The 144,179-nt window shown below is 39.8% G+C and overlaps 1 protein-coding gene and 1 pseudogene across 1 annotated transcript; one reads left to right on the forward strand and one right to left on the reverse strand.

Annotated features, from left to right (window-relative positions):
• Nucleotides 1-3,188: 3,188 nt before the first annotated feature.
• Nucleotides 3,189-67,301, forward strand: LEPR (leptin receptor). Its single transcript, XM_028142370.2, has 18 exons — nucleotides 3,189-3,228; nucleotides 9,819-10,148; nucleotides 12,094-12,217; nucleotides 33,000-33,208; nucleotides 34,732-34,874; nucleotides 36,927-37,071; nucleotides 40,871-41,161; nucleotides 41,304-41,421; nucleotides 42,260-42,459; nucleotides 44,871-45,019; nucleotides 46,028-46,187; nucleotides 46,308-46,390; nucleotides 49,290-49,506; nucleotides 50,002-50,184; nucleotides 51,977-52,072; nucleotides 55,572-55,677; nucleotides 56,853-56,928; nucleotides 66,462-67,301. Exons 1-18 carry the CDS (start codon nucleotides 3,189-3,191, stop codon nucleotides 67,299-67,301), a joined length of 3,510 nt encoding a protein of 1,169 aa, XP_027998171.1.
• Nucleotides 31,275-31,731, reverse strand: LOC103284095 (ubiquitin-conjugating enzyme E2 N-like; annotated as a pseudogene).
• Nucleotides 67,302-144,179: the final 76,878 nt, after the last annotated feature.

Consider the following 144,179-nt stretch of genomic DNA (forward strand, 5'->3'; position numbering starts at 1 on the left):
CTAGTCTACTGTTTAAGCCTTCCAATGTGTTTTTTATTGCAGCCATGTTGTTCTTCATCTCCTCTTGGTTTCTTTTCATGTTAGTGACATTTTCATTCAGCTCCTTATAGTTCTCATTGAGTTGTGTGTATTTGTCATCCAGCTGTTTAAACATCCTTATAACCATTACTCTGAATTCTTTCTCTGTTAAGCTGCTAGCCTCAATTTCATTAAACTCCCTTTCTGGTGATTCCTCTTTTTCTTTCCTTTGGGGATTGCTTTTTTGTCTCCCCATGTTTTCCTGTAATGTTTTAATTGTAGATCCAATTGCTTTGCTACCCAGGTTCTTTTGGTGATGGTGCTACTGGTATAATCTCTCAGTTCTCCTGGGCTTGGTAATCTAGTGTAGCTCCCTACTTGAGCTATTTGGGTTCTCTTGATGTAGGCCTGCGAGCTTGAGAGGCACAACTGTGGTGTCTAAAAGTCAGCAGCTGTGGAGGGGAGTATCCCAATATTTTGCTGGCATGCACCCTTAATTGAAATCACGCGTGCCCAGTGGGGACTCACAGTGGTACCAAGGAACTGTCTGTCGGGGTGATGTGGCTCAGGGGGCCTGCACTCTGGAAAGTCGTGACTGTGGTGCCCAGAGTTTTGTAGTTGTGGGGTGGGCAGACTCAGCTTTCGCTGCTGCACCTATGGTGGATAGACACTTACTCCCAGTGGCAGCTCACAGGAGCACCCGCGGTAAGTTTGCCAGCGAGGCACACTGAAGCACTCTGAAGGGCCCTGGCAGTGTAGTCGCATAATTGAGATGCCTAGCTTCTAAAGATTTCTCTTTAGGGCAGTTCCTATGGCCTCAGGGAGTATTCAGATTCCATGGTGTTGTTCTGGGTGGAATCTGGGTGTGGCTATATTGGTTGCCTGGAGACTGGAGGGAGGGGCTATCTCTCAGGAGAAAATGTTGACCAGGGCTTATATATGACTCAGTGCCAGACTCGCTACCACCTCTCCTGGAGCGTCTGCTGCCTACTCTCCCCAGATTCCACAACTCCACCCCTTCTCCTGCACCTCAGCCACAGGTAAGTGTCTGTATCAGAAAGGTCCTACGAACTAGGTTCAGTGGAGAAAAGTGCAGGCCCCAGCGCGAGGAGGGACCGCGTCTCTGCAAGCTCCTCTCTTGCCGGCACTGCGCGGTCCAGCAGCTCTTCAGGGCTGCCTTTGAGCTCAGATCCCAAATCCAGACTCCAAGGTCTAAAATCCACTACCTCCCGCAGTCCCGTAGACCCTTTTTTTTCCACAGACAGACGCTTTGCCTGTCCTCAAGGACGCAGCTTGGTGCTGTGTAGTTTCTCCCTGACCTTCTGGGCACAGAGGTCCGGCAGATTCTACTGCCTAGATCTTTGATTTTTCCTTTATCGGGGGATCGCTGCCCTTTCTGGCTGCAAACTGTCTCACCAGCTGCGTCTCCTTCACCAATTCGGGATGGATTCCACTTATTTCAGCTGCTCCCTCTATTTGCTCCGGGACAAGGCTCAGGACACGTTCATCTATTCCACTGCCATTTTGTCTCCCTCAAGGATAGTCTCTCTCTCTTTCTCTCCCTCTCTGTCTGATCTTCACCTGCAGCCAGGCTTTTCTTTCTCTCGCTCTCATTTTATTTTAAGTACTCTGAATTTCCAGTTGAGAAATTTAACCATAAGAAAGCTTAAAGCAAATTAATAGGTCATCCTTAGAAAGTGAATTCTAATTAATGGCATTTTGTATATTAGACTTATTTTGGTCACTTTACTATTAGTTTCCCCTTTGCTTGATTTTTCCCCTCATGTTTAAAAATTTCTATCACTTTTTTTTCTGTTATTTTTGTTTTCATAAACCTTCTTATATTCCTTTCTGGTACAATTTCTGGTGCATTTAGATATTTCTGTCTTTGAGGCTATTAAATGTACCACCTTTCACAATCTATGTCCTTTTCATACCTGTGATTGTTTCTTTGTTAATAAGAGCAAAACCTGACTGCAAGATTTCAAGCCATATGAATAGTTTGTGTTTTTCATGGAACATTAAGTAAAAGAATGGCTGGCTTATGTAAGGAAAAGCAATTGATCTACTTTGTCATTTAACTCAGCAGATAATATTCAGTTGAGTTAAAAGTGAGTCAAATTAATTGTTGGACTGAATGATTAGTCACTAGTCAGTTCATTTGAAACACTTAGCCTAGTGATATGTTTATCTATGACACATTCTGATTATGAAACTTGTCCTTGGGTTTATTTTATGAGAAAATTTTGTGTCAAAAACAGGTAGCATTAAAAAAAAAAACTAGGAAGAATTTGCACACATTTCATAGGATTAAAAAATGAGGATTTCAAACTGAACCCTTTTTTAGAAATCCTAAATAAAATAAATGTTGTAATGTCAGTGTATAAATAACTCATATTCTTATGAAAAATGAATTGTCTGAAAAACAAATTTACCAGACTACAAAATAGAAGATCTATTTTCTTCCCAAGAGTTATTAAGTTGCAAACTAAACAAACATGTCTTTCTGTTTACTCACCACATGGTACCAATTCTCAGATATGACTCATGAGGCATGTATCTTATTTAATATTTGATAATGTTATTTGTGGTAAAGATGTAATTTCTGTTTTCAAATAAAATCACCCAGAATTATGGGAAGCTCAGAGAGTGACTGGAGAGATCATCCATCTGATTTGTAGATGAGGAACCTGAGGTATAGAGTGTTGAAGTCCCAAGTCCTATAACTGATTTGTAAAAGAGCCTAGATTGACACCTAAGACTCCTGACACCTAATCCAGGGCTTTTCACCTCTGATTAACTTGCGTGTGGTGAACTGAATCCCAATTTGAGATTTAAAAAAAATTGGGCCCTGGCTGGTTTGGTTTAGTGGCTAGAACATTAGCCCACAGATGGAAGGGTTCCAGATTCAATTCTGATCAAGGGCACATACCTCAGTTGCAGGCTCCATTCCCCACCCTGGTCAGAGCAGTGAGGGGGGCAACCAATTGATTATGTCATGTATGAATATGTGGCATACTTTAAGTATGTAAGGTAGCATGTGCACATGAATAAATCTATAATACAGTTGTCCTTTAATATGAAACACTTCCCTGATATTGATTCAGAGTATTATTGATAATTAAAATATAAAGATTTACTGTTTTTCAGGTGTTCTTCTCTGAAGTAAGATGGCTTGTCAAAAATTTTGTATGGCTTTGTTACAGTGGGGTAAGTTACTTGTCTTTTCCTCCACTTGAAAATCATTTCTATTTTTCAATTACAGTTGAAATACATTATTATATTAGTTTCAGGTGTATACCCCAGTGATTAGACACTACCTAACTTACTAAGTGATTATCCTGATAAATCTTTCACCCATCTGACACCATACATAGTTATTAGAATATTAATGACTATACTAGGGGCTCAGTGCACAAATTCGTGCACCTTGAAAGGAACTGTGGGCTGCGAGGCTGCAGTGGGCACAGGGGTGGGTCTTGGCCCATCCTCTGCACCCCCACCTGGCCACTCCCACCATGGCCCACAGTCCCTTGTCTTCTGGCAGCCTGGCTTCTGCTGCCATAGCTCCCATGTGCTGACGGCGCCGGTCCTAGCCCTGCTTGCACCAGCTGATGGTGTGGAGCTATTGGGGCCAGCACCAGTAGCAGGTGTGTGTGGCAGCTGCTGCCCCGATCACCCCTCAGGAGCAGGGAGAGGTAGAGAAGCCTTGAGGGGTGATCGGGGCTGGCAGCCGCTGCTTGCACCCACTGATGGCACCAAGCAATCTGGGCTGGTTCTGGGTGCCAGCAGTGGGTGCAAGCAGCAGCTCTGGTGCCAGCAGTGGTGCAAGTGGGGCCAGCACCGGCAGCAGGTGTGAGCACTGGGCAGGACCTTGGCACACGAGAGCAAAGAATTTTCACTAACCACCAGAGGTTTTTCCTGATGACAGCGACTGGCTCCATGCCTTGATCTGGCAACCTGCTCACTTGTTCCACAATCCCACCACAGCCAACGCCCACCATGTTCCACACGCACCCCCTGGTGGTCAGCGCACGTCATAGCGACTGGTTGATCAGTTGTTTGGTTGTTTAGTTGTTCTGTTGTTGTTTGGTCTGTTTGCATATTAGGGTCATATATATATATGGATTCCCTAGGCTATACTTTATATCCCCACTAGAGGCCCAGTGCACAAATTCGTGCACCAGTGAGGTCACTTGGCCTGGCCTGTAGGATCCAGCCAAAACTCTCCGACATCCCCTGAGGGGTCCTGGATTGCAAGAGGGCATAGGCCAGGCCGAGGGACCTCACTGGTGCATTATCAAGGCTGGGCAGGGACACGGGAGGTTGGCCAGCCAGGGAGGAACCGTGGGAGGGCTCCAGGGCATGTCTGGCCTGTGTTGCTCAATCCCAATGGGCCGGACCCCAGCAGCAAGCTAACCTACCAGTTGGAGCATCTGCCCCCTGGTGGTCAGTGCACCATAGCAGTCGGGCAACATTAGCATATCATTAGCATAGTATGCTTTGATTGGTTGAATGGACGATTGGACAACCAGACACTTAGCATATTAGGCTTTTATTATCTAGGATGACTATTCTGTAACAACCAATTTGTACTATTTTTTTAAATAAATGTTTTTATTGATTTTAGAGAGAGAGGAAGGGAGAGGGAAAGAGAGATAGAAACATCAATGAGAGAGAAACATTGATTGGCTGCCTCCTGCATGCCCCTACTGGGGATTGAGATTACAGCCTGGGCATGTGCTCTGACCAGGAATCAAACCAAAGACCTCTTGGTGTATGGGACAACACTCAGCCAACTGAGCCACACTGGTTGGGCCCCATTTGTACTTCTTATTAAATGTCCATATGTAAGATTTTTCTCTTGGAGATACTTGCTAACAGAAGTTTCCTATATTTGCTAACAGAATTTTCTGTTTATAGGTAGGAATTCTCATTCTCATGCTCACTTAATGAAAGTATTAGTGTGAAAATGAAAACCTTTTATTCTTTTGCAAATAGCGTGAAAATGAACACTATTCTCAAACTCTTGGAAAGAACCTGATTTATATTCTACCAGAAATATAACACACACACACAAACTTTATATTTATAGTTGCAAAAATAGAATTGGTGTCTATATACTGCTCTGTGTTTGTTTTTTCAAAATACATTTTTATTGATTTTAGAGAGGAAGAGAGAGAGAGAGAAACACCAATGATGAGAGAGAATCATTGATTGGCTGCCTCCTGCATGCTCCCTATTGGGGATCAAGCCTGCCACCCAGGCATATTCCCTGATTAAGAGTTTAACCATGACCTCCTGGTTCATAGGTCAATGCTCAACCACTGAACCACATTGGTGGGGCTGTTCTGTTTTTTTTGTGTGTGTGTTTTTTCCTACTTAACAGCTTTTCAATTTACCATGCCTTTTTTTTTTTTGTATTTACTGATGTAATTATTTGTTTAATGATAGCATGACAATGAACTGTATAAATCTACCTAAATTATTAATTTATTTGACCAATTCCCCATTAATAGAAATTTATTTTCTGTAACAAATAATGCTGCATTGAAATGTATAAACATATATCTTTGTATATTTTGGAGAATGTTTTTGTAGATTAATTCCTAAAGAGGGATGTTTATTTTGAATAGTGTGTACATTTTTTGATTTCAGAGAGGAAGGGAGAGGGAGAGAGAGAGAGAAACATCGATGTGAGAGTGAAAAATTGATTGGCTGCCTCCTGCACACCCCCTACTGGGAATCAAGCCCGCAACCTGGGCATGTGCCCTGACCAGGAATTGAACCAGCAATCCTTTGGTGCATGGGATGATGCCCAACCAACTGAACCACACTGGCCAGGGCAAGAGTTACTTTTAACTCAGCCATTATGTTCTTATAAAGTCTCTAACTTATTGGATGAGGCCCACCCACATTAGGTAGGCCAATCTGCTTTACTCAGTCTACTGATTCAAGTATTAAATTAATCCAGAAATATTCTCACAGACACACCTAGAATAATGTTTGACCAAATGTCTGAGTCCCTTGTAGGCCTCAACAAATTGACTCACAACATTAATTATTATAATCCAAACACTTTATTATGCTTTGCAATTTTTCTCCTTGCTCATCATTTGCTTTTTAACTTTGTTTCCTTTTATAGCACAAAAATTTATATATACATACGAATATTCATATATATATATATATATATATATATATACACACATACACACACACACACACACACACACACACACACACACACACATATATATCCTATATAACAAAAACCTAATATCTAAATCAACCAAACGGTGGAATGACCTATCGCTATGATGCACACTGACCACCAGGGGACAGACGCTCAACGCAGGAGCTGCCCCCAGCCTGCAGGCCCCAGGCCAGTTAAGGTGGGTGTGAGCGGCCCCCCCCCCCCCCCCGATCACCCTGCCAGTTGCCCTGCAGAGGGAGGTGACCAGCAGCAGTGGCGGTGGGGAGGGCGAGGCCAGTGAGTGGGCAGCACCAGGCCAGCCAAGGCAGGTGCCAGCGATGGGCCCCCGTTCACTCCGCTGGTCACCCCACAGATTGGCCCTGATCACCAGCCAGCCTAAGGACCCCACCGAATTTCATGCACCAGGCCTCTAGTGTGTATGTATATATATCAAATGACAGTCAAACTTTAATTCTCTAAATAAAGGAGCGGTTTATGTGGTAATAATCTTTAAAATAAAGGACTATGACACAAAATGATAGGTTTATTCTCAAATGGAATAGAGATGCCATTTGAAATTCTATTTTGCATTATAACTGATAAACAATAACAAATATCATATAATGGGATATTATCAAGGGATGGTATATACCTTAGAAATTTCCATCTTAAATACCACCAGAAGAATGCCTTCAGAAATTAAATGTATACTAGTCTTTCTCCTATCCATTGAAGGAATATCCTCAAGAGAAAGCTTACAGATGTTCTTTTACTATCTTGTGATTTTTATTTTTATTTATTTATTTATTTGTTTATTTTTATGTATTTATTTATTTATTTTAATAAATCTTTATTGTTCAGATTATTACAGGTGTTCCTCTTTCCCCCCCGCCCCCCATAGCTCCCCTCCAACTGATTCCCCACCCCACCCCATACCCTTACCCCCCCGCCACTGTCTTCATCCATAGGTGTAAGATTTTTGTCCGATCTCTTCCTGCACCCCTCAGACCCCCTTCCCTTTGAGAATTGTCTGTCACCTCCCTTTCTATGTCCCTGATTCTATTATATTCACCAGTCCATTCTGTTCTTCAGATTTTTTTATTCACTTGCTTTTTAGATTCACTTGTTGGTAGGTATGTATTTGATGTCTTTTTGTTGTTCATAATTTTTACCTTTACCTTTTTTTTTCTTCTTCCTCTTCTTAAAGAATACCCTTCAGCATTTCATGTATTCCTGGTTTGGTGGTAATGAACTCCTTTAGCTTTTTCTTGTCTGTGAAGCTCTTCATCTGACCTTCAATTCTGAATGATAGCTTTATCTTGTGATTTTTAACTGCCCTGAAGCACAGCAGGCTTCTGTTTGAGATTAGTCACACATTGCCGATGACTTTTGAGCATACTATTTTCACTTGCTTCTCACTGCATTCTAGTTTTATTCTGATGTTAAAAACAAAAAACAAAAAAACTCATCATCTAATTCAGGTTAATTTCTTAGTTTTTAAAATTAAAGTCAAGTTATCATTTATAAAACCCATCTTATCTGGCAATCATTACCTGTGTGCCAACTATTTGTGAGCATCTACTTGGCCATTCCAATCTAAAGGTGCTCTTATTAGCTTCTCTACTTCTTTGTTGTACATACTATTCTTTCTCATTGTAGCCATCTATATATTTACAGAAAATACTCAGGATAACTCCACTGTTACACATTTCAGAACAAACCATGTCACAAAAGACTTTTAAAAAGCAATAACACACTCATTCTTTCTTATATAATTCTCTCATCATCTCTACTTAATTTTGTTAGGTTCCACTCAAATGTTTCACATTAAATTTCCCAAAGGTTTGCAGTGTGATCAGGTTCTGTGAATCAGAAAAGTTCCTGGGATATTGTTACCATGATAACATATGCTTTGAGATGCATGCTCTGGACTCCTCGCAGGTTTAGGTTAATTTGGAGGGAAAGAAATACCATTTTCAAAGGAAGCATGCAAACAAAATAGAATTATCTTTTAATTGAACTGATTCAATAGTTGCTATGTCTATGACATTCATTATTACATTTTAAATTTCAAATACTTCTTTGAGGAATTTAGGCTAACTTCAGTTCAGCCAACTGAATCCTCCATGTGCAGCTAGAAAATATAATGCTTTTAATTAATACCATTACATATTCATGGGTTTTGTAATACCAAAGAAATAAGTTATTCTCTTTTCATTGAGATATTATAATTTTAGAAATGTGTTAGAAATATTGAAGTACAAAGGAACACTATTGCAATGAGGATCCACTTTCAGTGATGTTATGGTAGCTAATTATTAACACAGGGCAAAATAATATTAGTCATGCTAATCATTTTTGCCTTAATTTTTTCATCTGATACATGTTTATGTCAATTTATATTTATAGAAAGGTTTAGAGACTAAGCTGTTAACAGTCAGTATTTATGTATTGTTTGGATATTTTATGTCTTATTTTTATACTTTAAAATAATTGTGAATTGATTTTTAAAAATTTCTATTTTCTTACATTTTACCCTAATTTTTCAAAATATTTATTCCATACAAATCCATGCAGAATTCTCAGAATTCCCATTCTGCATTATTCTGTATATGAAGTAACACAGCTGTTGGATTTAGGTAACTTGTAAAAGAAATAATTATAGAAAGTTGATATTTTATTTTCAAACAATTCATTATTTAAAAACAAGTATCACTTTTGAGGATTACTTTTGGTACAGGATTTTTTATAATTGTGCTTAACTTTGATGTATCTTAAAAGTGATAATTGTCTTTAATCAGCAATGGAAGATTCCTGTAAGAAGTCTTGTCATTGTGCACCGAGTCTTGGAGAGTGCATTAAGGGTATGTTTCATATGATGTCATATATCTGGAGGATTATGGGCAGGATCAGTTCATCTAAGTATCCTGATGTTGAAGACAAACCCTTTATGAAAGGATTCAGTGAAAGTACTGTTAACATTTTGGTGTCATTCTCTTTAAGAAATATTAAAACAGCCCGGCTGGCGAGGTTCAGTGGTTAAGCATCGACCCATGAACTCAGGGCACATGCCTGAGTTGCGGGCTTTGATCCCCAATAGGGGGCGTGCAGGAGGTAGCCAATCAGTGATTCTCTCTCATATTGATGTTTCTGTCTCTTTTTCTCTCTCTCTTCCTTTCTCTGAAATCAATAAAAACATATTTTAAAGAAGAAATATTAAAACAGCACTTCAATATTTATCTATGTAATTGTCCATTCAGATATTTCTTATCTATGCTGGAGTTCATTAGAATATTCTTTAGAAATGAAAATTGAAATATTTAGTTAAACTTTCTTTTTATTAAAATATAAATTATACTAATGAGAAAGCAGAAGCATGAATTTCCAAAAAGGGGTGCTAGAGAGTGAAGTTGTCTCAAAATAAATGCACCTCTCAAGTATAACACATTATACAATAAATGTACAGAGCCATGTATTAGGCACCGATTGAGCACTTGGAAAGTTAAATAATTATTGTTGAGCACTGCATGGTTTAATCTTAGATACTTCCTATTTATGTCTTAGTCAAAATGATTTTTTATGTGTGTTTTTAATGTCCAAACAGAATTTATTTACGTGATATCGGCATTTAACTTGGCATATCCCAGTACTCCTTGGAGATTTAAGCTGTTTTGCATGCCACCAAACACAACTTATGACTTTCTCTTGCCTGCTGGAATCTCAAAGAACACTTCAAATTTGAATGGATATTATGAGCCACTTTTAGAAGCTAAATTTAATTCAAGTGGTGCCTACTATTCTAACTTAACATCCAAAACAACTTTCCACTGTTGCATTTGGAGTGAGGAAAATGAAAACTGCTCTGTACAGGCAGACAACATTGAAGGGAAGGCATTCATTTCACCAGTAAATTCTTCAGTTTTTCAACAAATAGGTAAGTATTTTAATGTTCCAGGATTTAGCTGTTATTCAGCTGTATTGAACAAAATGTTTTTGTTCTCTGAAAACTGCATGGAATTGATGTCTTATGGATGGGGTTCTTAACACATATTATAATTTTATATTAGTAATAGAATTAGGATTCATCATGTGACCAAACTAATAAGCCCTCAATTTTTTTTATGTCCTATAAAATAAGATAAAAATGTAATGAAGGAACTTTTTTTAAACTATAAATACATTTCTTGTGGTCTTCTAAATGTGCTTTAAAATAGAAAAGGCACACCTAATTTATTAAATAGATAAAATATTTAAAATATTCAATTGTTAAATTAGTTACATTTTAAAGCATTTATGAGTAATAATATTTGTTCAAACAAAGAATTGCTCTGTAACCAATAGATCTTTTAAGTCAAGGAGTTTTTGTTGTGTGAGGTTAATGCCTACTGAATGTAGCTAGTGTGGTTAATAATGTTGCATCTGGAGATCTAAACAACAAAATTATTTCCAAGCCTTCTGGAAGAGTTAATAGAGCAGTCACTTGATGTGGCAATATAAAGAGACCTACAGGATGAAAATAAGGGCACACCTATGTATAGCATTCCTATGTAGGATTAATCAGGATTTCTCAGCTTCTACACTATTGACATTTTAGGCCAGATAATTATTGGTTATGTGGGGCTGTTCTGTGCATTGTAGGATGCTTAGCAGTATCCCTGGCTTCTACCCACTAGATGCCTGTACCACTTCCTCCCCAGTTGTGACAATCACAACATAGCTCCAGGTTTTGCCAGATGCCCCATGGAGGACCAAATGGCCCTGGCGGAGCACCACTGATTCAATGGAAAAAACACTCCAGTTTGTGGAAATCAGTTTAGGAATAAGGATAAAGAATACATATGCAATAAAATCAGAGTTTTAAAACAAGTTAGCGGTGCCTCCAATTGAATCTATAGTCTTTTAATTTTGTTATAAATTTTTTATTCCACTGCACTGTCATTAAAATGAAGCACTTTAAAAAAATTGTAAAGAAACTTAGCCATTCTAGTGATTATTAAATGTATTAAGAATGAACCTAAGAAATCAGGGTCCTTAGGATGAGCTTTGACGTGATTAAAAAAAAGTTAATATTTTCTTCACATAAAAGGAATGGCTACAATGCTGTAGATTTAAATTTTATATACTGTATAAATAAAGGCTAATAGCTAGTTACTTCTGAGTGAGTTAAAGTCTTTAAAACTAAAATTATTAATTTAAGTGGTGGTTACTGATTATTCTGCCAAGAGGAATTCAAGAAATCTTTTAGGTTTGGGGAAATATGTTACTGTTGCCCTAAGATAGTTTCAGTTTTGTCTTACTAGTCAGGATTTCCATTTTTTGCTACTCTTGCTTTCTAAATTACAAACCACCTGTAGTTTATCTTACATTACCAGCTGAGTTTTTCAGCGTGCTGTGAAATAAACTTTTATCAGTTATATTTGGAACCTATAATATTATAATAACAAGAATTTAAGACATGCATCATAGTTCAAATGTGAATCACCTAGCTTTTATTGTTAAAATAGACACAGAAATATTGCTCCACATTTTCTTGTACTTTGATATTTAATGTTCTCTTTTCTCTTGGAAAGTGAGCCTGAACTGAGCTATGTGAGGATTTTGTTTTGAGGATTGTCCTATGTAAGTGATTCAGGATAAAAAGGTCTAAGAAGCAATAATTGAATTTAATTATTTTTTACACAAAAAGGAAACCAAAGGCCAAAGGCACTGAACGACTTTGGCAAACACATACCACTAGGTAGAGCCCGTTTTGTTTTGTTTTCTCTTGGAATGGGCAGTGTGAGTTGTATCAGAACACTGGTAAATTTAATTTAGCTCTTCTCTTTCAGTGAATTGTTCAGAATGTTTTTCAGATTTAAAGTAGTTTATTTTTAATTCAGGTACAAACTGGAACATACAGTGCTGGATGAAAGAGAACTTGGAATTATTCATCTGTTATATAGAGCCATTATTTAAGAATTCTTTCAAGAATTATGACCTTAAGGTCCATCTTTTATATGTTCTGTAAGTACCAACTAAATTAATTTGTACAGTTATATGACACATTTTTTAAAAAATGTATAGAAGTGGATTGTGAAACCGCTCCTATCCATACATTTCCTTTGATGTCTACGTAAGTTTCTAGGTAGCAGTTTATATATATACTAGAGGCCCGGTGCATGAAATTTGTGCACTGGGGTGGGTGTCCCTCAGCCCAGCCTGCACCCTCTTCTATCTGGGAGCCCACAGGGGATGTCAACTGCCAGCGGAATCAGGCCTAAACAAGCAGTTGGACATCCCTCTCACAATCTGGGACTGCTGGCTCCTAATCACTTGCCTGCCTGGCTGCCTGATTGCCCCGAACCACTCTGCCTGGCAGCCTGATAGCCTAACTGCTCCCCTGACAACCTGATTGACACCTAACTGCCCTCCCTTGCAGGCCTGGTCCCCCCAACTGCCCTCCCCTACAGGCCTGGTCCCCCCAATTGCCCTCCCCTGCAGGCCTGGTCCCCCCCAACTGCCCTCCCCTGCTGGCCTGGGTCCCCCACAACTGCACTCCCCTGCTGGCCTGGTCCCCCCCAACTTCCCTCCCCTGCAGGCCTGATCACCCACAACTGCCCTCCCCTGCAGGCCATCTTGTGGCAGCCATGTTGTGTCCACATGGGGTAGCCATCTTTCACCACATAGGGGTGGCCATCTTGTGTGTTGGAGTGATGGTCAATTTGCATATTACTCTTTTATTAGATAGGACGAGAGGCCCTGTGCATGAAAATTTGTGCTCTCAGGGGTGGGGGGATCCCTCAGCCTGGCCTATGCCCTCTCACAGTCCAGGAGCCCTCGGGGAATGTCCGACTGTGGCTTAGTCACAGACATCCTAAGTCACAGACATCCTTAGCTCTGCCAAGGAAGCAGGAGAGGCTCCCGCCACCACTGCTGCGCTTGCAGCCGTCAGCCTGGCTTGTGACTGTGCGGAGCTCCTTCTGTGGGGGCACACTAACCACCAGTAGGCAGTTCCTGCATTGAGCGTCTTCCCCCTGGTGGTCAGTGTGCATCATAGCGACTGGTCGTTCCTGATCATTCCGCTGTTAGGGTCAATTTGCATATTATCCTTTTATGACATAGGATTTTTTTATACAACTTTCTTTTCCATTAGTTTTTCTCTTTTCTCCTCCTCTTTATTCATGTGGCAAGACATTGCAGATATGAACGGGCATATATTATGAAAAAAGTATGAGCTCAATTTAGGGGTGTTAGATATGTGAGTGGAGGGTGGGAATTTTTTTTCTATTTATTTTTCACAGGCTAGTGGTTGGGGCAAAAGTGCACAGGGTTTTAGTTTTAGTGGTTGCTGATGTGTACCTGGCCCGCACATGAAGCTGTGGGAGCACAAGAGTAGTGTAGGAGCCTTGGTGAGGATATCTAGGACAGCTGGTGAGAGAAGAGAGGTGGGAAGGCTGCCTAAGGAAGGAGACCAGCTGAGTTGAGTTTTCAGGGCTGAAGAAGAGCTAATAAGAAAAAAAAATGTGAGTAGGTACTATTGAGAAGCAGATCAGCATTACCTGGATGCTTCTTAGAAACTGAAATTCCAGTGCCACCCCAGAACTAGTGAGCCAGAAATTCTGAGAGTGGGGCCTATTGGTCTAGGTTTTAAGAAGCCCTTAAGTGATTCTGATGAAACTGAAGTTTGAAAATCCCTGGTGTAGAGGTTACTAAGACATATTTTGGAATTGGACCACCTGGCTCTATGACTTACTAAATGTACACTCACAGCACTGGCTATGCTTAACAGCATTCCTCACTCTAGAAATTAACTCACTGGACATATTCATACAAATGCTTCACAATTATTTGTCGAATCAATATTGCTAACGTGCTGTCTAAGAAATTTTTGTTAACTTACCCCCTCAGAAATGTATTGATGAGGCAAAATTATTATTTTTTAAAATTTATTTTTATTGATATCAGAGAGGAAGGGAGAGAGAGACAGAGACAGAAACATCAATGATGAGAGAGAATCATTGATTGGCTGCCTCCTACATGCCCCCTACTGGGGATTGAGCCTGCAACCCGAACATGTGCCCTGACTGGGAATCGAACCGTGACCTCCTGGCTCAACCACTGAGTCACGAAGGCTGGGCGAGGCGAAAGTTATTGACGAAGAAATAATATTGTCTAAAGGTGCGGCTAGTGAGAGGTCAATTGTGCCAGATATAACAGAACAGTATAATAAGGTCTGAATAATATCAATTGACTTGACAATGTGGAAGTAATGGAAACTTTGGCCAGAGCTGTTTCAAGGAGTGGAAAGGGAGATAGCCAGAACCAAATGAAACTTGGGGGAAGGATCCTGAAGAGCTGACTTCTGAGGAGTTGGTATTGGTTCCTCAGGTACTTGATGGAGGGACCCTGCAGAGCTGCAACTCATACATCTGAGGAGGGGATGCTAGACCGCCTGTATTGATGGGTCTCTGAGGAGACATGTTATGGCTGGTTCTGAGAATGTGGGGGGGAAAGACCTGGTTATTGAAATCAATTGCAGCTATCCAGGGGAAGAGCCTTTGCTGGGGTCATGAATAGGAAGCAAAACAAGAAGGATCAAGTCCCTTGTTCCTTCATCAGCCTTCTAGTGTCCTAGCTCCCATTATAGGTAGAGGTTAACCAGCATTCAGGAGTTGTGCAGGGTTCAGATGCAGAGTGGGAAAGCAGAGTGTAGAGGGTGGGTTTGAAGATGAGAAACAAAAGCTTCGTCAGCATAGCTCACCCCATTGGCTACATGGCAGCCACACACACCTTTGTACATACACTGGAGCTACGACTTCCCTGTAGCTTCATGCTTTCACTTACTAAGTTGCAACTACATTTTGAACAAAAGGAGACACCAAAACAGGGAGATGCTCTGTGCCAATGGTCATTGTATCCATTTCTGTGCAACATTTACAATTCTGATATCTGGGCAATATTAATTTCTCTTTACATTCAGACACAGTCTCACCTATATGAATATTCTTTAAACCAAATACTAACTTGTAAAGTTACCACCACCAAGAATCCTTATGTAGAATGATAGGGGAAGGAGTTGATTCAGAGCAAATTACTTAATATATAAAAATAAAAAATTAGTTAATATATGTATTTTGTATGTATTATATACAAAATACAGTTAATGTAAACCAAAAAGGAAGAAAATATGCTTAATGGACATCATCTTCATTTTTGTGCTGATTATCAGGCTGTAGTTAATACTTATAACTTACGTTGAACTATTTCTTAAGGTTGTCCCAAGAGTAGCCCAGGTAGGGTGTCCTTGCTGTCACACCTGACATTGAATGTCTCTGTGCTAATAATTTCCACATCTCAGTGCTGGCCCCTAGATGCTACCACTGATGAGTCTAAAAACCCCTGCCATCCCTGCTCCTCTGTGCAGTCCTCATCAGGGCCAGTGTCCTGAATGGGGGTGGCTGATGGGTGAGGACGTGCCCTCACTGCCAGTGTTTCGGCCTTACAGAATGGTGGATTTTCCACCCTGATGCTGGACAGCCCAGGCACCGAAATAAATGTCCACAACAGAAATGTCTGGACTATAAATCCAAGAGGCCCAAGAAGCCTAGCTGAGATTGTGAAGGTTGGAAGGTGGAGGAATACAGGTAGTGTCAGGCTAAGGGTGGACATTTAAAGCATGGAAAGAATGAGCTTATTTCTAGTCTATAGAAAGTGACCCAGCAGGGAGAGAATAGTTGAAGATATGATAGAAAGGGACCTATTGGACGTATATGATAGATAGTGAGTAGTTGAATAGGCAAGTTCCAGAAAAAGAGCACAGATAGAGGAATGAAGAACAATCCCTTTGTCTTCTGAGTACTGAGACAATAAAGGAAGCCAATGGGGATGAAGATATAGCTGAAGTTTGGGGAAGAACATTTCCTGCTTTATTGGGTAAAACAGATTTTAGCACAGAGAAAAGAATTCATTTGCAATGTAGTACATACCTATAGTGACCTAAATACTTTGGATCATGATCAAAAACTCACTTTTTATTTTAAGTACACAAAGTACACAAGTGTAATTGCAAAATTACAATTTACAAGCACTTTGTTCTACATTTCAAAAATGCCACCACCAAGTTATTGACACATTTATGTACAAAACAGATTAATACTTGCTACAAAGCACTCTGTGAAAATGAAAACTCTAATAACAGAAGAAAAAAAGGCAAAAGCATCAACATCATTACATAAGTTTAAAAGATAGTTTTTAAACCTGGGTTGCAGGTTTGATCCGAGGTCCTGGTCGGGGTGTGTGTGTGAGGCAACTATTTGATGTAGTTTCTCTCACATTGATGCCACCACCCACTCTCTCACTCTCTCTCAAAAAAAAAAAAATCAATGGGAAAAATGTCTTTGGGTGACATTTTTCAAACAATACAACAATAAAAACAACAATAAAAAATGATGGTAAATTAACTATATTTTTAAAAGCTTGCTCATATGATGAGTTTAGCAGATTCTTTTTACCTGCTTTTATTCTTAACTTGGGTTTCTAAAAATATCAATACAGGAAAACCTGTCTTAAGTGCATTCAATTTGAGAAGCGGTCTGTCCTTCATTAATTGTTCTATCCTTTGTATGATTTGGTTAATTTGATGAATATGTATATTTTACCAATTGTCACATACTAGTTCTGCCTTTAATTCTATTTTTTGTGCACATCTTTGGGCAATATATCTCTAAGTAATTCAAATAAGACTCTTTAGATCTGGAGGAAGAGATGGCCAGAATAACACATGAGAACTCCATGGAAGAGAAATTCCATAGTGGTGGTTACTATAGAAAAGTTTTAAATCAAAATCACCTTCTGTGGACATTAGGAAATTCATAAGAGAAATCTTTCAAATGCTTCCATGTGTAAATAATTATATTTTTAAAAAGAACTAACGCCTAATATTTATAAGAGTTTGAAAGCACTATAAATGTGTCCCTTAAGGGAAAGAATTGTTTGAGCTCAGATATTAATGTTTGTCAGAGAATCTGAAGGAGAGATACCAAAGAAATGTGCTGTTTCGGAACTGCTTTAGACCTTTTATCTTAGACCTGGGTTGGAAATCATCTTCTTCCTTCATGAGTTGCCTACTGTGTACACACTGAGCTGAGTGTGGGGAACAATGTTAACTCTACTCAGCCCTTGCCCTCCTGGAGCTAATAGTAAAGACAAAGGACATAGTAAAGTTTGAAAATGCTGTCATGTAATAAACACAGGGACACATGGAAACATACTAAAGTATCTGCCAAGATTCTGAGGGGGCAGAGAAGAATGAACCAGAATGAAGGGCATTTGCAAAGGCCTGTAGACATTTGAAGACTTGAAATGTTGCATGTGGTTGGGTCCGGAAGTTGGGGGATGATGACAGATAAATGTGGATGACTAAGCAAGGGTTATCCAGAGAGTTGGACTTTTGTAACTCCCGTTTAAAACGTGGATTTCCTTGGTCACACATTTTCATCAAGTAGCCACTCCATTTCACTACACCTAGTTTACTTGGTCTCTTCACAATTACTCCTGTCAGCTCTCTTGGTGATTTCAACATCCACATGGGTGATCTTCAATTTCTTGAATGCTTTACTTTCACTATTACTTTTTTTTTACCCCATCTAATTAACCCTTTCTCATGGACATACTCCAGACCTTATCATTAATGATAAGCATGCTATTTCTATAATCTCCATTTCAAGGATCCCACACTTTGACCCTTTCTCCTCCTACCTCTTGTGTTAAGCTTACTCCCTCAACCTCAGGAGTAATTCTCCATGTTTAGTGGCTCTGCCTTGTGGGTACCTGAACATGACACAAGGATGGGGAACTCAATCAGAAATATTGCTGATTCAAGAAGACAGAGATAGAAGTTCAGATAGTATAAAGAGGCTTGAATTCATGGAGCAGAGTACTGAAGCAGGGATGTGCACAGAAACTACTGTGGGGGTCCCCTTGACTCTTTGGCTGGATATCAGTCTGCCATGTTGGTAGATAGGAAAGCTTCTTGGGAAAGGACAATTACCAGGAGCTATAAGCTAAACAATCCCCAGAAGTCTCTTGGGACCAAGAATAATTTCATTTTCCACCAAGCAGATTGGAGAGACCTTGTTGGATATCAATGACTTTCAGTAGAAACCCCATAATAACCTACTTTCAAGTAGGGCCAGATTACTCCTAGAGTTAAGGTTTCTTTATACTATCTTTCCCTAGACTAAAAAGAAGCTTAAAGGCTTAGACTAGTGCTGAAGTAACTTAACTGACTGCCAGAACAAAATCGTCCATTCTTTTAGACTAAGACAATACGACCCAACACTCAAAAGCATAATATTCACAATGTCAGGAATCCAGTAAAAAATACTGAAGGAACAGGAAATAGACTTTTCTGTATATGAAGTAACAGAAAAATATAACCCATAACCAGGAGAAAGATAAAAACCAGTCAATAGAAAAAGACCTAGAAATGACAGAGATGATAGAATTAACAGCAAGGATAGCTATTATTAATATTCTCCATATGCTCAGAACATAAAGGAAAACATGAATCTAATCTATATCCTACCTAATAAAAGAGTAATATGCAAATTAACAATCACTCCGCTATACCCACAAGCCACGCCCACCAGCCAATCAGAGCGAGTATGCAAATAAACCCAACCAAGGTGGCTACAGCCACAGAGAGCAGGAGGGAGGCTTGGGTTTTTCAGGCAATGGAGGAAGCCAAGCTTTCCACCTGCCCTTGCTGGTCTAAGCCTCCACTCAAGGCTACAAAGTTTCAATTATAGAAGGTAAACAAATCCAAACAGAAATGGCGGCAGCCACAGAGCTAGAAAGAGTGGGAGGCTAGGGATGCCCCCAGTGACAGAGGAAGCAAAGCTTTCTGCACACCCTGGCCTGCCCAGGCCTCCACTCCAGGCTACAAAGTTTCAATTATAGAAGGTAAATAAACCCCAACAGAAATGGCTGCTGCCATGGAGCAAGCAGAAAGCTTGGCTCCGCTCTAGGCTACAAAGTTTCAATTGTAGAAGGTAAATAAACCCCAGATACCCAGGGCCTCTGGTTGGATGGCCGGGGGGCGTGGCCGGCCTGCAAACCACCACAGGCCCCTTGCTCAGGCTGCTCCACGCCCCAAGGGAACCCCCACCCTGATCTGGGACACCCTTCAGGGAAAACCAGCTGGCCCCCACCCATGCACCAGGCCTCTATCCTATCTAATAAAAGAGTAATATGCAGATTGACCATCACTCCAACACACAAGATCAAGATAGCTGCCCCCATGTGGTCAAAGATCCTGCCCCCATGTGGACACAAGATGGCCACCACAAGATGGCCTGCAGGGGAGGGCAGTTGGGGGCGATCAACCCTGCAAGGGAGGGCAGTTGGAGGCAATAAACCCTGCAGGGGAGGGCAGTTAGGGGTGACCAGGCCAGTAGGGGGGCAGTTGAGGGCAAGTATGTCGGCAGTGGGGGCAGTTGGGGGTGACCAGGCCAGCAGGTGAGCAATTAGGAGCCAGTGGTCCCAGATTGTGAGAGGGATGTCTGACTGCCGGTTTAGGCCTGATCTGCAGGATTGGGCTTAAACTGGTAGTTTGGACATCCTGCAAGGGGTCCCAGATTGGGGAGGGTGCAGGCTGGGCTGAGGGAACCCTCCCCCATGCACAAATTTCATACACTGGTCCTCTAGTCTATATATATAAAAGGCTAATAGGCAAAGTGTCCCCTTGGGAGTTTGACTGGGAGAATGGGAGTTCCATCACTCGCTATGATATGCGCTGACCACTGGGCGTGGTGTGGAATATGGCAGGTGACCAGTGGTGGTGGCGGGGCACTGAGAGAGCGAGGGAAGGAGGAGGTGGGGAGGCGGGGATGGGGAACTGTGCAGTGGTGGCATGTGTGGATGGTGAGGGAAGGAGGGGGTGGGGAGGCAGGGAACCTGATCAGCCCTGATAACCAGCCAGGCCTAGGGACCCTACCCGTGCATAAATTTTGTGCACCAGGCCTCTGGTCCTATATAATAAAACCCTAATATGCAAATCAACCCAACAGCAGAACAACCGGCTGAACAACTGGTCACTATGATGCGCACTGACCACCAGGGGACAGATGCTCAATGCAGGAGCTGCCCCCTCGTGGTTAGTGCACTCCCACAGGGGGAGTGCTGCACAGTTAGAAGCCGGGCTCACAGCTGGTGAGTGTATTGGCGATGTTGGGAGCCTGTCCCACCTCCACGGCAGCACTAAGGAGCAGTGAGCTGAGTGGTAAGGAGCAGAGAGCAGGCGGGCGGTAAGGAGCTAGGGGTCCCGGACTGCGAGAGGGATCCTGGACATCCCCCAAGGGGTCCCAGACTGCAAGAGGGTACAGGCTGGGCTGAGGGACCCCCCCTCCAGTGCATGGATTTTGTGCACTGGGCCTCTAGTGAGGATATAAAACGTGAAATTGATGATAAAAAAGAACCGAATGAAATTTTTAGAGAAGAAAAATACATTATTTTTAAAGTAAATAAAAGTGCTCAACGTTAATTGGGTCATTTTAGAGATAGTGTTATTCGATCAAGAAACATTTAGTGTGTACAGGCCACAGTGCTAGGCTCTGTGAGAAATATACTTTCCATTCTTCCCTTTTCCCCTTCTTTCTTTCTTTTCTCCTCTCCTCTCCTTCTCTCTTCCTTCCTCCCTATAAAGATGGACTCATGGATTACTTTAATTTATGGGCTATAATCACTTTCATTATTTTATTTTTCAAATTGTCTCATTTGTCTAGTTGGAGCTTATTCAAGCTGGTCCTTGTGTCCCTTTGATGTGTCCCATCTTTTACAATTATTTTTGAGGACTTTTTACTTTCTGGCATTACAATGTTTCAGGTTGATTTTATACGTTTCCTGCTATATCACTGGAAACCGCTATTTTTCCAAGGAGCCCTGATTCCTTTTTATTGGAGAATGGTATTTACGAAGCAGTATCTGGGGGCTAGATGTTTGCTGGTGCTTGGGTTGCATTGTTGCTAGGCCCTCTCTACTATAGAGCTAGTTACATGTGTACAAATACAATACAAACATGTTACATGTATATATACAAATCTACATATCTACATCTGTCTGTATATAAATATATTAAAAGTGTGTGTTCATACTAATATTTCCCATTTTACTCTAAAACCACAGGATCTGTTCTAGATTTTTTTCTTTTCGTTCTTTTTCTGTAACTCCTTTCTCCAGCAGTAAAATACCTGACTTCCCTTTCCCACAATCTTATTACCTATTTGCTCAGTCCTAGAATACATAACTAGAATACATATCAAGTTATTTTGAAGTTGCTAACCCATACCACTGTGAAAAACATACTAATTAGAATATAATATTTAGACTTGTTTTGTCTTTACTAAGGCTAAAGTTTACATTGAAAAATACTAGTTACAAAGTTAATTAGGATTCCTTCTCCTCCTTCTCTGTCCCTTGTGGTTATATTATTAACTTGATACACTTTAAGGTCCATTTGTTTTTGTTTCATTCCTCTTGTTTTCCTCTTTTATTTTCTTTCTCTCATCCTCATTGATTTCTCATTGTTTGGTAATATTTTACATCAGAAGATTACTTTGTGTTTTTATAAAATGCTTCTTAAACTTGTTTCCTTGATAAGATTTACCTAGTTCCGTACTTCCCACTTGGACCTGATTCACAAGATCTGGGTTGGAGTTGGTAATTTGCATTTCTGTCAAGTTCCAGGTGATGCTGATGTGACAGGTTATGGACTAGACTTTGAGAACCTCTGATCCGTAACACTTATTAAAAACAGATGCCTCAGCCCCACACCTACTGAATTCTCCATGGAGGATTTTGGAATCGATTTTTTAAGCCTCCATGTGACTCTTATGATAAGACTAGTCTGGGACACTAACCTGTCTTTGAAAATATTTGGGATTGGCAAAGTAGAATTTTGGGGTAACATTTATATAGATTACTAGTCTGAGATTTAAAATAAGTGACTTGATTAAATTACATACAAAGCTGATACTAAATTTTCCAATTCCTGTTAGTTAATTGGTTAGTCTATTATGTTTTGCTCTAAGTTTATGTCACAATCAGAAATTTGGGTGGCACCAGTTTGTAGTAATTTAGGATTATAACTAATCCTATAGTAATTTAGTATAAATCTCGGCTTACAGAAGTTTTAATACAGTCACAGAAAAATTTTCTGGGAACAAATAACTTGACCAAAGGTCAGAGGACAGAATGTGCTTTCTGTAAACTACTGTGGCTACCAAAAATGAAATTTCAATACTAAGTACTTATATATATGTAAATTCTGAGTGGAAAATGGGCCAAATGTAAAATTTGCAAATAAGTAAAATTTAAAATGTATTTGACAGATGTTTTTGTTTGTTTGTTTGTTTTTACTATTTCCCTTTCAAGTAAAGTGAGATTAAATAAATAGAAGCACTGTGTGTGTGTGTGTGTGTGTGTGTGTGTGTGTGTACTGGCAAGGCATAAAATAGTTTGCTGCATAAAAATATTTTAAGAATTTCAGTAATTCTTTCCTCCCTCCCTCACCTCATGCCCCTCTCCCCCCCCCATTAGTTGCCTCCTGTATGCACCCTGACCCAGGAGTGAACTCGAAAACTGGGTATGTGCCCTGACCAGGAATCGAACCTGAAACCTTTTGGTGTACGGGATGATGTTCCAACTAACTGAGCTGTTGGGCCAGGGCCAGTAATTCTTGTTTTGGTTATTTTAAGCCAGTGTATCTCTTTTTTTATTTTAAAATATTGATCATCATTTTAATCTTTATAGTTTAAAAGTATCAAATTTTTAGAGTATCATTTGATGTTCATAAATACTTAAAACTTTTAAAAGTCTTTTTGAAGGTAAAAGTTCTTGTGCTGACTTTGGCAAGTAGCAAAGCTGGTGTAGTCCAGGTTTCACACAAACTTGGAAAAATTTCTGTTCTCTTAAATATGACAAATATCGAATGTTTTTCTCAAGGAAAAAAATAATTTGAAATCTCTCTCTCTATATATATAAGGCTAATATGCTAAGTGTCCATCCAACCGGTCACTATGACGCGCACTGACCCCCAGGGGGCAAACACTCAATGCAGGAGCTGCTGTGACGCACACTGTCCATTTACAGAGAAATGGTACCACAGATCTGACCCCCACAAAGTAATATTTGGCTTCCCCCAAGTGGGAAAAGGCCCCGCCACCACCCCGGAGTGACACCCTACCAAATAGCAGCCTATGCTGCTGAGACCCCATGGCACAAAATGCAGCCCACAACCCAGCCCAGCCCAGAAACGGTGGCTGTGGGCACCAGGTAATGACATCACATAGCAACGCTCTGCTTCCTCTTCCTAGAAACCAGCCTCCTTGCAGTTTCTTCAGCCCAGGAACATGACTTGCTTTATAGCCAGGTGCAAACATTTCACACGTTAACCAAATGTCTGTGAAGTGTTTTCCTGTGCCTCATCTCATTTGATCCTCACAGAAGTCCTGGAGTAGTTAGATAGGAGACTTGGTAGAATCCTATTTTCTTTTCATTAGCCAGAAACAGAGATTTAGAAAGTTTAGAAACTTGACGCAACTGAAAAGAGGTAAGAAATGGTGGACATTGAAAATGACTTCAGGTTTTCTCACTGCACAGAATATAGTCAAACACTGCTGCAGTTAAATATTTTACCCTTTGTTCTCCCTGCATGATCTACAATAATAATGTGCTTCGTGTTGATATTTGCTGCTGTGTTGCTGACAATTACCTGAAAGAGAAGTTGGGGTGCTTCACTGGGCTAGAAAAAGTTTAGCTAAATCAGAAAGCAGGTCTAATTAAGCAAGTTTTTTCTCTATATAAAAAAGACTAAGTTGACTTGCACATGCGCAATACATATAAAGCTCTCGCTGGCGCCAATCACATGCATGTGTTTCCATGTGTCATTGTTGATCATGAATTTGGTTGACCCTTCTATTATAGAGAAAGGGTGAATAGTGATATTAAAATATTTCTTCTAATTAATTTCCTTTCAATGCACACAAATTTGTGCACTGGGCCACTAGTAATTATATAATTCTCTAATGTTCTAATTTTTAGAAATATTAACACAGCTCATATTAAGGATTCTTTAGTTGTGGCCCCTAAAGTCTTTATTATCCTGTACATAAAATGACAATGTCAACAGAAAAATTTATCTTCTAATAATAAGGCATCTTGGGTGTAATGAAATGAGCACTGAAGATGGAAGGGCAAGACTTCATATGATGTCTACCTTCTCCCTGACCCTCAGTTTCTTACTTATAAAGTAGGTGATACTAGTTCCCACATAAGGTGGATTAAAAAATTGTAGTAGATATTGATTATCAAGGTGTTTTATGTAAATTATAAATATATTATATTATGAAATTTACTGATATATTTAATGTTGTTTCTCTGTTTCTGTGTCCTTTACCCATCAAGTACCCACCACTAACGAATACGAAGTGTTTTGGCCTATCGCTGGGATTGAAATTTTTTTTTCTTAAAGGGCCAGATAGCCAATATTTTATTATTTTTTAAAAATATTTTTATTGATTTAAGAGAGGGAGAGAGAGATATACACATCAATGATGAGAGAGAATCATTGATCAACTGCCTCCTTCATGCCCCACACTGGGAATTGAGCCTGCAACCTGGACATGTGCCCTGGCCGGGAATTGAACTGTGACTTCCTGGTTCATAGGTCGATGCTCAACCACTAAGTCATGCCAGCCAGGATTGGTAGCCAGTATTTTAGATTTTGCAGGCCATAGTGTCTCTGTCATAACCTTGTAGCCATAGTTAATACGTAAACAAATGAGCATGCCTCTTTTTATGGATACTAACATTTGAATTTCATATAATTTCCACATATCATGGAACATTATTCCTTTTCTTTCTTTCTTTCTTTCTTTCTTTCTTTCTTTCTTTCTTTCTGTTTTTTTTTTTTTTTTTTTAAGAAAACATTTGAAAATGTAAGAAACCATTCTTAGCTCACAGGCTGTACAAAAAGAGGTATATTTGGCTTGTGGGCTGTAGTTTCCTGACTCCTGCTTAGAACATTTGAAAATTAGTTTTAGATTGATTCTTAGCGTTTCACAATAGGGTTTTCTGTTGGAGTGGCTTGGGAAATTTCTGAATAGAGATGCTTTTAAGAAAAACTAATTCTGAATTACTGTGATATGTATTCTATAGTTATATATAGTCATTATATATAGTTACTGTGATTTTTTGCTATGTATTTTTAGCTTCTTTGTGTATATTGAAATTTTAAAGAAAATGAAGATTGATTAAATAGAACCCAACAGTGAAGTGTTATAGAAACCAAAGAGTTAATCTAATTGGTTATCAGCCCTATTCTACAATTATCCACTGTATTTAGAAAAGGATGGCATTAGCAAGACCATCTAAGACTAAGAGAGTGTAATTCTAAGTTATTTTTTATTTTAAAAAGAAAAATATCACTAGAATTTTTTATCCTTAAAAACATAAAAAATATTAGTGAAAAATATATGTCTTGTTATTGGTTCAGTTCTATTTTTGCCTTAAAATTTGGGAGTTCTTCAGTCAAAGCTTCTGACATAAAACCACAATTTATTCAATTTGTTCCATATTCCTTTGAGAAAAGCTTTTATCTTAATATGTGAAAAACACATAAAAGGCAAGGCATAATATTTTTAAAAGTTACATTTTATTGGCTTTGTTTAAAGATTTATATAAAATGGAAAGTGCTAAGTCAATCCACCTCTGATTAGAAACAGTATTTGATGGGTGTACAACACTTCCAAGTTTTCAAAGATACTTTTATATAATTGTCTTTGATATTTACTACAACCTTGTAAAGATAGCTATTGCAGGCATTTTCTTTGTTTTACTGATTAAGGAAACTGAGGCTCATAAAATGCCCTTACGTGTCTATGGCTCATAAGCAAACATAATAACTTGAGTTTAAGTCTCAGTATGAATTTAGTGTGCTTTTTGCAACAATATTATTCCTTACACAGTGCCCAGTAGACTGCTTTACACATTAAAAGGTCTGTATATCTTGTTTCCTGATTGGTATTTTAGAACTAAATTAATACTAAAGTTTGATAAATTATGAAAATTATTAATACAGAAGTTTGATAAATTATGATAATTCAAAACATTTAATGCTAGTGGGATGTGTATGGAAAGGCTAGGGTACATTTCTTTCATGTTGTGTTTATATCTGAATGCACGTGTATATGCTAGTTAGCACAATTTCTAAAGCAACACTTCCTCCACACTGAATTTGTAATTGGTATATTTATCACTTACAGTTTTTTCCTCCAAAAGGACTGAAACATTTCTGAAGGCAATGATCATGCCCAAATAGTACTATTCTCTCCCTAGCCCCAAGTTGTTTTTTTTTTTTTTTTTTATTAAAGCATAGAGTGGTTTGGATAGAAGGAAGCTGGTATTTATGGACCGAATGGGAGTAGCTCAAGCAAGATAGGAGGATGGGGGGCATTGGTATCCCCCCGCCCCCGCCAACACTCTCACTCTAAATCTTCTCGTTTACAACAAGGCTTAGACTAGGGGACTATGCAGATTAAATAAAAACCACTAATAAATCAAAAATAACAACTCTCTGTGTCTTGGTCTTTATGCCTTGAGTTAGGTAACCTTACCCAAGTAATTATAATTAATTTTATAAAAATATATTTTTATTGATTGAGAGAGGAAGAGAAATAGAAACATCAATGATGAGAGAGAATTATTGATTGTCTGTCTCCTGCATGCCCCACACTGGGGTTCGAGCCCACAACCCAGGCATGTGTTCTGACTTAGAATCGAATCGTGACCTTCTGATTCATAGGTAGACACTCAACCACTGAGCCATGCCAGCTGGGCTGTAATTAAAATTTTAAGGTTAACCCATTCATTTGTAGATTTACAGTGATAGGCAAAGCATTGTATTAGAATTCTAATTCCTCCATGTCCTTGTTCAACACTTGGTATGATTAACTTTTAAAATTTTAGCCATTTTAATATGTGGATAGTGGTATCTTATTGTGTTTTTAATTTGTATTTCCTGAATGATGTTGGGCTTCTTTTCAGGGACTTATTTTCATTCTTATATCTTCTATGGTGAAAGGACTGTTGACATCTTTGCCTATATTTTAATTGGGTTGTTAATTTTAGTATTACTGAGTTTTGAGCATTCTTTATATCTTTTGGGTACAAGTGCTTTATCAGGTAGGTGATTGACAAATGTGTTTTCTCAATCTATGGCTTGTCTTTTTGTTATTTTTCATAGTGTCATTTGAAGAACAGAAATTTTCAATCTTGATAGAAGTCCAGTTTATCAATTTGTTCTTTTTTTAAAAAATAAATCTTTATTGTTGAAAGTATTACATATGTCCTTTATTCTCCCCATTGCCCTCTCCTATCCCCCTTCCCCTAAGCCTTCACCACCTACTGTCTGTGTCTTTGGGTTATACATATACGCATATGAGTTTATCAGTCGATCTCTTCCCTCTCTCCCCACCCCTGCCTTCCCTCTGAGGTTTGACAGGCTGTTCGATGTTTCTATGTCTCTGGGTCTATTTTTGTTAATAAGTTTATGTTGTTCACTAAATTCCACATATGAGTAAGATCATGTGATACTTACCTTTCTCTGACTGGCTTATTTCGCTTAGCATAATGCTCTCTAGGTCTATCCATGCTGTTGCAAATGGTAAGGGTTCCTTCTTTTTTATGACTACATAGTATCCCATTGTATAGATGTACCACAGTTTTTTAATCCCTTCATCTGCTGATGGGCACTTAGGCAGTTTCCAAATTTTAGCTATTGTAAATTGCACTGCTATGAACATAGGGGTACATATATTCTTTCTGATGGGTGTTTCTGAGTTCTTGGGATATATTCCTAGAAGTGGGATCACTGGGTCAAATGGGAGTTCCATTTTTAATTTTTGAGGAAACTCCGAACTGTTTTCCACAGAGGCTGTGCCAGTCCATATTCCCACCAGCATTGCAGAGAGTTCCCTTTTGTCCACATCCTCGCCAGCACTTGTCATTTATTGATGATAGCCATTCTTACAGGTGTGAGGTGGTACCTCATTGTCATTTTGATTTGCATCTTTTGGATGATCAGTGACTTTGAGCACTTTTTCATATGCCTTTTGGCCTTCTGTATGTCCATTTTGGAGAAGTGTCTATTGAGGTCCTTTGCCCATTTTTTAATTGGATTGTTTATCTTAATTTTGTTAAGTTGTATGAGATCCTTGTAGATTTTGGAGGTTAACCCTTATCAGATGTATTGTTGGCAAATATGTTCTCCCATGGAGTGGGCACTCTTGTTTTTTTATTGATGGTTTCCTTTGCTGTGTAGAAGCTTTTTTTTTTGATGTAGTCCCATTTGTTTATTTTCTCCTTAATTTCTATTGTCCTAGGACCGTGGTCAGCAAATGGTGGCTCGCGAGCCACATGCGGCTCTTTGGCCCTTTGAGTGTGGCTCTTCCACAAAATACCACGGCCTGGGCGAGTCTATTTTGAAGAAGTGGCATTAGAAGAAGTTCAAGTTTAAAAAATTTGGCTCTCAAAAGAAATTTCAATCGTTGTACTGTTGATATTTGGCTCTGTTGACTAATGAGTTTGCCGACCACTGTCCTAGGAGATGTATCTGTAAACATATTGCTAGGAGACATGTCTGAAGTTTTGCTGTCAATAGTTTCTTCTAGGATTTTATGGTTTCCTGTTTTATATTTAAGTCTTTTATCCATTTTGAGTTTTTTTTGTGTGTGTATGGTGTAAGTTGGTGGTCTAATTTTATTTTTTTGCATGTATCTGTTCAATTTTCCCAACACCATTTATTGAAGATACTGTCTTGACTCCATTGTATACTCTTGCCTCCTCTATCAAATATTAAATAACCAAAACAATAGATGCAGAAAAAGCATTCGACAAAATCTAACACCCTTTCTTGATAAAGACTCTCAGCAAAGTGGGAATAGAGAGATTATACCTCAATATAATAAAAGCCTTATATGACAAACCTATAGCCAACATCATACCCAATGGACAAAAGCTAAGACCATTTTCCCTAAGAACAGGAACAAGGCAGGGATGCCTACTTTCACCACTCCTGTTTGACATAATACTAGAAGTGCTAGCCATTGCAATCAGACAAGAAGAAGAAATAAAAGGCATCCAAATTAGAAATGAGGAAGTAAAACTGTCACTATTTGCAGATGATATGATACTGTACATAGAAAACCCTAAAGACTCCATCAGAAAACTACTAGATTTAATAAATGAATTTGGCTACATAGCAGGATATAAAATTAATATCCAGAAATCTATGGCATTTTTATACACCAATAATGAACTCTCAGAAAGGGAAACCAAACAAATAACCTCATTTACCATTACAACAAAAAATTTAGATACTTAGGAATAAACTTAACCAAGCAAGTAAAAAACCTGTATTTGGAAAACTACAAGACATTGAAAAAAGAGATAGAGGAAGATATATGCAGATAGTGGAAGAATATACAATGTTCATGGATTGGCAGAATCAACATCATTAAAATGTCCATATTACCCAAAGCAATCTACAGCTTCAATGCAATCTCCATTAAAATACTAACAGCATATTTCACAGAGGTAGAACAAATTCTCCAAAAATTTATATGGAATCAAAAAAGACCCCAAATAGCTGCAGCAATCTTGAGAAAGAAAAACAAAGTTGGAAGAATCACAATACCAGATTTCAAGTTATACTACAAAGCCACTGTACTCAAAACAACCTGGTACTGGCACAAGAACAGGCATATAGACCAATGGAACAGAGCAGAGAACCCAGAAATATCAGTTTGGTCTTTATGGGTCATACTTTCGGTGTTGAAGCTAACAAATTTTTACCTAACTCAAGGTCACACCACCCCCCTGCCCATCTTCTGTTCTAGAAGTTCCATAGCTTTAGGTTTTACATTTGAATTGGTGATCCATTTAAAAAAATATCTTTATTAATTTCAGAGAGGAAGGGAGAGGGAGAGAGAGATAGAGATAAACATCAATGATGAGAGAGAATCATTGATTGGCTGCCTCCTGCACGCCCCCTACTGGGGATTGAGCCCACAACCCTGGCATGTGCCCTTGACTGGAATTGAACCTGGGACCCATCCTTCAGTCCTCAGGCCAATGCTCTATCCACTGAGCAAAAGTGGCTAGGGCTGGTGATCCATTTTGAATTAATTTTTTAATCTGGTGTGAGGTATGAATTGAAGGGTTTCCCACCCCTACCCTCCCTGAATGAATCCCTGGAATATAGAGATCCCATTGTTCCAGCACAATTCATTGAAAAGATTACCCTTTCTCCACAGAGTTGCTTCTTTTTATTTATTGATTGATTGTTTAGAATAACAAACAAAAAAATTTACTAAAACATAAGATTTACAGAAATTTCCAGACAAACCATACAAAATGGTCACAAGCTTTTCTTGAAGGGGGAATTCTACATTTGATAGCAAAGTCACAATGTTATTCGTGAGGGGTGTGGTATTTGTTTAATGTTCCCATTTTGGTTTAAACAATCAAACTTGTCCACCTACAGCATCTAAATAAAGTTAGACTTGGCTAAAGAGCATATTCTAAAGACCTGGTTAGCTGCTTTTAACCAATGCAATTAGATCACCATAAAAAGGGGGAAAGGAGCCCATAAAATTAAAATTAAATTACCTACCCTCTCAAAAAACTCACCCACACCCCTGCAGCTAACCCTGATAACTACCTTCATTCACAGTGCTTTATACTTAAACCATGATGGGGGAAATGAATAAAAGCAGAGAGGGGTCACTGCTTTTAAATGTTTCACAACAATCCAGATGGTACTTCTAGCCTCTGCTCATGCTTTATAACAGTGAATCAGGACAAGACATAGATTTGCTAATGTGCATTTAATCACCAAAGGACTGAAGATGTCTGGGCTTTTATTCTATAATGCTTCTAAGACTGTGTCCATTAAATGCAAACAAAAAAGGAAGAAGTCTTGGCAGAACAGGAGAAGTGATGCACACCTGATGGTCAGATCGGTTTAAATATTAGTCATGGCATATAGCCTAGTCCATGCTCTAGCTATTTCAATGGCTTGGGCTTCGTTAGTCTTCCATTGCTCCGCTACATCATCTGCTAATGGGTCATCTGATTGGGAGCACTTAACAAAGCCTGGATCAGGGCAGAACTGTGTGAATCTGCAGTGCTGGGGACCACTTATCTTTCACAATATCTAAACATATTCTTCCCAACTTGTCTACATTAGGATGATAAATTTTGGTCATGAAACGTACTTTAGGTGCTGCCAACGATTATTCTTCTGGAAGGAATAGTTCAAGTTTAAAAGTTCCTCCCTCAAAGGGGGAATCCTGGGGGCCAGCAATGACCACATGAAAATAACGGGTGTTGCTCTCATCTGGTTCTGCTTTAATGCCGGGAACTGGTTCTGCCAGCAAACACTGGGTTTCCTTGATAATCCTGCAGGGCAGCCTGGCCATCTTGTCAGATCCCAAAATCGGCCTCTGGTCTAGTCTCTGGCTCCGCTTGCCTCACTCACCCAGAGCTGCTTCTTTTAAAAAGACAAAACAAAACAAAACAAAAACACAACACTTTATTGTTGAAAGTATTATGTCTTCCCTTCTTCCCCCATTGACCCCTTCTGGCCCGTCCCTGCCCACCGCCCTAGGCCCTCATCACCCTATTGTCTTGTGTCCATGGGTTATGCACATATGCATACATGTTCTTTGGTTAATCACTTTCCACCAACCCACCCTCCTCCACCTTCCCTCTGAGATTCAGTATTCACAGAGCTGCTTCTTTACCTTTGTAGAAAATTGGTTGTCCATATAGGTGTTGATCTTTATTCTGTTCCAGTAATCTGCTTTTCTCTCTTTACACCAATACTCCATTGACTTGATTATTGTAGCTTATTAGCTATAACTTCCTTTTTTAAAATTCTTTATCGTTGAAAGTATCACATATGTCTTCTTTCCTCCCATTAACCTCTCCCTCATCCCCCTACTGTTTATGTCCATTGGTTATGCTTATATACATGCATACAAGTCCTCTGGTTGATCTCTTATCCCCCCTCCCACCCTTCCCTACCCTCCCTCTGCTGTAACTTCTTGTTTTATTACTTTGGTTGCTTTAGGATTTATAAGATAGCCTGATATTATACCTCCAAGTGATATTACACCATTTTACTGCATAATAACATATCTCCCCCTTCCTAAGCTTGGTGCTAATGTCATACATTTTACTTCTACTTATGGTATAAACCCAACACTACATGGTAATTATTTTGGCTTTAGATCATCCGTAAATATTTACCCTCCATTAAATTTTATTTCTTTGTGTAGAACTAGACTTTCATTTGCTATCATTCATTTTCTTTTTGCCTGAAGGACTTTCTTTAACATGTTTTATAATGCAGGTCTCATGGTGGTGAATTCTTTCAGTTTTGGTATGCCTGCAAAGAAGTCATCATTTCACATTTATTTTGAAAGATATTTACATTGGGTATAGGATTTTAGGATAGCAATTTTTCTTTCCTTTTTGTTCTTCTCTTCTTGCTTATATTATTTCTGACAGCTAACCTGCTTTAACCCTTATCTTTGTTTCCCTGATATAATGTATTGCTTTGCCAATGCCCTTTATGCTGGGTGTCCAGAATAGCTTATTTCAATTTGGATTTTGTGTCCTACATTTTAAATATAGTCAGTACCTTTACATCTATATCAATGTTTGCCTCTTCTTTTTCACATAGGCCTGAAGTGTTAGAAGAATCACCACTGGTCCCCCAGAAAGGCAGTTTCCAGCTAGTTCAGTGCAACTGCAGTGCTCACAAATGTTGTGAATGCCATGTGTCTGTGCCAGCAGCCAAACTCAACTGTACTCTCTCTATGTATTTAAAAATCACATCTGGGGGAGTGGTTTTTCAGTCACCTTTAATGTCCGTTCAACTCATCACTATCGGTAAGTTGTGCATAAGAAAATCACAGATCTAAACATCAGTCACACAAACAGATTAAACACGGATTACAAAATTTGTCACTAGTTTATCTCGCTTTGACCAACTCTGTAATCATGGTAAATGTAGTGCTAGGGAGTATTGTGAGCAGCTTCTGGAATGGTTGTAGCATTCAGCCATTCAGTAGTAACAGTAGTATTGCTATCTTTGCAATTGTAACCTAAATTATTGCTTGAAAACAGTTTTATTTCTTTAAATCTTGGATCTGTCTAATGAGATATAAAGTATTTGGTTATCACATTTTTACATCTCAGATAACTATTTATGATAATAATTAGGAGCTTTATTTTTTGGCCTGGATTTATTCCTTCAATAAATATTTCTTAGAGGCTCATGATTTGGGAGCCAGGGAAAACAGTGGTGAATGAGACAAAATTCTTGCCTCACAGAGTAGGGACAAATAATAGTGGGCAGAGATAAACAAAAAGTAAACAAGGAGTAATTTTCTATACAAATCTGAGCAAAAGAAAAACTCAATTAATAGGTAATGCTCCATATTTTCAGTGCAAAGATCCCACCACATTTTTTGACCAATTTGAATATGTCTCTACAAATGTGACTAATATAAGTAAATGTTAACTTAAAATATTTAACTTTTTAATTCAGTTCTGTGTACATATGTTAAATTATATATTACTAGAAGCCTGGTGCATGAAATTGGAGCACGGGGATGGGGGATCCCTCAGCTTGGCCTGCACGCTCTTCAATCCGGGACCTCTCGGACATCCCTCTTGCAATCTGGGATTGCTGGCTCCTAACTGCTCACCTGCCTGCCTGCCTGATCACCCCTAACCACTCTGCCTGTCTGCCTGATTGCCCCTAACCACCTCTGCCTGCCTGCCTTATTGCCCCTCTGCCTGCTTGCTTGATTGCCCCTAACTGCCTCTGCCTGCCAGCCTGATGCCCCTAACTGCTCTCTCCTGCCAGCCTGATCACTCCTAACTGCTCTCCCCTGCCGGCCTGATCGCCCCTAACTGCCTCTGCCTTGGCTCCCACCACCATGGCTTTGTCCAGAAGGATGTCTGGTCTATCCGGTCTAATTAGCATATACCCTTTTATTAGAATAGATAATTATTATGTAATTATTAATATATAATTATATAATATATAATTTAATAGTGTTACTATTTTTTCAGCTCATATTTCCTTAGGTAGTTATATATAAACTTTTTACTCATATCTTTGCATCATTGTTTTTGACATCACTAGAGTCACTTTTCTAGGTATCTGAAACAATTTTCCTCACACTTTTTCCTGTACTTCTTTCTAAGTTATTGGGGCTATATCACTTTTTGAATCTGCGTATGACATTATATTTTAACATCAAGACTTTCAAGTAATTTGTCCTCCAGGTCACCTTTTAAGTAGTTGAAAGAACAATATATGCTAAAATTTCAATTTGACTTCATTTTATGATTATCACAAGAAATGCTTGACTAAAACATGTTTTTGTGTTTTTTTTCTTAAGTGAAGCCCGATCCACCATTAGGTTTGCATATGGAAATCACAGACAGTGGTGATTTAAAGATTTCTTGGTCCAGTTCAACATTGGTACCATTTCAACTTCAATATCAAGTGAAATATTCAGAGAATTCTACAAGTAGGAGAGAAGTAAGTATATTTTAGTAAAGGAAAAGTTGAGACGCAACTGAAGTAAAGGTGAGACCCATCCAAGTCCCATAGAAAGTGCTCTCCGCATACCAAATGTGCCTGCTCCTGTAGAGCAGAATCTGTTATAATTTAACATTGCACCACTGGCTTTCATTTAAGATCAGCATAGGAACTTACCATATGAACAGCATTTCTGCATCTTCTGTAAAATGCTTTTAGACAAATTATTTGATGTTACTCAGTGTTGCTTATATATGGATCTATGTTATTGAGGAGCATGACAAATTCCTTCCAGAATTTAGTGATAGAGAAAGCTCCTCTTCTAAAAAAGTTTACATATATTAGATTGATCTCTCTCCTCTCTCCTCATCGTTGAATTCATTTATAATTTTTTCACCAACCAGTTTTCTTTGATTTCTGATGTTACATTTAATCCTTTTAAAAATTGCTTAGTATATTTGTTTACATGCAGTGCAGTATATGCATTTGCACTGTAAAGTGCATCAAATCCTTTTTTTCAGTCTTTCAGTAAGTTATGGTGGAGCTCCTGCTAGAAAGCAAGAACGGGCATGCTTGTATCAGGATATACTGGGGTAGTAGACCAAAATGAGAGGAGTTTGGGAGTGCTGGTGAGAGATGGTGGGTTATAGTATTAAATGGAGGTAGGGGAAGATCTCATTGAGAGGCTGACATTTGAGCAAGGGTTTGAAGGAGATGGCAATGTAGATATCTGGGGGAATCCGGTTCCAAATAGAGAAAACAGCCATTCAGAGGTTCTAACTTGGGTGAGAGGCTGGAGGCCAGGGGAGTAAATGAGAGTAAGAGTAACAGTGCAAATCAAAGCTGATAAAATCAAAGGGAATAGTGGTCTGGTTTCATTCTGTTGCATGTGACTGTTCAGTTTCCCCAAACCAATGTAACATTACTAACCAGTTACCTCAATCAATCAACTAATCCTATATAATAAAGAGCTAATATGCTAATTAGACCGAACAGCAGAATGACCATCTGGACAACCTTCTGGACAACTGTCCGGATGACCTTCCAGAGGAAGCCGGGGCTGTGAGGGGTGAGCCCTTTGCATGAATTTAGTGCACCGGGTCTCTAGTATGCAATAAAAACCCAGAGGGTTAGGGGAGGAGAACATGGAGATTGTAAAGAACCGCATGGGCCATACATGGACTTTGGCACTTTGTGAGACTAATTGTTCTGTAATTTAGAGATAAATATCTGTTTTCTTAGATCTGGGCTAACTTTTTTTGAGACTTTATTTTCATAAAGAGCAGGATAGGAATCCTTTTATGATGTGTATGGAAAAGCAGAGTTTAGACTTCTCTGGGCTTCAGTTTTCTGATCTGTAAAATTGAGAAAATATGATTTTAAATACTATAGGTGATCTGATATTGTTTAATGGGTTCCTATTGCTTTTCACCATTTTCATTCTATGGTGCCTTGAAGTCTAAGACACAGGGGAGTCCAATAGTTTTAGAGTATATCATTAGAAAACCGAATTTATTCGCTAAGCAATTCTTTGCTGGTGGTTGTTTTATGCAGAGTTAGGTCTCTTAAATAGTTTCCTTCTACTTTATAAACTGTATTTTGATTCACTGTAGTTTATCATCAGTCTAAGGTTCTTAAAAATTATTCATGCCCTTCTTCCTGTGACGTTTTCCTCTAGGAACAAAACAGTTCTGTTCACCCTGCGCATCCTTTCCACCGTGTGCTTTCCAGTTGTCAGCAGGGACATGACGCTTCCCATTGACACTAGCTATATATCTCAAGATTTGAAAAGTCATATTCATTATCATCCAGTTAAAAATATTTGTTTATTGTCATTGTGATTCTTGGACTCATGGGTTATGTAAAATTTTATTGACTAGTATACCAACCTTTGTTATTTGGTTATTGATTTCTGTTTAATTCCATTGTGGCCAGCTAACTCCTCTGTAAGATATCAATTCTTTGAAATTTGTAGAGACTTGCTTGTGATCAGTTTCGGTAAAGGGCTCACAGTGACTTGATACTTTGGTGTTTTCAAATAATATTTAACAGGCTGATGAGATCGTCTCAGCCACATCTCTGCTAGTAGACGGTGTGCTTCCTGGGTCTTCGTATGAGGTTCAGGTGAGGGGCAAGAGGCAGGATGGCCCAGGCATCTGGAGTGACTGGAGCACCCCTCTTATTTTTACCACACAAGGTAGGTTTTTGTAACAGTACTTTCTATTGAAAAGGGAATATGTTTTTTGAAGTTGCGTTTGGTATATTATAAGACTCTTAAATTTTGTGGCACTAAACCAGAAAGACATTTTCTACTTAAGTTTTGAAAAGCTAATTTGTTAATGAAAACTTGTATAAGAGCTCCCAGGTATTTTGTTGAATTACAAGATAGCAGTATCTTGTTAAATTACATTCTTTTTCAAAATTTACAGTTAATATAAAAGTTTCAAACTCACAAATTCAGAACACTACTTGTATTGATGTTGCCTTAACTTACTTTAAAAAAATTAATCTTAGAGAGAGGAAGGCAGAGAGAGAGAGAGAGAGAGAGAGAGAGAGAGAGAGAGAGAGAGAGAGAGAAATGTTGATGTGAGAGAGAAACATCGATCAGTTGCCCTCCTGCATGGGACTTGACTGGGAATCAAAGCCGAAATCTGGGTATGTGCCCTGACCAGGAATTGAACCTGCCACCTTTTGGTGCATAGGATGATGCTCCAACCAACTGAGCCACACTGGTCAGGGCTCCTTAACTCACATTTTGAAAAATCAGATATATTTATTAAAAAAATGTATTTTTCTATATATATTGTTTTATTGATTTCAGAGAGGAAGGAAGAGGGAGAGAGAGATAGAAACATCAATGATGTAAAAATTGTATTTGACTATTATATATTATGTAATAAAATAGTTTTTTCACTACAGATGCTTAATTTTGAGAGTTTTTATATTTTTAAAGTTATCTTTAACATCAGATAAACTGCAGCTTATTACAACTTTCTTTTACATAGAGGCACATGAGCCTTAGAATAGTTTTATTTATTTAGAATGCTTTATCATTTCCAAATAGTTAAGATTTCATTTATTTATTTTTTGAACAGAGGTTACTTGATGTATTGCTGTTATAGCAAACACAGTGGTTGGCAAACTCATTAGTCAACAGAGCCAGATATCAACAGTAAAACAATTGAAATTTCTTTTGAGAGCCAAATTTTTTAAACTTAAACTTCTTCTAACGCCACTTCTTCAAAATAGACTCCTCCAGGCCGTAGTATTTTGTGGAAGAGCCACACTCAAGGGGCCAAAGAGCCGCATGTGGCTCTCGAGCCGCAGTTTGCTGACCAAGGAGCAAACAGAAGGCTAATTATCAGTACCTTTATAGTTACCACTTTTTATTCATTGATATTATTGATATTAAAGGTATACCTACCAAGCACCACAGTTAATGAAGCTTTGACTATTCCTAATCAAGGAATTATTGATTCTTGTAAAATGAATTGGCTAGCTAAGTTTTTTCATTATAGCTGCTGGGAGGTCTTGGACTTTTAGAAAAAAATCTAGGACTTTTGGTCTAATAATATTGAATTGAGGTTATGCTACATACTGGAAACAAACACTAGAAGTGCTGAATTCTTATAATACCTTTATTAACTGCATTCTTGTTGCTGCCAAAGAAGAGGATAAATAGATATTAGCTGGCTTCTACATTTCACATGTGGCAGCTTTTATAACCAGTTAGAGAAAATATTTTCCCCATAAAAAATTTAGGTAATCTACTCCAAGAATTTAAAAAATCTATTTTCCATTATTAAAAAAGCATATTTTCAAATAACTTTATCTAAAATGTTTTGCTATATATTCTTTTGAGTAATTCACTAATATTTATCAATAATATTTCCTCTTTTAATAAAATTCATTAATGTAAACTCTGAAAGGGTATTGCTACTTGGCCATGAGAAGAAAATAATTTTTGTTTTCTTATTTTAAAAATTAAATATTGCATAGTATCTCATATGAGAATAAAATACATATTTATATTATTATTTTTTTAAAAAATATATTTTTATTGATTTCAGAGAGGAAGGGAGAGGGAGAGAGAGATAGAAACATCAATGATCAGAGAGAATCATTGATTGGCTGCCTCCTACATGACATCCACTGGGGATCAAACCCACAACCTGGGCATGTGCCCTTGGCCAGAATCAAACCTGGGACCTGCAGGCTGACGCTCTATCCACTGAGCCAAACCTGCTAGGATCATATTCACATTATTTCAAAAGTAAATATTCAACATTTCCCTCATCAATTTCAATACATTTTTTTAATGTAAATTTTACAGATTGTTAGGTTTTTAATAAATTATCTTTCTTATTTTAAGCTAGCATTTTAGAACTTAATAATGCCAAAATACTTTGACTTTAATCTGACTTCCCAGTTAAGCCATAATTATATGCATTCGATTTTGAAGTGAAATGTTTTGTGTTTTTATTACCTTTAAAACAAAAAGCTTCAACTTAATTTTTTAAAGTTCATTTGTAATCTTTTGAAAAATGGATTATTCAGAGTCTTTTGAAGCAGCTCAGTAACGAGATGTGGAGCACATGGAAGGTAGGTTAATGGTCTCTCAGGTCCCTGCTAGGTACTTGTGTGCAGTAAGTAATGTACTATGAGGTTTGAATGCCACTCCACACTAGTTTATAAACCTAATGCACTGGCTTCTGTTCAGTACTTTCATGCTAGTATGTTTTTTCCTGTTTATGTCTAACTGCCAATGTCTGGTGTAGATTGTAAATATACTAGTAAAGATATTGGAGTTTAGCATTCTATTGCAGAAAACTTAAAAACCAATGAAGTGTTTTCGATTTTGTTTTTTGGGATAAACCAGAAAGTGTTATGTAAGAAAACAGATATTCATATTTTATCAGCAGAAAATGGGTTACCTTAAATATACTGATTTTTAATGCACTCTGACAGAAATAATTTCTTCCTTTGTTAACAGTTGTTCACTTTTATTCTATTTCTAATTAAAAATATAGACAAACTATGTTTCCAACCACAGGGGACTGAAAAAGTAGTATGGAATAGTGTATAGGCATTAAAAATAATATTTTAGAAAAATTTGGGTTCCCTTTGTTTTCAAATACAGGAGACTGGCATAAAATAACTCAAAATGATGCTACAGAGCAGTAATATACAAACCTGCTTTGTATATTGGTGCATTAATTTTACATTTCCTAACTAGTTTTCTTATTTAAAGCTTATTTCTATACCTTTCCTGCTAATTTGAAATTTTCATATATCTAAATGAGACAATAGTCCACCCTTTTTTTTGGGGGGGGAGGGGTGTTATCTTACAGAAATTTAAGAACTCACCCTAAGCTTCACTGATTCTTAAAGCAAAGTCTCATGGAAGACAAGTCATTGTGGAATTAGACTACATTTCACTTTCGTTAAATTTCTACCTGTCGCTTAGCAAGTGACCATTACTCATGAAATCATATCTTATATAATAAAAGGCTAATATGCAAATTGTCCCCTCGGGAGTTCAAATGGGAGACTGGGAGTTTGATCGCTTGCTATGATGTGCGCTGACCACCAGGGGGCAGTGCGGAACATGGCAGATGACCAGCGGTGGTGGTGGCAGTGGGGTACTGAGGGAGTGAGGGAAGGAAGAGGCAGGGAGGTGGGGAACCTGATCATCCCTGATCACTGGCCAGGCCTAGGGATCCTACCTGTGCACGAATTTTGTGCACCAGGCCTCTAGTATTATAATAAAACTGAAGATATTTATTGAAGGTCAAGTATTTGAGAATGGGAGTGCTTGGGATCCTAAATAGCTGTACACAAATAGGCAGTTACAGTTATGCAGTCTCTTAGCACACTTGTTTTGTTTTTGGCAGTGTCATCCCTGAATGCTTTTATGAATCTTTTTTACGTAGTAAATTATTTACACAATCTTTTCTTTCTTCATCTGATTTTCTACCTTTCTTCCCTCATTACAGATGTCATATACTTTCCACCTAAAATTCTGACAAGTGTTGGGTCTAATGTTTCTTTTCACTGCATCTACAAAAATGAAAACAAGATTGTTTCTTCAAAAAATATTGTTTGGTGGATGAATTTAGCTGAGAAAATTCCTGAAACCCAGTATAACATTGTGGGGGACCATGTTAGCAAAGTTACTCTTCCCAGTTTGAGTGCAACCAGACCGCGAGGCAAGTTCACCTACGATGCCGTGTACTGCTGCAACGAGTATGAGTGCCACCATCGCTATGCTGAATTGTATGTGGTTGGTAAGCACACTGAGGTTTTCTTCCTTTTGTTCCACAAGATAAATTTATCTTATGGACCCTGTATTAGAGTCTCATTTATTTTCATTAAGCATTTTTTTTGGTATTTTTGCTATATATTAATATTTTTATGTGTTTTAAATAGATGTCAATATCAATATATTATGCGAAACTGATGGGTACTTAACTAAAATGACTTGCAGATGGTCAACTAATGCAATCCAATCACTCGCGGGGAGTACTTTGCAATTGAGGTATCATAGGTATGTGTTCTTTTTGCTGTTTTTATTTTTGTGTGGATATGTTGAGATAAAAATTTCCTGCAGAAATATCGCCATCACGGTATTCTTGTAGATTTTCTTCTTGAAAGAGGATAGTAGAATATACTTCATCAGAAAACAGTAACTGTTACTTTTAGCCATTTTAATGCCATATTAAAAGCAAATAGTGGCTGAAGGGCTATTTCAAAGAAGAGGAGAAATGCTTTGTATGTTTTGAGGCAGGGTGTTGATAGGGGCTCAGTTATAAAAAATTATTTTCTTCTCTGAGAAGATGAATGATATTCTTGACTATATGATTCACATGCAAATCAAGAACTGTTATCTTCAAAATTATACTGCTTTGAACTAGAAAATAGTCGGACGCTGTAATTACTATCGACTGTTTTCAGTTTGTTGTAGAATTTAATTTGTATTGAAAGTGTAAGGAAATTATTTTCCTTCCCATCTCAGGGATGCCCACTGCTGCTTTTGGCCTATAGTTTTAAAATGGTATTACATAGGTATAATATCCGCTTAGCTTTCAAAGTGTTAATATCTTCTCTCTCTAACTGGGTCATTATCTCCTTGTTAGAGCAATGCCATTTAATTTATTTGCATTCCCACTTAGTGTCTAATGAAATATTTAATAAGGGTTACTGTCTGTTTTTATGGAAAGTCAAGATTGTGATGTAGCTGGGAATTCTAAAATACCTATTTTAATAAGGACAACTATTTTCAGATGAAGCAAAAACGGTACCTTTTAAACAGCAAAGCAGAATTCTCAAATCTTACTGCTTTCATCAATGTTGTATATTAATGGACTATTTTCATATCTTTCAAGGAGAAGCCTTTATTGTTCTGATGTTCCATCTATTCATTCCACCTCTGAACCCAAAGATTGCCATTTGCAGAGAGATGGTTTTTATGAATGCATATTTCAGCCAATCTTTCTATTGTCCGGCTACACAATGTGGATAAGGATCAATCATTCTCTGGGATCATTGGATTCTCCTCCAACATGTGTTGTTCCTGATTCCATCGGTAAGTTAAATTGTTGTGTGTCTTCATTTTTACTAGCAGATTTGGTTTTAGGTTGATTCAGGGCAGTTGTTGTATTTTACTATTTTCTGATCATATTAGATTTAAATATTTTTTCTGCTTACAGTGAAATTGAGAAGACAATCAGCATTTGAAAGTTTTACTATATTTATTTTATTTTAAAATTTTTGTAGCACAATTTCTTTAGCAATAGGAATATTTTCAGCATACTATTTGATGAGTGAAATTTAATAATCCTATATAATAAAAGGCTAATGTGCAAATCGACTGAACAACGGAACAATCGGTTGCTATGCTGCACACTGACCACCAGGGAGCAGACACTCAATGCAGGAGTTGCCCCCTGGTGGTCAGTGTGCTCCCATGGGGGATCGCCACTCAGCCAAAAGCTGGGCTCATTGCTGGTGAGTGCAGTGGCGGTGGCAGGAGCCTCTCATGCCTCAGCGGCAACACTAAGGATGTCTGACTGATGGCTTAGGCCATCAGACATCCCCCGAGGGCTCCCAGACTGCGAGAGGGCACAGGTCAGGCAGAGGGACCCCCAATTGCATAATAGTATCTATACTAATAAAAGAGTAAGATGCAAATTGACCGCACCTTCGCGATGCCCACCAGCCAATCAGGAGTGATTATGCAAATTAACCCAATAAAGATGGTGGGTTAATTTGCATATGCAGGAGCCAAGTGGCCAGGGTCGGGACGCTTGTGTCGTTGCCATGGCGACAACGCAGGTGTTCTGCACCGCCCCAGCCACACTGGGCCTCTGGGCAGCATGGGAAGGCGGGAAGGCGGCTCCAGGCCAGAGCGAAAAGGCGGCTCTGGCCAGAGCGCAGGCGGTGCCGGCAGCCAGGGGAAGGAAGGCCCATTCTTGCATGAATCTTCATGCATCAGGCCTCTAGTTATAAATAATGCACTACTTTGTATTTTTCTCCCAATGTACTTATGGAAACATTTGGAGTTTTTAAATCTCAAAGTTTAATTTAGGTATTCTGATGGGTGTTGTAATCTGAATAGTAATAACTCAAGGCTTTAATTTATGAAGCTGTGTATGGAGCAGCATTCACAATAGCTAAAGTCAAGTGAAGAAGAGAAAATAGATAAGGAATGATGACATTCATGATAAAATTTTAAATACTCTTTTCAAAAGACATTTTGATTTCAAAGGATTAAGAGGGTGCTGGGAATATTTGATATATCCCTCTAGTATTATTACTGTGGAATCTTTGAGAAATGATCCATTTATGATTGTGCAACAGAGATAAACGAATACATTCCAGAGCTCTGTACTATTTGGTTGGGAAAAATGCCAAAAATCACCATTTGATTCATTCATTATACTTTCAAATAATTAGTACGCATCAGAGTTAAAACCTGCATTTTGTTAAATAGAAGGTAAATTCATAATGTTTAGATTTCTTTTTCCACATAAAGTCACATTGTTGTGCTTGGGCATTGGGGCTTTTGGTTTCCCAATATGTTGAGTTGGCACATTGTCTTTTTCTATTTAAAAAAATGTTCTTGCCATTCTAGTCACCTTTGCCTCCATTTCTGTCCCCTGGGAGGTCAATGGGGGACGGGGGGAAAGGAGACATATGTACTACTATTTGTAATACCTTAAACAATAAAATAAAATTAAAAAAGAAAAACATCTAAAGGAGATTAAAAATGGCAGCAGAGTAAGTGGATGCTGCATGGTCATGCTCCCAGGAACAAACTGGAATTACAACTAAAATACAGAAAAACTTCCCGAATAATCAACAGAAAACTTGCAGGAAAGAACCCTGACACCCGAGAACTGAAAGTGGAGACCGTATAGAAACTGATTTATTTTGTATATTGTAAAAAAAAATGATTAATTAAAAAAATACAGCTAAAAAAAAAAGCCTGTTTTTCATAGATTTTAGAGAGCCAAGTCTAAAGATTTTAGAGAGCCAACTCTGCAAGACTACCTCTGACCTTGACCCAGAAATGCTTACTAATAGATAGTAGGAGAAGAGTTTGAAATTCACACATGTGGAAATGGATGCAGTGTGTATTTTTTTGCCTTTAATTAAAGCTCTACATGGAACAGAGTTTGCTCTTGATGTTTATCCTGTGTTCAGTATGGTATCTTCTGCATGCAGAGCCAAGGGCTCAATTTCTAATCAGGTCTTACTATAAACAGAGTGACATGGACAATGTATTGATTTTTAAAGAATCAACCTATTTGCAAAATAATCCCTTTTGTATTTATTACATAAAGTTGTAGGGGAGCAAATGAGATAAAGGATGTGACATTTTTGAAAAAGAGATACTGCTTTATAAATATAAGGTATGGAGATTATAACATCATAAGAATGGTTTTTTAAACATCATTACTGTTACATATACTGTTGTTTTTTTTTAATTTCTAGTGAAACCATTGCCTCCATCCAGTGTGAAAGCAGAAATTACTGCAAAAGTTGGATTGTTGAACATATCTTGGAAAAAGCCAATGTTTCCAGAGAATGATCTTCAGTTCCAGATTCGTTATGGCTTAAATGGAAAAGAAATACAGTGGAAGGTAACTTTTATCTAGAAATTTCTTTAGCTTGCTTCACTAAATCTTATTTCCGACTATTTTAATAATTTTATTTCATAAAACTTATTTTGTTGTCATAAAATTTATTTAGTATATCCTCTGTATTCTGTAGCTATTTTTGTTACAGTGATCTAAGTTTAACCCTTTAAAGAAATAAAATTTCCCACAATCTATCATTTCCAAAAGTGAGCTTTTATCATTGGTCCCATAAAATGTTTCTTTAAAAAAGCTTGCATGGTTAAATAAGTTTAGGAAACCCTGCATTACTGTATATTTCTAGTTTAAAGTCATAGTTTATTACATATTAAAGGTTAGGAAAGGTCCTGCATTAAAGAAACGTTTATTTGTGAATTTACATCACCCTATGCTTCTCAAACTTATTTTACCAATAAACCCCTTTTCCTCCAACATCTAATAATATTCTTTAGTACACGTATTCAATGAAATACATTTTGGAAGAAGCTGCTTTTATCAAATAACCAGAATCATACCCAGAGTTGCAAGTGTGCATATGATGACTTGTGGTGTCAGTTTTCTGATGGCAGCCTGCAAAGACTTCCAAACATCATTAGGTCATGATGATTGTAACTGAAATGAGTGTGATCCTTTACCTGCTTATTGAGGAGATTGAATATCAGAGATCCTCTACAGCAGGCCCATTAACTACTCGGTTAAAATTCTTAATAGTTTTTATGGTTAGACGCTTAGTGGACAGAGATGTGTAATAATAGGCTTAAGAGAACGATTGGGAATCGAGGCTGCAAGTGACCCAGTCCCAATCTGGTTACAACAAGGGGACTAAGAGAGTCCTTAACCTGAAGGAACTCATGATCCAAGCCTGATATGAGTATTTCCAAAGCCAGAAGACATGAAGTCAGTTCACTCTTCAATTTGGAATAGTGGTAAGGTTTAAAATAAAATGTACTTCAGGGCCCTATAGCCACCTATGTGTTAGTCATGATCAATCTAATGCGTTGACTTATGTTACAGATGTATGAGGTATATGATGCAAAATCAAAATCTGTCAGTCTCCCGGTGCCAGATCTGTGTGCAGTCTACGCTGCTCAGGTGCGCTGTAAGAGGCTGGATGGACTGGGATATTGGAGTAATTGGAGTATTCCAGCCTACACAGTGGTCACGGATATAAAAGGTCTGTATAGATTTTGTAAACGTGTCTTAAAAATGCATAAATGTGTGTTTCAAATTCTACGATTGAAAAGTATTACTTCTGAGAACACACGTACAACTTGGGCTCCTTGTTGTTTTGCAGTTCCTGTCAGAGGACCTGAATTTTGGAGAATAATTCATGAAGACAGTACAAAAAAGGAAAGAAATGTCACTTTACTTTGGAAAGTATTTCTGCTTTTTTATGTTATTCTTCATTGTTCATAATTTCTGCAATCCCATATTTCATTTCCATTTTGAGAGATGATCACAGATAGCTAAGATCCCTAGTGGAGGGTATGTTAGGAGACTTTAGTTCTATTCTCAGCTTAAGGTATTATAGTTATGTCAGTACTATTTTGGCAAAGTCACCTGAATTCTTTAGCCTCATCCGCATAAAATTAGGATTGCACCAGATGTCATCTAATGTCCCTTCAAGTCCAAGAATTCTATTTATATTTAATCCTAAACAAAGTAGATTCCTTCTTCATATGCCTCAAGGACATCTAAAACAAGAGATATTCTTTTTGCATGATGACATATAAACAGTGGATATTTCCATAAACAGTGGATATTCAGCCTAACAATTTTCAAAACATTCTCTCTACCATATGAATTTGTATCTGAAGTGAATGAATTATTTTTTTGTCACAATTTTGGGGAAACACAAACATTCAGTCCACAGCAAACATTATCTGTCATTAGGGAATTACAAATTCCAAGTGTGTAGAAATACCACTACATACTTCTTAGAATGGTTAAAATAAAACAACAACAACAATGGACAATAAATTGCTGGCAAGGGTGCAAGGCAACAGGAAGTTTTATTCTTTGCTGGTGGGACTGCAAAGTGGAAGATAGTTTGGTAGTTTCTTACAAAGTTAAACATAGTGTTACCATATGATCTGGCATTATACTATTAGCTATTTACCCAGCTGATTTGAAAACTTGTCTTCACCTAAAAATTTGCACATACACGTTCATAGTAGCTTTATTCATCCTCAAACTGGAAGCAACCAAGATATTCTTCCATAGATGAATAGATAAACTATGGTACTTCCATCCAGTGGAATGTTATTCAGTGATAAAAAGAAATTGCTATAAAGCCACCAAAAGACGTGGATGAATCTTAAATGCATGTAGCTAAGTGGTAGAAGCCCATCTGAAAGGGCTACATAATGATTCCACATACATGACATTCTGGAAAAGGCCTAACTGTAGAGAAGATAGAAAGATTGGTGGTTTCTAGGGGTTTGGCTGATGAAGAAAAGTTTGAATAGGTAAAGCACAAGGGATTGTTTATGGTGGTTAAACTATTCTGTAGATTGCCATGGTGGGTACATAGTATGATGAGTACATATGCATTAGTCAAAACCCATAGAGAGCACACCTTAATGTATGCAAATTAAAAATAAATCACTTAGGGGGTTGGAGGATCCCGGGATGGAATCCAGACTGAGACAAAAGAATCTAACTGTATTACAAGTGTATGCAAAACCTCACTGAAGGAGGTGGGAGAAGAAAGTGCAGGCCTAAAAAACTTCGTAAATACATGGATTCTTAAAACTAAGGCAAAAGAAGTGGCACTATGCACTGCGTTCTATTTGATAATGTTAATTATTATGGGTTAACAATTCTTGTACTACTATACATGTAAACTGGAATTGAGTAATCAAGGAAATGGGTGTGGATGATGGGACCCAGGTTATAGAGAATCTAGGGACAGAAGATTGGAATGATCCATTTGGTGAGGGGTTAGAGTTGGAGACATCAGTATGAGCTTCTGTTTAGCTTAATATGGCTACAGATGGATTCATTTAGAAGTATTTATAGATATGAATATTAGTATACACACATATATTATCATGATTTGCAAGCTGCGAGGGCCTTGAGGTAACAGCACTCCAGTGACAAGGAGCATACTCAGATTTGTTTCTAATACCATTCTCCAAAGAAAGGAACTAAAGTTCCTTGAAAAATGGCTGGTTTGGGACTGGGGCAGGAAATCCACAAGATGAGTCTAGAGCAGCTTCATAGTACCAAAAAGTAAGGAAGTTTACCATCATTTCTAATGGATGTTTACAAAAGTAAATATTTGTATATGAAAACTGACATGGATTTTAAAAAATGAAATGTGAAATTTGCATAACTTTTCAGACATTTCATTCTTGCAGTGGTTGCTGCAAAAATCTCACTCCTCATTTACCCAGATTATTTCAGGCCCTATAGGGATAGATGTATATGTGCTTGTGTTTATTTTTGTCTGATATCTGACGTATAGGAACTGAGTATAGGAACCTCAGTAACAATAAAATAAAATAAAATAAAATAAAATAAAATAAAATAAAATAAAATAAAATAAAATAAAATATAAAAAAAAGAAGAAAGAAAGGAATTGAGCAGGACTGGTCTAGTCTGTTGTAGAGTCAAGCTTTCTGTGGGTTTACAAAGGATTGGCAGCACTTATTCTTACCTGAAACAGGTGAAGGTGGTGGAGGAGTGGTGTATTCTGTAGAGTGGAGGACTAGAATTGGACTAAATCTATATTTTACACTGGAATTGCCAGTGACCTGGTATGGTTTCTTTTCAGCCTTGGACTGAAATTCTGGGGTGTCATGCACACTGTTCTGACAACCTCTGTTACTTGAAGTGGAAACATATCAAGGGAAGGGAAAATGAGTGACAATTTTACTGCGATTAATATATGATGATTAACATTTTTCAGCTTTCTCTGCCAGTCTTTATTTTCTTTAAAATGAGAGTGAAACTTTTTGGTAGAAAAACTTTGTATTCATACTTCATTATCTTCCAATGATTTATTTTATGAATCTTAAGAGAAAAAAAAAAAAAAACCCAGGAGGGGGAAAATAACTTTGCTATGCTCCATACCACCTGACACCTTCACCTAACCTGTGGTCAGAGGCAGACTCTCCCGTCCCCCACCTCCCCATACCTCAGCCTGGACATAGACAGTGCTGCCTCTGGTCTGACCCCTGCCTCCCTATAGAAATGTATAAGAGTTCCATGAGCACAGTTGGTATAAGAGCACTGTAGCCCTTAAACTAATCCAGTTTTATGTTTATTCCAGCCCCTGATGAAAAATGATGCATTGTGCCACGTGAGAAGATATGTAGTAAAGCATCACACTGCCGGCAATGGAACATGGTCAGAAGATGTGGGCAATGACACCAAATTCACTTTCCAATGGACAGAGCAAACACATACTGTGACAGTTCTGGCCGTCAATTCGATTGGTGCCTCTTTTGCAAATTTTAATTTAACGCTTTCATGGCCCATGAGCAAAGGTAATTGAAAAAGTACAGGGTAGTAAACCTGTGCCCTTTTAAATATTTAATCTTTGTAAACGCCTATTCTTCCAAGAAGCCTGTGATTCCCTGAATCTGGAAGTCTCTGTTTTACCTTGATCTCTTCTTTGTCTGAAAAATAGCAAACTAGATGGTACTCTGATGGTCCTGGGGTTTTCATGTGGTAGAACATGGTTGAAGTGATATTATAATGTGAGAATATTCTAATAAATCTAATGCTTTTGGACCAATGGTGTCATAGGTAAATCTGTCTCTCTTTATATGCACAATTACATGTGTTATATGGATTATACATGTGTTATATGGATTATAAATATATGTAATAGTATAACATTTTATATGGATGCAAGTAATTGCTCAGACTTGAAAATGTCTGCCTTCCATTTCTTCTCTCCCTTTCCTGGAGCTTATATGTTCTTCAAGGGTATTAGGAGATTTTCATTTTAAAAATAAATATTTTTCTTTTCTCCTCAGTAAATATCGTGCAGTCACTCAATGCTTATCCTTTAAATAGTAGTTGTGTGATTCTTTCCTGGATGCTATCACTTAGTGATTACAATCTGATATATTTTATTCTTGAGTGGAAAATTCTTAATGAAAACAATGAAATTAAATGGCGTAGAATCCCTTCGTCTGTTAAGAGGTATTATATCCATGGTAAGTTTACTATACTTTAATAAGTTTCTCTTATGGATTAGTATGATACTACAGATTATTAATTCAATTAATAAAGCCAGTTAATTAAATAAAACTTCAAAAATATAAATGACACTACCATCTGAATACTTGTAATTTTATCACCTTACCATAAACATTTAACTCTATTTCATTTGATCCTTTTTCATTTAAATATTTTACACAGTTGTCATCATACCTTGTCATCTACCACTTTCCTTCTGATTTATTCCTTTGATATATCACAAACATGTTTCTATTTTCTCCCCTATCCCTTTGCCTATTATTTTTAATGACCATATTGCATTTTATGCCAAAATCTACTTAAACTGTTTATTTATTTGAGAACTATTTTGATTGCTTTCAGCTTTATCTTTAAACCAATTTGTAATGGCTTTTGATATCTGCTGACAAGTTGTTCTCTTGAATTGTGTACCAACTTACAACTCCACTCACAATGAGTGGAAGTGCCATGCTGAAGGTCTGAGGATCTAGGACCTGGGGACATAACCAGCACAAACTCCCAAAAGTAGACCAGTTGCCCCAGGAGATGATTACAAAGTTTAAGTGCACAATACAGCATCTCCAGCTCTGAGTTAGGTTTAAGTATAGAGAAGCTAAGGAGTGCCATGATCTTATCCTATATAATAAAAGCCTAATATGCTAAGTGTCGGGTCATCCATTTAACCAATCAAAGCGTAATATGCTAATGATATGCTAAGGCCACTCAACTGCTCGCTATGACGTGTGCACTAACCACCAGGGGAAAGACACTCTGACCAGTAGGTTAGCTTGCTGGGGTCCGGCCAATTGGGACTGAGCGAGATGGGCCGGACACGCCCTGGAGACCTCCCGTGGTCCCCAGGCTGGCCAACCTCCTGTGTCCCTCCCTGGCCCCGATCGTGCACCAGTGGGGTCCCTCAGCCTGGCCTGCACCCTCTTGCAATCCAGGATGAGGGACCTACCCCTCTCCCCCGAGTGCACAAATTTGTGCACTGGTCTTCTAGTTATGTAATATCATCCAAAGACTCATACGTTTATTTCAGAGGTCTAGAATTTAGCCTTAGGCTAAATAGAAACAAGTTCTTGATAGAGAACTAAATTAATTTCATTACCACTGTTATCCAGGTGGTTACTCTCAGTGCTATTCATTATATCATGTAGACTTCAGGTTTCAAACAGATTTATCTCTTGTGAAATCATTTTTGTATGTTAATAGCACTTGATAGATTCATTTTGAGCTTTGCTATGGAGATGGCCATCCTTCAGAAATCTAGACTCTTGGATATTGCAAGGAAATTCCTGGTTCCCACCCCCATCTTTTTTAATATAGGATTTCACAAGACTTGAGTCTTCTAGCTGCCTTGGATAGGAAAACTAAGTAGCTAAATTCCTATGTAAAGGGAATATTGCTCACCTTGGAGATACAGGAGAAGAGGTAGAGCATACTGTCCCGCACAGGGAAATAAAACACTTTTATACCCCAAACTTGAACGAAGTGGCTATCACTGGAACATGTCTTTAAAAAATTGCTATCTCCTGTCTCTGGGTAAGATTTTTAAAAAATGTTATTTATAAAATTATTGTCATTACTAAGGGAATTTGGAGTACCTACGTTGTTTTGAAACTCCTTTAATTTTCAGTTTCAACCAATAATAACAACTAATTTTTATGTTTGTAAATATAGGAGGGTCACTTAAAAGCTTTGTATATAGAGTTCACTCATTTATATGAATTCAGTAAGAATGACCCTTTAATATGTTTTTCTCCTCAGATCATTTTATCCCAATTGAGAAGTATCAATTCAGTCTTTACCCAATATTTATGGAAGGAGTGGGGAAACCAAAGATAATTAATAGTTTTACCCAAGGTAAAACTTTTACTTTCAGTTTCTTTTTATACAGATGAATGGTTTCCTAGCAATAATGTTGTCATCTGGTTATTTTCCTGATAAAATAGTGCAAGGGTCCAGCGTCTTATGTGTCTCAGGGTGCATGCAATCAGGGTGTGTGGTTACAAGGTGGTAGTAAGAAAGAGAATAATCAGGCATGGTATTGAATTCTTGTATTGGTAAGTAAAAATTTTAGTCTCAAATTGAGCAAAAAGTTGATGCAAACAAAATAAAGGGAAATACACAGTTATACAATAAAATATATCTTCATAAAGTTAGAAATATATTATTTTTCTGAACATTTCTATATAATGTATATAAATGCACCTTCCCCAAAGAATATGTTTGGGAGCATATATATGTGAGTCCATAAATTTTAATCAGTCTTCTAAAGGAAATATTTTTTCCTCTGAAAATAGGAGAGGTTGTCATAGACTAGGCATCTCATATTTCTGACTCATCTTACCATATTTGACATATTTACATTTTACTATTACTTTTTAAATTGTCTTCAAATCCAAGCACACCAATAATGAAGTTTCCAGAGAGAAACATTTAGCTTGGTTTTAGAATGAAAATAATTGAAAAAAATTCATTAATGAATTATTGAACAAATGAGCATTCTTCTAAGCACTGGGGATTGAACAGTGAACATCATTCTCTAACCTCCAGGACTCCAATGGGAGTGAGAGACAATAAACAAATCATCCTATCTAATAAAAGTGTAATATGCAAATTAACCATCACTCCCCTACACTCACCAGCCACGCCCACCAGCCAATCAGAGCAAGTATGCAGATTAACCCCAACCAAGATGGCTTCGGCCACAGAGAAATGGAGGGAGGCTTGGGTTTCCCTGGCAATGGAGGAAGCCAAGCTTTCCACACACCCTGGCGGGCCCAGGCCTCCACTCAAGGGTACAAAGTTTCAATTATAGAAAGTAAATAAATTCCAACAGAAATGGTGGCAGCCACTGAGCTGGAAGTGCAGGAGGCTTGGGTTGCCCCAGGCGATGGAGGAAGCCAAGCTTCTGCAGTCCTGGCCAGCTCAGGCCTTCACTCCAGGCTATAAAGTTTCAATTATAGAAGATACATAAATTCCAACAGAAATGGCTGCTGCCACGGAGTGAGCAGGAGGCTTGGCTCCACTCCAGGATACAAAGTTTCAATTGTAGAAGATAAATAAATCCCAGATACCAGGGCCTCCACTTGGGTTGCCGGGGAGCATGGCTGGCCTGCAAACCACCACAGGCCCCTCGCCCAGGCCGCCCCATGCCCCAAGGGAACCCCCACCCTGATCCAGGACACCCTTCAGGGAAAACCAGCTGGCCCCCAACCATGCACCAGGCCTCTATCCTACCTAATAATAGACAAATATGCAAATTGACCATACCTCCAACACACCACAAGCCACGCCCACCATCCAATCAGAGCGAGTATGCAAATTAACCCAACCAAGATGGCTACAGCCACAGAGAGCTAGGTTTCCTAGGTAAAAGAGGAAGCCAAGCTTTCCGCCTGCCCTTGCCAGGCCTAAGCCTCCACTCAAGCTACAAAGTTTCAATTATAGAAGGTAAACAAATTCAAACAGAAATGGCGGCAGAATGGAGCTTGAGAGAGCAGGCCAGGGTTGTCCCTGGCAACAGGGGAAGCAAAGCTTTCCGCACACCCTGGCTGGGCTCACTCGCTTAAGGCTACAGAGTTTCAATTATAACCCCAACAGAAATGGCTGCCAGCTGCAGAGGGAGCCCCAGGCTTGGCTCCGCTCCAGGCTACAAAGTTTCAATTGTAGAAGGAGAATAAATTCCAGATACCAGGGCCTCTGCTTGGGTTGACAGGGGGTGTGGCCAGCCTGCAAACCACCACAGGCCCCTCGCTCAAGCCGCCCCATGCCCCAAGGGAACCCCACCCTGATCAGGGACACCCTTTCAGGGCAAACCAGCTGGCCCCCACCCCTGTACCAGGCCTCTATCCTATCTAATAAAAGAGTAATATGCAGATTGATCATCACTGCAACACAAAATATAGCTGCCCCCATGTGGTCAAAGATCCTGCCCCCATGTGGACACAAGATGGCCAGCAGGAGAGGGCAGTTGGGAGGCACCCAGCCTGCAAGGGAGGGCAGTTGAGAAGGACCAGGCCTGCAAGGGAGGGCAGTTGAGAGGGACCAGGCTTGCAAGGAAGGGCAGTTGGAGGTGATCAACCCTGCAGGAGAGGGCAGTTAGGGGTGACCAGGCCGGCAGAGGAGGGAAGTTGGGGGCAAACAGGCTGCAATGGAGTGGGTAGGGGGTGATCAGGCTGGCAGGCAGAAGTGGTTAGGGGCAATCAGGAAGGCAGGCAGGTGAGTAGTTGGGAGCCAACAGTCCTGGATTGTGAGAGGGATGTCAAAGATCCTGCCCCCATGTGGACACAAGATGGCCACCACAAGATGGCCAGCATGGAAGGGCAGTTGGGAGGCACCAGGCCTGCAAGGGAGGGCAGTTGGGGACAATCATCCCTGCAGGGGAGGGCAGTTAGGGGTGACCAGGCCAGCAGAGGAGGGAAGTTGAGGCAAACAGGCTGGCTGGGGAGCAGTTAGACATCAATCAGGCTGGCATGGGAGTAATTAGGGGGTGATCAGGCTGGCAGGCAGAAGCGGTTAGGGGCAATCAGGAAGGAAGGCAGGTGAGTAGTTGGAAGCCAGCAGTCCTGGATTGTGAGAGGGATGTCCGACTGCCCTTTTAGGCCCAAGCCCAGTGGGATCGGGCCTAAACGGGCAGTCGGACATCCCTCGAGGGGTCCCAGATTGAAGAGGGTGCAGGCTGGGCTGAGGGACACCCCTCCCCCCACCGTGCACGAATTTCGTGCACCAGGCCTCTAGTGTATAATATAATGTCATATAAAAGTACCATGAAGTGAGATGAAGGGATAGACTTAAAATATGGTGGTGTAGTTAGAATGGCCAACATTTGTCTTTTTTGTTGTGTAAATGATATTTGAGTAGAGCTTTGCAAACACAAAGGGGAAGAGCATTTCAGCAAGGGCTAGTAAGTACAGAGGAGTGCTTTGTACTGATGAGTGAGCATGCTTGGTGATTCAAGAAACAGCAAGGAGGTCAATGTGTCTGGACTGAACAAGCTAGAAATTGGCAGGTGTTGTAGGTTGACTTCTTTAGAAGCAGATGCTCAGACAGAGTCATCATAACAACTTTAATTGGCCCTTTGACTCACATAACCTAAAAGGGAGCAGAGGGAGAGAATTCACAAATAATTTTTAAAACAAGATTTCACTAAATTACAATAAGCATAATTTTGAACACAATAATAATTATTTTATTAATGGGATCATAACTATCATTTTATCTTCCTCTTTTTTATTTTTATATTTTAGAGGTCATACAGATCTAGGATGAAATTAGGAAAAAGTCTATTATAATTTTGATACAGAAAGGTATTTTTTCCTTAAGCTTCTGAATTGCGTGAATTGCATTTCTTTTCCAGATGATATTGAAAAACACCAGACTGATGCAGGTCTATATGTAATTGTGCCAATAATTATTTCTTCATTAACCTTGTTGCTTGGAGCATTGCTAATATTACATCAAAGGTATGAACCTTTAGTAGCATATTTAAACCTTGATTTAAAATACAAATCATAAGTAGTATATCCTAAATATTCTTAAGATGGCATAAAATGAAAAGGCCTATTTTCAGATAGCTAAATTCTGTTTTGCTAGCACAACATAAACCTCATGGAAAAAATGATTTCTTTTCTGAAATGCATGCAGGAAATAACAAGCCTATTATAGGAAAGCCTAGGCTGTATGTTCTTAGAGGTGGCAAAATGGCTTTCAGAGTTGTGCAATTTGGGTTGAGGACTTTGAGTGCTGAAAATTTACCTGGAGCAGTTCACTTATAACCAATAAGCACTCTGCTTTTTAAAAATCAGCACTGCTGGCTCTAGTCAGTCTGGTTTGGCAAATGGCCTTGAATTTCTTGTGGGTTTGTGCCGAGAGGTCTGGACCAATGAGTTTTACAGAATCAATCTGTGTAGAAACTTTTGTCTTCTAGCACAAAAGAGGGAGAGTCCATTTTAGAATCAGAATTTATCTTTTGGTCAAGTGACCTGATGGTGCCATATCGAGTAGAGTTGTTTCTGAAACTCACTTGATGACCATTTTTAATATTTCATTTTCTCTGAGAAAACCTATGCAAAGTGCCTGGCACACAGTTTTCAATAAGTGTTTTGCTATTTTTATTATTATAACTAGAGGCCCGGTGCACAAATTCGTGCACTGTTGGGGTCCCTTGGCCTGGTTGGCGATTGAGGCATATAGGGAGGCCGGCCGGCTGGGGGGAGGGGCCGTGGGAGGCTGGCTGGCCGGCCGAGGGGGAAGGTTGTCTGGCCGGGGGGTGGGGAGGTGTCTACGGGAGGTTGGTTGGCTGTGGGAGTGCACTGACCACCAGGGGACAGCTCCTGCATTGAGTGTCTTCCCCCTGCTGGTCAGTGCATGTCATAGTGACTGGTGGACCAGTGGTTCTGGTCGTTCCAGTCATTTGGGCGTAAAGGTCGCTTGGGCTTTTATATATATAAATGATTATTAACTTTGGTCTAGGCAGCTCATTGGTGGAAATCTTCGTGTGATAGCATGTGAAAATGAATCTGCCCCTCCTGAGGCATACCTCTGGGGGATTAATTTCTAGTTTATACATTCATTAACTGTTAACAGTTTTGATATGAATGTTTTTCTGTGATTCTAATGCCTTATTTTTCCTTGGTAGAATGAAGAAGCTGTTTTGGGATGATGTTCCAAACCCCAAGAATTGTTCCTGGGCACAAGGACTTAATTTTCAAAAGGTCCCTTTTTCAATTTTCTTAACCCAAAATATAAGATTGTATTTTAGATGTCATATGCCTTCTAGAGCTTTAAACATTTTTAAGGTTTAAAAGTTCTTTTTTACTCAATTCATTTTAATAGCAGTCTTTTAATCTACTGTATATCCAAGGGTGGCAGGATATAAAGATTTAGTACTGGGGGATATAAAATTCAATAGGTATTTTATCATATGAAAGTTAATAATATGCATATATTTTATGTGTCACAGCACTATGTAATAAAATATATATTAGAATATTAAGAATCAAATCTGATGGAGAATGGGTTTTGGTATAATTTGATTGTCCTTAGGCAAAGGGCTGGAATCAGTATTTTTAATACCTATAATTATCTCCATAATTATTTAAATCAAATAAAAAACTATATAAATAATCCCATGCTTAAACACTGCAATTTTAAAAATTTAGTTATCAAAATTAAACTTACACTTATGTAAGATGGATTTTTAAACCTCTGCAAATATTTAATTTCATAATTTTATAAGCTATTCTTTAAGAAAAACTAGCCCTCAAGATGCTTAGTTTATTACTAGGGCTTAACAGGTATACAGATAACACAATTAGGAATAACTCAGATTTTGAAATATTGCAAGAATATTTGGAGTGGAAAAGAATATAATTTCAAATATCTTACTAATGATAAAAATCTTCTAAAATTTAGTAACTTTTCAATCTCATTGCTTTAATCTCCTAAATAACTAAAATTTATTTTTTAGAGAAAAATAATACAGTGGAAATCATGTTATATTAGCTAAGAGTACTAGGTAAATGTGCTAACTGCTCTTTGCTTTTATATTCACTTCATTTAATTCTCTCAATGGCCTAATTGCATCATATTTTCTGATGAAAAAACTGAAGCTGAGAGTGATTCAGTTTGTCTTGATCTACCCAGACGTACATGTAAAAGCCTCGGTGCAAACAGAGGTTCATGTGACTCAAACTGATTATCTTACCATCAACTCCATATTAACAATTAATTGTTTAATATACTTAGTGCCACTAAATTGTATACTTAAATATAGTCGAAAGGGTAAATTTTATGTTATGCATATTTTAATGCAATAAAATATATGCAACAGATCTGAATAGACATTTCTCCAAGTGGCCAATAAGCAAATGGAAAAATGTTCAATATCATTGGGCATTAGGTAAAATAAATCCAAAACACAAGATACCACTTTACATTAGCTAGGGTGGCTAGAATATAATACACAGATATTAGCATTGGTGAGAATGTAGAGAAATTGAAACTTTTATACACTGCCTCTGGGAATGTAAAATGGTGCAACCCTTTTGGAAAATGATCTGACAGTTCAATAGTTAAGCATTGAATTACCATATGACCCAACAATTCCACTCCTACATATATATCCAATAAAAATCAAATCATATATTCACACAAAAACTTGTACATGAATGTTCATAGCAGCATTATTTATAATTTATAATAGCCAAAATGTGGAAACAACTCAAATGCCCCTCAGATGATGAATGGACAGGCAATTGTGGTATATTCAATTCTAAGACAAAAGAAAAATATGTTAGTGATGGGTCTAGGGAAGTTCTTTTCTTCAATTTTATTTTTTAATTTACAGTTTACATTCAGTATCATTCTATATTACTCTCAGGTGTTCAGCATAGTGGTCAAACAATCATATACTTCACAAAATGATCACCCCTATATTTCCAGTACCCAATTGGAACCATACATAGTTATTATAACACTAGAGGCCCGATGCACGAAATTGGTGCAAGAGCAGGCCTTCCTTCCCCCAGCTGCTGGCACCAGATTCCCTCTGACACCCGGGACCCAGGCTTTCCTCCCAGCCCTAGATTCGTCTGGAAGGTCATGTGGAAGGACATCCAGAAGGACATCTGGTCTAATTAGCATATTATACTTTTATTATTATAGATTATAGACTATATTCCCTATTCTGTACTTTATAGGAAGGGTCCTTTTTCATTTAACTTGGTCATCATTTGAAAATACTTTCAATTCTGTCTCCACTCAACTCTAAGAAATTATCTTATTTCTTTGACAATTTTCTCTTGTTTCTTTGATTTTCTTTCTAGAGTCTGTATTCATTGGATTTTAGATTCTCTCTCATTATATTTCATTCTATATTTCATTATATTTTCTTTGTTCTTTGTTTTTGTCTTACATTTGAGACCTTTGCCGTATCCTATTTTTCCAGTGTTTCAATTTAACTTTATTTACTTTTGTTAAAAATAAATCTTTATTGTTCAGATTATTACAATTGTTCCTCTTTTTTCCCCCCATAGCTCCCCTCCACCTGGTTCCCACCCAACCCTCTGCTCTTACCCCCCCCTCCCCCGCACTGTCCTCATCCATAGGTGTACGATTTTTGTCCAGTCTCTTCCCGCACCCCCACACCCCTTTCCCCCCAAGAATTGTCAGTCCACTCCCTTTCTATGCCCCTGATTCTATTATATTCACCAGTTTATTCTGTTCATCAGATTTTTTATTCACTTGATTTTTAGATTCACTTGTTGATTTACTAATATATTTGTAAGTTTCCAAATATTATTTTTAAGAGTATTCTGTCCTGTTTTTATGCATGCAATGTTTTGTTAAATCTTATTAGAAATATTAATTAGAAGATTGTTGTTTATTTAAAAAATTCTTTTTTCTTCTACTCCCTGAATTCTCCGTTTTTATTAAGATCATGTTTTTCCTTTGTTTTTCTTGGCCTTACTTTTTTTTTTTTTTATCTCACTTTCCCCAAATATCTGATCATAATCTTTTGTTTTCCTTTCTTGTTTAAGACTGAAACAGTAGACAGGCTGACTGGGAGCTCAAGGCATATAGACAGGGATTGTTGCCCTATGTGGGTAGACTGATGAGGAAAGATATACACGCCCATAATCTATATAATTTTATTAACTAATCTCACCCCAATAAATTCAACAAATAATTTTTAAAGTAAAGTAAAAGTCAGAATATTAGACAAAAGGTTGAATTAGTCTTCTAATGCAAATTTCACAGTGTTTAAAAGACTTTAACCATTTTTATCCCTTTGTTTAGCATTTTTGCCCAATCTATTGTTTTCTTTCTCTAATTCCAAATCATCTATATTTTTAAAATCTAACTCAGCTCATTGGTTGTCTACATTTATGTCCATTTTCATAAGATTGTGCTCCACTTAACAACCTTTAGGAGTGTTAAAGCTAAAACAAAGTGGATTTTTCCTTGTGATTTGAAGACTATTTTAGGTTCCTTAGCCTACTCTAGACCTCCAAAGAAGAATCCCAGTCGCCCATGGAAGAGCACCACCCTCACAGATGTGAGGCAGAGCATCCTGACATTGCTAGCAGACCTTGCACAAGTATGGAAGTGCTAGTGTAGTTTTGAGTTAGACGTTCTATTTAGAAGTGCACGTTACTGGGCTTAGAAGCATGTATTCCAGTTCCCTAAAATATGACTTCAGTTTTGTTTATTTTCTTGTTCTTCTTCATATTTATACACATACCCTTGGTTTATAAGTATCCAGAAGAAAGTAAGAACTGATGAGCTCAAATCTATCACAGCAAGTAGAAAAGCAAAACAAAGAATATATTCTCCTGACAGTTTGTTATTGGGATATCTTGTCATCTTCCATTGTGCTATAACGATTGTTGGACTGGAAAAAAACTGACTTAGGGTCCTTGCTGCTCTAAGTAGCTGTGTAACTTTAAGCCTTAATTGTTTTGTCTAAAAAAGGGGAGATACATGGAACAGATGTTTTCTTTCTCTCTTTTGCTTTGGGGAAGGGGAATAGTTATATATAGTTTTACCTGTCGTTGAATAGTTGTACATAGCTGCTGTATATTAGGTTGAAGGGCTGTATATATAGTTGAATAGTTGTATATAGTTGTATATCTCTTATACAGTAAAGGCTAATATGCAAAGTGTCCCCTCTGGAGTTCTACTGGAGACTGGGAGTCGATCGCTCGCTATGATGTGCGCTAACCACCAGGGGGCGGTGCTGAATGAAGGAAGGCCTCTGCTGGCACCAGGCAGCTGGGGAAGGAAGGCCCTGGCTATATATATATACTAGAGGCCCAGTGCACGAAATTCGTGCACAGGGGGGGGGGGGCGTGTCCCTCAGCCCAGCCTGCACCCTCTCCAATCTGGGACCCCTGGAGGGATGTCCGACTGCCTGTTTAGGCCCAATCTCAGATCGGGCCTAAACGGGCAGTTGGACATCCCTCTCACAATCCAGGACTGCTGGCTTCCAACTGCTCTCCTGCCTTCCTTCCTGATTGCCCCTAACCGCTTCTGCCTGCCAGCCTGATCACCCCCTAATCACTCCCATGCCAGCCTGATTGATGTCTAACTGCTCCCCTGCCAGCCTGTTTGCCTCAACTTCCCTCCTCTGCTGGCCTGGTCACCCCTAACTGCCCTCTCTTGCAGGGTTGATCACCTCCAACTGCCCTCCCTTGCAGGCCTGGTGCCTCCCAACTGCCCTCCCATGCTGGCCATCTTGTGGTGGCCATCTTGTGTCCACATGGGGGCAGGATCTTTGACCATATGGGGGCAGCTATATTGTGTGTTGCAGTGATGGTCAATCTGCATATTACTTTTTATTAGATAGGATAGAGGCCTGGTGCATGGGTGGGGGCTGACTGGTTTGCCCTGAAGGGTGGGGGTTCCCTTGGGGCATGGGGCGGCCTGAGCAAGGGGCCTGTGGTGGTTTGCAGGCCGGCCATGCCCCCTGGCGACCCAAGAGGAGGCCCTGATATCTGGAATTTATTTACCTTCTACAATTGAAACTTGGTAGCCTGGAGCAAATCCAAGCCTGCTGCTCGCTCCGTGGACAGCAGCGATTTCTGTTGGAGTTAATTCACCTTCTATAATTGAAAGTTTGTAGCCTTGAGTGGAGGCTTAGGCTGGCAACAGGAGGCGCAGAAAGCTTGGCTTCTTTTGTTACCGTGGAAACCCAAGCCTCCCTCCCGCTCTCAGTGGCTGTAGCCATCTTGGTTGGGTTTATTTGCTCCTGATTGGCTGGTGGGCATGGCTTAGGCATAGCAAAGGTGTGGTCAATTTGCACATTACTCTATTATTAGGTAGGATTATGGTTGAATAGTTGTACATAGCTGCTGTATATTTAGTTGAATAGATGTATATAGCTGCACATCTATATATGGGTGAATAACTGTATATAGTTGAACTAGGGGCCCAGAGCACAAATTTGTGCACCTTGAAAGGAACTGTGGGCCATGAGGCTGCAGTGGGCATAGGGACAGGTCTTGGCTCATTCTTTGCACCCCTACCCGGACCCTCCCACTGTGGCCCCCAGTCCCCTGTCTGCCCGCAGCAGGCCCCACTCGCACCCGCTGATGGGGCCGGCGCCGTCAGTGGGTGTGAGTGGCGGCTGCTGCCCCAATTGCTCCTCAAGAGCAGGGGGAGGTGGAGAAGCCCTCAGGGGCAATCACAGCCGGCAGACGCTGCTCACACCCACTGATGGCGCCGAGTGATCGTGATCGGTGTCAGGCACTGGCAGCAGATGAGAGCAGTGGCTCTGATGCCTGTTGTGGGTGCAAGCAGGGACCAGCGCTGGCAGTGGGTGAGAGCAGCGGCTCCGGCGCTGGCAGCAGGTGAGAGCACTGGGCTGGACCATGGCGTGTGCGGGAGCAAAGAATTTTTAGTAACCACTAGAGGCTCACCCCAATGACAGCGACCGGCACCCTGCCTTGGTCTGGCATCCCTGCTCACCTGCTCCACCATCCCACAGTGGCCAACGCCCACCATGTTCTGCACATGCCCTCTGGTGGTCAGTGCACATCATAGCAACCGGTTGTTTGGTTGTTCCAGTTCCGCCATTTGGTCTATTTGCATATTAGCCTTTTATTATATAGGATAGTAGTATATAGCTATATATATATATATGTTTGAATAGCTGTATATAGTTGTATATTTAGTTGGATAGTTGTATTTTGCTACTGCATATTCATTTAAATAGTTGTATAGAGCCAGCTCTATATATACTTGAGTAATTGTATATAGCAGGATTTGTAGTTGAACAGTTGTATATAGTGCTATATATTTAGTTGAATAGTTGTACATACTTGTACATATAGTTGAACAGTTGTATATAGCTATATATGTAGTTGAATAGTTGTACAGATGATCTCTTAGATCTTTTCTCTAGATTAAAAAATTATGATAATGATTCTCTGATTCTATTTTTCACTCTTTTAGTCCTTCTTCCTCCTAACATTTAAATTTTTGTTTTCACTGCTCTATTTTTTTCTTGTTCCAAACTATCTAATATTACTTTTCTTTCTCATACCCTTTTTATTTTTTTCTGTTCTTTGTTTTTCTCTCCTTTTACTTATTTTGTTATTCCTCTATAGTTTTTCCTTTGCTGAGGTAATTAAGACTGTCCACGTGTGTAATATTAAGGCATGCATTAAGAAAGTGGGAGAAGACACCTTAGTTCAAAATTTTACCCTTTTCTAAAAAGATGCAGTACTGTTATATAACACAGGAATGTACAGCCCAGAACCCATGCCTCACAGAAAATGTTTTGAAATCTTTTATATTTTGTTTTCTGAGTAATTTTTTTTTTATTTTTCTTTCTTATTTTGTTTTATTTTATCTAAACAGAGTACGGACAGTCTTTGAAGTCTAATCATGATCACTACAGATGAACCCAATGTACCAACTTTCCAACATTCTATAGAGTATTAGAAGATTTTTACATTTTGAAGAAGGGGAGAAAAATCTAAAAATAAAATTTGGTTGAACTATTAAGAACTAAACTATGATGGATCTGTTGATTTAGAACTAAAAACAGATGGGTAAATTTGGGATGGAGATGAAGGTCTGAGTCCAATTCAGTTTGGATGTATGATTACTTTTCAGGTCATCTGAAGTTTAAAAAGCAGTGTTCATGATATCTGGCTTTTGTTTGATCATTTGGTCATGAAACATTGAAAAACTCTAACTGTTGTTCTTATTACATATCTATTAGGTATCATCAAATATAAACAATGTTGTCATTAGATGAAAACAGCAGATTCTGACAGTTTTGCAGATATACTGACTCTAATTACAGATGAAGTAAAAGTATTTAGTTTATACTTTTATGTTAAAAATTTTCCACCTCATATTCCTTTGTATACACTTCCATGTGGTCAACCTGGGAGTTTTCATTTGCTATACTCTGGAAAATGGTCAAGTGCTAACTTCCATTTCATTTCAAAAAAGCCAGAAGTTACAGTTTGTGCTGGTCACAGGCCTCTGAAAGTTACAGTTCCTATCAGCATGACCTGGCATAGCAAGATCAGATTGACCAGAAAATACATTAGTTTCCAATTCAGCCTCCTTGTAAAATTTTTGCTTGAATTTAATATATTTACACGGAACCTCCTAAAGCTTCTGGCAGGCAAGGGAGTGCACAGTGGTACAACAAGGAAGACTCTGGAGCTCTTACAAATATTTCATGGCGAGGACAGGCCGTTTCTCCCTGAAAAAGAACACCTGCTGTTTCTATGAACTTAGCATACTAACTGTGCTCTGTTGCTCACATTCAAAATAAACCAAAGTCTTTGTTTGATGAACCAAAAAAAATTTGTTTTTTAAATTTAGGCTATACATGGATCACTTAAATTTAGATTTCATTCATAGTTTTATTTGAATGTAAAAAAACCAAAAACTAAAAAATGAGAATGGTATCTTTTTTCCCTTTCATTGACTTTAAATAGATATCATTGGAATGTAAAATCTGAGTGAAATTAAGAAAAGACATTCTTTATTTCCCACAGCTGAACATATATTTAATATGTTCCCAGACTCTTCTAAAAATTTAGATGCATACAGTAATTTAGGTGCTTTTGAATAAGCATACTTTTAATAAAGGTTTGTGACCCCTTTATACCCTTCAATAATATATGAGTGTATGATTTCTAATTACTTGCTAGTGAAGTCTTCCATCTAAAATGAATGCAATCGTAGACCTGGGGTCAGTTTTTAGTTACCAATTATGAAGTCCTAGAAGGCATTAAATATGCCAAACATGTCATTTGAAAAACATATGCGAGTTTGCATTCCATGGGCCACGTTGTGTATTTTTTTGTTTTCACACTGATAGTATGTAATTCCTTTATTTGGTGATCTTAATTTCTAGGTTATTAAAAATTTTAAGAAATTCAAAACATATACAGTAGTAGCCTTAAGAAAAAACAAAATGAACAAGCAAATATTTGAAGGAAATAATAAATCTAAGTATAGATTTCTGTCAGAAAGAAACTAGGCACAGAAACCGTTCCTCTTACTATATTATGTTTATAGAATAATGGGAAGGTTATGTTAACATGGTATTTGTCATTATGCAGTATTTTAATATCTTTATAAGCCTATTCCATTATTATTATATTTACTGTTTGGTATATTTATTCTTTTATGGTTATAATTACCAATATATTGCATTTCAGTTCAAAACTTTGCTAAATGAATTATGTTTTTATATGGAATAGATTTGCCATTTTGAATTCAGGCAACAAATCTGAATTCATTTTATTAGTTTAAAATTTTTAATATTCAAAAGTTCACTTATATGTATGATATGCAAATTTTACACATTTTCTATAGCACTTCATTTAGTTGTGTTAATTTTTCAATGTGATGTGTCCACAGTATTCTTTATTTTGCATTTTTTTTCAGTATGTTCACATTGTATGAGTTGTATTTTTTGCACACATATTCTTGATGTGTTATGCTTGAGAGGATTTTTCTTTTGCTGTAACCACCATTCTTATAAAATATATGATATGCATTTGCTTTGTGTCTTTGTCTTCATTTCACATGTCCCATACCATGTATTTTATATGAATTTATTAATAAGAAATAGTAATTTAAAAGTCTGTGATCTTTTTTTCACCTTCTTAGTTCTTATTTTCTGATATTTTAAACAGATTCTCAGTAGGATATAAGGCAGATAAGTTCTTAGCAATAACAAATATTTTACCTTCACATCATATCTTACGTCATGTTTTTTGCTCATTTGATTTTATTTCTATTTACTTTTTTTAGTTGAATTTTACATTTTCAGTTTGTGGAAATCTAATTTGTTATTAAATGTAAGGAACTCTTCAGATTGTAGCACTTTCTAATTAAAAAAATCAGTCTTCATTGAGAGCTAAGCACTTTCAGATGCTATTTAATTTATTCCTCACCACAATGCCACGAAGTAAGTATTGAACATATTTTTACAGATGAAGAAAACGAAATGTAAGGCAGAAAGATGAATGTACTTGCCCATGGCCACAGAAATAGGACTCAAACCTAAATCAGTCTCATCCTATTTTTTAAGCTGCTTTCCCTTTCTGAATTTTGATATATCTGTGTCAGTCCCAAACTAGTGAAATTTTGGTTGACTTATGTCCTTTAGCATTAATCTTTCACACTTCCATTTCTGCAAGGATGTCATAATGAAGCGGAAAAAAAATTAATAATACAATTAAACATTAAAATGTGTCTTTTCTTTTAGCCAGAAACGTTTGAGCATCTTTTTATCAAGCATACAGAATCAGTGACATTTGGTCCTCTTCTTTTGGAGCCTGAAACCATTTCAGAAGATATCAGTGTTGATACACCGTGGAAAAATAAAGATGAGAAGGTGCAAACTGCTTTGGTTCCTCTACTTTTGACAACTGCAGATCTTGAAAAGGGTTCCATTTGTGTTAATGACCAATGCAATAGTGCTAGCTTCTCTGAGGCGGGCAGCACCAAAATAACCTGTGAGGATGAAGGCAGGAGACAATCCTCTGTTAAATATGCCACCCTGCTCTGCAACTCTAAGTCAAGTGCAACTGATGATGAGCAAGGGCTTATCAATAGCTCAGTCAGCAAATGCTTCTCTAGCAAAAATTCTCCAACAAAGGATTCTTTATCTACTAGCCCTTGGGAGATAGAAACACAGGCATTTTTTATGTTATCAGATCAGCACCCCAATATAATTTCACCACACCTTACATTCTCCGAAGAATTGGATAAACTTTTGAACCTTGAAGGAAATTTCTCTGAAGGAAATTTCTCTGAAGAACATAATGATGAAAAGTCTGTCTACTATTTAGGGGTCACCTCAATGAAAAAAGAGAGTAGTGTGTTTCTGACAGATGAGTCAGGGGTGTTGTGTCCATTCCCAGCCCACTGTTTATTCACTGACATCAGAATCCTCCAGGACAGCTGCTCACACCTTGTAGAAAACAATTTCAACTTAGGAACTTCTGGTCAGAAGACTTTTGTGTCTTACATGCCTCAATTTCAGACTTGTTCCATTCAGACTCAGAAGATCATGGAAAACAAGATGTGTGACCTAACTGTCTAATTTCAATCAAGAAACATCTCAGATTATGTTACAATAAAGCATATAAACTGTGATATATTTCCCTATCGTTGCCAAGGGAGAGAAGAGAAAATTGTCAGTTAAATTTGAAAGTGATTGTTTCAGAATTAATGGTATCTGTCCTTCAGTCATATAGACAAATAATGTGAGAAAGCCTTCATGAGCCTAGCCATGTAGACAAGTCTCTTCTAATGATTCTCTTAACAAGCTACAATGGGAATGTCTCTGATGGCTTGTTTCTAGCTAAAAATAAGCCCAACAAATATCTTTTGTGAAAGTAGACCTGTGTAGAAAGATATAATCTGAATTATACCTACATCTGAAAGAAGACTTCAAACTAACACTTGTGAGATATAACTCTTGTTTCAAGGATGTGTTAGTTTTACCTTGAGTTTGTCTTTGTTTTACACTAATTTACATATGTGCACATGCACGCGCACACAAACACACACCTATTAGGTATCGTTTGTGCATTTTTAAAGTATGTGATGTATTTGTATTTTGTGCTACTAGACTGTGCGAGTTAAAGATTTTTTAATTTAACTTGCCTTGAGCACTTACTCTGTGTTAGGCACTCCACTAAATGTTGTATATAAATAGAAGATTTAGCCCTGGTCTAGGGGATATACTTGTGAAGACTGACAAGCAAGCCAATATTTATGTATCAAATCTAAGATATGTACCATAGAATGAAACCACTTATTATAATGGCAATCCCCACAGCCAGTATTTGGAGGACAACACAAGCACTTTTGAAAACATGCCTGTCTTAACTCTTCTCTATAAATATGTTGAAATGTTCACTTTCTTTTTTTATAATGAGTATTTCTTCCTTATTTTATTTTGTTATAAATATATTTGTGTGTGTATCAAATATCTTTGTTTTGTTTTCCTCTCTTGTCCCCTTATCATGTAACATAAAATATATTACTGACTTTATATCACAGTATTTAAGTTGTTAATTTTACATCACAGTATTCAAGTTATGGGATAGCCAAGAGAGGAGTAAACATCACTTTGTGTTAGCTGGATTGCCAAATGTTACTGTATGTCACTCTAGAATCGTTGTCTTTCCCCCATTCTCACTTTCATGTACACTATTTTTCTCACTTACTAAATATTCTCTCTATGTAAGCCAATCACTGTGCTGATACTTTCCATACTTTAACTCAATTAATTATTAAAATAATTGTATGAGACATGAACTACTACTACACTCCTTTAAAAGATTAGGAGATTAAGTAATTTGCCCAAGGTGGCAGGGTTAGTGGAAGATGCAACCAGAATTCAGATTTAAACCCAGATCTTTTTACTGCTAGTGATCATGGTTTTTAACCTATACTTTGTATTGCCTCCCATTAAACACCCCCTCCATAAAAATTGATGTGTCATCAAATAAAATCTATTAGGTAGAAATATAATGGCAGGTGAAAATTAAGTGAGAATTGCATAGATCTTGTCTTTGCCTCTAAACACTTTAAAGTTTATTTATTTCAGCTTTTGGTATGGAAAGAAAATTGAAAGACAGCATATTGGGCAACAAACTAAGTTAAGAAAACTGCACAGATCGATGTTCAATGGCAATAAGTAAGAATTTAAAGATGATCAGCATCATGAAAAGAAATAACTTTAGTCCTCAAAAATATGACGATGGGTTGTTAAACATCATGAATTTCATACTTAGACTGAGAGAGGATTTGCTGATTGAACTGTTACCCCAAATAAAGTCCTACATGCCATCTCTATTCCAGGTGTAGCCATATGAAGTGAGCTGATTGATTTTCTCTCTCTCATTGATATCTCGGATATCTGACCCAGTGATCCCACTTCAGGGAATATATCCTAAAAATCCCATAGGAGTGCACCCATCAGAAAGAATGTGTCCACTCCTATGTTCATAGCAGCGTTATTTACAACTAGAGGCCCAGTGCACAAAATTTTGCGAGACCTAGACCCGCCACACTGGCAGGACCCCAGACACGCTGTGCACAAGTAGCTAGCCGCCGCAAGCCACTTCACACTGCGAGAGCCGTGAGCCCCGCCCCGCCATGCCATGCTGCGCAAGCCATGAGCCCTGCCATGCCACGTGAGCTGCGAGCCCCACCCCACCGCCATGAGCGGCTCGTGGGCCAGGGGGAGGGCCTGAGAGGTGCTCCATGCACCTCCTGGTGACCAGTCGTTTGTTCATTACAACATTACGGCGTTACAGCCACTGGCCTTTTATAATATAGACTAGAGGCCTGGTGCAAGAAAATTCATGCACAGGGGATGGGGAGTCCCTCAGCCCGGCCTGCTGCCCCTCACAGTCCGGGAGCCCTCACGGGATGTCCTACTGATGGCTTAGGCCCGCTCCCCATGGGGAGCGGGCCTAAGCTGCAGTCTGGCCTCCCACTGTGGGAGGCGACCGGCTGATCAGGTATATAGATACTTTCTGGAGGCAGCACGAGCTCCTTTCTTATTTCTTTCCTCTGTGGTTGGAGAACAGGGAACTAAAAGGTGGAGACAGAACTGTGTCTAGGCCTGGGGCTTTTGTAGGCAGCAGAAAGAGGGAGAGGGCTGGGGAAAGTCTGGACACATGTCCTTCGATTGTCCTCTCTTCCTCCGGGCCCCTCCCTCCATTTTTTTCCTTCTTGTGGTGGACGCTCAGGCCTTGGACCAACCGGAGCCCAGTGACGGTGGTGTTCAGCCCCCTCACTTCTCAGCTGAATGTACAGCCGCCTTGCATTCCAAGGGGGGCTGTTTTCAAGTGACTAAAGTGCTGGGAATCCACAGCTCCTGGCCTCTCCCCTCTTGGTTTCCTCCTTGGGTCGGTTGCAAAGTTCACTGAGACACCGAAGCAGCTCTGTGCTGGGGCCCGGGGTGCGGGGGGGGGGGGGGGGCGGGGGGGAGGGGGATGCACGCAGGCAGTGCCACATCCCAGGTCAGGGACACAGGCAGGCAGTGTCACGTCCCTGGCCAGGGATGCAGGCAGGCAGCTTCACCTCAGCGCTGTGTGGGACGTTAGCGCTGGGCAGGCCTGGGTGTGCCTCCGCTGGGGGAGGAAGTCCCAGCCCCGTCCCTGCCCCCCAGCTCCTGTGCGTGCGCAACCCGTTGACTGGTCATAACTCGGACACCATAACAGGGAAATTAGCATATTACCTCTTTATTATATAGGATAGCTAAGATTTGGAAACAGCCCAAGTGCCCATCAGTAGATGAGTTGATAAAAAAGCTATGGTAGCCTTAACTGGTTTGGCTCAGTGGATAGAGCGTCAGCCTGCAGACTCAAGGGTCCCAGGTTCGATTCCCGTCAAGGGCATGTACCTTGGGTGCAGGCACATCCCCTTGGGGGGTGTGCAGGAGGCAGCTGATCGATGTTTCTCTCTCATCAATGTTTCTCTATATCCCTCTCCCTTCCTCTCTGTAAAAAATCAATAAAATATATTTTTTTAAAAAGCTATGGTACATTTACACAATGGGCTACTATCTATATATAAAATAGAGAAATATGCTAATTATCCAGGACGCTTTAACGGGTGGACTGGACAGGAGGAGGTTTTACCTGCAGCGTAGGGGGCGGGGTGGCAGGGGCCTTCGCATGCCTGTGCTGGGGGAGTGCCTGATCAGCAGTGGCCATGGCTGCTTCAAGGGCCAGAGAGTGAGGCGGGGCTGGACCGACAGTGGCCGCAGCTGCTGCTGGCCCGGGGAGCGAGGCAGGGCCAGACCAGCGACTTGAGGGTGGGAGGCGCCTCCCGATTTCGAATCGCATGCTGGGCTCCTAGTGTGGCTATTAAAAAAGAAGAAGAGCCAAACCCGGCTCAGTGGATAGAGCGTCGGCCTGTGGACTGAAGTGTCCCAGGTTCAATTCTGGTCAAGGGCATGTACCTTGGTTGAGGGCACATCCCCAGTAGTGGGTGTGCAGGAGGCAGCTGATCAATGTTTCTCTCTCATCGATGTTTCTGGCTCTCTGTCCCTCTTCTTTCCTCTCTGTAAAAAAATCAATAAAATATATTTTTTAAAAAAAGAAGAAGAAGAATCTCTTACCCTTTGCGACAGCATGGATGGACCTGAATATTATAATGCTAAGCAAAATAAGCCAGTCAGATAAAGACAAGTACCATATGATTTCACTTATATGTGGATTCTAGTGAACATAACAAACTGATGAACAAAATAGGTCCAAAAGTATGGATGCGTGGAACAGACTGATAGATCTCAGAGGAAAGGGGGGCGGGAGGGGCGGGAAGAGATTAACCAAAGAATTCATATGCATATAGACAAAGCCCATGGACACAGACAATAGTGTGGTGAAGGCCTGGGATGGGGCTGGGGCTGGGTGGAGGGGGGAATGGGAGACATCTGTAATACTGTCAACAATAATACATACATGCATACATACATACACATATAGATTTGAGAATTAAAATACATTCAATAGTTAAAAGATCTCAGAGCCTAATTGCTAGATAATTTTTTCACACTTCATGATCATTTGCTACTTAGAAATCAATAAAGCTGTTTCATGTCACAAGTATTGTTGAGATGTCTCAGGATCTCATGTACTCAACTGATGACCCTCTTAGAAGAAAAAGATGGAGGGCCCATATCAGCTCACTAAACAGATAGTGTGGTATGAAAGCCTTGGTTCCGTATAAACATGATTTGAGAAAACATTTTTTTTCACTGATTTTTAAATGGCGTACAGATTCAAAAGCAGAAATTATTACACAAATAGAAGTTTTGGTAAAACTGACCATTTTAAAAAATATTGCTCATAGAATACAGACATTTAATTGAGGTTAGAGTATAGAAAATTACCTTTTGTCCCAGTCTGCAATATAACTAGAGACTAAACACTGAGCATGTCCATTGAGACACAACATTGGCCTGTGGTGTGGGACCCAGAACGACATGGAAGAGAAATTGATAGATGTTTCGATCAGCCCACGGTTTCATCAGCTATGTGGACACAATAGTGCTACAGGCCTGGATTAAAAAGGAATTTAGTGACAGCACATCAACCTGAGATCGTTGACACCGTCCTGTTGCAGCTTCAGTCCCAAAAACAAACACAAAAATTTCAAAAATATTGCAATGCCAAGGGGCTTTCTTTCATGGAGAGGGCTGAAGTGGTACAGTTTGGCCTATACCTAATATATTAAATTTAGATATTTATTACCAATGTGCTTAGGCTCTAATTTTCACTTTTGAAGTTCATTTCACAATATATTACTGTATATTATTGGGTCTTGATGAAAATTATGTGCCAATAAATAGTTAATTTTCATAAAAATTTAGGTAAAGTTTAGAATCTTTTATACTTCAGGATGGTCAGATATTCTTCATTTCTTCCCAGTGATTTTATAAAAAAAAATGTTTAAGAGTTGAAATATAAGTGCAGATTTTAAACTTAGGGTAAATCAGAAATTTTGAACATTTTACTTAAAGGTTTTAAATTGCAACACAAACTACTATTCAGTTTCTATAAATGTGAAATTTACTTTAAAAAAACCCTCTGAAAATAATTTGAACTATGACTTCCAGTTTAAACAGGTTGTTTGAAGATAAATCATTTTTCAAAGTTAATGAGATTATAGATTTCCTAAGTTAAAGCCCCCAAGAACAAAGATGAAAAAACAAATCAAGGGATATTGAGTAAGAGTAGGGACCTCCTGTTGGAACCCTATGTTCCATTTAGAGGTGAGCTACATCTTGCTAAGAGGAATAGGAACAGATATTATTTTTAAACCTAACTTCAAGTAATGAAAGGACATGGATGAAATTCCCAAACCAGTGTGTGATCCTGGACCTGGAATAAAGTTTTATGACCCTAAGCATGACATTCTTCTACCTCTTCTCATGCCTTTCCAATAAAACCAGTTACCTCTTTCCAAATATCAAATATATGGTCATATTCCCTTAGAAATATCCATTTTAACTACTCAAAAGCTGAGGAAACAAATTTCCTCCACAAATTGATACCAGATTGCAAAGCTACGTTGGTTGGCACAGCACAGATTAGGCTGTAAGACTTGTGTCTAAGGGACTCACATGGAATTGGACAGTGTGCCACATAGGTCAAGACATACTGCAACCATATGTCACCTACACATGGATGAACACAAGACTTCTCTCCAAATTATTCTCTGTATTTTAAAAGAAATTTGTTATACTTTTCATCTTTCAAGTGTCATCTTGATATTTACAAAGTCTTCTAAAGTATCTATTATTGAGAAAACAGATTCTCAAATTTTAAAACACTCATCTCAATAATTGATAGAAGAAATAAACAGAAAATCAGTAAGCATATAGAAGACTTGAATAATACTATCAAGCAACTTGTCCGAATTAACTTTTTAAAAAATCTTTATTGTTCAGATTATTACAGTTGTTCCTCTTTTTCCCCCCATAGCTCCCCTCCACCCGGATCCCACCTCACCCCATGCCCTTACCCCCCCCCACACACACACACACACTGTCCTCATCCATAGGTGTATGATTTTTGTCCAGTCTCTTCCCACACCCCCAACAAACCTTTCCCCTCAGAGAATTGTCAGTCCACTCCCTTTCTATGCCCCTGATTCTATTATATTCACCAGTTTATTCTGTTCATCAGATTTTTTTATTCACTTGATTTTTAGATTCACTTGTTGATATGTATTTGTTGTTTATAATTTTTATCATTTACCTTTTTCTTCTTCTTCCTCTTCTTAAAGAATACATTTCAGCATTTCATATAATACTGATTTGGCAGTGATGAACTCCTTTAGCTTTTTCTTATCTGTGAAGCTCTTTATCTGACCTTCAATTCTGAATGACAGCTTTTCTGGGTAGAGTAATCTTGGTTGTAGGTTCTTGCTATTCATCACTTTGAATATTTCTTGCCACTCCCATCTGGCCTGCATAGTTTCTGTTGAGAAATCAGCTGACAATCGTATGGGTGCTCCCTTGTAGGTAACTAACTGTTTTTCTCTTATTTCTGATTTTAATATTCTCTCTTTGTCTTTTGCTCTTGGCATTTTAATTATGATGTGTCTTGGTGTGGTCCTCTTTGGATTCCTTTTGTTTGAGGTTCTGTGTGCTTCCTGGACTTGTAAGTCTATTTCTTTCACCAGGTGGGGAAGTTTTCGGTCATTATTTCTTCAAATAGGTTTTCAGTATCTTGCTCTCTCTCTCCTTCTGGCACCCCCATAATTCAAATGTTGGTACGCTTGAAGTTGTCCCAGAGGCTCCTTACACTATCTTCATATTTTTGGATTCTTTTTGCTTTTTTGGTTGGGTGTTTTTTGATTCTTTGTATTTCAAATCTTTGACTTGATTCTTGTGATCCTCTAGTCTGCTATAACTAAAGAAAACTACAGAACAATATCCCTCCTGAATGTAAATTCCAAAATTCTTAATACAATTTTAGTAAATTGTTCTAATAATATATAAAAGAACTACATGTGAGGTTTATTTCACACATACAAGGTTGCTTTAATGTTCTTAAAATGTTATACATATACCTCACATGTGACCCAACCATTTCACCTAGAGACATGAAAGCACATGTCCGTGCAAAGATTTGGACTCAAATATTCTTTGTCTGTATTATGTAAAACAACATAGTTTTACTGAATGAAAAAAAGCCAGGAAAAGAAAAATAGTATATACCATCTAATTTTATTTATTTAAAATTCTGGAAAACGCAATGTAATCTACAGCAAGAGAGAGTAGGTCAGTATTTGCCTGGAGTCAGAGGGTTGGAGAGGGGTGAGAGGAAGTATTGCCAAGGGGCACACTTAGGCATAAGTTCTTGCCAACAGAAGTGAACAGAAAAGATGCATACAATTCTAAGATGGAAATGTAGAACCTAGCCATACCTCCTCCTTCCTCTCTATCCCTTCTGGTTCCTTGGAACCCATGACAACCCATTTCCTAAAAGATAGCTGAAACACACTGTATTCCTGAATGGCCTAATGAAGGAGGCCAATGTTTTACTTTGAACATTTCCTCTGGCCATTATGGGAGAGGAAATAAATTCTGGTCTCCTTTAAGACATTGAATTATTGTTGAGTCATTTGGTTAGAGCAGCTTAGCCTTTACCATATGAATTATTTATTGAATTTTAAATTTCAATGACATTGTTTTTTAATTGGAGGAAGTCTCTTTCAAATCTTCTAGTTATTTTTATCACATCTTGATCCAATGCTTATGTTTTTTTTAAAACTTCAACATATATTTTAAATGTAGCTTATATTATGTAGTTGATAATGCCAATATTTGCAGTCCTAAGTCATCTAAATTGGTTATTTCTGCTAACTCTTGGTGACTTGTTTATCTTTTTAAATTGTGGAATTATATTCTGCTGAACTTCATTTTTGGAAACTCTAAGAGACTGAATTAAGGATGCTTTCCTTCAAAGTGAATTTGCATTTTTTTTTTCTGCTTGCCACTAGGGGTTCTAACAATCTTTTAGAAATTTAATTTCTCAGTTTATAGTTTCACCACACTGTAAATACAAATTTGAATTCCAGTCCTATGTTCTCATGGGGAGACTTATTAAGGCTGCATTTTCTCTACTCAGAGGTGTAGGAGAGACAGACAAATTTCCATATTGGCTCCCTTGGATAGAAACAGGATCTTAGTTTTGTGTGAAGCTCTGAGGTTAAGCTCCCACTGTTCCCAAATGCAAAGCCTAGTTCCCCAGGATTACATGAGGATTAACCATTTGGCCCTGGGATAGACTTGTCAGATAAAATACAGGTCATGTGAGAGAAATATCGATTGGCTGCCTCTCATAATGCACTCCGACTAGGGATGGTACCACAACCTGGGCATGTGTCCTGACCAGGAATTGAACCGGAGACCCCTCGGTGCTCAGCTCAACCAACTGATCCAAACTGGCCAGAGCAACAATGGGTACTTTTTTAGTAGGAGTATGACCCATGCAATATAAATATTTTTTCACCTAAAATTTAAATTTAACTGGGTGTTCCATATTTTTATTTGCTATAGTATCTGAATTTTTATTTTCTTGAAACTATCTGCTCAAGTTTTTTTATCTTAAGGATTACATTAACTTTTTGTCCAGCATTAGGTGTTTTTTGGTGTGATATCTAGTTTACCCTCATGTCTAAAGCAGGATCCCTGTCTTCTGCTTTATGTATATAGATACCTCCTATATACATAATACTTTATTCAGACTTAGACTTCAATCTATTACCTTTGGTTGCCGCATATTTCTGAGTGAAATAATATCTTTTGCTTTCAAAGAATGTTTATGTCAGCTGAAGGAAATAAGTTTTTATTTTAAGGAAATAACCTTAGCTAAGTAGATCTTCTGGGATGTTTCCCAACATTCTGTGGGTCATGGGGCTGCAGAAAAGTCACTTTATCAACCTTACTATTTCAGACCTAATGTAAGTCTCCCAAACTCAAGAAAATTTTATATGCTAAAATTAATTACTACTTTAGTTGGTTCCAACTGAGTGTAAAATCATTAATCTTTGCAGAATTGATGTTATGTATTTCACAAAACAAATGGGTATGCTTTAGATTTATTTTAAAAAATTACATTCCTAGTCATCTTAGGTCTGAGAGTCTGGGCTCCAAGCCTGTCCCTCTTTATTGCCTAGTGAAGATCTGTGAGCACCCACCTATCTGGCCAGCTACTTCCACTCTAGAGAGGAATTGGAATTGGGACTCTGTCTGAGACTGAGACAGCTCCAGGGGACATTAATTTCATTATCCCTGCTCCCCACAGGCTGCTTCTCACAGAATCTCTATTGCTGAATAAATCTAAATTCAAGTTATTCCCTGCATTCCGCAGTCTAGCTAACAGAGAAAGACAGTTTGGTTGGTTTCAATAATTTCCAGCACTCCCATGATGCATTTGTGGTTGGCGGTATGTCACCTTAGTCATATGCCCACCATTGATACAATCATTGGCTATCACTGTGAAAAGAATCCCTTATTACCTCTTCCCCAGGGTGGCAGTGGGAGGGGACTTCAGGGAGAAGGTCCCCCTATACCACCTGCATAAAGCATTACCATAAAGCTTACACTTCATAATGCTGTCAAAATATCAGAGGAAAGGTAGATTCATATCTAACAAGTGAGGTCTTTTAAATAGGAAAATGCTGAAAGGAAATAAAATCTTGGTGAAGTGGATGAAAGGGACACAGGAGGTGGCTATTTTTTTCTGAGCTGGGAGGTGTTGGACCTGCAGTAAAGGGCACTTGAAGTGAGAAATGTTCATTATTTTCTCCAGGGCAACTGGCTCATTAGAGTACTTGTTGCAAATTGACTTGAATTCCCTACATTTCTCTTTCCATATGTGCCCAGCATTGTTTGGTACCAGGTTTTCTGTCCTGTATGCCCAGGTCATTAGTGGGCAGAGAAACTGCTCCCAGCTGAGATTCGTAGCTCAGCAGATGTGGAGGCCAAGAGTGCTGGAGAATAAGGGAATGAATAGAGATGTTTTGGCTCTAGGGAGTATGGCACAGTAGAAGAGAGAAAAAAAGGTTTAGAGAGAAAAATCTGGCCTGGAAGGAGGGCAGAGATTCATACCGAGTAATACCTAGAGATGTAAATTTTTTTTAAAAAATATATTTTATTGATTTTTTACAGAGAGGAAGGGAGAGAGATAGAGAGCTAGAAACATCGATGAGAGAGAATCATCGACCAGCTGCCTCCTGCACACCCCCTACCAGGGATGTGCCCGCAGCCAATGTACATGCCCTTGACCGGAATCGAACCTGGGACCTTTCAGTCCGCAGACCGACGCTCTATCCATTGAGCCAAACCGGTTTTGGCATAGAGATGTAAATTATGCAGGCCAGCCTTAGCATCCTTAACTTCACCACGAATGTACATTCCCAAAGCCAGTAAATAAATATAGAATCCTAAGACATTACATTTGAGTAAATTAGTTTTCTAAAATAAGAATTCCTTACAGACATATAATGTTAGCCTAAATTAATGAAAAACATGAATCCTGAGATCCAGAAATCACAAACCCAAATTATGAATAAAACTAAATCCGTACCCAGACATAGGATTAAACTTCCAAATTATGAAGAGAAAGAAAAGATATTAAGAGAATCAGAAAAAAGACAATCTACAGAGAGAGAACAATTAAACTGGCTCTGAATTTACACGGATTCTCAGAGATCAGAATTATCACTGTGTTGCACAGGTTAGCATTTATGTAGATCAGCGACAGATGGGCTGTTGGCCTGAGACTCAGATTTATCTTGTGTTTCATTTCCCAGCCCCTGATTATATAGTGGGAATATATTTTCTTTGTAACTGTCAAATCACCACATTCGTTCTCTGACCCAAGGAGTGAGAGCTATTAGGGTGGGAAAGGTCAGGTGGAAACCCTTGGAGCTGCAGCACTCTAGGGACCATTGCAGAGCTGCCTGTCACCATTAGAGACCCGAGAGCTGCAGGTGTGTGCTCCTGCCAGACCTCGAGCTGGGGATTCTCAGGAATCTTCTAGAAACTCCTGGTCTCCCAGAAAGTGACAGCTCCCACCCAAACCAAGTAGGTGACTGCATGAAATATAGATAGCTTAACCTTCCCCCACCCCCCCCCCCAAATTCAATGAACAAGATACAGGTTGTCATGCTTTAATCTTCATTCTTTTCTTCTTAACTTTCCTAGCTTTCTTCTTTCCTCTCTTGCTAGTTTAAGGCTACTTTTAAACATTCTGATTAACTTCCTGTGGTATTTGTGCCCGCGTTTCACTGATTCTTAAACGCCATCACTGGGCCTCTATCCCAGTAATATACCATTTTTCCTATTGAAGTCAGAAACCCAGTTCCATGATAACACACTGCGAGTCATTTCCAGCTTCGGAGGACAGTCACCACAGAGCTCTTCAAGGAAGCACATGCCCCTTCATGACGACATTTCTTAATTGGTGAGAGGAGTATCCTCTGGTCCCCCAAGAAAGGTATGATGAAAGATGGCCGAGCAGGTGGCACATAGTAGATCCATTTCAGCTTACCCATTGCTCTAAGACTTTGGATCCCTTCTAGATGTCAGGAAAGTAACTGCCAAACTGCCGGCCCCAAAAGGTGAGGGGACAGAGTCCCACCAGAGAACACAATGAGAGAGAGAGCCAGCCAGTTTCGAGCCGCTGAGAGTGGTCAGTTTCGATTGAGGGACACAGGCGGCTGGAGACCTTTCAGCTGCAGACAGGAGAGAGCCAAGGGGCTAACTATCTCAACGCCACTCTCCTCACATCCTCCAGATCTCCCAGAGCTTCAACTAGTCAAACCCAGCCAGACAAAGAGGGCCTGGAGCCCTGGTGATCAAGTCCACACAGGTTCGCTTTCTGAGGCACAGAGAGTGTGGAAAAAGGACAGAGTGGACAAGGGAAGGCAGAGAGATTTTCTGGGGTCTCTTTTCAGCAGAAAAGAAGTAGAGATTCATAAGTAAGTTTAGTATTTTGTAGAAATAAAAAAGTTACGTTTCTTCCAACATGACACAACAGTAATATATTCATGTTCAAGTGGGTTGTGCTAGTATTTTCTTGCTCATCCTAAAAAGAGAAGGAAGATAAAGAAACCCACAAAGAAGGAGGACCCACCAAAATCCTTGTCAAGAGGTCAAATAAATTAACTTGGATAAGACCCTAATTGAATCTTTTTAAAAAATGTATTTTTATTGATTTCAGAGAGGAAGGGAAAGGGAGAGAAAGAGAAACATCAGTGATGAGAGAATCATTGATCCGCTGCTTCCTGCACACCTCCTACTGAGGATGGAGCCAGCAACCCAGGCACGTGCCCTGACTGGGAATCGAGCCATGACCTCCTGGTTCATAGGTCAATGCTCAACCAAACACACCAGCTGGGTAAGAGCCTATTAGAATCTTATCAGGACATGGCAACCTGGTTCTCACTTGTCAAACTGAACTGCTGGTCTCCCACATTTTTGCACAGGTCATTGCCTCACTTCAGGCAGGCCTCTGTGCTCAAATCGATTTCCTCACTTCAGAGAGACCATCCCAAACCAAAGTATCTAAAGTTGTGCCTTTAAAAGTCTTACTTTTTGAAATAAATCATTCTCTAACTAAAGTTATATTAATATTACTTTTTCTTACATTTTTATTGTCTGTATATTTCACTGAAATATAAGCTTATAAGCTTCAAAGGGCATGTCATTGTGCATTCCCCCCCCCAATTTTGTATCTTCAATGCCTAGAACAGTTTCTGAAACAAAGAAAATCCATTTCTCCCTCAAATAAATACATATTGAATTGGCAGAAGGCTAACCATAGTCTCAGCATTACTAGCCTCCTCACCACATCTCAAAACGGGTGCCTTGCAAAGTCAATCTTTTTCTAGGTGTTATTTTCTGCCCATAATGGTCTCTGTTCAATAGCTCAGAGAGGCACACTCAATCAAAATTTTGAGAGTATAGCAACTTCCAAAAATTGGACCAATTCTTTGAAAGACATACACTACTAAAGCTTAGTAAAAAAAGACTAAGACCTGACAGTTCTATATCTATTAGAGAAACTGTATTTGTGGTTAAAAATCTTCCCACAAAGAAAATTCTAGTCCCAGATATGTTTCCATTAGTGAATTCTACAAAGCTTTAGTTTAAAGGAAGAAATAATACCAATTCTGCACAATCTTTTCCAGAATAAAGGATGATAAAATTCTTCCTAACCCATTTTATGAGGCTAAAACTGCCCCTGTAACCATGGAACCAGCTCTAAATGGTCCTATCCTGATTAACTTGATACGGAGTTGTTTTTGGTGACAACAGACCAAAAACACAAGTCTTGTAGCTGACGCATGTGCTTTGACCTCCAGCTGAACCCAGAAACAAAGTCTGATCCACCAACCCCCTTTGATCTAACGGAATCAAAGGATCAGGATATAACTGGAACACAAACACACAACCCTTTCAGAAGCCAAAGGTTCATTGTCCAGGAAGTCCCTGTGTTGATACCTCTTTACCATAAATGGCCACGTTTCAAGGTCCTCCAATTAAAACTTGTCCAGCCAACACTTCTGCATACCTGTTCCCCCAGCCCCTTAAAGTCCTTTAATCTAGTCCAGTCCAGTGAGCAAGATGGATTTGGGGTACCATTAGGTCCCACACCTTCTCGGTTGGTGGATTCTTGACCAATAAAACTTTCCTCACTTCAAACTTGGACGTTTTGAATTTTTGTCTTTCAAAGCATCAGGCACCGAACTTTAGCTCAGCAACACCCAATGCGCAAAACAGACAAAGACATTACAAGAAAGAAAACATTAACCACTCATATGTCTTACTTACATTTGTACATCCAGGATCTATGCTAGTATCTGGTATCTAGTAAATTTGGTAAATTTGTATGATGTCATTGAACAAAATCAATTTAAATGAAATAATGACAAAGAAGTGTTGACATTGCTTTCACTGCACAGTAGAGTTAAAAATCCTATCTAATAAAAGTCTAATATGCAAATTGACCATCACTCCAACACAAAAGATGGCTGCCCCCATGTGGTCAAAGATGGCCACCCCCATGTGGACACAAGATGGCCACCACAAGACGGCCAGCAGGGGAGGGCAGATGTTGGCAATCAGGCCTACAGGGGAGGACAGTTAGCGGCAATTGGCCCAGCAGAGGAGCAGTTAGGTGTCGATCAGGCTGGCAGGGGAGTGGTTAGGGGGTGTCCAGGCTGGCAGGCCGAGAAGCAGTTAGGGGCAATCAGGCAGGAAGGCAGGCAAGCGGTTGGGAGCTAGCAGTCCTGGATTGTGAAAGGGATGTCCGACTGCCCATTTAGGCCCAAGCCCAGTGGGATCAGGCCTAAATGGACAGTCAGACATCCCTTGAGGGGTCCCAGATTGGAGAGGGTGCAGGCTGGGCTGAGGGACACCCCTCCACCCCCGTGCATGAATTTCATGCACTGGGCCTCTAGTAAATTAATAAAGGCCCAGGCTGGTGTGGCTCAGTTGGTTGGGAGTCATCCCATGCACTGAACGGTTGCTGGTTCGATTCCCAGTCAGGGTACATGCCCAGGTTGCTGACTTGATCCCAGTAGGGGGAATGCAGGTGGCAGCTAATCAATGTTTCACTCTCACATCAATGTGTTTTTTTCCCCCTCTCTTCCTCTCTTTTCCTCTCTCTCTCTCTCAAATTCAATTTAAAAATTAATTAATTAACAAGGAAAATTCTGGTTTCAAAATCTTTCTCTACCTATTTTAACCTCTTTGAAATGATACTAGACGGTCTCTTTATTCACTTCGCCTTCAGGTTGTTTTGAATGGGGCAAGATAATTGTCACCCATTGAAGACTTCCCAGGTGACCTGTGTTGTACCAGTGCTTAATTCTATGTTCTCATTTTAATCCTCGTAGTGATTAGTATACCCAATGAGAAAATGGGGGCTTAGTCACTTTTATAACAACTCGGAGCTAGTGAATGAGTTAGAAAGTAAGTCCAGGCCTAAATGCATATCAATGTCAAAACCAGCTTTTGTCCAATAGTATGCTTTCCATTAGGAGAGATCTCCTAACACAGCGTGAAAACTGGAATGGTAGTGGGTGAGGACAGAGGTGTGCTAGACTGCAAATATCCCAAGGGTTAGAAAACAACCATGGCCTGGCCAATTGGGTAGGACTCATTAGGTTATCCAAGAAGTGAAAAAAAAAAAGTATCAGTTAATCAAAAAAAGTACCATGGTTTCAAACTCTTTCGCAGATCCTCTTTGAGTTGTCCTTTCCTGCCACCTGCTGTTCATTCAAGGGAAGGCAGACATTAGCTTCACCACCTGCAGAAGCTTGTTTTGAGATCCCTGGGCTAGTTTCTGCTTGTTCTTTTTTCTTCCTTCCTTTTTTTTTTTTTTTTTTTAGGTGTCTCTGAAAAGTTCTGAGTGAAGGGCCTCCTCCCAACCCCCAAGTCTGAAGTTCCAGCCTTCACACAGGATGCAGGCAGAGGACCGTCCCCTGGTCCTGGAGCCTTTGGTGTAAAAATGATGGTTCTCACAGAAGGTCCCAGCAGTGCTGACTGGTGCATAGCGGGTATTTTCCAAATACCGTATTTTCCGGTGTATAAGATGACTTTTTAACCCAGGAAAATCTTCTCAAAAGTCGGGGGTCATCTTATACGCCGGGTGTCATCTTATAGGGTGGGTATATCCCAAACTCTATATTTTAACTGGAAAAGTTGGGGGTCGTTTTTTATGCCTAGTCGTCTTATACGCCGGAAAATACGGTAAGAGTTTTTTGTTCTTCTCCCTTCACATGAGGTTCCCCCAGGAGATGCGTGGCCCCTGCAGTCCTCCAGGTGGAGTCCACTAGAGCCTGACATGGTTCCAAGGATTTGGGGCCTTCTCGCTGGCATTTAGGACCTCCCCGGTTAAAAAATCAGCGCGTGGACTTAAGGGAGAGCCCCTTCATGTGGGGTTTGTGTGCCACTAGAGGGTCTGCAGGCAGCTGGCCTGGTTATGCCATGGCTCCCGCTGAGTGGGTTGTTGAGGTCAGCAGGGGACTCAGGTTCCAAATGTGCAGTGGACTGGAAACCATCCACTAGCACTTTAGAAGACTGCCCATTATTTTTCCACCTGAAATCTGGGAAAAACATCAAGAAATAACATGTGACTACATTATATATACACTCACATATACAAAGAATGTACAATTTCTGAAAGAAGACCAAATATCAATAGTATTTATCTGATGAGCTTGTTGTTTTATCTTACTGCATTTTACAGGGTTTTTGTTTTTGTTTTTTTTCTACAGTGAACATTTATTAGTGGTGAAATATATTTTAACTTAAAAAAAGTTTCTTCATCAGAGACCTGTGTACCTGAGACTTTTTTTGATGCAGTCTCCCAGGCAGGAGATGGGAAATCAGGAAGGGCAGCTAAGTTCATTATTGCAGCTCACTCACAGCAGCGGTTTGAAGGCAGTGGTCTCCTCTAATGCCCTCGCTACCCTGGCTGGATGGCATGCTGCTCGGGCTGGAGTCCAGAGGCCTGGCACTGGCCTCGAGTCCCCACCTGTTTTCATTCCTGCTTTACCCACGATCTCCTGCCACTATCTCTGTCCCCAGGCCTCCCCACTCATAGTAATTGACCCATCCTCACTCCATCTCTCTTTCCATTGCCATGTGAAATGACCACGAACAAAGGGCTAGAAACCGACATTATTCTTTCAGTATTAAGTCAAAGGAGAGAGGGAAGGGACCACAAGGCTTATTTGTCACTGGAGAGGTTTGTGAATGTCAAAGTGTAAGGCTTATTAACCCATACAGTTAACTCAAGCCAAGAGGAGATAAACTCTAGGCTCCCCCATTAGCAAATGAAACAACACATGAGTGAAGTCAAACTCACCTTCTCCCTAAGCCCAATAGACTCTTTCTTCTCTTCCTGCCCTTTCTGGAAACTGGGCCATCGCTTTTCCAGAAACCTAAGTGTAAGATCCAGGAGTTACTTTTCACACTCCCCTCCACCCCCCGTCCAGTCCTGATGCTTCTGTCTCCAGAATGTTTCTACCTTCTCTCCTTCGCACTGTGGCTTCCCTGCTTTATCCCATTGCCTCTGCTCACCCCACAGCACCAGTCTTTCCCAGTTTCCTGCTTCCACTCTGCTCTTTCTCAGCTCATCTGACTTAGATGCTGCTTTCATCCATCTGAGGGCCAGTTTTGACTGTCCTGCAAAAAAAATTCATAAGTTACCCAGTATTTTATATATATACTAGAGGCCCAGTGCATGAAATTCGTGCATGGGTAGGGTCCCTAGCAGCTACCAGCTGCCAGCCGGGGCCTCCCTTCATTCCGCACTGCCCCCTGGTGGTCAGCGCACATCATAGTGAGCGATAGAACTCCTGGTCTGTCTAACTCCCAAGGGGACACTTTGCATAATATACATATACATACATATATATATATGTACATATATATATATATATATATATATATATATGTATGTATATATATATACATATATGTATATGTATGTATATATATATACATATATATATACATACATATGTATATATATATACATATATATATATATGTATATATATATGTATATATATATATATATATATATATATATATATATATATATATATATTAGAGATGAAGGGAGAGGGAGAGAGAGATGAAAACATCAATGATGAGAGAGAATCATAGATCAGCTGCCTCCTGCATGACCCCTACTGGGGACTGAGCCTGCACCTGGCCACATGCCCTGACTGGGAATAGAACTCTGACCTACTGGTTCATAGATTGACCCTCAACCACTGAGCCACTCTGGCTGGGCCGTAAGTTTCCCAGTATTGGTCACATAAATCTGAATTCCAAAGTTGGGCATATAAGTCCCTCCAATCCTATCCCAGGTGTGTGGTATACTACTCTTCTCCTTGTAACCTAGTCAGCAGCCAAATTTGATTCTTATGTTCCATAATGGACACTGAGGCTGTAGAGACACAGTGCAGAGTGAGACACAGTGCTTGCCCTCGAGCAGCTCCAGGCCTTGTTGGAGAGAGTCAACAGCATCATGAGTGCTCCAGGGCAAAGTCCAGAGCTCTCTAGGAGCCTGGGCCAGAGAGTATGAGGCTAAGGGCAGACAAGGAATGGGTGGGGATAGGGGCTGGGGGATTGGTGAACATTATAAACAGAGGCAAGAGCCATGCAGATGCCCAGAGTAGCAAGAATACATGGCAGGTGCTACTACAAGTAGCTCGGAACAGCTGGAACTTAGGTTGTATGAGAGAAAGAAGTTGAAGCTGATGCCGGGGGCATCAGAACAACAACATTAACGCTAGTATCTGCTCAACACTTTTCATGGGCTTCCCTTTTCACTCTTCACAAAACACTATGATATTGGTAGAGTTCTCTCTGCTACAATAAAACCCCAGCTAACTCACACAGGATTGGAAAACGGTGATTGATTTCTGTGGAAGGAATCTATGTTGGTTCAAATAATTTTTTTTAAAAATCTAGGCCAGGGGAATTGGAAGAGCAGAAGTAAAATGAGAATTTTCAATAGGAAATGAGAAAGCCCTGAATACTACTCTTGTAAATATTTCTCTCTTTTCCATGTCCAGCGCAGCTAGAGAGTGGACGGTTCCTGAGTAGGGGCGGCTGGGATTGAGAAAATGAAAGAAAGAGACAGACACAGAGATAGAAGGAAAAAACTGGGGCCGGGTAGGACCACTGTCCTCTGACAGGGACAGGGACAGAGACAGTGACCCAGAGCTAATACATTGTGTTTATTTTATACAGCAAAAAACAGGAAGTTTTACTAAAAGTCAAGACAAAGGAGATTATGTGCATTCTTGGGTGGGCCCAAGTCCTATTCATTCCTGGTGCTTGGCTGGATTTAAATAACAAAACCCACCCCCTGGCACCTGGGCTGAAGGTCAAGCTGACAACACTCCTGCCTTTTGGCAAAGTGTGTTTCCAGGACATGGCTTTGCTGATGCCACTGGATTCAGCTGACAATAATTAAAGAAATGCCCATGTGCCTTCCCAGCACTCTCTACATACTATGTTTTAGATGGGGGCTTTTACTTTTCTATTTTAAAAATATTAAAAATGAGAGCCTGTCCTGGGCTCCCATCTGGGCAGCCCACCCTTGGCTGGGCTCCTGGTTCAGGGCAGGCACCTGCCTACATTCCCTACAGGCCCTTGACTCACAGCTCTGCTTATATCCACACTTTCTCAGCTCCTACCTGATAGCATCTCCACTCTGTCATTTTATGATTTTAGAATATCCCCAGAAGCAGCCCTTAACTATGCTGAATGTCCTGCCTGGATCATCTTGAGTTTTTCCTCGAGATTCCCACTGTTGTTCTTACTAGTGCTCTAGTCTCAAAGTTTCACAGCTTTGGAGAGATCGGCTCGATTTTATTTTCTCCTCGGTCCTTTTATTTTCAGTGTGTGCTTTTGTAGAGCATGAGATTTTTCATGATTGTGTATGTAGTGCACTAGGAGACATGTACTATTACATTCTCATTTTATAGAAGAGGACAGAGGCTTAGAGGCACGGCACTTGCGTTTGCATGGCTGGCAAATGGTAGAGCTGGATTTCATAGCTCAAGCCCATCTCTTTGTGGACACAGATTATACAGGATCTAACGTGCCACGTGGGCTGGTTTTTAAAAATCCATGATCTCTCAGCAACAAACACACCCTTTTATACATAATCTGTGATGCTGGGCCCAGGACTTTGCAGATGGCATTTTCCAGACTTTTTTTTGCCAGCCGCTGTCCCATTAGGGTTTGCCGTTGGGAGGCACTAGAAAGAGGCCAGGCAGTGAGAGGCAGAAAGCTGACTTCTCCCTGTTGTTCTGTTCCTGCCCGTGTTTCCATGCCTCTTGGTGACCAGCAGCACTGGGTGGGCAGCTCGTTTGGCAATCAGTGAACCAGCCATGCCATGGTCCTTCACCAGAGGCCTTCACGTCCCTGTTAACCAGCACATGCCTCTGCTGGGTTCTTCTCCTTTCCTGGCACCCCAAGCACCAGCCTTCCAAGGCTTCCTCCCAGGAGTCTGAATCCCAGGCCCTGAGCACTTCTCCTCCAAGCCCTTCAGTTCTGGAAGCAACATCTTTCTCTTCAGGGTCCTCATTCCTAGGAGGTGTGTGTGGCCTGCAGGTCTCCTTCTCTGGATGGCTGCCAGGTTCCCTTTTGCTCCCTCAGACTTCCAACCTTTGCCTAGACAAGTCCCGGTATTCAATATCCTCTCTAAAATAATGAACATGTCCTCTCCCTGAGCAGACCATGACATGCTCATGAATATTTCTCTGAAGGGAAAGGTCAGTCTTTGAAGGCATTTCAGTAGAAAACAGACTCCTTATGGCAGATCTTATTTTATTTCATCATTTGGCAGCATTTGACTCTTTGACAACTACAGTGTTATGCTCTCATAGACCCTCCTCACTCCCCATCTCTCTGGCCACTCTTTCTTAGCTTCTTATGAAGATGCTTCTCTCTCTGATTTTTTTTTCAAAATATTTTTTAATTTATTTTATTTTTAAAATATATTTTTATTGATTTCAGAGAGAAAGGGAGAGGGAGAGAGAGAAACATCAATGATGAGAGAGAATCATTGATTGGCTGCCTCCTGCACACCCCACACTAGGGATCGAGCCCGCAACCCTGGCATGTGCCCTGACCTGGAATTGAACAGTGACTTCCTGGTTCATAAGTCAACTCTCAACTACTGAGCCACGCCAGCCAGGCTAATGTTTTTTTTATTTTTTTCAATTGCAATTTACATTCAATATTACCTTGTATTAGCTTCAGGTGTACATCGTAGTGGTTGGACAATCATATACTTTATAAGGTGTCGCCCTGATATTTCTAGTACCTACCTGGCACCATACATAGTTATTACAATATTATCGACTATATTCCCTGTGCTGTACTTATATCCCCATGGCTATTTTGTAACTATTTCTTACTCCCTTCACTTTTTTCACCCAGTCCCCCAAACCTCTTCCCCTCTGGCAACCATCAGTGTGTTCTCTGTATCTATGAAGGGCTCTTCTTTCTTTAGCCTGATGTTTCTTGACATCCTGATGGTAGTCCTTTTATTTTTTCTATCACGCCTTTCCCTGGCATAGCTGGCCCAACCCCATAGCTTCAGCTACTATCTGTCTTCTGAAGAAGCATCAATTCATGTCTTCAGCCCAGACATTTCTCCACAGTTTGAAGATTCATTTATCAAACTAGTGCTGTGCCCTCTGGACATGCCTTTTTGAATGTTCCTTTTCTGGTTAGAATCAGACAGCTTGTATTGTGATGGAGGGAGACCTGGTTTCAATCCAGAGTGTGGCCAAATCTACCCCCCCACCACATCGTCTTTATACCCAAGCATCCCAAACTGAGCTGATCATCGGTTTCGCTCACCTCCTGTGTTCCTGGTGAGAGTAGCTATCTCTGGATTTCATCCAGTTGTCCCAGTCAGAAATCTGGGGTGGGAGGCATTGTGACTCCTGCTGGTTTTTCTTGTTCCACATACAAACAACTCATATAGATTTAAATATCTTCACTCAGTTTACTTATTTCTATCATCTCTACTACCACTAGTCTGTCCTACCGTAACATCCGACAACCTCTTTATAGGTATCTCAGTTTTATGCTATTTTAAATTCGATTTCTACATGGCATTCCAATAAAAATCTAATCGGTGTCTTCTAATTAAAATCCGTAAGTTCCATTCTACTTTTAGAATAAAGTACAAACTACCTAACACGGCTTATCACACCCTTTATGATCTTGTAGTGGGATGCCTCCAGGTGAGGGCTCTTTGTTTTTGTATAAAAGTTGCCACTTAACGTCTTCCTGTTCTAATATGTCTGGGGGTATAGAAGGGAGAGATAAAGACTAATTGGAACTTGAGGCAAACATAATTAGTCCGGATGGTCTACGGGAGGAGCCAGAGTTTATGGAAGTTCTCGCATTCTACATAATTGTGAGAATCCTACAGGAAGAACTCTATGTTTATAATAAAGCTCCATGGTTAGAATGTCCCCTTCCCTTAACTTCCTTTTCCTTTCTATAAATACCCCTTTATCTTGCACGCAGGCCAGTGTGTACACGTGGCTTGCCATGTCTGTATGCCCTGGGTTGCAACCCTTTCTTTTCCCTGAATAGGGAAAGAGAGACACCCAGTCAATATTATTTTTCCGTTGATAGAAGGCGTCCCTAGGAGCAGATATTGCTTTGGGCAGAGTCATTTGGGTGGTTGGGTCATCTCTCTATGCAACTGCTAGGCAAGCCTGTACCCACTTGCCTTGATGGAAGGCATAATAGGAGCATCATCGACGCTGGGCAATGCTGCCCCACAGAAAGCACATTCCTGCTCTTCAAGAAGGAGATCAGTTGGGGTCACTGAGTTTCCCCAAAGCAAAGAGAACAAGCCTTGACCTCTTCCCTGTTGAGTTTCCAAGTTCTTAGAAACTCTTCCATGAATTGATCAAGTCTCTACTGATATCCTCTGGCAGCAAAGATCATCATGGATTAAAGGTGAGTTTGCATGCTACAGGTCCTATACTGACATGGAGACGTAACTGGCTCCCATCCAGGTGTCACACTTACCAGCGGAGGCCTGGAACTTGCAGGAGGCTGGAATGACTCATCTTGTGGATGTCAAGCCAGCTTCTATCCTCAGCCAAGTCAGTGCTTGTGTGCAATTGGACCATGAGCATTTGAGCCACTGCAGAATTAGACAATATTGTTGAGACCAACCACATGGAATTCCTTCCTAGAAAACCACCCATAGAACTGGCTACATAATTCATGAGACATGATGCAAAATGAAAATGTGGATCCCTGTGTTCAGAAATTATTAAGAATTTCAAGACAGCAACAACAGAGCATTAAACCAGTGTGAGTCCTCTGAGCATGGATCTCTGTGTGACTGCCCTGGCCCTTACCAGCCATCTACTGGGTGGAGTGTTCATATTGGACACCTTATAATATGCAGTGGGGAGCAAGTATTCTTATAGCAATTGACACCTGCTTCAAGAATGGATATAACTTCATTGCCTGGAGTGTCTCTCTCAGCACTACCATCTGAGGGCTTGTGGAAATCATGACCTATTGATATGATATTTGATCTAATATCTGATACAATATTGCTTCAGACTAAGGGGCCAAATTACTGAAAAGGAAGCGCAACCATGGGCACAGGACCACATGATTTATTAATTGTACTATTTACTACAGCAGTAAGAAGCAGGTGTCCTAACAATGCTGTAATGGGCTTGTGAAGGCTTAACTAAAACATTATCCCTGGGATAGCACCAACTGACACAATCACCCTGAGACAGTGCCATTCATGAGTGGTGCACTGCTAACCTGGATGTGCTAAAAAATCAATGGCTAATATGGTGCTGTGCCCTCAAAAGCTTTACCAGATGGAATCCAGGTAGCAAAGATAGATTTGACCTCATCACTTCCTTCCACCTGCTTTCTGTCATCACAATCTCAAGTTCTGCTGTGTTGGAGGACCTGCTTCCCAAAGGGATGGGGCTGCCTTTTCCAGGCCAAGCTTCTTCACAGGTTTCTGAACTGGAAGCTGTGACTGCCACCTGACCTCTTTGGATTCCTCATGCACAAAACCCATCTAGCAAACAATCTGTCGGTTGACATATTGATCCCATATTGTTTAGTGTGAGGTCTTAGTAATGGGGAGGGTGTGTGTGTGAATGAACATGTTTGGAACCTGAGAATTCATTGCATTTATTCCAGCCTCTTGATCAGGTATTTACTATTTTTTTTCCTTGATGGGCCAGATAGTCAATGCTTTCAGCCTTACAGGCAATATGATCTCTGTCATAACTATTTAACTCAGCTGTTGTAGCAGCCATAGGCAATATGTAAATAAATGAGCATGGCTGTGTTCTAAAAAAAAATGTTATTTACAAAATCAGGCAGCTGGCCCACAGGCTACCGTTGATGGCTTCTGCTCTATATTTAACCTCAAGCAACCAAGAATTACAGAGCATAGAGGAAGATGTCAAATGATACAATGAAGATGCAATCAGCCAAATCCAGAATGTGGGAAATTCCACAAAACAAATGGCTTGTTTTCTTCAACAGATAAATAGTACAAAAACAAAGAAAGGGGAAGAACTGCTATGTATTAAAAGAGACCTAAAAAGCATATTAATAAAATTCAATATGTGGATTTCAGATTATCAAGGAAAATCAAATATGGGTTGGAAATTATAAGATGTTAGGAATTGAAAAAATTTTATTGAGTATGATAATGGTATTGTGGCTATCCTAATAATAAAAACCCTGGGTTGTAACAACCAGTAATGACCAGAGGCTGTCCAACCGGAAGTCAGTGCTGGCCCTGCCTCCAAGTAAGCGGTAAGGGGCAATCAGGCAGGCAGGCAGAGGGGTTAGGGGTGATCAGGTAGGCAGACCAACAGTTAGGGGTGATCAGGTAGGCAGCCCAGTGATTAGGGGAGAGCAGGTAGTCAGGCAAGTGGTTAGGGGAGATCAGGTAGGCAGAGGGCCCCTTGCCAGGCTGGCCCCGCCCCCAGCAAAGAAAGAGGGAGGCCCAGGCCAGCCAAGCCATTGCACCCAGCCTGTCACCTGCAGAGGGAGGCCACTGGTGGCAGGGGAGGGGGGGCAGCACTGCACAGATGGCAAGCAGTGGCAGCGGCGGGGGTGGGGCCAGCTGCCTGCAGCCCAGGGAAGGAAAGCCCCGATAGGCCCTAATCTCAGGCCAGGCCTAGAGACCCTACCCAAGGGGTCCCAGATTGTGAGAGGGTGCAGGCCAGGCTGAGGAAACTCTCCCCCCCCCCCCGCGAGTGCACGAATTTTCGTGCACCAGGCCTCTAGTATTAAAGTAAAAGGCAACATGTGTCAGACATGTGAGGACTTGTATGCATGCATATAAGCATAACCAATGGACACAGACACTAGGGGGTGAGGCCACAAGCATGGGGGGGGGGCATTGGGGGATAAGGACACATATGTAATACCTTAATCAATAAAGAAAAAAATGTTAGGTATTTATAGTATAATAATGCAACATCTGGGATTTGCTTTAATACAACCCAGCAAAAGAAAAAAATACTGTGTGTGTGTGTATGTGTGTGTGTATGTGTTGTTGGAAGGTAGGTATTAATGAAATGATAATAATGGCAAAATGTTGACATTTGTTGAAACTGTTAGATACCTGAGATTTCACTACCATGTTCCTTCTACTTTTGTGAATGTTTGAAAAATCCCATAATAAACAGTTAAAAAATTATTTGAATGAAAATGTTGAAGATGTTGCCAGGCCAAACTTCCTCCCACTTTGCTCATTTATCATTTAGGTCCTCACAAATGAAAAAAAATTGACTACTGTTTTCCATAACTACACAATTTACTCAATTTCCCCTGCTGTAGTTTGGTTTCTAATCTAAACCTTTGAATACATAATTTATTCTATTAAGTAGCATTTTTCACTAGGAATGCTTTCATCTTTGTACTGGGCTAAAATATGCTTGCTGAATATGTATAGGGGTACATAAGAGATGACACCCTCTCCCTTCCTTGATTCTCTCAGTGAAGAATTTAGAGCAGTGGTTCCCAACCTTCCTAATGTCGCGACCCTTTAATACAGTTCCTCATGTTGTGGTGACCCCCAACCATAAAATTATTTTTGTTGCTACTTCATAACTGTAATTTTGCTACTGTTAATGAATCATAATGTAAATATCTGTCTTAGGCTCTACAGCAGCGGTTCTCAACCTGTATGTCACTACCCACAGGTTGAGAACTGCTAGCAGGGTCGCCTAAGACAGTGGTCGGCAAACTCATTAGTCAACAGAGCCAAATATCAACAGTACAAGGATTGAAATTTCTTTTGAGAGCCAAAATTTTTAAACTTAAACTTCTTCTAATGTCATTTCTTCAAAATAGACTCGCCCAGGCCGTGGTATTTTGTGGAAGAGCCACATCCAGGGGCCAAAGAGCCGCATGTGCTCACGAGCCGCAGTTTGCCGACCATTGGCCTAAGGCCATCAGAAAACACAGATATTTACGTTATGATCATTAACAGTAGCAAAATTACAGTTTGAAGTAGCAACGAAAATAATTTTATGGTTGGGGTCACCACAACATGAGGAACTGTATTAAAGGGTCGCGGCATTACGGGGGCATAGGTTACCAAGGAGACAAAACTGAACCTCACGTCACCCTGCTTGGCCCCGGAGGATGGCTGGTTAGCCAGAGATGGGTAAGATTCCTCAAGGAAGGAACAACCTAAGACACAGTCACAGAGGGGCACAGTCACAGAGGGGCCATCAGGAGAGAATTTGGGGATCAACAGAGGTGGGGCACAGACCCTCACCCCCCAACATTGCAGGGGCCTGAATCCTAGCCCCTTCTGAGGGAGATCTCCTGCCCCCATGGCTGCTTCGTGTTTCCCATGCCCAGCTCAGATCAGGACCCAGGTGACCGACAGAGACTTGGCCGACAGCAGCTGCCCTCTCACTCCAACAAGAATTGTTTGAGTAGTCTTGTACCCATGTTGTGGGGAAGTGGGTTTATGATATCTAAATCCAGCCTACCACCAGGAGTGCTCAGGACCTACTCAAGAAGGCAAATAATCCCTTCCACCAATATTTACAGGGTAAAACAAGAATATTGTTAGAGTAATAAATTTGACAGTAAAATAGTAGTCAAGTTTTCAGGCAAATTTAAATTGGCCAGTTGAAACAAGTGAATATTCTAGAAAAAATAATTGTACTGGACAAAAAGGTGTTCCTAAAGTGTCAACTAAAATTTTTATTGGTACTTCATCTCACGATAAAATTGTGTACCATATAATGAACCTAAAACAGTAATATTATAGTACAAAAAATTAAAATTTAAAAGCCATCAAGACTACATTATAAAATTTTCAAAAGCCTCCTAACATTTAAATCAAAAAAGGAGGGGATAGTAGAGGAATATCATGTAAGGAAAAATATCCTGTAAGTAAATTACATCTAGAAAATTAATACTTTAGAAAATTAATTGTAAGGCTAAAAGCAAGACATCCATGAAAAACACACAAGGTGACAAAACAAGCCAGAGGAAAATCATTTGGGCAAAAATTGAAAAAGGATCCCCAGTCAAATTTATAGAAAATATTCCTTTATTAACTTTTGGTCGAGAATATGTTTGTATATTTTCAGAAAACAACTCTGAGACCATGTGGATTCTAGCAAGAGAGGAATCGACAGGACTACTCCAGCCATGAAGACAGAAGAGAAGCAGTCCAGAGACAGAAGACGCTGATGTGGCCTTCCCATACTAGCAGTTAGCAGCTGTGCATCACTGCAGATTGCCCAGGACCAAACCAGACAGAGTCGGACCTGCATTACCACCAGTTGTCCACCATCCAGAACTGAAATGTCAGTGCTGACATGTACACATAAGGAACTGTTGGACATTGAAATTGGGTCTCAAAAGAACTGTTGGCCCAGAAAGAAACTCACTACAGACCGATTCATTTGCCTGTCACCATAACCATTATTGCTTGTCTCATTTTCGGTTCTTATAAGTGTATTTCTAATAGCACATGATCTCACTCATCTAGGGGAAATAATGAACAACATAGACTGATGAACAAGAACAGACCCAGAAACAAGGAGGCATGGATCAGAATGTCGGGCCTCGGGGGGAGGGTAGGGAAGTGTGGGGGTAAAGGGGGAGATCAACCAAAGGACTTGTGTGCAGACATATGAGCCCAACCAGCGGTTAAGGACAACAGAGGGGTGGGGGCATGTGGGGGGAGGGGGGTGGGATGGAAATGGGGGGACGAGGACAAATATGTGATACCTTAATCAATAAAGAAATTAAAAAATAAAAAAATAAAAAATAAATAAAATAAAGGGTCGCGGCATTAGAAAGGTTAAGAACCACTGATTTAGAGGAACCAATATTTATTCATTATCTTCTTTTCATTTAAACATTGGGCAGATATACCCTATGTGCCATATACTGCACACATCAATTATTTTACAACTGGCCACTTCCAACAATAACCTTAAGGGCCAGTTCCTAAAGGCATTGGGTTCCCAGAAAGTATCTGTCACTGTCTTCCATGCACTCCAGAGGTCTGTCTCTTGTTATAATATGTCATTTTCAGATTAGAGAGTCTTCGTCCTTAGCTCCTTGCCCTGTCATTCTAGTAAACTTGGTTGACTCCTAAGCTTTCAGTATAATGATGAAGATAACAAATGACTTGCCTTTGACCCCAGACCCATTGCTTTTTAAATTACTTATCTTGTGGAAGTTTAGCCTTTGAAACTTCAACGTTAATCTTTGTTCAAAGTCAGAAAAGACAATGCATATAGGAAGGGGGGTTTGGCCTGAGAAGTGTAGCCCCCGAATGTCTTTTTTGAGGGACTGCCTGCATCCCCACCTTGAGCCTGCAACCTCATCCCACTCACAACCTCAGATCCACTCTCCTTGACCTTAGGAAGGCAGCTTCTTACCTCTTCAGTCCCTCTACCTACCTCCTCATTCTAGCTGAATTTAATCCAGGAAGGATGAACATTTCTGAAATGTATTTGCTTAGAAGGGGGATACTTTTGCCCAATTTAAAAAAAACACTAAATATTCTAGGATAGCCCTAAAGCCAAAAACTCTAGGACCAGCTTGCCCAGAGCTGATGAAAATGTCTGAGGCCTGAAGAACAAAAAATATTGGCTTCAAAATATACAAGAAGCCTTGGCTGGGTAGTTATGTTGGTTACAGCATTGTCCCAATATGCCAAGGTTGTGGGTTTGATCTGGTCAGGGCACATACAAGAATCAGTTAATGAATGCATAAATAAGTGGAATAACAAATCTCACTCTCTCTGTCCCCCCCCCCCCCGCCCCTTTCCTCTCTCTCTAGAATCAATTAAAAGAACATCTATAAATACACAAGGAAAACTGAAAAATTGAAGTAAATAAATGTTTAGTTAAATGTCTGCCAAAGAAAACAGTTTATCTACCACTGAACTGAAATGTATTATACATTCATTAATTGAGATATGGGATGTGGGTGCATTTTGATGTGCTTGATATTTGAAAGGTGGGATTTTCAAAAGAGAGTTTAGAACCCTTAAAGACTAGAAAATAGCCCCACAGGACACAGCTGCTTTGGGGTCCAATTTCTTCTCTGGCCTCAAGCACATTGACCCTCACACCAGGGTCAAAGTGGGAATTTTACTCTGTCCTGGGGTTTTGCCATCATCCACTCCCAGTGTAACCTGGCAACATGTCTTCCCTTTTCTGGGCTTCTATATCCTTCTCAAGGAAGTAGACTTAGTTCAGAGGGAAGCTGAGTTCCTGGGAATAGGAAGAAGAATCGTTCTAAGGTCAGAGCTCAATCCAGATGTCCAGCCAGTGGAGGCAGCCTGGAGCTGAGGACTCCTCCCTCTCCCCAAAGCAGTCAGGAAGCAAATCTCTTTCTCACATGTCCTAACGTTAGTGGCAATACCTCACTTCTCACCACTCACACAGAGAAGTCCTTTCAGCTCTGGGTTTCCAATGCAAAAAATTCTTGGTTAGAATTGGTCAGGTCTCTAACGGGAGCTTGGAAACCAGGACCTGAATTCTGGTTCCATTTGTCATCCCAGTGAGGGGCTACCTGGTGGTGATGTGGAGAAGGAAAAGAACACAGCAGCATCTGGAAACAGTAACCAACAGCCAGTCTATGTGAGGTTCTGTGTTGCGTAAGTCACCCGGCCTTTCCCAAGGCACCAAACCTCTTCTCTCTCAGCTCTTTGTTTATATTATTTTTTAATTTTGATTTTCTTTTTTAGCCCTTTGCTTTTATTTTATTATTTTTTATTTATTTTAATTCTCACCTGAGGATATGCTTATTGATTTTAGAGAAAGGAGAAGGCAGAGAGAGAGAGAGAGAGAGAGAAGTATCAATGTGAGAGAACATTGATTAGTTGCCTTCGGTAAGTGTCCCCACTGGGGATCTAGCCTGTATCCTAGAGGAATCAAACCCAAAACTTTTCGGTATATGGGACGGGACAATGCTCCAACCAATTGAGCCACACAAGCCAGGACTAGACCTTTGTTTTTAAATAAAAGTGTTTAGCACATCAATTCAGGCTCTGTTAGTATAAACTTGTGTGGAATTCACAGTGGGGGTATCTCTATTTCTTGGAGGCAGTGGAGAGAGGATGGACCCTGGAGTCTAGCAGAGTGTGCTGGGATCCCTGCTCTGCCACTTATTTGCAGCAGGATCACTTAAGTCACTTAATTTTTTTGAGTTGAAATTTCATTTTTTAAAAAATTGATAATTGTGTCCTAATTGGTTTGGCTCAGTGGATAGAGCATCGGCCTGCAGACTGAAGGGTCCTGGGTTTGATTCCAGTTAAGGGCACATTCCCAGGTTGTGGGCTTGATCCCTAGAAGGGAGTGTGCAAAAGGCAGCCAATTAATGATTCTCTCTCATCATTGATGTTTCTATCTCTCTCTCTCTCCTTCTCCCTTTCTCTCTGAAATCAATAAAAATATATTTTAAAAAAAGATGTGCAATTAAAAAAATAATGGTAATTGTAAAATTATATAGACCGTAACTGAGGGATTAAATGATACATGTAGGCAAATTGCTAGTCAATAGTAGATTCTTAGCAAATATTAAATCCTCCCCATCCTTCTAATCACCAATATGGTCTTCACTAACTATTCCCCTTGGGCTGCAAAAGTGCTCTTTATTGAAAAAGTCAAACTGATTTAGTACCAAGACCTACCTGATAGCAAAGGTAGAAATTTACTTACACATGCTCACTCCCATGGGGGTGAGAACCGAACAGGATTAAGGCTGTTGGTATTGCAGTCGCTGATGGAAATAGACTGAGAATGATGCAGTTAATTTACCAAACAGAAGGAATGCTTTTAAAAAATACATAATTTTATTGATTTCAGAGAGGAAGAGAGAGATAGAAACATCAATGATGAGAGAGAACCATTGATTGGCTGTCTCCTGCACACCCCCTACTAGGGATTGAGCCTGCAATCCAGGCATGTGCCCTTGACTGGAATCAAACCCGGGACCCTTGGATCTGCAGGCTGATGCTCTATCCACTGAGCCAAACCAGCTAGGGCTGGAAGGAGTGCCTTTTTATGAAAGAACTATATGGACAGGAATGCCACAAAACTGTCATTTTCCTCACCTTCTGGCTTTTGTCTTATCTTTTCATCTGGATGTGGGATTAATTGCTGTGTCCCCAGTTATGTGTGTGTCCACTCAGGCCTCACGCATAAGATTTCCTTGCTCTTGCATATCCTCCAGCAAGTGCCTGCATTATCACTCAGCAACCTTCCTATTTATAACACAATATTTCTGAAGGTATCTTGACTGTATATATACAGGGTGCCCTCTGTATGTGTATTTTAATATCGCTGCCTTTATAATTATTTAAAGGGCGTGAAGACATTTTGGGGGACACCCTATATATCAAAAGTTTAAAATTGTCCTTAACACGACAATCCAATTTTAGGAAGTTATTGAAAGAACATCATAGACATACTAGAGGCCCAGTGCATGAAAGTTCATGCACTGGAGGGAGGGACCCTCAGCCTGGCCTGCCCCCTCTCACAGTCTGGGAACCCTCAGAGGCGGGAGGTGACCCAGTGATCAGGGGAAGACGACGCCCCCATCACACCTCTGCTGCTGCCACTGCTGGCAGAGCCTCAGCCGGCCCTGGTTACCTGAGCCTCAGGCAGCCCTGAGTGGCTAGCTGCCATCTGAGGCTTGCCTGCACCTCAGGCTGGCCCTGGGTGGCTGGAGGGCTGAGGGGAATGGGCACTGCCATCTTGTGGTTGTGGGCACTGCCATCTTTGAGGGTGTGGCAGTCAATTAGCATATTCCCTCCTTATTGGCTGTGGGTGCTGCCATCTTTGTGAGGGTGTGATGGTCAATTAGCATGTTCCTTCTTTATTAGATAGGATTGTTACATTATCATGCTAAATGAACAAGCATGCTATTTATAATTTGAAATGGAATGTTATGTGGTTATTAAAAATGTGTTGTAGGAGAATAATGACATGGAGAAATGTTCATAATGAATGTGTAATCAGAAAAACAAGTAGGTTGTAAGGCATTTTGATCTTTATGAACTCAGTGCTTTAAAATCTGGGTTTTACAGAGTTGGAAAGGAAACAAAAATTATGTAATGATAATCTCTGGATGATTAAATTAAAGGAAACTTTTAATTTTATTTCTTTGTACTTGTCTGTGTTTTATAAGTTTTGTGATGAGCTATTATTGTTATTACTATCATCAAGTGAATGATGCTTTCTTTCCCTTCAGGGTCTTTAGAATGCTGTTCCCACTTCTTGGAATATCACATTGTCTGTTGAACATCTTCTTTGTCTATTGAAAATAATTTTCTGGTCATTGTTTAAAACTCAGCTAAAATATCACTGATTCCCAGAATTCTTAGCTCTGCCCAGGCCTCCCTGCATTGAAAACACCTTACATTTAAAGCACACAAACACATACTCATTGAACACTTACCAAAGGCTAATAAGTACTAGTCTAAGCTTTTTGTATGTATTAACTCATTTAATTTTCACCACAGTCAAATGAAGTAGAGAATAATATCATCTCCATTATCTTTAGATAATGAAACTGAAGCTCGGAGATCAAGCAACCTGCCAGGACCATCCAGCAAGTAGAAACTTGAGTGAGAATATCATGAACCCAGGCAGTGTGACCCTGGAACCCATGCTTGAACTTCTCAGCTAACCTGCCCTGTGCTTGCATGGGTCTCTTACACAGCCTATTGCTATTGCTGGTTTGCTTTTGCGCACTTCACTCTGTCCTGCACTTGACGCTTCTTGAGGACAACAGGGACTAAATCCCTAGCACCAAACATCTTCAGAGATATGTATAGAATCTTCAATGAAACTTACCAGTGCTATTAAGTACTGAACAAATGTAAGAAGGAGAAGGAAAGAAATAAAGAGGAAGAGTAACCGGAAGAACAGGAATGCCTGTAGAGAGAGAAAAAGTGTCAAGGCTTGGGCCATACAACTGACAGCCACTCTCTGTTTGGCAGAAATTTCTGTTTGGCAGAGATCCTAATTCAGTAATTTTCAAACTTCTTTTAAAAAAAGATGTTTTATCGATTTCAGAGAGAGGAAGGGAGAAGGAGAGAAAGAAACATCAATGACGAGAATCATTGATTGGCTGCCTCCTGCATGCTCCCTACTGGGGATAGAGCCTACAACCTGGGCATGTGCCCTGACCAGGAATCAAACCATGACTTCCTGGTTCATAGGTTAAAACTCAATCACTGAGCCACCCTGGCTGGGCAGTCATTTTCAAACTTTTTAAGAAAGCAGCAGACTTTTTCATTTAGTGAAATTTGGTGCCGAAGGCTAACATATGAAACATATGAGGCTGGGATGGAAGCTGAGCTTGCTGTACTAGTCCAGGGAATTCCTGGCCTCCCCAGCCCCACTGCAGCCCTGCTAGACCTCTCATGCTAGGATCTGAGAATTTGAAAGCCACTGACTTAATTCACTACTGTGGTGATGGTCACAAGTGTGCTTTTGTGAGTAGAATCTTTATTTCCTATAGGATCAGTGTTAAATTTGTAATCTGAGATCCCATTCAAAACCATACTAACTCCAAAATCAGTCATTAAAATAGAGGTAAAGAAAATGAAATAGTTACATAATATGGAATTTATCAATAAAGGTTCCCTTTGGAAGATTTATTTGTACATGGGTTTTATTGGCTGACGCGCTTTTTCCTTTTTTAACTTTAGACTTCAGATGCCTTCTTTGATAAATATTCCTACAGGAACTAGAGGCAGTCTCACTGTTCCATGGATTTTCAAACTGCTCTCAAAATCAGTATTATTTATTCTGAAAAATTTTAAGTTCATTTGATACTCACAAAAGGCCTTAGAAAACCTGTGAATGGAATAAGAGTTGGTGGAGGGAGATTTTTTTCCAAGGCAATTTAATCTTTTTCATCGATTCCTTGCTCAAAACACAGCATGTATCTGACTTCTATCAGCTGGTCAGCCATGCTAATCTACTTATTGCTACATCAAAATCCATGAGAGAGTTGCTCAAGGTAATTAGCAATCATACATAAAGTGCTAATTTAGAATGGGGTTTTATTTATGATATGGAAGATTATAATAGCAAGTTTCTTTTCAGGTCAAATTAATATACTGGCTTTAGTCTCTACTAGTATATTGGTCTATGACTACCCTTGAGAGAATATTATATTATTTTCAGTTTGTTAAAAAGAAAACCCAAGTCCCCAAATGGAGTCACTTGTACTAAAAGTCCATGACACCAAACCTGGACTTATTACCTCATCTAATTGCAGCTTTAAGCCTCTCCAGGAATGTAATATTAATGGGTCAGTCTGGAATTTTTTGGTCAGCACCAATGAGGTAGTCTGCCCCTCTCCATTCTCTCAAAGGATGCCGAGGCAATCTGCTGATGACTCCTGACTTCCCTAGAGGGAAGGTAACCTTGCTACCAACAAGTCTTTCTTTTCTTTTGTTAATAACTAGTTTCTGCCTACAACAGCTTTCTATACTGTACAGCTTCTCAGAGCACCACTCTGTTCACTAGATGGGAGGCTACTTGATTCAGCAATCCTATATAATAAAAGGCTAATATGCAAATAGACTGAACGGTGGAACAACTGAACAACTGGTCACTATGAGGTGCGCTGACCACCAGGGGGTGTGTGCAGAACATGGAGGGCATTGGCCATGGTGGGATGGTGGAGTAGGTGATGGGGGGGCATGCCAGACCAAAGTCAGCGTGCTGGTCACTGTCATCAGGGCAAGCTTCTGGTGGTTATTGCAAATTCTTTGCTCCCCGGGCCTCTGTCCCACCGGGCGCTCGCACCCTCTGCCAGTGCCCGGTGCCGGTTCCAATCACTTGGCGCCATCAGCAGGTGTGAGTGGTGGCTGCTGGCCCTGCTCGCCCCTGAGGGCTTCTCCACCTCCCCCTGCTCCTGAGGGGCGATTGGGGCAGCAGCCACCACTCGCATCCACTGATGGTGCCGGCCTCGCTTGCAATTGCTGCTGGCGCCGGCCCCAATTGCTCCATGGCACCAGCTGCAGGTGCAAACAGGGCTGGTGCAGACAGCTGTGGGAGCAGCAGCAGCTGGAGCGGGGCTGCTGGCAGACAGGGGACCGGGGGAGGGGCTGCGGCAGGAGAGGCTGGGGGTGGGCGCAGAAGATGGGCTGAGACCCGCCCCTGTGCCTACTGCAGCCTCAAAGCCCACAGTTCCTTTCAAGGTGCACTGGGCTCCTAGTTACTCAATAAAGCTAATTAAATGTTCAAATTTATTCAATTGAAATTTTTGTTCTTTAATGAGCCATAACAGACATGGTTGATCTTGAGAATATGATTTATCCAGGATGTGGGAGGAGATACTTATGTAGCATAGGTTATGTTGCCAGTGTCTTCTATACCAGTTTATACATCCAGGACAGGATGTGTGAAGTATAACATAACTTCTATGATGGGGGAATAGCTTGTGGTGAGGTCATGTCACTAACTACAAAGGACTCTCCAAGTACCTCATAATCATGAATCCTTTAAAGAAGCATTGCATTTGCAATAAACCAACATTGATGTATCATTTATACTTCAGTTGTTCGATGAGCCAGGAACATAGCTGCCATTTACTACAAACTTTCTAAGTGCCACCATCTTATCATTAATTTAACATGCATCATGCCATTTCATCCTCAAGACAATTCTAGGTGGTAGGTAGCATTTATGTCCATTTATAAAAATAGCTCAGAGTCTTTGACTTGCCTGAGGTGACATGGCAGGTAAGATGCATGGTCCGAATTCAAACCAGTCCATCTGACTCCAAAGCCCATGCTCTTGACTGCTCTGCTAAATGGATCTTTGCAATGTTTTCCAATTAGACCTGTATCTTTATTCAGTGTACATAATTTTCCACAGTCTAGCACGTGGCTGGCATTTCAAAAATGTTTGTGTAATGGATCAATGAATGAATGAGTAAAAATTGATGATCTGATTCAAGCTGTGAAGAACCAAAATAACATACCAATTACTTCCTAAATACATCTAGGCTCTATTTACTTTTTCCCATCTGCACTAGCAGCAGTAGCCCAAGCCATTATCCATTTTGCCTGAACTCCTTAAAAATCTTGGCTGCCTCCAATCTAATCTCACTGCAACAACCAGAGCGAGCTCTCTGAAATGCAAAACCTTTTCCCCTTCACCCTCATAAAACAATCTTCAGGGCTTTCTCCATCCCTTCTAGGACTGAGTACCATGTCCTTAACATGGATACAAAGCCCTTTCAGCCTCATTTCTTACCATGTCCCCAAGGCACTCAGGAGTCCAACCACTCAGGTCTGCCTTCGGGTCTCAGGGTGCTGCTTCCCACCGCAGGAATTTGTCCATGCAGTTCCTCTATTGGAAATGCACTGTTGACATCTATCAATCTTCCATTTCTAGTAATTTCCCTTTATTAAAATCTGAGGCAATAGTCCTTTCTCAGAAAACACCCCCCAGAACCATCAGTCTAGATCAAGTTCTTCTAAAAATCCCCACTTTTGTCCCCTGAACTTCTCATTAGCACTGATCACTATACATTCATTTGATGTATTTTCAGCCTCCCTCATTCAACTGCAAACTCAATGGAGCAGGGGCTATGACCAGTTTTTACTCACTTGTGTGAAGACCACCAGTGTCTGTCCCATAATAAGCCCTCAATAGATACTTGACATTCAGAGATTTGGTTGAATGAACATCCTATATAATAAAAGGGTAATATGTAAATTGACCCTAATGGTGGAATGACAGGTGGCTATGACACACACTGACCACCAGGGGGCAGATGCTCAATGCAGGACCTGCCCTCTGGTGGTCAGTGCGCTCCCACAGGGGGAGCGCAGCTCAGCCAGAAGCTGGCTCATGGCTGGCCAGCACAGCGATGGTGGCAGGAGCCTCTCCCACCTCTGTGGCAGCACTAAGAATGTCTGACTAACAGCTTAGGGAGCAGGACTAAGCCATTAGTCGGACATCCCCCGAGGGTTCCCAGGCTGCCAGAGGGATGTCTGACTGCCACCTTAGGCCCAATCCCCCAGGGAGTAGGCCTAAGCCGGCAGGTTGACATCCCCCAAGAGATCCTGGGCTGAGGGACCCCTTCAAGTGCACAAATTTTTGTGCACCGGGCCTCTAGTATGAATATAATTGTGATGTGGTGAGCTTGGGTTTTCTCATGTTCCCATTCCACATTCTTATGATCATGATCTAACAATTTTGAAGCAGGTCTTTGCACAGGGCACATTGATATTCAGAATGGATTGTAAAACAATCAGCACATCTGTTGTCAGGGTTTAATTCTAGGGAAGCTCCTATAGTTAGGATTAGAAAAAGCAAAGCACGTGTGTGTTGGGCAGGTAATAAAGGGAAGCAACAGTCCCATAATGACTGGGCTACTGGCCACCTGCAGGCCGCCTTCTTTCTTTCATTACCACCTTCCATTTCCCCTCACATGGGAGAAGAGGCAAGTGCAGAATGCTGACTGCCTGCTGACCTGGTGCTGCAGAGAGCCACTGATTAAAACTGGAGATGAAGCTCTTGTTCGCAGTTTTATCTTCTTGAACCTAATACCAGCTGTGTTGCATGCTGAGCTACCACACACCTGCTGGGAAGCCTTTTGCAACCTGATGCTATAAAAATGACGACATTTATTCCTTCAAGTGAGAGAGATGATCAGCTCATTAGAAGACCAGAGGAAGGAAAAAAATTTCCATTAGGTGTGTGTGTCTCATCCTCTGACCTGTTAAAGGGTTAAGAACCAAAGTGTGTGTGTGTGTGTGTGTGTGTGTGTGTGTGTGTGTGTGTGTGTGTGTGTTGAGCAGTGTTGATCCAGGCTTTTCTATTTCTAAAGCATCTGTCACTGTGGGCAAATTCAATATCCTGAAATTGAAATGGTGGGTGTCGTGCTGGCTCTTGAAGGCACTGCTGGGCTGGAGCCCTGGAGTCCTTCATCTGCTTTGTCTCTGCTCCTCTGGCTCCATTTGTAAAACTAGAATCCAGAGAGGCAGAGTATATGCTCCCTCCTGTAACACATTATTAAAAATCATGATTTTCACCAAAACAGGACAGAGAGAAGCCAAAGAGAAGAACAAAGGTTTTCTCACCTGGGCATAGCTTGTTTATTGTCTAAGACCTTTTAGCACTCACCCTAAAGAAAAGAAAAGAAAGAAAGGGCTCAGTGTGCAATAACTGTTCTAAGGGAGAAAATACGTGTGAAAATGGACATTTCTATTCAAACTCTACACATCACATCTGCCCTACATTGCTAGCACTCTCAAAGAGTAAGAGGTTTAAAAATGTGTTTGGGTTTTGTTTTTTTTTAAAGCTCTTATGATTTGAATTTAGAAGTTGTTAGAATGTTAGGTGCTGCCTAGGTTGAGAACTTTGGGGTCAGATTTTGAAATTTATAATTTAAATATTTTCACCCTGATTTATAGGCTACCAGACAAACAAAGTTGTAGAAGCTAGCAGCTCCCTATCAAAGTGAAGAACATTTACTATTCTAGGTGGTGGGGACAAGTTTTTAAGGGTGGCAAATTTGGAATATAGCATAGTGAAAAGCGTGGTTTCTTCTGAGCAGGATGCAAAGGTGATTTCTTTCCCAGTTTTTGTCTAGGTGGATTCGACAAATGAAGCCACAGACAAAAGGTGGTAGATGAAAAGGTGGAAATTTATTGGAAACAAGTACAGACTCCCATGTAGGGAGGGAGTCCCAAAGGGGGTAGCCCACTAAGCTCCTTTTCCTAAGGTTTATAAAGGCTGCAGTTTGGTATCTTTTGATGCTCACTTCTTATTGGTCACTATAGCAGCTTCAAAGCTCAAACTCCACATGCTCCCTCCCTCCTGGCTTTCTCCCCCTTCAGTGGTAGAATTCTCTATCTCCTATGAAAATCTGTTTTCCTCTTTCTCCATTTTGTCAGCATTTCTCTGTTCCCCTGTGGTGCTGTTCTTTATCTTCTGTGAAGGAGTGGCTTCCTTTCCCCCTTATCCTGTGGCACCTTTTGTTCTCTGTGAATGTATGCCTTCTGGCAGCTCCATAGCTCTAACCTTTGTAGTCCTCCTACCATGGACCCTCTTTATTTCTAAAACTCCCTAAACCTGCCTATTTTACCCCTAAAAACTCTTTTCAATAGAATTTACTAGACCTGCTAAACCATGTCTGTCGTGTTCCCTGTTGAATTCCCATTATAACACACTAGAGGCCTGATGCACGAAATTTATGCAAGAGTAGGCCTTCCTTCCCCGAGGTGCTGGCACCAGCTTCCCTCTGGCACCTGGGACCCAGGCTTCCCTCTGGCACCGGAACCCGGGCTTCCCTCACAGCTCTGGTTTTGTCTGGAAGGTCACCCGGAAGGACATCTGGTCTAATTAGCATATTATGCCTTTATTAGAGGCCCGGTGCACGAAATTTGTGCACGGGGGGCGGGGGGGGGGGTGCTGTGTGTCCCTCAGCCCAGCCTGCACCCTCTCCAATCTGAAATTCCGCAAGGAATGTCCGACTGCCTGTTTAGGCCCGATCCCGGATCGGGCCTAAACAGGCAGTTGGACATCCCTCTCACAATCCAGGACTGCTGGCTCCCAACCATTTGCCTGCCAGCCTGCCTGATTGCCCCTAACCACTTCTGCCTGCCAGCATGATCACCCCCTAACTACTCCCCTGCCAGCTTGATCGTCGTCTAACTGCTCCCCTGCAGGCCTGGTCACCCCTAACTGCCCTCCCCTGCAGGCCTGGTCACCCCTAATTGCCCTCCCCTGCCAGCCCAGTAGCCCCTAACTGCCCTCCCCTGCAGGCCTGGTCCCCCCCAACTGCCCTCCCCTACAGGCCTGGTCCCTCCCAACTGCCCTCCCCTGAAAGCCTGGTTGCCCCCAACTGCCATCCTCTGCAGGCCTGGTCACCCCCAACTGCCCTCCTCTGCAGGCCTTGTTCCCCCCAACTGCCCTCTCCTGCAGGCCTGTTGCCCCCAACTGCCCTCCCCTGAAGGCCTGGTTGCCCCCAACTGCCCTCTCCTGCAGGACTGGTCACCCCTAACTGCCCTCCCCTGCTGACCTGGTCACCCCTAACTGCTCTCCCCTGCAGGCCTGGTCCCCTTCAACTGCCCTTCCCTACTGGCCTGGTCCCCCCCAACTGCCCTCTCTTGCAGGCCCGATCACCCCTAACTGCCCTCCCCTGCTGGCCCAGTATCCCCTGACTGCTCTCACCTGCAGGCCTGGTCACCCCTAACTGCTCTCTGCTGCAGGCCTATTCCCCTGCAACTGCTCTCCCCTGCTGGCCTGGTTCCCCCCAATTGCCCTCCCCTGAAGGCCTGGTTGCCCCCAACTGCCCTCCCCTGCAGGACTGGTCACCCTAACTGCTCTTTCCTGCAGGCCTGGTCCCCTCCAACTGCCCTCCCCTGCTGGCCTGATCACCCCCAACTGCTTTCCCTTGCAGGACTGGTCTCTCCCAACTGCCCTCCTCTGCCAGCCTGGTCACCCCTAACTGCCCTCCCCTGATGGCCTGATTGCCCACAACTGTTCTCAACTGCAGGACTCCTTGTGGTAGCCATCTTGTGTCCATATGGGAGCAGCCATCTTTGACCACATGGGAGTGGCCATCTTGAGTGTTGGAGTGATGGTCAATTTGCATATCACTCTTTTATTAGATAGGAATATTATAAATTGCACCTAGGTCATAGCAATTCCTCAAGAAAATGTTTTCATGGGATGAGTAGCTAAATAATTTTTTTCAATATAATTATCCTCATCAACACTAACCTCTTGAGTACTCAGATTTTGTAGGGAACTCAGGAGTTTCCTGTTTCTCCAGCTCTGCTTAGCTGTAAATACCCATGACCATCAGCCTGTGACACTTTGCCCCATCCCTGAGCTGTGTTAAAAGACTTTGCCATATGTTACCTTCTCACCAGTGGGTGGATTCTCAAGTAAATCTTGTTGCTGTGAGCCCAGTATCTGCTGTGCCTGGATGAAACCTCACTTCTATGCTTAGACCTCCCAGCCTCATTTCTGTGCCTTGGAATACATCCCTCTTTCTTCTGTTTGACAGGCATTTTGCTTCAACAATGGTCAGCTAATGGACAGTCTGACAACAAGTTTCACATCTGCCTGGTGCCTTCTACTGTGCAATGACGGGGAGAGTCTACATGACCCCAAATATGCCATTTTGGCATGTGGATTATTTTGAAATGAAGACAATCAAGACCCCACAGACTCAGGAAAATCTTTTCACCTTACCCTTAACTGCCTAAAATAATTTATATAAAGGGCCAGTAACAGCAGAGAGATAATACCAAAGATAACATCTTGTCAAAAAGACTTCTCTGCATGGCCTGGCAGACATTTGTTTACCAAACACTTGATGTTTTCATCTTCCTGTATATTGTCTTCCTCCCCTTTGTAGTCCCAGACCCTCACCCGCTTCTTCTTAGCTCAGGATGGCATACAGGGTTCAGCAAAAGTAGGTTTACAGTTGTTCCTATGGAATATAATATATAATAAGTAAACAATAATACACGAATAAACTCTGTGTTTCACATACTCATAACTGTAAACCTACTTTTGATCCACCTTGTTTAAATTGCCTGACTGTCTCTTTGGGTCTCGACTTTGGGGCTCCTGTATGTCTAAAATTTGTTTTTCTCCTGTTAATATGTCTATGTCAATGTGATTATTAGATTAGCCAAGGGAACTAGAAGGGAATAAGGGAAAAGTCATAATGATATGCACAGACTAGACCTGCTAGTCTGCATCCTGTAGCCCAGAGAAATGTATAATAATAACCAATACTTGCTGAGCATTTATATGCTTGGCTTAATTCTAAATATGTTGCCTATTCTGGTACATTTCATTCTCATAATAATCCTATGAAAAAAGTACTCTTATTATACTGTTTTTAAAGATAAGGAGATTGAGTACAGAGCTGCAAAGACAATTTTCCTCAGGTTAAATAGCAGCATGATTCAATTCAGGTTATCTAATTCCAGAGCTCATATCCCTAAATAGTATGCCATAACGAGTATCCCTTTAGGCATGGAGAATAACTGTTAGCAGTGAGTGTCTGTTCTGATTGGTTGGGAGTCCATTCTGCATAAATATTTTGAATATCAGCTCTTCCCTTTGGGCATTGTGAGGGGGTCCTTGGCTATCTCAAGCTGCTGTGTAGTCAAGTTCCATGATGCCACTCTACTGGTTCTAGATTCTATTCATTCTCAACCAGTCCCACAACTGGAAGTACATGGCCACAGGAGATAAGAACAAGAAAACAAGGTCTTTAATCTCAATCTTGTTAAGACAGGTCTTAGGTAGAATATAATAGAAAGAGCCTGATTGGATGTAGCTTGCACAAGACACCAGCTAAGAGGTATAGCAAAGCCACGTACACTGAGTGGCCAGATTATTATGATCTCTGAACGCATAATAATCTGGCCACTCAGTGTATATCCTATATAATAAAAGGCTAATATGCAAATTGTCCCCTCGACCAGGAGTTCAACCAGCAGGCAGGCCAGCCAACTGCCCATGTCCCCTCCCCATGGCCAGGCTGGCCGGACCCCAGCCATGCACAAATTCATGCACCGGGCCTCTAATTATATATATATACTGAGTGGCCAGATTATTATGTGTTCAGAGATCATAATAATCTGGCCACTCAGTGTAGAAGCTCAGAGAAGGAGAAATCATGGTGACTTCTCCCAAAGGAGATGGGACTTGAGGTGAACCTTGAAGGAAAAACCAGACCAATAATATGATGTAGAAATACTGGAAACCCTTGTGTCTAACAACCAAGTCCATCTAAAATGGCAATGACTGCCTTGGCTGGTGTGGCTCAGTTGGTTGCGCATCTTCCTATCCATCAGAAGGTCACTGGTTCAATTTCCAGTCAAAGTACATGCCTGGGTTTCAGATCAATCCCCAGTAGGGGGCATGCAGGAGGCAGCCGATGGATGTTTCTCTTTCACATTGATGTTTCTCTCTCTCTCTCTCTCCCCATTTCCTATCCTCTTTCTCTAAAAATCAATAAAACATTTAAAATAAAATAACTAAAATGGAAATGACTGTGAATCAGCAGAAGGTGTCAATATTCAAACTCTAAAAGCCTGCTACGAAGATGCTGATTAAAAGTGGGAGTGAGCCCTGGCTGGTTTGGCTCAGTGGATAGAGCGCCAGCCTTTGGACTGGGTTCGATTCTGTTCAAGGGCACTTACCACGGGTTGCTGGCTTGATCCTGGGCCTTGGTTGGGGCATGTGCAAGAGGCAAACAGTTGATGTTTCTCTCTCTCTTTCTCTGTCTCCTCCTTCTTTCCCCTGCCTCCCTTTCACTCTCTTGAAAAAATCAATGGAAAAAAGATCCTTGGGTGAGGATTAGTAAAACAAATAAATAAAAGTGGGAGAGAAATTTTGCCTCTGCGTATCCCTTTCCAGAACACTAAAAATGCTTTCTCTTGTATTTAAAACTCAAGAACAGTGGAGATTTTTGTTAAGTTCTAGTAGCATTTTAAACTCATACACATAGGGAAATAACCAATGAGTCCTTGCAATGCCCAAGATATAGAAATAGAATTCCTACATCGGACATCTAGGGATGAAACTGAATATTCATTTGGGGAGTGGGTGTGCAAATCAAAACAAAAATGAAATATCTCATACCTGTTAAAATGGCTATAACTAAAAGAAAAAAGATAGGTGTTGGCCAGGATGTGGAGAAATTAGAATCTTTGTACACTGCTGGTGGGAATGTAAAATGGTGAACCTGCTATCTAAAACAGTATGGTGAGTCTTAAAAAAATTGAAAACAGAACTACAATGTGATCTAACAATTCCTCTCATGGGTATATATCAAAAAGAATTGAAATAAGAATTTACTTCCCTTAAATTCATGAGTCATCATCCACAGATGCTAATTATAGTCCTTTATATGCAATTTTTATGCAAGCAAGTTCACTTCATTTTCTTAACTCTCAAGAAGCTTACAATTTAGTTTAGGAAACATGATCTTTGCCCCTCAAATTAATTATCACTTGGCAATTGGCAATATTGTTATGTGTGTGCCCAGAGGCTGGATGGATGGTCCATAATTCCTAAAGCTTCTTCCCTATCAAGTCCATCCATGAAGAGTTTCAGATACCTGTGCTCTATAATTTTTAGTGGAGGCAACCAACTTTGGAGCTTGATGGACTCTGGAATCAGATTATTAAACACCTTATCTCAGCAATGTGACTTACTAGCTGTGTACTTTTGTCAAATAAGTTCTTTGTGCCTCAGATTCCTCATATGTAAAACAGAAATAAAAGTTAATACCTGCCTCCTGGGATCAAGAGTTAAAAATTGTTAGTGTTTAGAAGAGTGCTGGCACATAGGAGGCCCTATATATGTGTTAGCTTTTGTTAGGTCTGCCTTTGCTTCCTTCAATATTTCTTTAGGGAGGAAACATTGTCCTTTTCCTGGATAGAACTTTGTCTCTGTCAGGTCCCGTAGACAAGTCTGTCTCTTTAACCTCCAAATCAATCTGGGTCATAATTTTAAAATGTCTAGTCCAAGACACTGATTTTCCCTTATATATTAATTAAAAGTTGGGACTTCCCCTAGTTGGTAAGCTACCAGCTTCCAGGGAAGTTGCTCTCTCTTCATTTCCTCCCCAATAAACTAGCTGCTATTTCTGTCCTTGGCCAGATGGCTTCAAGATCTTGGTGCTTCAAATGGACTCACTTTTCTGGGTGCTTTTTTGGCCTCTGAGAGCTGCTCCCTTAAGTCAGGCAATGCTTTGCTTTGACTCCCCACCCAATTCCACATTGCAACCTCCAACCCCTAGTTTCCCAGCTATCACTCCAGTGGATTCTCCCTGTTGGTGTTCTTCACCCTCCTATATATTCTTGTAGACAGAACGTAAAGGCTCCAGGTTGGCCTTCTTTCCTGCCTGGCTTATATGAGGACCATGAGGAAGGACACCCATCCCTTGCTCTGATAATCTGGGAGTGCTGGTCCGTTGCAATGCAGCAACTTTTAACTTTTACCTGCAGGCCACTTTCTCCTTCTCTCCTGAGGGTCAAGGCAATATTCTTTAGTGTTTTCTAGCTTCAGAGAGCAGTTTAAAGCTCTCAGAGAAGCCAGTGGATTCTCCCACCCCTCCCCCACAGTACACTAAAGATGACTGGATGACTGATATAAACCTTCCTCTCATTTTGGGTGGAATAGGTTGGAGTGAAAGCAAAGCCATGCTCTCTCCAAAGAAATTTCTTTACAAATCCTTCCAAGTTTATATTTGCTTTCTCAACCCTCGTATAGGTTGTACCTGCAATTTAATATCTGCTATGTATCATGTTAGTCAAACTGAGATTAAAAATACCTCATTTTAACATCCTGGTTTGTTTGTGTTAGTTTTCTTTATTTTTATTTTTTAAATTCACAACTGGGAACACAAAAGCCCACAGAATTTTATTTTTTCTTTCTTCTGCTATGTCGAGGAGCTGGTGATTCAGCTGAAGAAAAGTGTCTGGCCGTCTCTCTATTTTGAAGGATACTGGGGAAGAATTATTTATAGAGAAGCAATTAGAAGTAAAAGAATCACTGGGTCAAATCTCAGTTAGAAGATGGCAGAAGTCCCAAGTTAAACTGGCAGCTCAATTTAAGCCTATTTTCTTTGTTGCTTATTTCATTAAACCACTGGGAAAGAATGCCAATACTCAGCCGTGGGGACTTGGTTAAAAGCCTTTTAGATTGATGGTTGCAGGATCGTGAAATAAATAACATTCTGAGTTTAATAGTGGCTTTGCTGAAAATAAGCAATTCATAATACATTTAATTGCAATAATAATTAGGAATATGGATTTATATTAATACCAGTTAGAGATTTGATGTGGGCCTCTTTGATGGCTCAGTAAATGGAAAACAACCAATAATCCTTTCAGGATTCTCAAAAATTATATTGGTCTTCCTTTCTTTGTCCTTTTGAACCCATATCAACCACTTCATAATACAAAGATCTCATTAGAATGAAATGAGCTTAAGTACGAACAGTAAATACTTGTTATTGATGAGGGGGGTGGTAAGTAGGAACTTTTGCATAACCCAGGTGGAAGTGCAATTGTATTAGGCAAAATGATTTCTGGTGCTTGACATGACTGATGCCATCTTAAGAAACAAGTTGCTCTCAGTGACTGCTAATTCACCCCCAGAGAGGCAGGCCCATATCACCTGAAAGGAATGTTCTTTCATAGATAAATAGGCCCATTAAGTTGTTTGCTGCTTGGGATATACAGCTCTTAACAAGCATGTGCCACTTGACTACAAACCACTTGTGTTTCTGGAGGCTGTATATAGCAAGCCCTCATCCTCTTTCTGGTGAGGAGATCCACTGTCATGCTGCTGCCCGAGACTGTGGGTAAATTCCCTCAATAAACTCTGGAGTTCTCAGCCTCTTTCTTAGGATTCTTAGGCTTCTTAGGCCCATCCTCCTTTGGTTGGTTCCAGGACATCTCCAGTAATTTTCCCAACAAATTGTTACAGCCTTTTTGAAGAATAATTTGACAAAATGCATCAATAGCCTTACAAATGATATATTCTTTACTTTTTCCTTTATTGATTAAGGTATTACATATGTGTCCTTACCCGCCCCCCCCCCCGCATACTTCCCCCCTCCCCACTCATGCCCTCACCCCCTGGTGTCTGTGTCCATTGGTTAGGCTTATATGCATGCATACAAGTCCTTTGGTTGATCTCTCCCCCTTACCCCCACCCTCCCCTACCTTCCCTCTGAGGTTTGAGCACCTGATGGATGCTTCTCTGTCTCTGGATCTGTTTTTGTTCATCAGTTTATGTTGTTCATTATATTCCACAAATGAGTGAGATCGTGTGATATTTATATTTCTCTGACTGCCTTATTTCGCTTAGCATAATGCTCTCCAGTTCCATCCATGCTGTTGCACATGGTAGGAACTCCTTCCTTTTTACAACAGCATAGTATTCCATGGTGTAGATGTACCACAGTTTTCTAATCCACTCATCTGCTGATGAGCACTTGGGCTGTTTCCAAATCTTAGCTATTGTAAATTGTGCTGCTATGAACATAGGGGTGCATATATCCTTTTTGATTGGTGTTTCTAGTTTCTTGGGATATATTCCTAGAAGTGGGATCACTGGGTCAAATGGGAGTTCCATTTTTAGTTTTTTGAGGAAACTCTATACTGTTCTCCATAGTGGCTGCACCAGTCTGCATTCCCACCAACAGTGCAAGAGGGTTCCTTTTTTCTCCACATCCTCGCCAGCACTTGTCATTTGTTGATTTGTTGATGATAGCCATTCTGACAGGTGTGAGATGGTACCGCATTGTCATTTTGATTTGTATTTCTCAGATGATTAGTGACTTTGAGCATGTTTTCATGTCTCTTGGCCTTCTGTATGTCCTCTTTTGAAGAGTAACTATTTAGGTCTGTTGCCCATTGTTTTATTGGATTGTTTATCTTCCTTTTGTTAAGTTGTATGAGTTCCCTGTAAATGTTGGAGATTAAACCCTTATCGGAGATAACATTGGGAAATATGTTCTCCCATGCAGTGGGCTTTCTTGTCTCTCAGCCTTGTATGTCTTCTTTTGAAAAGTGTCTATTTAGAGCCTTTGCCCATTTTTTATTGGATTGTTTATCTTCTTTTTGTTAAGTCATATGAGTTCCCTATAAATTTTGGAGAGTAAATCTTTATGGGAGATAACATTGGCAAATATGTTCTCCCATGCAGTGGACTTTCTTGTTGTTTTGTTGATGGTTTCTTTTGCTGTGCAGAAGCTTTTTATTTTGATATAGTCCTGTTTGTTTATTTGCTTTTTAGTTTCCATTGCCCTAGGAGCTGTATCCGTAAAGATACTGCTATGACAAATGTCTGCTGTTTTGCTGCCTATGACTTCTTCTAGGATTTTTATGGTTTCCCGTCTTACATTTAAAGTCCTTTATCCATTTTGAATTTATTTTTGTGTACGGTGTAAGTTGGTGGTCTAGTTTCTTTTTTTGCATGTATCTGTCCAATTTTCCCAACACCATTTATTGAAGAGACTGTCTTGACTCCATTGTATGCTCTTGCCTCCTTTGTCAAATATTAATTGAGCATAATGTTTTGGGTTGAACTCTGGGTTCTCTTTTTTGTTCCATTGGTCTATATGTCTGTTCTTGTGCCAGTACCAGGCAGTTTTGAGAACAGAGGCTTTGTAGTATAGCTTGATATCTGGTATTATGATCTCTCCAACTTTGTTCTTCTTTCTCAAGATTGCTGCAGCTATTCGGGGTCTTTTTTATTCCAGATGAATTTTTGGAGAGTTTGTTCTAGGTCTTTGAATATGCCGTTGGTATTTTATTTATTTTTTATTATTTTTTAAATATATTTTATTGATTTTTCACAGAGAGGAAGGGAGAGGGATAGAGAGCTAGAAACATCGATGAGAGAGAGAGACATCGACCAGCTGCCTCTTGCACACCCCCCACCAGGGGATGTGCCCGCAACCAATGTACATGCCCTTGACCGGAATCGAACCTGGGACCTTCCAGTCCGCAGACCGATGCTCTATCCACTGAACCAAACCGGTTTCGGCTGCCATTGGTATTTTAATGGGGATTACATTGAAGTTATAGATTGCTTTGGTTAGTAAGGACATTTTAATGATGTTGATTCTACCAATCCATGAACACGGTATATTCTGCCATTTGTTTATGTCTTCCTCTATCTTTTTTTTCAGTGTCCTGTAATTTACTCAGTATAGATCTTTTACCTCCTTGGTTAAATTTATTCCTAGGTATCATAATATTTTTTGTTGCAATGGTAAATGGGATTGTTTTTGTAGGTTCTCTTTCTGTGAGTTCATTATTGGTGTATAAAAAAGCCATAGATTTCTGGGTGTTAATTTCGTATCCTGCTACATTGCCAAATTCATTTATTAAGCCTAGTAGTATTTTTTTATGGAGTCTTTAGGGTTTTCTATGTACAAAATCATGTCATCTGCAAATAATGACAGTTTTATGAGAAGTATATATTTTAAAAGAAGAGTAAATTTCCTAGATTCTAAATAGTTGTTTACCCTCAATAATTAATTTACTAATGTCAATTGATTGAAAATTTTATTATTTAAAAAAAATTGAATTGGGAAAGTTGGTCTTTCATTTTTGCATGTTTCCCCCAAAACAACTTTAATAGCCCAAATTTCTAGTTTTCAAGAAACACATACTTTCTCACATTTTTAATGTCCTGTAATTAATGTGAATGCTACAATAGATATAAAAATAAGCTAGCCACCCACTGAATAGAATGAGTGCTGAAGTTGTTGCTGCCTATCCTTGTATAAAGGAAGCATTTCCAACACCCTGGCCCAAGAACACATGTCATTTATTGGTTTAAGGTGAAATAAAGAAGAAAAAGGTCAATACAGTGAGTTTTCATACTAATTTTTAAAATTTGATAAGACGTTCTGAGACAATGTCTTTCCTAATTTTTGTTTCATTGGTATTAATGAAAATGCTCTTTAAAAAACAACAAGCAAACAACAAGATGATGATAGTAAATCATAGTAATTTTTTTAATGCTCTGATTTGATATGAAAAGTTGTCATTCTTATGCGGGCCTTAATTATGACACACTCTGACATGCCTATTTAATACCATTGTATCCCAAAGTCTAGGAATCACAAGGAAACTGCAGATGGAAAGACAAGGATATAAGAGCAAGGTCCTTTTGATGTCTTTCACACACTTATAACACAGTCCAAATCTCTTACCTTGCCCAGAGTTCCCACATGGCCTTCCCCTTACCCACTCTGCAATATCATCTCTCCCACTCGTCCATTTGCTCACTGAGCTCCAGAGACACTAACTTCCTTTCTCTTTTCCCAAAAGCCAAAGTCCTTGCTGTGTGGTCTCTGAACTTGCTGTTCTTTGCTTGTAATGCCTACTTCATAGCTTTTCAATGGCTGACTGCTTCTCACCTTCAGTTCTCAGCTCCTTTGACCATCTTATCTAAAATACTGCTCTCCCATTCTTTAGGGCCTTTTTAACAAATCATCTGGTTTATTTCTTTCCTTGCACTAAGTGTTATTTTCATTATTTGGTTATTTTTTTTAACTACTTATTGTCTATCTTCTCTGTCTAGAATGTAGTCTCCAGAATGTTTGTCTTTTTTTGTTCTCTGCTTTATCTCTGTTTCCCAGAAAGGTGTCTGATAAGAAGTAGTTATTGTGTATTATTAACTGAAGGAAGTAAGAAAGGAAGGGAGGGAGGAAGGAAGAAGAAAAGAAGGAAGGAAACAGATCACAGCTAGATTAAAAAGGGGAGAAAGAAAGAAAGATTAATTCGCTTTGGCCATAAAATGAGCTTAGGAACATTTTATGTCTTTATTCATTATTTGTCTGCAACCTCCTCCAGAATGACAACTTTGAAAGGGCAAGGACCAATGTCTAAAACAGGGCCTGGCTCAAAGCACTAAATAAATATTTGTTGAATTAATGGGTAAATTGTGAGCTCTTTTTTGGCATGCTTATGAAATATGATTAAGAGATAGAATACTTGGAAGTGATGTTTTTCTAGCATTTGAATGTAAAAATACATGAAAAAGGAAGTTATACACAATGTTAAATCAGGCCCAGTAAATACTCCCAGGACAATGTTTAAAATAATCACAAATAATTTTATGAGAATTGCTCTGATTACCTACTTTACCCCAAACTGAACTAATAAGGAAAGAAGCTGTTTTTATTAGCACCGACGAGGGCCCAGGTATGGTGCTCGGCATTTTCACCTGTGTTATCTTACTGGGTCATCATAACAACTAAAGCATGTCTATTTCATAGATATACAGGGTGTCTTAGCTGGACAGGTACTCCTACAAATTAAAATTAGGAACAATCCTATCTGTCTAGGCAGGATCTAAGGCACAGAGGCTCCTGGCAAGTGGAATTAGCTGATATACACTCCCTACTGCGTCTACTTATACCCACAGGTCCACACAGATGCTGAGAGTCTCTGGACAAAGGGCTCAACCTTGTCAGGCACTACATTTCAAGAATAAATGGATATGATTGACAGATTCATGGGACCCTGACAGATGCCAGCTTTCAAGAACAAAACGGAGCCCCTGAGAGTGAAATTGCAATAATGTCAGAAGTCTGACATGATAAGCTAAACATAGAAATATGGCCTGTTCTTCACAGGAGCATGCTGGATTCTTCGGGCATCAATATGCTATTAGTAATGGAATTTGCTCTCATTGCACTACTCTGCAGGGCTGTAAACAGGCTGTGCATCAATAAGGGTTTCAGTTCCAGATGAAAGAAACTACTTTAAGCAGAAAGTGATTTAACACAGATGCGTACAAAAATGTTGGAAGGACCAGAGGACCCAGAATTAAGCTGAGTTTCCAAGATTGACGTCCTGAGCAATAATGCAGAACTGGCCGGGCAAGGCTATCAGTGTCACACCATGGTCAGGGATGGAGGGATCAGGAATCTGGGAGCAGAACAGTGCACCTCATCCACAAGCTGAGGAGCCAGAAGATGCCTCCACCACTGATGGCTCCAGCTCTATTCAACCTCAGCCATGATATGTGCCAGAAAATGACTGCCCCATGTCCTGACTCTCCATACCATAAAGCCAGGGACCCCTGTTATCATTGCTGTCAAAAATCCTAATGCTTCCATGGCCATGCTTACCAGCAAAAAATGGCAAAAGCAGCAAAAGTGTAGCCTTCACTTCACCCTTGTCTTCTAAATCTCATGTTGATGTGTCTGCTTGGAGAAGCTTGGTGACATACAGAACCTGAGCTGAAGAAAGGGTATAAGAAATGCTGTTTTTCACGTACTAGCTTCCAGAGAGCAAAAATAGTCAGCAGCATCTGTTACAGGCACCATGTGTGAATTGAAAGTTACATCTCTGGATGCTGAAAGTCCTCAGAGTACAGGAAATTTTGCTGTGGGACGACTACAATGAAGAATTCTTTAGGACTCAACCATGTTGTCGGAAACTCAACTCAACACACAAAAGGCATTTTCTTCCCCATTTTGTAAGAATGATGACAGAGATCCCTGGTACAGAGGGGTTGGGGTGGTATTTTAGGTCCACTACTATCCAGGCATGTAGGTCTCTAGCTCCACTAGCATCTATGCAGCAGAAATTGAATGAGAATGAAGGATCCCACTTGAAATAGCAGCTACATGGAACCTGTCAGGCCTGAAGGTAGGGGGTCTAAATCAAAGCCAATTCAAGACTCCCTTAGAGTCATGCAGACAACTGGGTCCAGGACATGTCATCCTAATGCCAAGAAGGAGGGGGTCAGAATCTCAGGAGTCACATTTTAACATGCTTTCATTTGGATTCACATGGATCTTTTGGTTATATCAATTAAGATAATGAAGCTTAGAGCAAGTAATCAATTTGCTTAGTTATCTTACATTCAAGCATGATGATGGCATTTAGAAGGAAGAGGTGGCTTTCACCTGGGGGTCTTCTTAAGACCATGGAAATTCTTCTCCCACAAGTCCCCATCAGACTGCTCGCATGTCTCATTCACCAGAACAAATTCCCTTGCTTGAACAATGGAATGAGATGATGGCAACTGGCTTACATGAATTAGGAGTCCCCCTCTGGAGTTGACTCTCAAGTGGAGTTAACATGGCTGTGTGGAGTAGTGGTGGTTACTAGAATAAAATCAGAGTTGTTCTAGAAAGGAGGAAAATGGGAGTATGGAGGTCAGATAATCAAGGAAGAGTGCCCACTGCAATTTCTACAGAGCTAATAGTTAGCTCTTTTCCTGGAAGGTAAATTATGAGAACCATTACTCTTGTTTCGACTAGGATCTATGCTGAGGAATGAGAGAAAACCTCACTCCCCCAAATGCTAAGGGAAAAGAGGAGAAGTTAGAAAATAATAAAAGAAAAGATGGACTATTCCAAAAGAGAGAACACAGAATGGAACTCATTGTACAACAAAAGCTCTTGCACAGAAGGTGTGAACCCTGATCAAAGTGGTTATGAGAAGGCTGAAGAGGAAGCAGGACACAGAGAATTCGAGATTGAGAGAGACGGGGGCTGAATTGGAGGAGTGCCTAACGAGAGAGAAGAAAGAAAGTGACAATGGAGAAAAGAAAGGACAGGAGAAAAGAAATGAGAAGGCCTGATGGCCTGTAATCAGTCAGGGGAGGTGCTGTTGCCAGGAGACCTCTTCAAGTGCTGCAGAGAATTACAGTTCCTGGAAGCTGGGTTCTCAAGAGAAGGAGAGGTTCTCAATTAACTGACATCCTTTGGGCTGCTGGTCATTAAAAATGCAATTTCATGCCTTAGCTGGTTTGGCTCAGTGGGCAGAGCATCTGCCTGGGGACCTGGAAGAGTCCCAAGTTCAATTCCAGTCAAGGGCACATGTCCGGTTGCAGGCTGGGTCCTCAGTTGGGGACATGCAGGAGGTAGCAGATCAGTGATTCTCTCATCATTGATGTTTCTATTTCTCTCTCCCTCTTCTTTCCTCTCTGAAATCAATAAAAATATATATTTTTTAAAAAATGCAATTTCATGATGAAGGAATTCAGCAGAGCTGGGATTCTGAGGCTATTACTTCTGCTTATTGTCTACTAAGAGTGTTACCGGTGGGGTGTCCTCTGGGTCCCCACCTGTTGCTGGTGGAAGTGGGCTTCTTAGGGCGCCACAGGAATAAGAATTTCCTGAGGCCCCCATGGGAGGATGAGATATTGTGGGAAGTTTTATTGGTGAGCTAATGTTAAGGCAGTTCCCTTTCAGAGTCCCATCTCGCTCTATCCTACTATAGAAAAAGCCCCATTTTTTTTCTTTAGCAGAGCTAGGATTAAAGACACTGTCCAGAGTCTTTGCTCCATATTAAGGCACAGTCCAGTCCATCATCAGGCTAGCTTAGCTTGTGTTCCCAGCTGTAGTCAATCGTGTGTGGAGTCTGCGTGACCATGGGTCATGCGGCTTCTAGAGCCACGTGGCTATAGATGCTCACAGTGAGTGGGGGGTCATGGAGCAAGTGAAAACACGAACACAAGTGTCAAGAGAGAGAAGTCTTTGTCTCTGGGGATTTTTAACTGGGAGCTTATCCAATGAATCCTTCAGGGTTTCATGTGGGCAGTGGCTCCACCTCCTCTAACCAGTTGTCTTTTCCCCAGGTTAGACTGACAGACAAGCACCTTCCTTATGTCACTCTGATTTCACTGTACATGCTCCCATCTTCCCCTTTGTTTGATCCCTTTCCCCAGTGATTTGCAGGGAATGGACCGGTGGTTCCCTGGGGAGTGTAGAGTTGCAGCTTCCTGATGAAGCTGCCCAGATGACCATGCTCATAATGGCTGGCCTTCCCTTTGCTTTCTTGTTATTATTAATATTAATAACTAACTAGTTACAATGGTAACCAGAGGAGTTTCCCATTCTTCTGTTTTCTCCAGACTGAGTTTCAAGCTGTAGTATTTGAGCATGGTTTGCACAAGGGGGTAGGGGTTCGAAACCACAATTAATAGCATTTTAGCTCCTCCCAAACTTTTCCCACAATTATCTATGATTCTAAACCATAAACCAACACTGTGTCCCTCTGGAACCCTTCCGGGAATGTCACTGTACACACGCTTTCCAGTAACCCTCCTCTTCTCAGAACTTCATCTGCTGTGATTCCTGTAATGTTGTATGTAAAGCTCAAATTTATACTGTGCAACAGCATTATGTTCTGATACACAATTATCTATAAATGCATATTTCAGCTCTACAGATATTTTTTATCTAGATATCATTGTTTACCTGGTAGATATTTGGTGTTTGCCTTTAAATGGAGCTGACTTCTCTAAGAATTATGTTGCAAAAGATGGAAAAGGCTAGTCTTAGACAACAGCCCTCTTTCTGATGCCTGCTTAACCTACCATTTGTTGGCTCTTTGATTCATATATATATTAATTGGTTTTGCCTGATTAAGGCTTGACATCTTGGTTCCATTCTCAACTTTCCACTCAAATTTCCCTCTATTTCAAGCTCTCATGGATTTCCATAAAAGGAATGTCCTGGCTGGGCTGGCCTTATCCCCAGAAGAAGAATCAGGTAGCTGGTATAAATGGCCAGGTGGGAACATCTCCTTGCTCTTTGAGCCAAGCACTGACGGTGCCCAGCTGATGTGTTATACTGATTGTATTTAAAATGAATTTAAATTAGGATTAACAACATGTTCCTTCCATGAGCTTTAGCAGAAAGCAGGGGAGAGATTGACTTTTATTTGGAAAATCAAGATTTATTATTAAGAGAAGAAAGTATAGATATTGGGCATCAAGAATAATAGTTAACTAAACTACCATAATCATTTACATAGAAGTTTCAGGAATTTAATGGGTTATCAGCTCAGAATATTTCAAACCTATAGTTAGATTTTTGAATCTTGAAGTAAAATTTTAGATGATGGAGTCTGAGAAAACTAGGATCTTTACCACGTCTTAAAAACTTCACCTTTCCTCTTGGTTATTTTAATTACTTATCTAAGAAATGCATTATATTTGACTGACTTAAATTTAAAAAATCATGTTACATTCTTAGACCAATACTAACTTATTACAAGATACGCAAATATACAAGTTTCCATGCTTGCTTAGTTGGAGTAATTCCATAAAATGTAAGACACCATCCAAAGTGCTGAAGCAAGAATTTTAACATACATTAAATTTTAACACACACTGGGTACGTGGTTCATTGCAACATATGATTAGGTATCACTCAATAACAGAATTTGACAGGATACACTATTGCAAAAAATTACTTTACTAATGGTGGGATATTATAGTGCAGACATTCCTATTTCTGATTAGAGAACAAATACCATGTGTTCACTTGCCCCACCAAGACATTCCAATTTTGCACACTAGGCACACACCTTACCACATGCATGGCAGCACTCAATCTGTAAAGTGCTACGCTCCTTGGTAACATCCCCAGATGAAAAATGGAAGAGATTGCCAATCACACTCAGTCTGGACTGTCCTCTTTGCAAAGCAGGAAACAAAGCTAATGGCCATATCATCCTTTCCCCCTCATCCTCAGGGCAGAGTAGGCCCTAGGGGATGATGAGGTCCAGGAGGTCAGCCACTCCTGGTTCCTGTCCCTCAAGGGATGCAGAGGCAGAAGTGACTCCACTGAACCTCGAAGATCCTGGAGATAAAAACAATTCACTGACACCTACTTAGTTAATAAAGTGGAATTTATTTTGTTTCTTAGAATCCACAGGTGGAAATCAAGTACCTCCAAGGCCGTCATCAATGACTTTTTTTGTTATTTGTGGTCTCAGTTCTACAGCTGTCTGAATTTTAACAGCATTCTTTTCTGGTACAGAGATCTTCCTGCTTCCGTTGAAGCTTTTGGAGGCAATGAGAGAGAAAGTGGAAGTCCCACTGGTGATGCAGACAAGGTCGGGATGTGTATAATTTAACGAGGGAGGTTAAAAAGTTTAGGAGTTGTCAAAGTGAGCAAATCAAAAGTTTTGATTGTCTCAGCTTGGAGAGGTTGAAGGAAGAGGTCTTGTACATTTTGCACCATAACAATTCTTTCCTCCTCTGGCCTGTGGGAGTATAGCATCAATGCTCAGCACAAGTAGGTGCTTCATAAATAGATGTTTCATGTTGAATGAATGAAAAGTAAGAACATGATGAATGTAGGATAATTTTATTTTCCACTGATAATGGCTGGGTAAAAATGATGGAGTGAGGATGAATCACATAATTTCCCTCTATAGTACGTAATTGAATGGGGAAAAAAAGTAGTAAAACAAACAAAACTAGCCAAAAAATGTTGTAAGAAATCTAATAGAGGAAAGGGGCCGTGCTTTATGAAATAAAATTTTAAAAAATCTATGTAGCCATAAAAAGAAAGAAGAGCCGAGACTTGCTTTTTTGGTCAGCACCACAAAATCAGTTCTAGAAAACAACTCAATCAAATTCTGGTCTTTTATTTTCCCTCTTTTGTCTTAAATGGAATAGAAGTAGCTTTGAGGAGAGGGACAAAATCAGCCAAGTTAACAACCAGTGTAGACTGAGTCTGATGAAATATAGGTGCTCCATGTTAAATGGTGATACCAATAATGGCCCGAAGATATCCCCACTGAATAGAATATTCCCCCTTCAGGTCAAGTAAATAATAACAAGAGATAGTTAAGAAAATGTCAAAAACAAAACAAAACAAAACAACAAGCAAAAAAACAGAACTAAGGCCCTCTTCGAAAACTTCACTAAACCCAATCCCATCCTTCATTCTCAAACTACAGCCCAGATCAGAGAATTTTAGAGAATTCATTAACATATCAGAAGAAAGAAAATATATATTCAGAGTAGTTAACATTAACATTGGATGGATATACATGGAAAAATTGTATGACAACTATACAAAAATCTAATAATTAAAAAGTTTGAAAGAAGGAAGTATAATATGAGACAGAAAAATGGAGAACTGAGACTGAAAAAAAAAATACAACTAAAGGGTCAGAAAGCAATGGCTTGTGATCTTTTCTTGCTATAAAATGATACAAAGTTGTTAAAATGAGTGCTGAAAAAATTAACAGAATAAGATGACACAGGATATTGCAGAGAAGAGAAAAAAGTGTGCTACCAAAATAACACCATTATGTAATGAATAAATCTATCAATCAGAAACACCAAGAACAGAATATACATGACTCACATTCAAATTACTTACGTGGAGAAAGGATCGAAATGATCACATTGAATGAAGAGAAAAAAAGATAAAGAATATAAAGCAATTTTAGGTAAAGGAAACAGGTAACAAAGCATAACTATACCTGTTTTTTTTAAGTAGATTCCAACAAAGAAGCTGAGAAGATCTCTAAGGGTTGATACAAAACACAAACAAACAAACAAAAAAACACACATTTCTGAAAGAACTAAATCTAAAGATTGATACATGAAAATAATTAATTGAGAATGAATGACACTGACAGTTTTTAAAAAAGATCCCTCAAAAATTAAGGAAAAAAAAAGAAAGCAATAGATTGAAGTTAGAAACCCCTAGGGGTATCTTTGGCAGCATTTCTATGCTTCTGTAGAATATTGGATTACTCCTCATTTATTATTTGCAGCTTTGGGCATTTGGTTGAAATGCTGACAGACAAAAGCAAAAGTTCTGCTCTTTCATCTATTCCTGTAGATATGTATGTATGAGAGATGTTGCCTAGTCCATTCAGCTCAATGGGTAGCAGAATGTGACCTGGATATTGTATCACACACTTAAAAAATTGCATATATTGTTTATAATGAGCCTATATCATGTATTACAAAATTAATTCATTATTTAAAAAAACTTCTAAGAATAGATAAATAACTTTCCTGAAATTGTTTATAGATCTATGTATAAAATAGTAGCCATTTATACTAATAAAAGGACAATATGCTAATTAGACTGGACGTTTTCCAGATATCCTTCTGGACAAAGCCATGGTGGCAGGGGCTGAGGCAGAGGCAGTTAGGGGCAATCAGGCCAGCAGAGGAAAGTGGTTAGGAGCAATCAGGCAGTCAGGCATAGGTGGTTAGGCGCAATCAGGCAGGCAGGCAGAGATGGTTAGGGCAATCAGGTAGGCAGGCAGAGAGGTTAGGGGCAATCAGGCAGGCAGACAGAGTGGTTAGGGGCAATCAGACAGGCAGGCAGGTGAGTGTTTAGGAGCCAGCAGTCCCGGATTGTGAGAGGGATGTCCGACTGCTGGTTTAGGCCTGATCCCACAGGGACATCCCTCGAGGGGTCCCAGATTGGAGAGGGTGTAGGCTGGGCTGAGGGACTCCACCCCATGCACAAATTTTGTGCACCAGGCTTCTAGTTATTTATAATATCCTTCAAGAAGTCCTAAAAAAGACAAAAGACCTGAGTTCCAGTTTCTGTTTCTGCCAGCCATTGATGTTGCTTTGGGCAAGTCACTTAATCTTGCTGTACCTCATTTGTTTAATCTGTCAAATGGTAGGTGTCAGTATCCTCATTTTATAAAAGAGAAAGCATGCTTGGAGAGGTTGAGTGACTTGTCCAAATGCATGATGACTTTCCCATCACAGTGTGTGTTGAGCTAAAATAAGTGAATGGTTGGCAAAGTACTTCTCCAGGAAAGCTGCCTGTGCAAAGTTCATAGTATCAGTTGTGTAATGGCATTTTAGACATCAGGACTTAGAAGTAAATTTGTTTTTCTCCCCTCTGGTTTATTTTATTATTTATTTAATGTTCAAGTAAAACCAGGTGCAAGTTTTTATTGCAACAAAAAGTGTATATTTTCCTATCTATTTTATAGTGTTTTATATTCAAACTAGAGGCCCGGTGCATGAATCCATGCACCAGTGGGGTCCCTTGGCCTGGCCTGTGGGATGGGGCCTAAACCGGCTCTCTGACATCCCCCCAGGAGTCCTGGATTGCGAGAAGGCGCAGGCCAGGCCGAGGGACCCTACTAGTGCACGATCAGGGTAGGGGAGGGACGTGGGAGGTTGGCCAGTAGGGGTGGGACTGCAGGAAGGCTCCAGGGCGTGTCCGGCCCATCTCACTTAGTCCCGATCGGCCAGACCCCAGCAGTAAGCTAACCTACCAGTCAGGGCATCTGCCCCCTGGTAGTCAGTGCACTTCATAGCAAGCGGTTGAGCAGCCTTAGCATATCATTAGCATATTATGCTTTGATTGGTTGAACGGCCAACCGGACGACCAGACACTTAGCACATTAGGCTTTTATTATATAGGATAGACTCTCAGGGGCTGAATATTAGAAAGAAATACAGATGAAATATGACTCCTTTATTTCAAAGTGGTAAATAAAGAAGAATTTTATTCTGCCAGGCTGATTTCTATTGGCTCCGCTTATTCCTTAAATCTCTGTTTTTAACCACATTACAGAGGACAGTGTTATTTGTCCTCCACGTCTTTTGCATTTTGTATGGAGTGGCTTCATTTATAATGATTTCTGATCACAGAAAGCAGTCAAAATACACCCCCAGGCACAGAGGAAATGGTGGCTCTTCTTGTTCCTTGCAGCTGGGTCACCCAACAGAAAGAAAATGAATGGAGTTTGCTCATATGCCAGTACGTGGAATAGAAACAAAAAGAAACCATCAGGAAGAAGTCTTCCAGAAGGAACATTAAGGTAGGACATTTATTAAATAAATGTAAGTTTAAACATATCTCATCTCTTGAAAATCAAATTAAAACGCACAGCCTTGATGCATGTGGCTACTCCTGAACCAGGTCTTGTCTAGCTTTCCTGAAACTATCCAGACAGCACCACTTTAGCATCTGTCCAGTGTTGCAAAGAGCAGGACAAAATAAAACAGTATCAACAACAAACCCTGTGTTTTGTATATACTATTTTAGCAATTTGGTTCCTTGTGTCATTCATTCAATAAATATTTATTAAGTGCCTACTATGTGTTGGGTACTAAGCGAAATTCTAAAATGATATTAATAAATTCATCAAGGCACTTTGCCAGTAACTAATGGGTATTCAAATACTTCTAAGGCTGGTTTGTCAGGACTCTCTTGGCTCACCCAAGCAACAGAAGGGCCAGGCTGGCTAGACCTCTGGCTGGCTTTGTGCAGGAACTTGACTGTTGTCCTTTTGCTCTTTCTCTTCCTTGCTCTCTCTTGCACATCCTCTCCATTTCCATCTTAACATCTCGTATTTCTCTCTGCATACTAACTTCATTCAGGCTGTCTATTCCCACAAGCACACACAATAGCAGGATAAAACTCATGGCTCATATCTTTATGGATTTGCTTCTGGAGAATAAAGCAAATGTATCCCAACCACCTTTGGTTAATTGGAAGGAACCAACTTGGCCTGAGGATGTGCCTAACTTTGGACTAGGTGGTTAGGTATTATTTTTAGCCCATTCATGGACATAAGCCCACCTCTATGGCCAGAAAGATAGGATCTGTCACCAGAATATGAGATGGGGAAAGCTATTTAAAGAATAGCCATGGCAAAGACAACATTTTACTAGCATTCTGTTACACGGCATGCCATGAGAAAAACCATGTACAATTATACATTGTCTGTTTAAAAGCAGGTGCAGCCTGGCTGGCGTGGCTCAGTGGTTGAGTGTCGACCTATGAACCAGGAGGTCACAGTTCGATTCCCTGTCAGGGCACATGCCTGGGTTGTGGGCTCAATCCCCAGTGAGCGGTGCGGGGTGGGGGGTGTTTGGCGGGTGTATGCAGGAGGCAGCCAATCCATGATTTTCTCTCATCACTGATGTTTCTATCTTTCCCTCTCTATTCCTCTCTCTGAAATCAATAAAAATATATTTTTAAAAAAGCAGGTGCAGTTTTGGGTAAAAAGTGTGCAAAGCACACGATCAGAAAAGCTAAAAATGAATAAGTATTAATTGCCAACTATAATTTTAAAAATCTCTAACCAACTTCCAATTAGTCATCAAGACTCAATCTTCGTTCAGTATTTACCTGACTCCCAAGACTGGCTATATCCTCCCCATTACACATCATTGCAGCTCTAGCACTTCTCTCACAGGTGACACGATGGCAATTAATTAATTATTTGCTTAGAGTCTTTCTTTGGTGAAATTATAACTTTCATGAGTGCAATGACAAATCCAGAGTCTAATATAATGCTGTACACATAGTAAATACTGAATAGATGCTGATTTAATGAGTAAAATGAGATGAAAACATTTTAATGTAAATTTTGCATTCAAAATTTGCAAGAAGTTTTAAGCTGAAAAATCTCAGTGTTAACTAGGATTATGAAAAAGGACATTCGTATTCACTCCTGGTGAAATTGTAAATCAATGCCACACTTCTAGAGGATAATTTGGCAATTGGATCTAGTGCTTAAAAATGTTCAGAGCCCTTGAATTTTATTCAGAAACACGTCTTAAGGAAATAACCAGTTACACAGAGGCTATTGCTGCAAATGACTCTTTTATGATGTTCTCCCTTGTTTTTTCTTAACTACCTCCATTCCAACTTTAAGCTTGTTGCAAGTAAAATAAACCACCTGGAATCCCTCCTTGTGCAGTTATTTAAAGATTGTGGCTTAGTCTCTGTTAGTCCTGAGGATTCGATCTCCTGGCTTGCTACCAATATCTCCAGCACTGCTCTTGCATCGATTCTTAGTGACTTCAATATTTGCACAGACAATCCTTCCCAAACCCTGACCTCTTAGCCGTTAAAGCTATTCTCTTCCATGGGTTTCATTGCCATCCCACCTGAGATACTCACTTCCATGAATAACCCCCAGACATTGTCCCAACACCATACCCTCATTTCTGAGAATTCCAACTCCCTGAATATTGCCTCCTGTCTTTACAATTCATTCCTCTAAGATATCCTTAGAAAGACTGTTAGAGTTGAGGTATCCCAATTCAAACAACTTTTAGATCCTCCAGGACCTACAATCCACCTTGTCCTTCTCATGCTCTAACTTTTTTTCTCATTCCATTAGATTCAATGTTCCTCCTTATAGGCATTCTCTTGCCCTTGTCTTCCTCCATTGAACTCACTTGGCTCAAATAAAATTCTGGTTAAAGCAACTTCTTTTTTTAAAAATATATTTTATTGATTTTCTACAGAGAGGAAGAGAGAGGGATAGAGAGCTAGAAACATCAATGAGAGAGAAACATCGATCAGCTGCCTCCTGCACACCCCGCAATGGGGCTGTGCCCGCAACCAAGGTACATGCCCTTGACCGGAATCGAACCTGGGACCCTTCAGTCTGCAGGCTGATGCTCTATCCACTGAGCCAAACCGGTTTCAGCAAAGCAACTTATTTTTTAATGTATTTTCCCAGTACTTTATTTTTATTGTGTCTTACAAAAGTATTAATTTGCATCAAATCAGACATTTTATTTTTTAAGGTCAAATCTTTAAAATATCTTTTCAATTATAGTTTACATTCAATATTATTCTATATTAGTTTCAGATTACAGCAAAGTGGTTAGGAAATCATGTACTTTACTGGGTGGGCCTCATGCTGCTTCAAGTACCCATCTGGCCCCATATATAGTTATCATGATATAATTGACTATATTCCCTGTGCTGTAATCTACATCTCCGTGACTGTTCTGTAACTACCAATTTGTACTGCTTAATCCCTTCATCTTTTTTCTCCCAGCTCCCCACCCCAAGACCTTCCCCTCTGACTACTGTCAGTTTATTCCCTGCATGTATGAGCCTGTTTCTATTTTTAAAAAATATGTTTTTATTGATTTGAGAGAGAGGGGAAAGAAGCGGGAGAGAGAAGGCAACACCGATGTAAAATATAAAATTGGCCAGCTCCTGCACAGCCCCTACTGGGGACGGAGCCCACAACCTGGGCATAAGCCCTGACCAAGAATCGACCAGTGATCTCCTGGGTCAACCACTGAGCCACACCAGCCGGGACTGAGCCTTTATTTTGTTCATTAGATTCCGCATGTAAGTGAAATCATGTTCCATCTCTGTATTGGAGCCGCTGAAATGGCTGGAGAAAAAGAAAAAGCCTAGTGACTGCTCTCACTAATGTCACGATTTTCAACCACAAGGGGGCTCTGATTGCCTGGCAGTCCTATTTCACACTTGGCATTTTGTTTTCCCATCTTTTCTCTTCTCTCATACCTGATGCTCTTGCTTACTATTTCACTGAGAAAAATTGAAGCAATCAGAATAGAATTTTCACAAGCTATCTCCCAGTTTATCTACCAGCCTCCACACCCGTTTATCTTCTCTGCTCCTCTATAGCAAACCTGCCTATATTTTTTCCCTTCTGCTTACTCAGACAATGATCCAACACATATACTCATTTTCTTTGCTTTATACTGGATCATCCCCATCCATATAAAATATGCCACTATTTTCTTAAAATGTTCTTTGAAAAAAATTCTTTATTTGACTTCCTCCTCCAGTGACCAATCACAGAAATATAAAGGATTTTGAAAAAAAAACAAACAAAAAACTGCAGTACAGCAAAACACTGCAGTAAACTTTTCAGAAGAGTTATCTACATTTGCTTTTACCTATTTTGCTTCCTTTATTTGCTCTTGATTTTTCTCTGGTTGGGCATTCTCTCCACCACTTCACAGAAACAGCTTTTGTAAAAATCATCAGTGACCAACTTGTTTCTAGGTCTTGCGATCAAGTCTTACATAGGCTTCAATTGACTTGACCTATCATGGCACTTGACATAGTTAATCCCTCCTTCCTGAATCACCGTATTCCCCTGGGTCAGCACTGTCCCTTTCCTGTGGTTCTCTTCCTACATCAAAGGTCATGCATATTTAGTCTTTTGTGCTGGTTTCTCCTCCTGCTCTGACTTTAAATGCCCTGGGACTCAGTCCTCAGACCTTTTCTCTTTTCTAACTGTGCTTCATCCAGTGTTAGTTTATCCATTCTCATGGTTTTAAGTATCATGTAAGTGCTGGTGACTTCTGAATTACTGTTTTATGCCAAACCATTCTCTTTATCTATCCAACGGCCCATTTGATCTCTCCACTTGAGTGTTTAATTTGCATGTTAAATTTAACTGATTAACTCCTGATCATTTGACCCCCTTCATCTTGTCCCTTCCAATCTCATTAAGTGACAACTCCATATTTTCAGCAGTCAAGATTAAACCTTAAAATTAGCTTTAACTCCCCTTTCCCTTCTACTATCTATTAGAAAATTCTGTTGGCACTACCTTTAATACCCAGAATTTTACTGCTTCTTGCTACTTTCCCCAATATCTTTCTAGCTTAAGCTACTTTTAGCTCTCATCTAGACTACAGCAATAAACCTTAACTGGTCTTCCTGTTAGCATGCTTATCCCAGTTTAGTCCACTCAATACAACATCTAGAGTGATCCTGTAAAAATGTGTGATCACATCACTCCTTTATGTAAAACTCTCCAAAGCTTCCTATCTCCCTCAGATTGAAAGCCAAAGTTCCCACCAATGCCTATTATAATCTGACCAAACAGTAACTCTGTGACCACTTCGGCTACCATTTACCCACTTGCTCACTCCACGCCAGTCACTCTGGCCTCCTTGTTGTTCTTTGAATACTTCTCAGGTCATTTGCATTGACACTGTTCTCTACCAGATATACATAGAGCTGACTCCTTAACTCTTTAAGTTTTCTGTTTAAATAACACATCAGAAGAACTTTATACTGCCACTCTATTTAAATTATAACCTCTTTTTCCTAGAAATTCTTATTCCTATTTCCTATCTTCCATCTTGCATAACTTTTATATAACACAATATGTGTTTTGCTTGTTTATTATATACTAGGCCTAGTGCATGAAATTCGTGCATGGGTAGGGTCCCTAGGCCTGGCCTGGCGCCACCTGCTCACAGGCCCTGCACTCTGCCGCTGCCACCAGTCGCCTCCCTCTGCAGGGCAACCGGCGGGGCGATTGTGGGGCGCTGGCTCCCACCTTGGCTGGCCTGGCATCTCCGGCTCACTGGCCCCAGCCCCTGCTGATTGAGGCTTGCGGGGATATAAGGCTTTTATTATATAGGATCTTATTAGAAGGTAAGCTCCATGAGGGCAAGAATTTAATCTCTATTATTCAGAATATTGCCTGTTGTACCTTGGCACTCAATACATTTTTGTCAAGTAAATGAATAAAAAATAAACTTTTATATGAGTTGGAAAACTGAGACACTTAAATATTCAATAATATGATAATGTTCAAATGAATCATGGTGTAACTATATGATGAAACAAATGCATTCATCAAAATGAGCATTAAAAGACTATTTGGTGAAAGGGAAATACTTGAGCTCTGTATAAAATAAAGAAAATAAGATGCAAACCTTTTTTGAAGAATAAAATAAGATTTTGTTAAAATTTGCATACAAATATTTTTGGAATATAATTTATAATGTATATTTTTATTATTAACTTTGCAAAAACATAAGAATAAAATAATTGGAAAGAAGTTCAGAAAATAATAGTGACTTCTAACTCTACTGTTTAATATTTTTGCAAAAAGATTAGCTAATGAATTTGGATGAGCAATGTAAATGAAACAAATGATAAAACAAAATTGTCATTACTTGCTAATGGTATAATTATATATAACTAGAAAACTGAGGTAAATCTGAAAAGCCATTAGAATAAAAATAAAGCAGTAAGGTGATGGGTTGGAAATGTATTAAGCCAAAATAAATAACTTCCCAATATAAAAAAATTGTCAATAAGAAAATAGTAATGAAGAATAGATACCACCCAAAAGAAAAAAAAAAAAAGAAATACACCAGATAAAGAATGTATAGGACCTATATGAAGAAAAAATGTTTTTATATGTGTGTTAGAGTTTTTAAAATAATGAATTTTATTCAGTTATTTTTCTTTTAAATCCCAGTAGTTTGGAGTCCAGATAATTCTATATCCTGTATACCCTTCAGGATAACCTTTATATTGTAAAGTGCATATCTATGTTAAATGAGTAGGGAAGTCTGTTCTATAGAACTTTAGAAGACAGATACCAAACAAATAAAATTCATTTTTAGTTTGAGAATTGTTAATCTGTAGCTGTTCTCTCTTGCAATAATCAGATAACAGTAGTTGATATAAAAGCCACTCTTAGATAATGAAGCAAAATGATTTTCTCTGTGATAAACTGATGTGAATCTTACTGTCCTTTACAGTAAAAGGACATGTAATTGTCTCATCCAAGTAGAATCAAGTTCACTTCACAACAATTTAAAAAGTATAGAACTCCATGTTAGAAATGTTTCCACTGCCAATTTTTAACCTTTTTTTTTTTTTTTTTTTTTTTATTGAAAACAGGCTCTAAAGAAAAGGCTTCCCCCATTTCATGCTCCAAAGCTGAAGAAAACATTTACCTGGCATATGATTACACCTTCATCAGTAGTATAGGAATGAAGACCTTTCACGCACATTAATTCATTTAGGTCATTGGAACAACCCTTTGAAATTGGTATTATTATTTTATTATCATATCCCTTTTATGGATGTTAGCCTGGGGCTTGAAAGAAGGAAGTCACTAGGGGAAGGTTTTAGAACCAAGGAGAGTACCCAGAAAACAAAGCCAGCAGTAATATTTACTGAATGAATAACTTCCTAATAGCTCAGTGATAGTAAATCAAAGCCAGATACAGGAAATACATAAAGATCACTGATTATGTGTTATTTACATATGAAGCCTTTCACATGAGATAAATCATTTAATCCTCACAATAATCCCATGAGTTGAACCCCATTATGCTGATTTGACAAATGGGGAAAGAGGCTCAGCGAGGTTAAGTAAGTTGTTCATGGTCTCACTTACTGGATGGTCAAGAGTGGCATAGCTTGGAGCCCCAGACGGCCCAGATCTGCATCCTCTCCTCAATCCCACTTGTACATATCCCACTTGTACCCCCTTCCCCCCTGAAAAAGCCATCCAGCAAGCCAGCCACCTGACTCTTGTCTTGTACAGCAATCTAGAACTCCTGCCACCCAAGCGATACACAGAAATGCACTAGGCTCCTGAAAAAGGGGGGTCTTTCCAGCTCCCATTTCCAAAAGCATCCACAGTGGTGCCTTGCTTCCTCTGCATGCCTATCCATCAACCTTGGATTGACTGCGCTGCCGGAAGTTTGCTTCCCACGGCCTTCCGGCATAGACATCATGTGCTTCAAGCCATGTGTGCATGCACAGTAGTGCCCGTTTCCCTCTGAACTCAGTCCCTCTGCTTATCTTCCTCCCACCTCAGCTTGCCTGCATCCTGCTAGGTTGTTGCTGCTGTCCTGGAGACTGTGAACTTTGCAACAGTGAACTTCTCCACCACCCATCCTCTTCTTCCATGAGGTATGAATCACCTTTCCAAGTTTATCCTTCCCTGAGGATTCTCCCTCCATCTTAAGTACCTTTTAAAGAGCCCTCTTTCCAGCTTTATAGTTACTTGCATATGGTAGCTTAATCATTCATCATGTTAAAATTTTCCTGTTTAAATTCCTGTGCAGCCTTTGTCTTTTGATTCAACCATACTTACACAGAGGGCTTGAAAGGACATGGTAACTCTTCTCACTTACCCCCCAGTCTGGAATTCAAGCCTTAATACCCGACTCATTGGTTATTGGTCTTTAATATCTCTTTATCTTCCAATCAAATAAGGTAAAAACACATAGATTATTATAATTTACTCCTTGCAAGATAATAGCATGAAAATGTCTGGCCAATAAATAAGCAAGGCCTGTTTATCTGATTACATACAAATTATGGTTATATTTCTTTAACAATTTCAGAGCTAGTTTATGTTTATGTCTAAGACTCAGACATAATAAGTAGATCTATTTCTCAATTGCAGTAAGTTTCTTTTCATGTAAATAGTGAGACAAAAGCTTGCAAATGGTCTCTTAGTTGATAATTTTGTTTTACTTCTGTTTTAAAAGAATTAATCCACTTATCTTCAGCTAAAGTTGCTGAACTGTAAGGTTGATGAACTGCAGTCATATTTAAGGGGTCTCTAACACTTGAGCCTGGCTTGATTCTGATTAATCCAGCATAAAAGAAGCAGAGTAAAACAGCTTATTGAATTATTTAAGATCACCTTGAGGATATTTAGGTTAGAATGTTTTGTTTATTGTAGCTATATTCTGCAAGGCCCCTTTAAGTCCACATGTTTTGTTGACCTGTGTTGTCATCTATCAGAAAAAGCCTCCAGAGTTTGGGAAAGAGATACATATGATCAAGGCAATGTGTATGTTTTATCTATTGAAAATTCCATGCAATAAGTATGATTAAAAACACAGGATAGCCTAATACAAACTTAACATCTATGTGCTATGTTTCAATCCCCATGTTAGCTTTTATAGGAAGTATTTATTCCTCACAAACCTTAAAAAAATTCATTTACTGTACAAGTATTTCTGAATTTCCATTATGTACAAGTCAGCACTATTCTAGGTGCTGAAGATGTAGCAGTGAACAAAATAGTTCTTGATGTCGAGCTTGATGATTTTTAGTGGGATTTGGCAGTCACCTAGTTATTTGCTAAAGATTCAGCTCCCATTCCAGAATGTAGAAGTATTATTGAAAGTTGAGAAATGGTACTCATACAAGGAGTACATCTTCCAACTTCCTTTTCCCCCATCTAGGGTGGGTTATGTGACTGAGTCTTGCCTATAGAATGTTGTATACTCCTTCCATGTCTGACCCATAAAAACCTTCCATTTATACTCCAAGTACTCTCTCTTCCCCTAGTCACTGGTTGAATGTTGTAGCCCAGAGCAACCATCAAAGATTACAAAACCTTCAATGATTGTGTTCTTAAGTGAGTAATTGACCCCTTTCTGCTTTCAAGTAGACTTATGCATGAGTTCTTGTCTTCTGGTAAGCAGATCTGAAATGAATTTAGGAGTGCAAGAGATTTATTGAAGTAAGGGGAACTAAAGGCTGTGAAAGCTAAAAGTGAGGAAGTATGCTTGGGTAGGGGAAGACTTCAGACTGTGATACTGATCTTACATCTGTGAAAGGAATGAAGGAAGAAGGCAGATCTAGGTAGGGAGAATCTCAGAGTACAATACAGAGCTGATAAATCCTGGCCAACCCAATGGTGAATCCAAAAACAAAGAACACATTAGTGGAGAAATGGCTAGACTCAGTCATTGGATTGGGGCTTCCTGGGAAGAGTATGGTCTTGGCTGAAACACTGTGGCAAATATCAAAGCACTACAGTCAGGGGCTGTTAGTTAACTGCAATACTCAGTTGAATTTCAATTCCTTTTTTTAAAAGTATATATTTTCATTGATTTCAGAGAGGAAAAGAGAAGGAGAGAGAGATAGAAACATCAATTATGAGAGAGAATCATTGATCGGCTGCCTTTTATATGCCCCACACTGGGAGCCCGCAACCAATGCACGTGCTCTGACTGGGAATCAAACCATCACCACCTGGTTCATAGGTCAACGCTCAACCACTGAGCCACACCAGCCAGGTGAATTTCAAGTTCTTGAAGAGAGAAAAATGGCTCACCATCAAGGTGGCCACATTACATGACTGAGAATATACTTCTATAAATTTCTATCATGCTATTACACCAAGTTCTCTGGGTTTATCTGTTAAATAGTATATGGGGTATGATAGAGTTATAAGATATATTAAATATCAGGTAGTAAAGAGTATTATGAAGAAAAATAGAGGAATATGGTAAGAAATGGGGTCAGGTAGAGCAACACAAATTTTTACTTGAGCATACTTTCCACAGAGGTAACCAACAGATACATTACTAACGTACTAAAGAACTACTGATAATCCAAGAAGCTAAGGTTACTTTGCCAAAGATTTTGAAGCAATTCAGGAAAGATAACACTTAAAAGTTGTAATTGGGCCCTTTGAGAGATGTGTTTTGATCAAGGAATCTTTTGGTGACCTCATACGTGCAATTCCTCCCATTTACATAGCAAATTAGAAGTTGGTACTTTACAGTTTACTTGTGTAATCAAATGGGTTGTCTCCCTTGAGCCTTGACAAATGATGTGAAGTAGGCAGGAAAGTAGTCTATTTCTCAGATAGAAGAGGAAAGTAAGCTGAAGAAAATTGACATATTTGGTCAAAAGAGACCCAGTGGGAACAGTACCCATGTCTTCACATTTTTACCCCTAAACTCTGTCTACTACATCACACTGCCTCTCAAATACCACCATGTAGGCATCCATGTGTTCTTTTTTCCTATGTGGGAAACCAATTCTGAATGTCAGAATCAAGTCATTCCACAGAAAACGATTTATTATAGAGGAGGAAAACGTATATGATACAACCTCAGAGACTATGAAGGAAGCACTATGGATGAAGGAAGTGCTTCCCCTTTTTTATTATTTATACTCAGAGGCTGTGATCTGCTGGTGTGCTCTCTCTGGTATGAGCCACATTCTCTGTTGCTTTCTGTTCTGTGTTATTTATTAATTTTGCACTCAGCCACCTTTTTCTTTTTCATTGCACACAATAACATTCAGTATTGCACACTCAAAATTATTTTGCCATGCTGCAGTGAAAGCTTGTTCCCGTTTTTTAAAAAATTGGAGACATTAATAAATTACTATTTAGAAACTCTGATAAAGGTTGGATAGTATACATATAAATCATCTACCTATTCATCAGGAATTAATTGCTTTCAAATACCAAGAATGTTCAATAAACAGTTGATGAAAATGAAAAGGTATTCTTAGCAGAGGCAAATTATTGGAAGAGTGGCTCTCACTGTGTGAATCTGTTATGAAGGCACTAGTGAGCAGTTTACTTCTATAATATCTGACTATAAAAGAATCTGAAACATTGACCTTTTTTAAAATTTATTTTTATTATTATATTTTAAAAAATATTTTTTATTGATTTCAGAGAGGAAGGAAGGGAGAGAGATATAGAAACATGAATGATGAGAGAGAATCATTGATCAGCTGCCTCCTGCATGCCCCACACTGGGGATGGAGCCTGCAACCTGGGCATGTGTCCTGATCAGGAATCGAACTGTGACCTCCTGATTCATAGATCAACGCTCAACCACTGAGCCATGCTGGCCGGGATGACCTTTTTTATAAAACAGAAATTCTAGCAAATAAATCTTGAAAGAGATCCTATAATTATCTTGCTTTTCTCATGGAGATTCCTGATACATTGTAAATGGAAAAAACCAATAACAACAACTTACCAATGTCTGTTATTGAGAGCAGAGGCATGACAGTGGGCCTTGATTTCTAAACACACATCATCATTTAATTTTCTTTTATTGACATATTGGCTATCAGACTAATATTTCAGTTTCTTCTCTTAAAATTGTTTTTGAAGATCTAATCCTTAAGTTCCACACCTAGTTTATCTGTTCCATAGCCATTGTTTCAAATACTTTGAAGTAGCTATTCTCAATAGAAAACCATATCAGAACATTAGAATCACCTAGGAAGCATTTCACATTACACTGCTCTTTTCTTTTTCTCTTCCCTACCAGGCTTTGACCTGACTCCTGAAATCACACCTTATAAAGGTGCTTGGAACAAATTCATGGAAGCATTGGTAGGATCATTCCTTCATAAGCTTTTTTGACTGCACAATCTTGAAGAGAATAAAGCATTTTACTGACCATGAACAAAAGCCACAAACCACCCAAGATTAGCAAATAGCAGAATATAAACTAGGGCAATAAAATATGGGAAACAAATTACATTTTTAATATTCTTTTTATGTTAATAATTTCTAAACTGTTACTGACAATAGTTATAAGGAATTTTAAAATGTATTACCTGTATACATGAATCCAATTCATTCTTCCAAAATATCATTACTTTGCAGAATAACTAAAAGATGGGCAAGTGGCTATTTGGCATACTCTATGGTGTTTGTCATTAAGGTCTGAATGTCTACCTCTACCAGGAGAGCTGAGATCAATTAATCACTGTATTTAAAAATTAGCTGGGTGCGAAAAAAAAGCATAAGTACCCCAGATACAGCTTAAGTGTTCTCAGAAGAAAGGTCCTGAATGGGTGTGAGCCAAAGGGAAAGTCAGGGAGACAGGTTTTGATTATGTACAGAGTGAAGAGGAAGCAGGAAGACCTAGTGTTCAATGTTAGGCACCCCTGACTGTGTGCTCATTGTGGTTCATGTTTCTAATTCCTGAAATCATACGTACCTGACCTCTCTAAGTTCTTGTCACATGAGATTCCTCCTCTTCTTGATGTATTATTACTATACAAATTGGACACTGGACCTGCCCCACTTTTAGCTCCTTAAGTAATAATCTCCACTTACTGCCATTGTTGTCCCTTTGTATAGTAATAATACATCAAGAAGAGGAGGAATCTCATGTGACAAGAACTTAGAGAGGTCAGGTATGTATGATTTCAAGAATTAGAAACATGAACCACAATGTGTATACAGTCAGGGATGCCTAACATTGAACACTAGGTCTTCCTGCTTCCTCTTCACTCTGCCATTGTTGTCCCTCAGGTATAATTAATTAAATCAAGGTAAGAAAACAGATCTAAAAGTTCTCATCCATAGCCTGGCCAAAACTTCTGACCTCCAGCTAGGGCATGGCCCAGGGATTTGGGGATGGAAATTCAGTTCCTGGAAGAGAGAGAGCCAAAGTAGAAAATCATGAAGACACAAAGACTGAGTCTGAATCAAGAAAAGACATATACTTAATTTTGTGCAAGATAAAAAGGTGTATTAGAACAGAAAATAGATAATCAGAAAAATTATCCAAAATTCAGAATTGGTATAAAGAGATTACTGGGTGTTTCTTCAGGGTACTACTGACTGGCTTTTTATTGACTAGGGTATTTTATGACTCAGTGGGAGCAGAAGTTAAACTATAGATTTTTGTCTGGTAGAGAGGCAAATGATTTCCATGCAGTGGAACAGATATAGCAAAGCTTACAACTTATTGCCCTGAAAGACATTAACCACTTTTGTATCTAAGCCAGCTATTTTATTCTAACACTCTTTGAATAAATTCCCTATATACATCATGCTCCTAAAATGTTCTTGGGCCAGTTTTAATATCTTTATAATAACCTTCTTATTAATGAATTAAGTAAAATCTTGGCATGTTTTCTGTTTTGTATTTGTATGAAATCATCATTTTTGATCTTTTGAGAACTAGAGTAACAATTTTGGACTTCATCACTGAGGCATCTAACAAAACTCATTTTACAGAAACAAGTCAATTGTGTTGCCAGAGGTGTATACTTCATAGCTTGCTAAGCCCACACACATCTTTTCTTCGCTTCCAGAGTGAATTCCAAGTGACTTTGCTGACCCTCTAGTTTTCTCCCTCTAGTTTCTTGATCCCTAGTCCCCACTGCCATGGCTGGTAAGTTATTCCTGTGTGTAGCAGTTAAAACTGTGCATTTGGCTTTTTGATCTGGGCATTTGGTGATTGAGAGAAAGCAGGATCCAGTTGGTAGCTTTTTTTGTTTATGTCTATTAGTGAGCTTAAATAAACTAAAATTTTCATGCCAACAAGGAAGAAAAATAGTTGTTTGAGATCTCAACCAGTGAGGTCTTATCTATATATATAAAAGCCTAAGCGACCATCACAACCGAATGGACAACTGAACAGGCTGTGTGGAGGACCAGGTTGGCAGGGGGATTAGTGAGGGGCGACCAAACAACTGAGCAGCTGGCTGCATGGGGCAACCAGACCCACAGGGGGGGCAGTTGGGGACAACCAGGCCGGCGGAGGGGGGGACTGTGAGGGGTGACCAGGCTGGCAGTCGGATATCCCCTGAGGGTCCCGGATTGGAGAGGGTGCAGGCTGGGCTGAGGGGACCTGCCCCCTGTGCACCAATTTTGTGCACCAGGCCTCTAGTCTATACTAAGAAAATGGTAATATGCTAATTAGACCGGGAGACCTTCCAGACGTCCTTCCGGACAAGACATGGTGGTGGGCTGAGGCAGAGGTGGTTAGGGGAGATCAGGCCAGGAGGGGAGGGCAGTTGGGGGTGATCAGGCTGGTGGGGGGGGCAGTTGGGGCGAGCAGGCTGGCAGTGGGGAGCAGTTGGTGGTGAGCAGGCCGGCAGTGGGGAGTAGTTGGTGGTGAGCAGGCCGGCAGTGGGGAGCAGTTGGTGGTGAGCAGGCCGGCAGGGGGGGCAGTTGGGGGTAAGCAGGCCAGTAGGCAGAGTGGTTAGGGGAGATCAGCAGGGGGGCAGGTGAGCGGTTAGGAGCCAGCGGTGCTGGATTGTGAGAGGGATTCTGACTTCAAGTTTAGGCCCAATCCATGTGGTATCAGGTTTAAGCCAGCAGTCAAACATTCCCTGAAGGGTCCCAGATTGGAGAAGGTGCAGGCCGGGTTGAGAGACAGGCCCTGCCATGCACGAATTTCATGCACCAGGCCACTAGTATTTTTATGTTTACTTCTAACCTGTGACTGAGTTGTAAAACAAACCAAAAACTATGTTTCAGTGAGCCTGTGATCAGAAAAGTACTTGACTAATATGGAAAGTTTTAATAGGTTAGTTTATTGTCTGCTAAACTACAAGAACTTTGTTTTTATTCATTTGATGAGATAAATAAGTGCTTATGAAAGAAAATATCTACCAAATTCATAAATATAAGAAACCAATTTTCTAATTAAGCCTTAAGAAAAAAAATTCCTTCCTACATAAGCTGCTAGTTTAGAATAATTTTTGTATCAAAATCTAAGTTTACAGAATTATGATGAATATTTGGACAAATTAGACTGGCTTAGTGATTGCAATTTTAAAAATCAATAATCACATTTTGTCTTTTCCTTGAATTAATCATTATAGAGTATGAAGTAAGCATACTTGTTTAAAAATAAGGTTTGTGTTTTTTCTGGCCAGGTAGCTCAGTTGATTGGAGTGTCTTCCTGATGCACAAAGGTTATGGGTTTGATCCCTGGTCAGAGCACATAAAAGAATCAATCAATGAGTGTATAAATAAATGGAACAAAAATTTGGTGTTTCTTTTTAAATTTCTTATTGGCTTAAACTGATCAAATAAGTTAACATTATTGCTAAATACTGTTTAAAGTTATAAATAAAGCAAACTTGTGTTTAACTGAATTTAATCATCATTGTAACAAATATTTTTATAACACTAATCATGTTTTATAGTGTGTAAGTTTAAATATAATTTCCAAGATCCTTAGGTAACTTAAAGAAATATGAATGTTAAATTCAGTTACTTTTTAAATAATTGTTGAGTAGCTGATTAATTAATAAAAAGGAAGATAATATACTGAAATAACCATGTGAATAATAGCTGCTAAAATAGTAATACCTTGCATGTGAAAATTAGTTTGACCTTTACATAGGAAAAAAATACTTGTAGTAGTATTATTGTTCTTTGGCACATCATAGTTTTTCTAACATTAAAAAAAGGATAAAAGATAAAAGCACATAATTCACATTACATCTAATGACTTAAATTTATTTCAATATTTAAATAGTTAATTATGATGATTTTTCAATCAAACAGCATAAAAACTCACTGACAAACTTGTTACCCATATCCCAGATCTCATTCTATTCCCAGAGGTAACCACTTTTATTTGTTGGGTATCCTTTCAGAAGTTTAAAAATGCATATTTAATTAAGACAAATGTATATTCTTATTTTTATCTCCTTGTTATCTAAAGGCAACCCATTGCTTTTAAAAACAATTTTTATTGATTTTAGAGAGACAGGAAGGGGGATACAAACATACACACACATACACAAACACACACATATTCATTGATTGATTCTTGTATGTGTCCTAACTGGGGATTGAACCCATAACCTTGACATATCGAGAAGATGCTTTAACCAAGTGAACTATCTGGCCAGGGCAATCTACTGCTTTTTAAACATAGTGTATATCGGAAAACTTTTCATCTCAGTACACTTTCTCATATTTTTTATATCTGCATAGTAGTATCTCATTGTATGGCTCTGTCTCTATTAAAAAAACAAACATTT

The sequence above is a fragment of the Eptesicus fuscus genome, chromosome 9, assembly GCF_027574615.1.
Source record: "Eptesicus fuscus isolate TK198812 chromosome 9, DD_ASM_mEF_20220401, whole genome shotgun sequence".
NCBI classification, from domain to species: domain Eukaryota; kingdom Metazoa; phylum Chordata; class Mammalia; order Chiroptera; family Vespertilionidae; genus Eptesicus; species Eptesicus fuscus.

Excerpts from the sequence above, each read along its gene's own strand:
- LEPR (XM_028142370.2), top strand. The coding sequence starts at position 3,189 with ATGGCTTGTCAAAAATTTTGTATGGCTTTGTTACAGTGGG. Across the intron at positions 41,422-42,259 it reads TTGCAATTGAGGTATCATAG|GAGAAGCCTTTATTGTTCTG; the intron begins GTATGTGTTCTT and ends ATATCTTTCAAG. Across the intron at positions 45,020-46,027 it reads GAAAAGAAATACAGTGGAAG|ATGTATGAGGTATATGATGC; the intron begins GTAACTTTTATC and ends CTTATGTTACAG.